At 37.7% G+C, this 144,179-nt stretch overlaps 1 protein-coding gene across 3 annotated transcripts; it reads left to right on the top strand.

The window, feature by feature from the left end:
• The first annotated feature begins 30,525 nt into the window (after nucleotides 1–30,525).
• Nucleotides 30,526–143,533, top strand: far1 (fatty acyl CoA reductase 1). 3 transcript variants are annotated; one of them, XM_039749888.1, is made up of 12 exons: nucleotides 30,526–30,704; nucleotides 64,739–64,958; nucleotides 90,795–90,970; nucleotides 93,929–94,108; nucleotides 102,889–103,066; nucleotides 103,758–103,802; nucleotides 105,674–105,801; nucleotides 118,551–118,618; nucleotides 126,820–126,991; nucleotides 138,064–138,193; nucleotides 138,835–138,962; nucleotides 140,846–143,533. In XM_039749888.1, exons 2-12 carry the CDS (start codon nucleotides 64,770–64,772, stop codon nucleotides 141,006–141,008), a joined length of 1,557 nt encoding a protein of 518 aa, XP_039605822.1. In that variant the 5' UTR covers nucleotides 30,526–30,704; nucleotides 64,739–64,769; the 3' UTR covers nucleotides 141,009–143,533. The 3 variants fall into 3 exon arrangements, with proteins under 3 accessions (XP_039605822.1, XP_039605812.1, XP_039605817.1); XM_039749878.1 differs by lacking the exon at nucleotides 126,820–126,991 and adding an exon at nucleotides 126,355–126,526 and having other exon boundaries at nucleotides 30,529–30,704; XM_039749883.1 differs by lacking the exons at nucleotides 30,526–30,704; nucleotides 126,820–126,991 and adding exons at nucleotides 53,402–53,419; nucleotides 126,355–126,526.
• Nucleotides 143,534–144,179: the final 646 nt, after the last annotated feature.

Genomic DNA, 144,179 nt, shown 5'->3' with positions numbered 1-144,179 from the left:
AATCCCAGAAAACAGGGAACAAACCTTGGGAAAGGCAGTTCAAAAAGAGACTCCTTTCCAGGTAGGTTGGGCGTGCAGTGGGTGTCAAAAAGAAGGGGGTCAATACAATACAATACATAGAACAGAACAAATCCTCAATACAGTATAAAAAATAAAAAAATTACAAGTACGGAGCAGAATTTAATAGTAGATAATATCCCATAATATGATTTGGATTTTTTTAGAGTCCTGCTGCCTCCCCCATTTGGCCATTCCACAGCTGAGTCAGCGCTGGGCCACCCAATCCGATGAAAAGACCTCTCTACCCCACGATTCCTGCAATCCTCCATCAGGGATGACGTTACCTTAGGCAGGCAAAACAACTTGGCAGGCGAACCGTGGCACCAAGTGCCACATTTGAGTACCAAGAAGAGAAACAGAATAGGTGAGGGTTAGTAACACATTATAACTTACAACAACAGAGATGCAGTCTGCACAGTTAATCAGCAGCTGTAGTCAGGATATGCTAAACTGAAGTTGTGAGCCTTCAGCCGGGATTTAAAAGCTGAGACCGAAGGGGCATCTCTTATTTTATTCATTCTTGGAATCATTAGCGGACCAGCATCTTGAGATCTTAATGTGCGCTGTGGTTTGTAAGTTATGATAAGTTCAGACAAGTAAGCCGGACCTTGGCCAATTAATGCTTTATATGTTAATAGGAGGATTTTGAAATCTGTCCCAAACGTAACTGGGAACCAGTGTAAGGATTGATGTGTGGAGTGATGTGTTCGTATTTTCTTGTTTTTGTAATAATTCTTGTAGCAGCATTTTTGGATTGGAACTGGAGGCTGTATAAAGAACAGTTTGAACAACCAGTGAACACAGCATTGCAGTAGTCAATCCTACTAGAAAAAAATGCATGAATTAATTTCTCAGAATTCTGCTTATTTAGAAAACACCTTAATTTCCCAACATTTTTATGATGGAAGAAACATGATTTGGACAACTTTGTAATGTGCGCTTTAAATGACATACTAGAGTCAAAAATAACTCCTAGATTGAGGGCTAATTCAGTAAAATTAATGATGATTCCAACTGAGTTAAATGATGACAAAATGTTGTGATCAGCATCATTCCCTCCAACAATTAACATTTCTGTTTTATCGGTGTTTAAAGATAGGTAGTTTTCATCCATCCACTCCTTTAATTACTAACACAACTAATTACAGACAACATCAGAGAAACTTCATTTGATCTAAATGAAAGGTATAACTGGGTATCATCTGCATACAAGTGAAAATTAACATAATGTTTCCTAATGATAGATCCAAGTGGAAGCATCCATCCATCCATCTATTATCCAACCCGCTATATCCTAACTACAAGGTCACGGGGGTCTGCTGGAGCTAATCCCAGCCAACACAGGGCTCAAGGCAGGAAACAAACCACGGGCAGGGTGCCAGCCCACTGCAGAATTGGTAGCATGTAAATTGAAAACAGTGAAGGTCCCAGTACTGAGCCCTGCAGGACACCATATTACTTCTGTGTATAATGGAGTACTGTCAGCACATTTCTGTACATATTGGAATCGATTTGATAAATAAGAACTAAACCAAGTAAGCACAGTGCCTGTAAAGCCAACATCATGTTCTAGCCTGTGCAGTAAAATAGAATGTCAAATGCTGCGCTTAAGTCTAACAACATAATTACAGTGGAGCTTCCTTCATCAGAGGATATCAGAATGTCATTTACAACCCGTGTTAGTGCTGTTTCTGTACATTGACCATTGCGGAAACTAGATTGGAATTTCTCAAATAAACTGTAACGAGTAAGGTGTGACTGAAGCTGATTGGCGACTACTTTTTCTAGTATTTTAGAGAGAAAGGGTAAATTTGAAATAGGCCTATAATTATTTAGTATGTGTGGGTTTAGGTCTGACTTTTTAAGTAAGTTTAATGACTGACACAACACTTTTAGTGCATCAGGTGCTGTGCCATGCAATAATGAACTATTGATAATGTTTAGAATAGGCGCTGCAAGAACATCCATTGCACTTTTTACTAGTTTTGTTGGCACTGGATCTAGAGAACAAGTAGTGAGTTTCATTTTAGAAATTAAAGTTAAGACTTCCTACTCAGTTACAGGATTAAAATGACTAAAGTGTTGAATGCAATGTAAGACAGGGTCTGCTAAGCTAGTATGCGGTTTGTACTGTGATGCTGAGATCTTATATTTTTAATTTTCTCATTGAAGAATTTCATAAAGTATATACTGCTAGTATCTGTTGGTATTTATTATCTGTTTGGTATTCAATAACAAACTCAGGTCTCAGAAGATGTCTCCAAAATTTGTTGTGTGGCTTCTTCCATTTAATTATACTGGGTCAGTTTTTCATTTTGTTTCTGAACTTATGTACTAGTTACTAGTCTTACTTGCCAAACTTTCCCTACCAGACAAATAAAGTTTGTTCATTTGTTCGTTCTACCTATCTGTCTAAGCTGTGTAAGCTCATGCTGTAAAAAGGCCGGGCTCCTAGAAACTATTGCAGTTGTCATAAGAAAAATTGAAATGCAGAGTCGTCGGTTTTGTTTTGCGGATGTACTCATCCTCCTTGTCCATCAGCGGCTAAGCAAGTTTCTCTCTCATTTGCCTTTCCTCGGTGGTTTCACTTTGGCGACAGAGTCGCTTTCTTTCAGCTTCATACTGTAGCCTTGTACTTCTTCTTCGGAAAGTCCAAGTCTGTCATTTCTTGGGCGAAGCCATAAGCAGCAAGACGTGGACCTTCTCCTTCCCACAATCCTTCGGGTTTGGTCACGTGTCCCTTGCCGGCACCTGACATGCGGAAGTCCTTCTTGCTCCTCTGTTCGAACAGGAGGGCACCACTGTCTTCAGGAATTTCTCCTGCCTCTCGCAGAGCCTCTGTATGACCTTCTCTTGAGGTATGTGCATGGGACAAAATGTGTTATTTTAAATATGTTTTCAAGTAAATCACCGGCACATAACTCGTGGCAGTCGTCTTTCTCTGGAGGCCTTTCCCGACCCATGTAGCCGCTCCATAGCTGATCCCGAGCGTCGGCCACCATGAGCATGGAACCTCCGCTAGTGCTGTCGCTCTGCTTGGCCTTTTTCTTCCCCATGTAGGACTTGGTAAACGGGGTTGTTGACTTTATTAATATACTAGCAAAATACCCGCGCTTCGCAGCGGAGAAGTAGTGTGTTAAAGAAGTAATGAAAAAGAAAAGGAAACATTTTGAAAATAACGTAACATGATTGTCAATGTAATTGTTTTGTCACTGTTATGAGTGTCGCTGTGATATATATATATATATATAGCAAAATACCAGCTTCACAGCGATGTCATGTGTTAAAGAAGTTATGAAAAAGAAAAGGAAACATTTTAAAAATAATGTAACATGATTGTCAAAGTAATTGTTTTGTGTATTTGGCGGCAGCGTCACAAAGTTGTTTTCGGCAGCTGCATCAGAAAATGTACCACGACGTCTGACACGCCTCCTTTTTACTGTTTTCTCACAGCTTGGATTGCTGCTGTCATATATATACACACACACACACACATATATATATATACACATACATACATACATATATATATATAGACATATATATATATATAGATATATATATATAGATATATATATATACATATCTTCATATCTACATATCTATATACATATCTACATATACACACATATATATATATATATACATACATATCTATCTACATCATATATTCACACACATACATACATACACACACACAAATTATATATATGTGTGTATGTATGTGTGTGTGTGTGTGTGTATATATATACACATATACACACTCAGTATATATATATATATATATATACACATACATACATATATATACACATACATATACTTGTGTGTATGTTTGTATGTGTCTATATGTGTGTGTATAGCTTTGGTCACTGAGTGCAAGGGAAAAATAATAAAATATAGTCTATAAGTTATTAAACAGTAAAACATTAACGTTTAAGAAGTACAGGTACATTGAGCACTACTGGAGTGGTTGCGGGTAAACTACATTTTAAAGACTGTGTAACACAACAGGTAAGTAGAACTAACAGCAGCTAAAATGTATATGGATCATCTCTCGGTAGTAGATCCCTTTTGAAAGGCGCTACACGACGGCTGTGGTATAGAAATTACATTTTCTATGTGAACGTTCAAATTTGTGCCTCTGGTAATGTGCCTTACCGGCATTTAAAGAAAATTAGTTTTGTGTCCTCTGCACTGTTAAGAGAGAAAGGCTGTGGTTTGGGATAAAAGGTGTAAAGAAAGGAAAGTTGCCTTTTCTTTTATATAGTATAGAGAGATGTGTTAAGCTGACGTTATGATCGCCTTTTGGGGACAGTCGCGGTGGGTCTTGTGTAGACTGGTGAGACGTCCCTGCCATTAATCAGCTGTGATGACACTGTCAGTCCTCCACTCGTGTGCGTGTCTTCATAATCCGAGGTGAGGATCTCATAATCGTATACGTGCAAAAGAAAGTGTGAATCGCCTTAATATTATTTTGCCGTGGTGTATAAAAGGGGTCCCGTGTTTGCACTTGTCTGGGCTGTAGCGCAGGGGGAGGATGAAAAAAATTAAAAGTGCTCACTTTGACTTAAGGCAGAAGCGCAGTCAGCGTCTCAAAGGCCGCACAGCTATGCACGCGCAGCTGGCTGCTCGACTTTTGCTGGGCAGGAGACCACAGTTTTGCAGACACGTTCATGATATCAAAAGTCTCAGCCTCTTTGGAGGTCATTCATATATTATATATATAGCAAAATACCAGCAGCGGAGAAGTAGTGTGTTAAAGAAGTAATGAAAAAGAAAAGGAAACATTTTAATAATAACGTAACATGATTCACATTGTCATGAGTGTTGCTGTCATATATATATATATATATATATACACACACATCTATACACATACATATATACAGTTATATATATATACATATACACACATACATATATATACATATACATATATATACACATACTGTATATATACACACACACATATATACATACTGTATATACACATATATATACATATCTACATATATATATCTACATATATATATATTAGGTGGGACTCGATTAAAAAATTAATCCAATTAATTAGAGGCTGTGTAAGAATTAATCTTGATTAATCGTATGTAATCGACACGTAAATTTGCCCCAAATCGCAAATTTTTTTTTAATTTAAAACGGTTTTAGTGGGCTTACAGAATCAAATAATAGACATGGACATGAATATTGTAAACTGAAGCTGTTTTAATTTCTGAAAAAAAGCTTTAAACTGCATTTGAATTCAAAACAGAAACAAAAATATCATCCCTGGTTAAAATTGGGCAGACTTAAAAATAAAGTGGTAGTTTAAGTACTTTAAGTACATTTTCAGAATAGTATTGTCTTTAAATAATAATAACCAAAATTTCAACATAAAGTGCAGTTTTCTTCTTAAAAAATAAGTCAGAAACATAAAAGGTAATTTGACCAGCTTACTCTTTAAACTCTGAGTAACATTAGCCAAAATTATTTTGTACATTAGGCTAAAACAGTGTGATCATTGAACATTTTGTAATTAGATGTACTTAGAATTACTAACGGTCACGGAAGTCCAATGATCCCCAGTAAGAGCCACAAAGTCCGCTTTCTGTAATGCATCTAATTTTGCTTGCTTTTCAGTGTGCAAAAAACCATGCTTTTATCAAGGCTTCGCTGGTAGTCGAAATGATCAGTCGTAGGAACGCGCTTTATTCCGACTCTAACATTTTTGTAGCTGTGATGTGTGCATCAGTGTAATGGATGTACCAGGAAATCATGCATTGACAAAAGTTCCCGCTTGCTTGGAATTGAAAGTGTGATTAAATGCGTTATTTTTAACGCGTTATGGAGTACATGCATCGAAGCTTCTCAGCTGTGCTTGTGCTAAGAAAGGGAAAATTTTAAAAATAACGTAACATGATTCTGCTAACCTAATATTTTTCATACGCCCCAAACCAAGGAGATGCGAAGGTAAAATGAATCAGGTAGCGCGTACATAGTCAGTACACCCTCTCGAATCAACCTCAATGTCGGCGTTAGAGGCTTAAGACTCTACAATTAGCCACAGCGTGTGGCTTGTCTATGCTAAAGTATGTATTGTAGATCGGGTATATATATACATTTATATATATACCCGTGTACAGTGGAGAAGTAGAAGTTATGAAAAGAAAAGGGAACATTTTAAAAATAACGTAACATGATTGTCAATATACAGTAATTGTTTTGTGAGTGTTATTGAATGTTGCTGTCATCAAGGATTTGATTATCATTATTTCTTTCAATCAGGCTCGTATTTGTAGGATGTGTTCAAGTTACATTCCGTGTTTGTCAATCGCTGTAAAGATAAGAGGTTTCATTCATCGATTAGTTCCTTACTGCATCAATAAACAGCTCGTCTTCCTTTTATCTGTGATGTGACAAACTGCATGCACGGGTTTTTTTACACTGTCTTCCTTTAGCAGGACATTCACTTTTTCCACCGTGTGCTTTGTTTCCGCAGTAGCTGCACTTATGAATATGATTGTATGTATAAGACGCTTCATATTTTTTGCTGCCTTCTCAATTGTGTAATTCGGTTTTGTTCAGCACTCTTTGGAACTGTTGCTTTTGTCTGCGCATTGCGCCAGTTCACGGAGCCGCTTGGTGTTCTTGCATCGAAGGTTCCCAGCTGTACTGGTGCCATCTCGTAATGTCAGCTAAGACCCGCACTTAAAAGTTTCTCTCGCAGTTTCAATGAGTTTGTGCCAAACACCACCCTGACCATCTCATCTTCCTCTGCATAAGCACAGTCCTTCACCCGTGAACATTTACCGCAGTGTTTGTATTGGATTGCCGCTGATGGACGGCCTTATATGGGCAGGCACTAAATTACAAACGCTAGTGGCAGCCTGTCTATGAACTTAATTTAATATAAACTTACGGTTCACGCTGTGCTTTGTTTCCGCATATGCATCATTTGCTTCATAATGTTTTTCTGCCTTCTCAATTGTGAAATGGCGTTTTGTGCTTGGAGTTCTTCCTTGTTCTCTACGTACTTACGTAGGAGGCGTGATGATGTCACACTAAACTCCCCCCACGCCATCTCCAACTCAAGACTCCATTACATTATATGGGGAAAAATAGCTTCCAGTTATGACCCTTATGCGTAGAATTTCGAAATGAAACCTGCCCAACTTTTGTAAGTAAGCTGTAAGGAATAAGCCTGCCAAATTTCAGCCTTCTACCTACACGGCAAGTTGGAGAATTAGTGATGAGTCTGTGAGTGAGTGAGTCAGTGAGTGAGTGAGTGAGGGCTTTGCCTTTTATTAGTATAGATATATATATATATATATATATATATATATATATATATATACACACACAGACACATATATAAACATATATATACATATATATAAATATATATATATACATTTATACACATATATATACAGTTATATATATATACATATACACACATACATATATATACATATATACACATACTGTATATATACACACGCACACATATATACATACTGTATATACACATATACATATCTACATATATACTGTATATACACATATATATACAAATCTACATATATATACAGTGGCTTGCAAAAGTATTCAGCACATTTTGTCACATTACAGCCACAAACATGAATCAATTTTATTGGAATTCAACGTGAAAGACCAATACAAAGTGGTGTACACGTGAGAAGTGGAACGAAAATCATACATGATTCCAAACAATTTTTACAAATAAATAACTGAAAAGTGGAGTGTGCGTAATTATTCAGCCCCCTTTGGTCTGAGTGCAGTCAGTTGCCCATAGACATTGCCTGATGAGTGCTAATGACTAAATAGAGTATTATTTAATTGTCTTTAAATAATATTAACCAAAATTTCAACATAAAGTGCAGTTTTTCTTCTTAAAAAAATAAGTCAAAAACATAAAAGGTAATTTGACCAGCTTACTCTTTAAACTCTGAGTAACATTAGCCAAAATTATTTTGTACATTAGGCTAAAACAGTGTGATCATTGAACATTTTGTAATTAGATGTAATTAGAATTACTAACGGTCACGGAAGTCCAATGATCCCCAGTAAGAGCCACAAAGTCCGCTTTCTGTAATGCATCTCATTTTGCTTGCTTTTCAGTGTGCACAAAACCATGCTTTTATCAAGGCTTCACTCGGGTAGTCGAAATGATCAGTCGTAGGAACGCGCTTTATTCCGACTCTAACATTTTTGTAGCTGTGATGTGTGCATCAGTGTAATGGATGTACCAGGAAATCATGCATTGACAAAAGTTCCCGTTTGCTTGGGATTGAAAGTGTGATTAAATGCGTTATTTTTTAACGCGGTTTGGAGTACATGCATCGAAGCTTCTCAGCTGTGCTTGGGCTAAGAAAGGGAAACATTTTAAAAATAACGTAACATGATTCTGCGTTAACCGAATATTTTTTCATACGTCGCAAACCAAGGAGATGCGAAGGTAAAATGAATCGGGTAGCGCGCGTACATACTCAGTGCATCCCCTCTTGGGAATCGAACCTCGAATGTCGGCGTTAGAGGTGAAGACTCTACAATTGCACCACAGTGTGTGGCTTGTCTATGCGAGAGTATGTACTGTAGATCGGGGTATATATATATACATTTATATATATACCCGCGTATCGCAGTGGAGAAGTAGAAGTTATGAAAAAGAAAAGGGAACATTTTAAAAATAACGTAACATGATTGTCAATATACAGTCATTGTTTTGTGAGTGTTATTGAATGTTGCTGTCATCAAGGATTTGATTATCATTATTTGTTTCAATCAGGGTCGTATTTGTACGATGTGTTGTGTTCAAGTTACATTCCGTGTTTGTCAATCGTTGTAAAGATAAGAGGTTTCATTCATCGATTAGTTTCTTACTGCATTAATAAATAGCTCGTCTTCCTCTTTATCTGAGATGTGACAAACTGCATGCACGGGTTTTTTTACACTGTCTTCCTTTAGCGGGACATTCACTTTTTCCACCGTGTGCTTTGTTTCCGCAGTAGCTGCACTTATGAATATGATTCTATGTATCAGACGCTTCATATTTTTTTGCTGCCTTGTCAATTGTGTAATTCAGTTTTTGTTCAGCACTCTTTGGAACTGTTGCTTTTGTCTGTGCACGCGCGTCAGTTCACGTGAGCCGCTTGGTGTTCTTGCATCGAAGGTTCCCAGCTGTGCTGGTGCCATCTCGTAATGTCAGCTAAGACCCGCACTTAAAAGTTTCTCTCGCAGTTTCAATGAGTTTGTGCCAAACACCACCCTGACCATCTCATCTTCCTCTGCATAAGCACAGTCCTTCACCCGTGAATATTTACCGCCAGTGTTTGTATTGGATTGCCGCTGATGGACGGCCTTATATGGGCAGGCACTAAATTACAAACGCTAGTGGCAGCCTGTCTATGAACTTAATTTAATATAAACTTACGGTTCACGACGTGCTTTGTTTCCGCAGTAGCTGTACTTATGAATATGCTTGTATGCATCATTTGCTTCATAATGTTTTTCTGCCTTCTCAATTGTGAAATGGCGTTTTGTGCTGATCGCTGTTTGGAGTTCTTCCTTGTTCTCTACGTACTTACGTAGGAGGCGTGATGATGTCACACAAAACTCCGACCCCCACCGGCCATCTCCAACTCAACTCCATTACATTATATGGAGAAAAATAGCTTCCAGTTATGACCCTTACGCGTAGAATTTCGAAATGAAACCTGCCCAACTTTTGTAAGTAAGCTGTAAGGAATAAGCCTGCCAAATTTCAGCCTTCTACCTACACGGGAAGTTGGGGAATTAGTGATGAGTCAGTGAGTGAGTGAGTGAGTGAGTGAGTGAGTGAGGGCTTTGCCTTTTATTAGTATAGATACACAGCCAGAGCCTTTTGTTCCACCATTTCTTCCATCGCTTTCCTTACAGCAGATGAACAAAAAGCCTTGGAGGACCATTGGTGTCTCCTTCTTTAAAGACAGAGCTCCACCCCTTATGGAGATGGCGACATATATCTTGGATGACAACCAGTAAGTAGAGTTCATTGACAGACCAGCTTAGTAACGAATTTGAGCTTCTTGCTTACCATAAAACAGCATGGCAATTGCCAATCTCTGTTGAGTAATTTCATCTCTTGGACACTCATATTAAATGGGGCATCTCACAGATCCCCAATCATCATCCTCTTTGTGTTTCATTTTCATTTATTATATCTATAACTACATATATATATATATATTGTAAACAAGCGCTATATAGCGCCCGACCCGGCACAGACTACGCAGAGGCACGTGTTCACACTCAAAGGGCTTTATTTTTGTTTCTTCAGCCGTGGGCACACGTCTTCCCCGTGTCCCACAGGCCCAACAGAGTTCAAGCACCAAAACACACAAACCAACCGCTTCCTGGCACCACCACTCCTCCCAGGCAACCTCGTCCTCTTCCTCCCGATTCTGGCCTCGATTGCTGGGAGGCAGGCCCTTTATGCCCCACCCGGGAGTGATCCAGGTGCCTGACCAGCTGGGCTTAATTGCACCTCCGGGTGGGGCTGATAAACCGTCCAGTGTGGTGGCTGGATTTCTGCAACACCCCCTAGCGGCCACCCCATCTCCCAACCGGGCTGTTGTGGTGGACTCCATGTCCCATGGAGCCATGGGGGAGATTGAGGAGGAATCCACTGCCAGGAGACTGCCCCAAGCGCCCGGGAGGTATTGCAAAGTCCATGATGGCTCCCCCGGGACGTATGCATCAGAGGCGTCCCGACCGGGCATGGGACCCGGCTGTCCGTCACATGGCCCCTCCCTCAGATGAGGCTTGTGGGGCTCATCGGCCTGCTGCGAGGGCCGGTCTTCTCCAGGATGGGGAGTCGGCATTCCTGGTTCCTGCTGCGCCTGTAAAACAGAATAAACAGGTCTGGGGGCGTTGCCCCGACGTCCCTCGGGACAAGCCCGCCAGACATGGCCACCGCCGCCACAGGCATAACACCGCCCACTCCCTCCAGTGCGGCCCCTCTGCATGCGGAAGCAGGCAGGGAACATCTGCCCTTCCCCTCCGAGGAGGGCTTGTGACGGTTCCGCCCCTCTGTAGTGCAGCCCTCCTTCGGCTCCAAGCCGTCAGGCATACACTGCTCTATGTTCCCCCTTTTCCTTTGGGTCGCACTGGCGGTCTGAGTCCCCCTATGAGAAAAGGAGGGACCCCGCACCTCCTGCGTCCCTTTGGACTGCCGCAAGACTGGCGCTAGCGGTCGGGGCGGGGGTGTTTGGCAGCCGGGTTTCCACCTGCTGCCTCCCGCGACGCCGTCCGCCTTGCTGTCAGTCATCACAGCAGCCTCTCGTGTGGTGGGCGGGTCCGCCTGACAGGCAGTACTAAGCAACACTGCTGCCGCCGAGTCCCGCCCCCTTTTCTCTGCGGTGCCGGCTTCACTTACCTGCACCGCTCTGTCCTGCCGGTGGGAGGCTGGCCACCCGCCGCCACGGCCATTCAGCCAGGGCCCTGCACGGGATACCGAGCTTCTTCTCCAGCCCCTCCTTCGCCTCCGACAGGACCTGAAAACTTGTAAAAGGGACTGTAGGGCGAGGACAATGGACTTCACCTCCCCTACAGCCCAAGAAACATTAATAGTGGCGGCTCCGCCCTCCGCCGACCGCGTGCCAAGAAGACCCTGTGGATCCCCCACAGGCCCCTTCGGGTAGTCTGGAGGAGAGGGAAGGGCGTCCGTCATCCCCGCCTGCCGATCCTCCTCGGTGGGTGATTGACACACGCCCCCCCCCCGCTTACGTGTTTCGCGGAGCCGCTCCTGCCCCACTTGCAGGGGCGCCGCGCTGGGAAGCTCGTCCGGGCTCTCCTCCGCCAGCCGCTGGCTCAGGCCGAGGGGAAGACACAGCTCCGCCTCGCTCACCCCCGAGCTGGCTCCGTCGTCACGCCATGGACACTCGTCCCCCTGCCCGCACCGGTGCCGCCTCGGCGTCCAGGAGGTAGGATGACCCGCAGGCGGAAAAACATACCCGCAACTCGTCACCTACCTCCGGTTGCCACCCGTGCGGCGGACTAGCGTGGCGGCGTCTGCCAGTTGGCCTGTGTGTCCGCCCGGCTTTTTTCTTCCCCATGACAAAAGGCGCCTGCAGCAGCTCCTCGGCGGCTTCGGTTGGGTAGTCCCCGCTGGCTTGCGCGTGCCTGCTTGCGGCCCTGCGCGTGTGCGCTGCGCTGTACGCGTGTGCTGGCTTGCGGCTCCTGCCGCGTGCGCGCTTCAGTGCGCTGTGCTGTGCAGTCCTGCCTGACTGCTTGCCTGTAGCTGCGTCGGGAGCGCGCTCTCCGACGCCGCTGAGCCGAGAACCGTGCCCCGCGCTGTTGCGCTTCGCTATGCCGGGTCAGCAAGAGTAAAAAAACGCAGGTTCCGACCCAAATGGACGGGCCGGGATCCGCACGACTACGCCAGTGTAAACAAGCGCTATATAGCGCCCGACCCGGCACAGACTACGCAGAGGCACGTGTTCACACTCAAAGGGCTTTATTTTTGTTTCTTCAGCCATGGGCACACGTCTTCCCCGTGTCCCACAGGCCCAACAGAGTTCAAGCACCAAAACTCACACAAACCAACCGCTTCCTGGCACCACCACTCCTCCCAGGCAACCTCGTCCTCTTCCTCCCGATTCTGGCCTCGATTGCTGGGAGGCAGGCCCTTTTATGCCCCACCTGGGAGTGATCCAGGTGCCTGACCAGCTGGTCTTAATTGCACCTCCGGGTGGGGCTGATAAACCGTCCAGTGTGGTGGCTGGATCTCTGCAACACCCCCTAGCGGCCACCCCATCTCCCAACCGGGCTGTTGTGGTGGACTCCATGTCCCATGGAGCCACGGGGGAGATTGAGGAGGAATCCACTGCCAGGGAGACTGCCCCCAAGCGCCCCGGGAGGTATTGCAAAGTCCATGATGGCTCCCCCAGGACGTATGCATCAGAGGCGTCCCGACCGGGCATGGGACCCGGCTGTCCGTCACAATATCTATATTTACACATCTATATATATATATATATATATATAAATACACAACTATATAGTGTACATTGTACATTACTATCCATATTACCCATTCCACCTCCCAATTCTCATTTCCATAGCAGGCAAATAAAAATAAATCCTATAGTAGAGTGCATACAAATTTAAATTGTCTTTGAGATAGAGCTTATTAAGTAGTCGGGGTCAGTTATAGGATGTAATCTCGACACCCTGGAGGTAGTAGTGAGGGTGAGAATTAAAATAAAACTGAGTGCCTTTATGAACAATGTTGCACATCCTCTCTCTGACACAATAACACAGGTCTTTCAGTCAATGAATTATTCAGCAGAAGTATGTCAGGAGATGTATTTATAATGCATCATGGTCACTGCACTGTTTTCATTAGCCAAGTCAGAGGTTGTTGTTTGTTATAATATTTGCATATTTATTGAACTTCTGTAAAAAGCTATTTTCCCTTGGGCCAAATAAAGCTCTATCTACAGTACCTATTTCAATTTCAATTTACATTATATATAGAATAAGAGTGTAAGTGACTATATACAGACAACATAAGCAATTATTGGACAATGATTAATATAATTATGCAATGATTATTAAATTATAAAGTAATGAGTTTGAGTTTCATGCTAACTTGCAGTATATGCATATTTGAATTTTTAAATAGCAATAGGGCTGTCATTTCAAATGCATGTAATAATAAGAATCTGCACTCCCCAAGGAAAGGTAAGTTCTTATAGTAACTGACATGAATGATTTATACTGCTAAAGATTCTTGCCTTATTTGGATGCTTTTCTTTTTGAGACTATTTTCCATGAAAGTACAGCCTTACATCTTACCATTGTTCTTCTCTGTTTAAAATGATTCAGTTGTATTACATCACCTAAGTATATACTGCATATCGGATAAACATAAGTTAAAAATAGTGCTATAAATTATAGACTACTCTTTCATTGATGTACTTGTAAGCACTAATTTGATATACTTTACCTCTTAAAGTGTAAATATTTATAAACATATAACCTTTAATAGGAAATATAAATGTTCAACCATGACAGGTAGACAGAAAATGTTTTTTTATAGTAATCCATGTATTTACAGTATATTATAAATCTTATTTTCTCAGAATCACTGGCTCATTACCCTGTTAAATGTCTATTTTTTATTATTTATTTTACTTTAAAGGTTCTGTGATGTATTACTGAAAATGTAGCTACAGATTTTCATAAATCCCAGTAAGCCTTCTATAAAATGGGTCTCAAACTGGGAGCCAAGAGGCCGCACTAGTTGCAGTTTTTCTTCAAGTAGTTTTATTTTTTTTATTGGTAGTCAATTACTGCCATGAATGGAACCCACTTCTCTGCCTTAAATTTAAGTGCCTTGCTTTTTTAAGGTTTGAATGATTTCACACACATAACTGCTTTTTTCTTTAACTAACTGCCAGTTAATACAAAGATGTAATGCCCACCAACAGCTAATGGGTCTGCTTGCACCCTATACTTTGGGTTCCTATAAAATACTTGCAAAGAAAAAAGTGAAGGAACAAGAAATATTGCCCATAAACCATTTAAACAATACGCTCTGAACATGAAAATCAAAAATACTTGAAATTTCTGTTGTGTCAAAATGAGAACACTGAAAAATCATGGAATCAATGTATTTTATTAACGGTAAATACTGGCTTCTATTTAAGAATGTGTTTGGAATGGAACTGTGCAGCCTTGGCAACTCTGCAGGACCTGATTTTAAAACCCTGTTCTATAGTATAGAATAGTAAGCACTTCGGTATACTTAAATAACCTAATCTTCATTCAGTCTATTTTATTAGTGAAAGAAGATTGGCTCTGTTTTAGCCAGCCAATAAAGCTTTATTTTATTTAGTACTTTTCTAAACACCATTTCAAGGTAAGGTACATTTAAAGAGGTTCAATATAATTATTTACATATATATGCATTTTTGCTTTGAAAAAGATCTAGGCAGTTGAAGTGTTATATAGTGAGTTGGACGGAAATCAGGACTGATGTGGCAACCTTACATTTTAAAATCTTACCACTAGACTTCATAGCTTAAAGGTTGAAATTGAAGAACTTATCCCCAAGAGTGCACTGTCTAAAACCATGAGCACAAAACAAAACAAGACATTTACTGTAAAAATGAAAGAACATGGTGGCACAGTGGTAGCTCTGCTGCCTCGCAGTATGGAGACCAGGATTTGTGTCTTGGGTCCTCCCTGCATGGAATTTGCATGTTCTCCCCGTGTATGTGTGTGTTTCCTCACACAGTCCAAATGCATACAGGTTAGGTGGATTGCTGATACTAAATTGGCCTTTGTGTTTGGTGTATTCTCCCTGTGATGCACTGGCACCCTGTCCAGGACTGGTCCCTGTCTTGTGCCCTATGCAAGCTGAGATAGGCTCCTGTAACTCTCTAAGCAGGTTAAAAAAATGATTGACTGACTGACTTTCATCATGAAATTTGAGGTATTGTCAAATATAACCTGGCTTGGATGATAAAGTATTAATGTAACTGCCTACACTTTCTTTACTACACCTGTTCATACCAGTATAACCCTGGATGGGATGCCAATTCACTGAAGCATTCATGTCCCTGTGTTGTTAAAGTAAACCAGATACTACTATTCAACATAGAGTGTTAAGACAAATACAATAAAGAATAACTATCATTACCATACATGATTCAGTCTTTATGAATTGTGTATGGTATTTCATTTATTTTGGAAAAAAATGCTGAACTGTTTTGATATTCTACTGGGTTTTTGGAAGATGACTTATTAAGAAATATTAGCTATATTAACAGATTAATCATTTGAAGACACTACAGTCTGACTAATAAAGTATAAGGACTGAGTTTAACAGATTTTTGCATAGAAATTTTAATAAAACCAAATAGAATTGTGTAAAAAATCCACTTTCCTTCAGATGGTATGTTCAGTTTTCTAAAACAGTGCTAAATGACAACATGAGCAGAGCATACTGGGACATGTATAGCCATCAATCTAAGACCTAGATTTCAGAAAGCAGAGAATTAATCCCTTTTGATCTGCTGCTCTCCCAGACATAACTAATCACAAAAAGCAGAGTGAGGAGAAAAAAAAACACATTAAAAGGCAACTGTTCTGAAAGAGAGGTACATACTGTAGATCTCTGTGTTTGTGTGAATGTGAATGTGGAGCAATGGAAGTGAGGGTAATAAAAGCCCACACTGTTACACACAAAGCCTGTGCTATCTGAGTCAAAAGCTGCAGGGCTACAGTATATGATGAAATTAAAAATCTGCAAAGTTTATAATATCTTTAAAAGAGGCCATACTGTTTAAAAATCATGAATCATTTAATTACAGAACACTTTAAAAGACATGTGTGATACAGAATGAAAATAATGAATATATATATAATTAATTTGAACTTCACATTAGATCATCCATAGGTAAATGACTTCTGCCATAATATACTGTTACCATAAAAATGCAGAAAATATTCTGTATAAGAATTTAATGGGCTAATTGACAGTTAGAGTAAAGAAAATAAAAATATTTTTAAAATTATGATGAACAACAATTCCAAAATGCACAAAAAAATATTGTTCCTTCCTTTAATGGAAAATAATTAAGGCTGGGAATTGATAGAAACAAATGCACTAATTAAATGCACAAATGTATATACTGTAATTAATCACGGTTAATTGTATCTAACAATAAAAGTAATTATAAAATTAATACATAAATCATGAAATAAATACACACCAAATCACAAAATTAATGTAGAATGGACACAAGGGACTTAAAAAAAAATAATGACAAACCTGAACTTTTAACAAAATATTACTTGACTAAGTAGAACCTGAATTTGGATGTCTTCCTTAAAGGCAAGTTGAAAAAAAGGCAATAAGAAAATGAGGCCAATGCATTAATTCTCAGATTGGCATAGCACATGAGACACAGACAAGTCAAAGTACAAATTAAATGATCAAAACGACTGTTGACTTTGAATGTACTGCTAAAGACTGATTTAACTGAAAGAATACAAATCTCTTAAATGGGCATACATTGAAACTTGTGCTAAAACTTTGTAAATACTATCCTCAATTGTTCATCACTATCAACAACTTGATAATTATACTCTACACAAGTGCTTTTCATCTGGTGCACCATGGAAACAACTGTGTAGTGCCCCTTTTTCCAGACCCAAGACAGACATGCTGCTCAGGTGGTCGGGACCTGTCCAAGAAGGATGGGACTACCTGGAAAAGCTGACATAAAAGCAGCTCCATGATCACCGTTTTGCAGACATGGCACATACAGAGCACTTTACCAGCCAGGAGATGTGTTGGGGGTCCATCTGCCTAGGTACAAATTCATCAGAGGGCCACTGGGCAAAGGAGTTGGGTCAGTAGAGTTAGGCAGAGAGAAGACCGCCTGTATGAGTGGGCAAGAGGACAAAGCAGCAGGGTAATGCATCCAAAATTGTCACTAAATGTTGTGTCTGCAAACAGCAATCTGTTTGCTGTCCCACCTCTTTGAAAAGTTTAGCACATCTAAGATATTTAATGCTTTTTGGTTGGTAGAATCTTGATGTGCCTTGAGATTTTTTGGGTTACAAAAAGTGTGCCGCCACAAAAAAATACTTGGAAAACACTGCTCTGCCTACTCCTTTGCTCCTGGCACACTAAAAAAAAGTTTACCGTAGCTGCTATCTCACTTAAAAACTGACACCGTGCATTACTTGAATAGTTATGTTGAATTCTTTGAATAAATTAACACAGATACTGCAAACTGGAATCAAGGGCAGGGATAATCATTACACTTCTATTTTGTAGAATTCTGTCATTACAATAGGGCAGTCAGCATTGTAGGCTACATGGCAGACTGGTGAGTCAAATACAGAGGTTCTAGAGACTTATTTTCATTTTAGTGCCACTCGATGAAAACTTAATTAGCACTTATGTGATATGACATTGATTCAATCTTCTTAAAGAAAACTGAAATAAAAAACAAAAAAGAGAGAGCATAATATTTACTTTCTCAACTTTTCTCTAGGACTGCACCAGGACTGCCATAACCCGCCTAGTCCTTACCCCATACCTCCCACACCTTTGCACCTATGTCAAGATGTATATATTAAAAAAATGAACTCCAGTGCTATGTATTGACATGTCGCGCATCATTGGGAACTGCATAATACAAAATTTTAAACCTTTAAATGAAAAGTTTATAGATTTTTAAAGGTAGTATATAAATATTTTACTGGATGTGTATGTAATTCTTTAGGTACACACTTAACTTATTTGGATTATTTTTTTGTAACGTTAAAAAAAAAAAAAAATTACATAACATTGCTGCCCTGACCAAAGCAGTGCTTGAGGCATTTGCCACATTGCAGGCCCGGGATGCGATAATATTTTTTAAAGCGTTAAACAGACCACATTAATCGCAAAAGTGAACGTGTTAACTTTCCTGGGCCTAAAAGTAATATATTTTAACATTCAGTAAATCCTAGGAACACTCACCAAGGCTTTCTAACATAACATGCATGTACAATAAATGGCATTGGTCTTTATGGAGCTTTCACACACTCTCTTTGACCACATGGATTTTAATGACTTGCATGTTAGCTTTAAAGGAGACTCTAAACTGCCCTGGTATGAACAAGTATTGGATGTGTATGTAATTCTTTAGGTACACATTTAACTTATTTGAATTATTGTTTCATAATGTTAAAAAAAAAATTACATAAAAATGCCACCCTGTTTTTCAGATAGATAGATAGATAGCTAGAACCATTCACTTGTTACAATAGTATGAGTTAATATTGCTCTGTCCAGTTATTATTTAGCAGATAAGTTTAATGTACTGCGGTGGGCTGGTGCCCTGCCCGGGGTTTGTTTCCTGCCTTGCACCCTATGATTGATAGATAGATAGATACTTTATTAATCCCTATGTTGGCTGGGTGTGGCTCAAGCAGACTCCCATGACCCTGTAGTTGGGATATAGTGGGTTGAATAATGGATGGATAGATGTATTATTGTTGTGTTTAAGGAAACTTATGTATTGGCGTTTAAAATGTCATTATTTTCCCTGTGTTTTACCAGTAGAACCCCAAGAGCCAAGACCACCCCTTCTATCACTACTAAGGACAGCCCAAAGCCGATAAAAGGAGACTCAGCAGTGCGGTTCATTGTTGAGTGTAGTATTGAGTTTATTTCTATAAGTGTTCCTTTTTTCTTTGATAGCTGGTTTTGTGATTTATGCTCTGTCTCTGCATTTTGCCTCTGGTGTGTGGATTAGGACATTTTTGCAACTACTATTTTGCTCCTTGAGCATTTCTGCTATTTTCCCTTTTGTTAAAGTAAAACCCTCTTTTATTTAAAAAAATAAAACCTTATAGTTAAGAGTTTTAACGGTTTCTCTCCCAACTTCCCAAGGCCATGCTCCCCTAGGATGAAACATATTTCTGTTTTGCATTCTGTGGATATTTTTTAGGGCCTCAACTATTTTTACTATTTTGGTGCCAGAATCACAAAACCCAGACATGGTGAAAAGTTTGACTCCTCCAAAAAAGCTCTAAATGTCAGACTAGGGTCCTCCCAAACCTACCGAGAAAAAGTTACCTGACCCCAATACATTATTTGCTGGCTTCAGCCTACATGGACCTAAAAAGGGTTTTGAATTTAAAAGGTTCAAAAAAAGTTAAAAAAACACAAAATATGTCAATAAACATTAGCCACACAATAAACTGTAATTTAACAGTAGTGTGTTGTTTACATACAGTAAAGGGTCACTGGCACAGCAGTAGATTTAAGGACAGATTCCATTCACAAGTTGCAGTCAATTGTAAGAATTCAGTTATCTATACTAATAAAAGGCAAAGCCCTAACTGACTGACTCACTCCTTACTAATTCTCCAACTTCCCGTGTAGGTAAAAGGCTGAAATTTGGCAGACTCATTCCTTACAGCTTACTTACAAAAGTTGGGCAGGTTTTATTTCGAAATTCTACGCGTAATGGTCATAACTGGAACCTACTTACGTACATATATACGGCCATAGCCTGCAGCTCGGTCGCCGTGTGAGGTGGAGTTGCGCCCCTCATCGTCACGCCTTCCACGTAATTGAGTGCCTGCCCATATAAGGCTGTCCGTCAGCAGCAATCCAATAGACACGCTGCCGCTAAATATTCGCGGGTGAAGGATTGTGCTTATGCAAACGAAGATGAGATGGCCAGGGACAGACTAGTGTTTGGCACAAACTCAGCGAAAGTGCGAGAGAAACTTTTAAGTGCCAGGTCTTAGCTAACATTAAATAAAGCTGTGAACATCGCAAGATCGCATGAGATAGTACTCCGAGTGGCTCACGTGAACTGACTGTGAACACAGTACGCAGAGAACAAGAAAGAGCTCCAAAGAGCGCTGAACAAAAAACGCATTACACAATTGAGAAGGCAGCAAAAGAATATGAAGCGAGTGACGCATAAAAGCATATTCACAAGTGCAGCTACTACGGAAACAAAGCACGGTGTAAACCTTAAGTTTAAATTAAGTTCTTAGACACGCTGCCACTGCCGTTTGTCATGCCTACGACAAATACGATATTTACGAGATACAAGTTTAATGAGAAGACGCAGGGTATAAACAAGACTTTTGATCACTTTGTAACGGAGTTAAAATTGCTGGTGAAGGACTGTACTTATGCAAACAAAGATGAGATGGTCAGGGATAGAATAGTGTTTGGCACAAACTCAGCGAAAGTGCGAGAGAAACTTTTAAGTGCCGGGTCTGAGCTAACATTAAATAAAGCTGTGGACATTGCAAGATGGCACGAGATAGCACAACCACAGCTGAGAACCTTCGATGCATGTACTCCGAGCGGCTCACGTGAACTGACTGTGAACGCAGTACGCGCACAAAAAGCAAGAGCTCCAAAGAGCGCTGAACAAAAAACGTATTACACAATTGAGAAGGCAGCAAAAGAATATGAAGCGTATGATGCATACAAGCATATTCATAAGTGCAGGTACTACGGAAACAAAGCACATGGTGGAAAAAGTCAATGTCCAGCTAAAGGAAGACAGTGTAAAAAATGTGGTAAATTGAACTACTTCACTAAAGTTTGCAGGACCGGGAAAGGTAAACCTGTGCATGCAGTGTGTGATGTCTCAGATAAAGAGGAAGACGAGCTGTTTATTGATGCAGTAAGAAAGGAACAACCCTCTGAATATTAACAAGCCTTTGTAGACATATCAATAGGAAAGCAAGGTGTAAAGCTTAAGTTTAAATTAAGTTCATAGACACACTGCCGCTAAATATTCACAGGCAAATCCACAACTTAATACCGGGAATGCCTGTTAAACATCTTAGATTCACGAGTACCGATTTGGGTAGTGAACACTTCGATGAATGAAACCTATTATCTTTAAAACGCTTCTTTGACTCATCAGCAGCTTTAAAGCTTACAACTATTCTAAGCAATCAATCCGTTTATAATGCCAGCTATAATAGCGAGGATAATGTAAATAGTAAAGTGGAAAACTTTAATTCTAAAGTAAGAACTGCTGTTGACATAGTTGCACCTGAAAAGACAATTAAAAAATCCTCTAGTACTGTTATTCCATGGAAGACCCAAAGAGTGTCTGATTTAAAAAGAACATGTCGTAGAGCTGAGCGTAAATGGAGGAAAACTAAACTAACTATCCATTATGAGATATTGAAGGCTAAAATAACAGAATACAATAACACAGTCCGCCTTGAGAGGCGCTGCTATTTCTCTAATATTATAAATAACAATGCTAGTAATCCCAGAGTTTTATTTTCAACAATTGACCGTCTGTTAAACCCAGGTAACACAAAGGAATGCCCCAGAATACTTCCAGTGAAACCTGTGAGAACATTGCTGTATTTTTCACTCAAAAAATTAATGATATTAGAGATAACATAGTATATCTCCCCAACACTGCAGAACCTCCAAAGCCCCGGTACTCCGTTATAAACAAATTAAATGCTTTCACCAGGATAGATTTACCTGAATTACATAGTATAATCTCTCAACTGAAACCCTCCACCTGCGTCCTTGATCCAATACCAACAAGGTTTTTCAAAGAAATATCAGGCGTGCTAATTGACAATATTCTGACATAGTAAATTCATCATTAGATACGGGGTCTTTCCAGACTGTCTTAAGACTGCTGTAGTTAAACCCCTTCTTAAGAAACATAATCTTGACCCTCTGCCTTTGAAAATTTTAGACCCATTTCTAACCTACCCTTCTTAAGTAAAATTCTAGAGAAGGCAGTCATTATGCAGTTAAATGACCACCTAAATAAACATGCTATTCTTGATACTTTTCAGTCAGGCTTCAGAACAAATCACAGTACAGAAACTGCACTCGTTAAAGTAGTAAATGACTTGGGGAAATGCAGACAGAGGCCATTTATCTGTTCTCATCCTCTTAGATCTGAGTGCTGCATTTGACACCATTGATCATAATATTCTTAGAAATCACCTTAGTCAATGGGTGGGCCTCTCTGGCAGTGTCTTAAATTGGTTTGAATCCTACCTGGCAGGGAGAAAATTCTTTGTGAGTTGTGGTAATCAAATCTCAAAGACACATGATATCCGATATGGTGTTCCACAAGGCTCTATCCTGGGTCCGCTGCTTTTCTCAATTTATATGCTTCCGTTAGGTCAGATTATCTCAGGTTACAACGTGAGCTACCACAGCTATGCTGATGACACACAGCTGTACTTATCAATAGCACCTGATGACTCCGACTCTTTCGATACACTAACACAATGTCTTACTGGTATTTCTGAATGGATGAATAGTAATTTTCTCAAACTAAATAAAGAGAAAACTGAAATTTTGGTAATTGGCAATAATGGATTCAGCGAGGTTATCAGAAATAAACTTAACGCACTAGGATTAAAAGTTAAGACGGAAGTAAAAAATTTAGGGGTAACCGTTGACTGTAATCTGAATTTTAAATCGCATATTCATCAGACCACTAGGACAGCATTTTTTCACTTAAGAAACATAGCTAAAGTTAGACCTCTTATATCATTGAAAGATGCTGAGAAATTAATTCACGCTTTTGTTTTCAGTAGACTAGATTACTGTAACGCACTCCTCTCAGGACTACCCAAAAAAGACATAAATCATTTGCAACGAGTGCAGAATGCAGCTGCTAGAATCCTAACTGGGAAAAGAAAATCTGAACACATTTCTCCAGTTTTGATGTCACTACACTGGTTGCCTGTGTCATTCATATGGCGTTATTTCAGTGCCACTATTCTGAGCGCACGTAAAAAAATATTGCAAGTGCAAGTGTTGCATTTTGAGGAGAAATTTATTTTGAGCGCACAAAAGCTGAATTTGAGTGAACAAAATTCATTGCTGCGTGCAAAAAATGTATTTCAGTGTTTGCACTTATCCATATACACACACACAATAGCACCCCCTCTCGCTCAGTTTTTTCATTTGCGCTTGCTCGCAATGTGTTGCTTGCGCTCACAACATTCTCTGCTGCAAGCGCTCAACTCTCTGTACACCGTTATAAGTGTGCCACAAAACCAACCAATCACAGACTTGGTTTCAAAAATTCTGATTGGCTCTTACGGTCTCCAATCAGCTCGCTAGCTGCTGCATTCATTGTGGCACATCTGCGAGATGCTTCTGGTGATTTTATACATTCTTGCCTATCAATTACCACTAATGTAAATCACAGTAAGAAGAACATGAAACAAAGGCATTCTTTTTAAATTGTTGTATTTATTGGAAAAAACGCTTACACAAAATAACATTACTCCCAAAAGTACCTATTCTGGAATAATGACTATTATATATGTTTGTGGATTTGAAGGAGCTTCAGGATCCAGGCATTGACTGGGAGAGTACTACACCAACGATAGTCTTAACAAATAATATATTTTAAAATAAAATAATTAAAGATATTATCCAAATTGGGGTTTAATTGAGTTTAGCTGGATTTAGCTACATTTCGGACTGTTTCCGGAATGCAGCAGCTAGCGAGCTGATTGGAGACCGTAAGAGCCAATCAAATTTTTGAAACCAAGTCTGTGATTGGTTGGTTTTGTGGCACACTTATAACGGTGTACAGAGAGTTGGCCGCAGCAGAGAATGTTGTGCGCAAGCAACACATTGCGAGCAAGCGCAAATGAAAAAACTGAGCGAGAGGGGGTGCTATTGTGTGTGTGTATATGGATAAGTGCAAACACTGAAATACATTTTTTGCACGCAGCAATGAATTTTGTTCACTCAAATTCAGCTTTTGTACGCTCAAAATAAATTTCTCCTCAAAATGCAACACTTGCACTTGCAATATTTTTTTACGTGTGCTCAGAATAGTGGCACTGAAATAATGCCATACATTCAGGATTGACTTTAAAATACTGCTTATGGTTTATAAAGCCTTAAATAATCTCGCTCCATCTTATATATCGGAATGCCTGACGCGTTATATTCCAAATCGTAACCTTAGATCTTCAAATGAATGTCTCCTTATAATTCCAAAAGCTAAACTTAAAAGAAGTGGTGAGGCGGCCTTCTGCTGTTATGCACCCAAAATCTGGAATAGCCTGCCAATAGGAATTCACCAGGCTAATACAGTAGAGCACTTTAAAACACTGCTGAAAACACATTACTTTAACATGGCCTTTTTATAACTTCACTTTAACTTAATACTGATACTCTGTATGTTCAATTCTTCATACTAATTATGGCTCCAAAATCCATACTGACCCCTATTCTCTCTTCTGTTTCTTTTTCCGGTTTCTTTGTGGTGGCGGCCTGCGCCACCACCACCTACTCAAAGCATCATGAGGCACCAACATTGATGGACTGAAAGCCAGAAGTCTACGTGACCATCATCATCAAGTCCTTCAATGAAAACCCTAAATACAAAGAGGACTGTTTGACTTATGTTAGGTAGATTGCCCAGAGGGGACTGGGTGGTCTCTTGGTCTGGAACCCCTACAGATTTTATTTTTTTCTCCAGCATTTGGAGTTTTTTTTTGTTTTTTCTGTCCACCCTGGCCATCGGACCTTACTCTTATTCTATGTTAATTAATGTAGACTTATGTTTATCTTTTATTGTGTCTTCTATTTCTCTATTCATTTTGTAAAGCACTTTGAGCTACATTTTTTTTGTATGAATATGTGCTATATAAATAAATGTTGATTGATTGATTGATTGATACAACGGTTGACAAACACGGAATATAACTTGAACACAACACATCCTCCAAATACGAATTGATTGAAAGAAATAATGCTAATCAAATCCTTGATGACAGCAACACTCATAACAGTCACAAAACAATTACATTGACAATCATGTTACGTTATTTTTAAAATGTTTCCTTTTCTTTTTCATAACTTCTCTAACACACTACTTCTCCACTGCAAAGCGCGGGTATTTTGCTAGTTGTATATATATATATACTATGTAAATAATTTTATTTATTTACTATTTTTTGGGTATTTTTATCAATTCTTTCGTGGAGACATGCAATTAAGAATTTCATTGTACTATATACACATGACAACAAATTTGATTTGACTTTTAGAAATATACATTGTATGCTGTATTTCAGTACGGCTCCATAAAGTTTAACATGACTAAATTTAATGTTTTTTTTTCACTAGTTCACAAGATAGATTCATGTTCAAGTCAACAGGTTCTGAATCAAGTATCACTTCGAAACCTGGTAAATACTGTTTTACTTTACTTGATATATATGATTAGTTTGTCTACTGGGTAACTGAGGACAGGGTAGAGATGCGTTTGTGCATGTGCCCTATTACAGACTGGCATCAGCTCCAGGCTTGGGGCCAGAATTGCGCTGACTGCTACTGGGATAGGTTCTGACTCTCTGGAACTCTGTAACAGAAAAACCGGGGTCAAGTAATACAAGAAGATAAATGGGAGAGTACCATTTATGGTATCATTTTTATGCCTTCTAAGCTTCTCTATAATAAATATCTTTTACCTTTTAGGTTACTATAGACATTACTATTTTGTTTAATAATTTACTATGTTAATTGTGTTTTCCAGCAGCATTATACGGTACAATACAGACTGATTAGTCTTAAAATCAGCTGATCTGACTAATTTCAGTTTTTGCCGTGTATGTGACAGTACAGTACCACCCTGAGCCAGTGAGAGATCAAATCCATATATTTTTGGAGATATTAAGTGCTTGCCACAAATATTACACAATATTATACAAAGAGTTTCCATCTGATACAACAAAGAGAGCTATAAGTGAATCACAATAACAAAATCCATTAAGAGTGTGAAAACACCAATTCAAAAAGATATTAATCAGGAGCAAATCCAGAACATACACTAGGCTTTAGTGAGGCAAACACCTGTTTGCATCTATCAAAGGTTAAATATAATGCTATATATTTGCATCTAGTATTAGGTCATATAAATTGTTCTATTATTACTTTAACAAAGCTTAAAAGTATGCAGGCATACCATGTTATAAAAATTTTGTTTTGTTCCAGTTTGGACAGCACAGCTCGGGGATAACTGATCCATTGCCTAGTAGCTAAGCTTTTGAAAGAACATACAGACAGCGCAGTTCACAATTTTAAGTCACATTAGCAATACACAGTGGAGGAACATGGTTATTGGTAAAGAAAATATGCAGCGCACCACATAAAATATAGGATACATACAATTATATTGTAATTTCCACTTTCAATACACATACTGAGTAGTCAGTATAAATGAGTAACCTTCTTTGAATTTCTATTTCATACCAGTGCCAGAAATAAATTAGACTGTTATTAATAACTAGCAGAATACCCGCGCTTCGCAGCGGAGAAGTAGTGTGTTAAAGAAGGTACGAAAAAGAAAAGGAAAAATTTTAAAAATAACGTAACATGGTTGTTAATGTAATTGTTTTGTCATTGATATGAGTGTTGTTCTCATATCTATCTATCTATATATATATGTTGTTCTCATATCTATCTATATCTATCTATCTATCTATCTATCTATCTATCTATCTATCTATCTATCTATATATATATATATATATATATACCCGCGCTTGGCAGCGGAGAAGTAGTGTGTTAAAGAAGGAAAGAGAAAGAAAAGGAAACATTTTGAAAATAACGTAACATGATTGTCAATGTAATTGTTTTGTGTATTTGGCGGCAGCGTCACGAAGTTGTGTTAAGAGAGAAAGTCTTTGGTTTGGGATAAAAGGAAAAAAGGTGTAAAGAAAGGAAAGTTGCCTTTTTCTTTTATATAGTATAGGGAGATGTGTTCGCTGACGTTATGATCGCCTTTTGGGGACAGTCGCGGTGGGTCTTGTGTAGACTGGTGAGACGCCCCGCCATTAATCGGCTGTGATGGCACTGTCAGTCCTCCACTCCTGTGCGTGTCTTCATAATCCGAGCTGAGGACCTCATAATCGTATACGTGCAAAAGAAAGTGTGAATCGCCTTAATATTATTTTGCCGTGGTGTTGAAAAGGGGTCCCGTGTTTGCACTTGTCTGGGCTATAGCGCAGGGGGAGGATGAAAAAAATTAAAAGTGCTCACTTTGACTTAAGGCAGAAGCGCAGTCAGCGTCTCAAAGGCCGGCACAGCTATGCACGCGCTGGCTGCTCGACTTTTGCTGGGCAGGAGACCCCAGTTTTTGCAGACACGTTCATGATATCAAAAGTCTCAGCGCTCTTTGGAGGTCATTCATATATATATATATAGCAAAATACCAGCGCCTACAGCGGAGAAGTAGTGTGTTAAAGAAGTAATGAAAAGAAAAGGAAACATTTTAATAATAACGTAACATGATTGACATTGTCATGAGTGTTGCTGTCATATATATGCCTGCCTAAATAAGTCACCCTCGCTTTGCTCTTACTTTTTTACCGTTCATTTAATCATGGCTAGTGGCGGAAAAATTATAAAATGGAAGGAGGATGGCTTTACCAAAACAATTATTGGTGGTGAATCGATTATTCATAAAGCTTGAATTGGTGATCTGTTTTTCTGTGTTAACCTGATATTTTTTCATACTTCTTCTCAAACTAAGGTGGTGTAAGCGTAAAATGAATCGGGATGCGCTGATCAATGTAATCGGTGTACCAGGAAATCATGCATTGACAAAAGCTCCCCTTTGCTTGTAATGCAAAGTGTGATTAAATGCATTATTTTTTAACGCGTTATGGAGCACATGCATCGAAGCTCCTCAGCTGTGCTTGTGCTAAGAAAAGGAAAGATTTTAAAAATAACGTAACACGATTGTCAATGTGACCTTTTGTAAGTAGTGCCTGGAGGATTCAGTGTGGAAAAACTCTAGAGACAGCGTGTGTATTAACTTGTGGATTTTTCTGTGAGTATTTGGTGGCAGTCTGACGAAGTTGCTTCAGAAGACGGCGTTAGCCGCGGAGCTCAGCTCAGAGCGAAATGAGATGACTGGGAGGGGAGATGATGACGTGACTCCACCACCCGCCTTAACTGTCAATCCCCACAAACACAGTCTCTCGGAATTTGCATAAGCACACCCCTTCACCTACAATTTTAACTTAGTTACAAAGTGATCAAAACTCTCGTTTATATCCTGCGTCTTCTCATTAAACTTGTATCCCGCATTACCTGTGGGCATGTGAAACGCCAGCGGTAGCCTGTCTATGAACTTAATTTAAAGTTTAGGTTTACACCTTGCTTTCTTTCCGAGGTAGCAGCACTCATGAATATGGTAGTATATGTCACTCGCTTGCTTCTTATTGTTTCGCTGCCTTCTCAATTATATAATGCATGTTTTCTTAAGCGCTTTTTGGAGGTCTTCCTGGTTTTCTACGTACTGTGTTGACAGTCAGTTCACGTGATTACGTGGGAGGCGTGATGATGTCACTCAAAACTCCGCCCCCCACGTCTTTCCAGCTCAACTCTATTACAGTTAATGGAGAAAAACACCTTCCATTTATGACCATTAGGCGTAGAATTTCGAAATGAAACCTGTCCAACTTTTGTAAGTAAGCTGTAAGGAATGAGCCTGCCAAATTTCAGCCTTCTACCTACACGGGAAGTTGGAGAATTAGTGATGAGTGAGTGAGTGAGGGCTTTGCCTTTTATTAGTATAGATAATAAAACACTCAACTCCGAAAGTGAAGTACATACTATTAAAAAAAAATGTAAATGGCAGTTGTGTGAAAATACCAAGTACTGTATAATCCATGAAACACACATAAGCATTAATACAGCAAGTCCGAACAGATTGGAATTGTGTTGAGCAATGGTTGTCCCCAAGAGTTAAATAAACAGTTAGATCACTAACTGAAGTACAAAAGATGGATGGGAAAAAGAAAACTACCAAAATTTCGTCTAAACATTGTATGAGCAATGTCCCTTAAGAATGTAAAGTAATTTTCTAGCCTGCTTAATCTAAATCAGTCTTGTGGGGTTGAGGCTATCCCATTTAGCATAGGGTGCAAGGCAGGGTCAAATTCTGTACAGGGTGCCAGTCCACGGGGCAAACACACACTAAACAACATTAGGGCCAATTCGGCACAAGCAATTCACCTAGCCTGCATGTCTTTAGACACTGGGAGAACACCCCTGCAGATATGGGGACAATATGCAGCCTATATGCACGGAAGACCTGGGACACGAATCCTGGTCTCCTTGCTGTGAGGCCACGGGCTACCTCAAAACTACCATTCCGCCGGTCCACTTAATTATGTACAAAAAAGAAAAAAAAATCAAATGTATAATGCAGCCTTAATGTTTCTTTTGCTGACATACAATTTACAGTACTTCTTTCTTCATCAAGTTAAAAAAAACACCATAAAGTCAATGTGTTAAAGAAACCACATTAGTTTATTTTAAGGTAGAAATCTGTCGTACGGCCAACCAAACCATGAACTAGAGCCTTCAACAAAGGAATCTGTAACTTTAGCTGGACACTAGAAACCACTGACCAGTGTTAACTGGAGAGCGTGCTGTCTAACCGAGCCCAGAATCCGGTTACTAAATGTAAGCATAAACTGAAACCAGCTTGTCGTCAGAAGTTCATGCGAACAGAACGAAGAAAGAATCGAACTCGCTCTTTAAAAAAACGGGGAGGTGGGACCTCAGTTAGTTGGCAGTGGTCCACATCCAAACTTCCAAACTCCTGTCATCAGTTCAGGCACCATCACGATTCGCCCCGTTCAGTGGCTACAGAATTAACTAGTTCTTGCTTGCATTTTTTATTGCAAAACATCCGCATTGATACAGCAAACTAATGAATGTACATGCTGGACATTTTAAAGATTGGTTTTCCGAAGTTAATCAGTTAATGAAAGCAAAATTCTCAGCCCTCCCATACATACGCCCAGTAATTCCAACGTCAACACGGGTATGAGACACGTACGTACGTATGTATGTACGTGCGTGCTCGCGCTCATTGTTTGCTCCGCGCGGCCGTGACATCGACGAAGCAGGTTCGATTCGAACGCCTGCATGAGTTTCTCATTGGAGCGGCTGAATGGGCTGATCGACGCTGGGCGGAGAGGAGCTTTTTTTATTATTACTGCAAGCACGAGTTTGCTACCCAGAAGGAGGAGGCGAAATAAGACAGAAGATTTAGGTGAGTAGACTATATTTTTACGTATATTATTGTTTCTGACATGGTTTGTCTATTAATAAAACCATTAAAAGCCAGTGGGTTTGTGCGGTTTTTCTATTGTTAGTGTAGCGTTCATGGGAGCCTTTCCTAGAAGTATCACGGCAATATTGCCGGAGTGTAAGCTTAAGGTAGCGGGACCGTTTTACTGTTATTTGACAGCAGTTCATAAATCAATAAATGACAAGTCCACGTACATAATTCAAATGTAATCTCTTGTTACAGTAGTCTGTGCCGTCGGCATCAGTCGGCGTTTTCACAATTGATTTTGATGCAAGATAATAAGAAAGCAAAAAAACGAAAACAGGTGGAGGATTCGTGTCGCACGTTTGATAGCCTTCACGGCTGCTACGTTAACGGAAGCTAACAGGTTTTCCTTTTATCGAGGGGGAGGGGGGTCGACATCGCTCATGTGCCTGCAATGCAGTTTAATGAGTAATTTCACACGGCATGTACGTCACATTATATTTGTGAAGTCAGTTATTATAGAAAAAGGATTCTGCTGCACTGTAGTTGGCTCCTTGTACTGACGTTGAAAGCAGAATTCTGACTTTGCGAAGCGGCTTTTCGATTTAGGGGTCGATCTATGCATCCCTTTCTAATACAGTCTGCTTCGTTAACTTCGTTTGTTCGCTTTAGGAACTAGCTTGATGAACAACCAAAAGTTAAATTATTTGGGCTTTTAAAAATTCATTGCGAAAACCTTCATTCGAAATCGAACGGCTGAAATGCACAGTTAATTTGTAAGCTTGTCATTAGTTGCTCATTAAATCCCGCACAATGGTAATCAAAATTGTAAAAATACTAGTAACATTGTATTTGTCAGACATACAATAGACTACGATGTACGCATGCTACAATGCAGCAGTCATCTCAGCTCAGGGATGTCACGAGGTTGCCGTTCAGTAGTCTTGTTGTATAAGGAATTGACGTCTTTTCAAGTTAAGATGTGTGTTTGATTGAAGTCAAGTTTACAAAAGAACTCGTTAAATATGCCATTTTATTGGCGGAGGTGTGGGGTTTTATAATAGTTTACTGGTTAACAAAAGGCAGAAGAGATGAGCGTCTGTATTTGAATCATTCTGGTTGAAGCTGCGGACTACGCAAATGTGGTGAAACTTCTTTTTCCAGCACAGACATGCGCCGTCGTCAACTCTGTAAAGCCACACGTCTGTTTAAAAGGAGAAATTTAAATTTCATTGGTTTAGATTTATTATGTTCAACGTTAAAACTTGTGAAGCCGTTTTTTTTTAAAAACACACTCTCGCCGTAAACTTCAGCCAGTCCGGTGTGTTCTGCTGCCTCACTCGAGTGGGATTTTGCGTTTTGACTTTTAATGTTCTCGTGTAGGTGGAGTTTCTCCCGTTTCCGCCTATATCATGAATCGTATATGTTATGTTGGTTGTCTTTTTGACAAGATCTAATAGTATGCTATCGTGGATTTCCGGTTGCCTCTTCTCGTGTCAAGTTCTGGCGGTGTGGTCCCATGCTCTCATGCAAGTGCAAGGACCAGTAATAACCTGCACCATAAGAAAACAGCTTACAAAGCAACCTGTGATTTTAAAAACTGGTACCGCCTTGAGTAAACTGTCAGTGTATTTTAAGTATATTCAAAAATGGAGATTTGAGAGACGTGGCAGTAATACAGGACCTGACATCAAGAGTATACCCTATAATGATGTTCTGTGCAAACATGAGTTTTGAGATTGATAGCTGTAGTAAAGTAGAAGAACATGGCAGACCTCATTGTCCACGCCATTATGCCTCTCTGTACCCAGTTAGGAGAAGAGGTGGGTTTGTATGCCACATGAAACTTAAAGGGGACACACCATATTAAGTAGCCAAGTTAAACAATTAGGTGCACATGTGTACATACAAATAAATAATGAAATGTATCGTCAGAATAGTAATAATAAATTGTAACATATTTTCAGTTTTTCTTTATATATCTATATCTATCTGTCCTCTGAAAAAATAATGGTCCTTTACTGGTTGTGGTTCCTTGTAAAAATATTGCTTGACAAAGAACCATTTCGATCTGGTAAGGGTTTTTTGCTTATGAACTTGGTTCATTGTGCTTTGAAAAAACATTTTTAATATATTGACAAAAACAAAGGAAAATCTCTAATGTCTGCTAGGCTAAATAGCAGGACCCTGAAAGATTTAAGAAAACCTGGACTTAATCTGTGTTACATTTGTGTGCAGCAAGACTACCTTTAAAACTGTAAACCTATTGGTATTTCAGAAATGTGTTCCATCTATGTGTGGTTATTTACTGTATGGTGCCTTTTACGGATCAAAATAAAGCTTCTTTATGGAACTTTCATGTGGAATTACCTTTTGGGAACCAAAAATAGTTCCTCCATGGCTTCACTCTGAAGATCTACGCTGGTACCTTTTATTTTTAAGAGTTCACACACACTCACTCACCGGCCACAACATTAAAACCACCTGCCTAAATTGTATAGGTTGCCCTTGTGCTGACAAAACAGCTCTGAACCTGGACCTCACAAGACCTCTGAAGTTGTCTTGTGGTATCAAGCACCAAGATGTTAACAACAGATTCTTTTTTTAAGTTCTTTAAGTTGCGAGGTAGGGCCTACATAGATGAAACTGAGATTTGGGGGATTTGGAGGCCAAGTGAATACTTTGAACTCTTTCTCATCTTACTCAAACCATTCTTGATCAATGTTTGCAGTGTTGCAGGGTGCATTATCCTGCTTAAAAAGGCTCCTGCTAACAGGGATTATTGTTGCCATAAAAGGGTTTTCCTGGCCTGCATCAATATTTAGGTAAGTGATACATGTTTTCCTAGTAGAAAATTGCCAAGAGCATCACACTGCCTCTGCTGGCTTGCCTTTTTCCCATAGTGCATCCTACTGACATCTTTTCCCCAGGTAAACAATGCACACGCATATGGTCATCCACCTGATCCAAAAGAAAATGTGATTTATCAGATCAGGGCACCTTCTTCTGTTAATTACTCCTTGGTATCCAGTTCTAACACATGCCCATTGTAGGCACTTTAAGCAATGTACAGGGTTCAGCATGAGCACTCTGACTGGCCTGCAATTACACATCCCCCATATACAGCAAGCTGTGATACATGGGGTGTTCTTATACCTTTCTCTCATGGCCAGCAATTTGCGCTGCAGTAGCTCTTCTACGGGTTTGGACCGGATGGACTAGCTCTTGCTCCTTAGGTGCATCAGTGAGCCCTGAGCACCCATTTGTCTACCACTGGTTCAACAGTCGTCTTTTTGTGGACTACTTTTTGCAGGTTAAACCACCACTTAATACTGGGAACATCCCACAAGACTTGTTTTGCAGATGCTCTTACCCAGTTGTCTGACCATCACAATTTGGTTCTGGTCAAAGTCACTGACCCATTTTTCTGGTTTCATCATATTGCCTTCAAGAACTAGCTGCTCACTCACTGCCTAATATGCCTCATCCCTTGACAGGTACTGTTGTAACAGGATACTCAGTGTTCATTTCACCTGTCTGTGCTTTTAATGTTGTGGCTGATTGATGTGTGTAAGTAGGTATATAGATAGGCATATATAGAGGTACCACACATACATGAGCAAGAACACCTGTAGTATTTACTTTGACTGCCTATTCATTAACCTCATGACCTGTGGAAAAAACCTGTCCTTGAATCTGTTGGTGCAAATGCCAGTGGCCCTGTACCGTTCGCCAGAAGGGTGGAGTGAGAAAAGTAATTGTGCAGGATGGCTGAGGCCTTTGATGATAATGTTTGCAATAGTAAGACAGAGTGTGTTATGTGCTGAATGACCTGAACAGAAGGCATCTTGGTGCTAGTAACATTCTGTGCCACCTTCACCACCCTCTTCAGGGCCTACAGTCATGAGCCAAGGTGTAGCCATTGAGGTTGGAGTCTACCCCGCACAAATAGATGTTAGTGCGTACAGTTGGAGAAATATGATCTTTCCTCATATACCTAAAAGTTGTGGCACTCTCTTTATTGAGTTCAAGCTCTGTCTGACCACTTGTCAATTGGTGAAGAAGTAGCACAAAAGGGGTTTTACCACACTTACCCTGTGGGTGCCTTTGTTGAGGGTTAGTGGGGAGGAAGATACGTGGCCAATCCACACATGCTGAGGTCTGCCAGCTTGGAAGGTGATTCTCTCTTGTGTTACCAACAAATAAATACAAGGGACCAATCTGTATGCATCAATTAAGTTAACATTCATATCAGTGGAATGTGACAATAAAACAATTCCTGCCGACCATGCAGACCCAACGGGAACTATGCAAACTCCAGAAGTACACATATACAGTGGCTTGCAAAAGTATTCAGCCCCCTTGAACTTTTCCACATTTTGTCACATTACAGCCACAAACATGAATCGATTACATTGGAATTCCACGTGAAAGACCAATACAAAGTGGTGTACACTTGAGAAGTGGAACGAAAATCATAAATGATTCCAAACATTTTTTACAAATAAATAACTGCAAAGTGGGGTGTGCGTAATTATTCAGCCCCCTGAGTCAATACTTTGTAGAACCACCTTTTGCTGCAATTGCAGCTGCCAGTCTTTTAGGGTAAGTCTCTACCAGCTTTGCACATCTAGAGACTGAAATCCTTGCCCATTCTTCTTTTCAAAACAGCTCCAGCTCAGTCAGATTAGATGGACAGCGTTTGTGAACAGCAGTTTTCAGATCTTGCCACAGATTCTCAATTGGATTTAGATCTGGAGTTTGACTGGGCCATTCTAACACATGGATATGTTTATATGTTTTGTTTTAAACCATTCCATTGTTGCACTGGCTTTATGTTTAGGGTCGTTGTCCTGCTGGAAGGTGAACCTCCGCCCCAGTCTCAAGTCTTTTGCAGACTCCAAGAGGTTTTCTTCCAAGATTGCCCTGTATTTGGCTCCATCCATCTTCCCATCAACTCTGACCTGCTTCCCTGTCCCTGCTGAAGAGAAGCACCCCCAGAGCATGATGCTGCCACCACCATATTTGACAGTGGGGATGGTGTGTTCAGAGTGATGTGCAGTGTTAGTTTTCCGCCACACATAGCGTTTTGCATTTTGGCCAAAAAGTTCCATTTTGGTCTCATCTGACCAGAGCACCTTCTTCCACATGTTTGCTGTGTCCCCCACATGGCTTGTGGCAAACTGCAAACGGGACTTCTTATGGTTTTCTGTTAACAATGGCACTCTATTTAGTCATTAGCACTCATCAGGCAATGTCTATGGGCAACTGACTGCACTCAGACCAAAGGGGGCTGAATAATTACGCACACCCCACTTTGCAGTTATTTATTTGTAAAAAATGTTTGGAATCATGTATGATTTTCGTTCCACTTCTCAAGTGTACACCACTTTGTATTGGTCTTTCACGTGGAATTCCAATGAAATTGATTCATGTTTGTGGCTGTAATGTGACAAAATGTGGAAAAGTTTAAGGGGACCGAATACTTTTGAAAGCCACTGTAGAGTGGGCACAGGATTTGAGCATGGGATAGTGGATTTGTTAGGTAGCTTCAAAAACCACTGTGCCACAATACTGCCATCCTGCTCCACCGACAGACTGAGGAGATCGTTCCTCCCCCACACTATGCGACTCTTCAGTTCCACCCCGTAAACGTTAACATTATACAAAGTTACTGTCTGTTATACCAGCATTTTTATCACTCTTTAATATTGTTTTTATTTTTATCAGTATGCTGCTGCTGGAGCATGTGAATTTCCCCTTGGGGATTAATAAAGTATCTATCTACCTATCTAATTATCTATCCATGCATTATCCAACCCACTATATCCTAACTACAGAGTCACGGGGTTCTGCTGGAGCCAATCCCAGCCAACACAGGGCGCAAGGCAGGAAACAAACCCTGGGCAGGGCAGACCCGGGAAGCGAACCTGGGTCTCCCAATTGTGAGGTCCGGGTCTACCCACTGCGCCACCGTGCCGTCCCCATCTAATTATTATAATTAAAATTTTGTTTTATTTTCTTTAAAGTGGGCAAAAATAAAACCTTGTTTTGTCAATCACTGTATATTTGTTAAAATGTCATTGACAGTATACTTTGATCATGATGGAATTGGTGAACTGCTATGGGTGGGGGGGTGGATAGTATGTGATGTTTGCCATCGCTTTTAATGGAGAGAGGCTTAGTACTTGTTTGTTGTTCAAGTCACTCACTTTTTCAAACCATTAAAAGAGAAAAACCTGCAGAGAGTTTAAATTGTTCATTGCCTAGTTATATCAGTTTTCATGTCAAATGGTGGAACCTTAGTGTTACATGCTGTACTAGCCGAGTGCTTTTTGCTTTTTCTTTTTTACTTAAAATATGCCTTAAGTGCCATTGTGTACAGGATGGTCCTGAATTCAGTATTGGCTTATTTAATTTTGACTTTTCTGACATCGGTCACAAGGTAGGAATTAGACATGGACAAAATACCAGCCCATCACCGTGCCCATACAAAGACACACCAGTGCTTACACAGGGCCCTTGAAATTTAGCTTTTCAAAAACCACAATTAAGGATACATTATTTTGTTTTGCTAAAAAGATCTACAAAATTAATCTTTAATTCCCACATTAAAAGCACGTAGATCTATTTTGGAGGACGTATTCAACTTACCATATGAGAACTGTACCCTTGCTTATAAAGCTACCATTGGAGCTGTCACGTTTATTGATACACATATATATTCTTTTTGGAATGTGACTTCATAAAATCTTTAGTAACGTGCAACAGTATGAAAGTGTAATCTGCATACTGTCATTAGGGTTTTTAGCACTACCATGCGGGAGTAAATACAGTCCTCTTTTTCAAGTTTCTGTTAAATGCCAGATGCAAATTTAAATGCATGTTGCTTTTCTCATTTGATACATTACTGTCATCATGAATGTTTGTCTGACAACACAAAGAAACCTTGGGAAACAAAGTTCCTAATTGGACTTTTTTTTTATAATTTGATGCAAATTCTTGAAACGAGATTGTCAGAAAAGTACAGTTTTTGTTGAGGTATGTGCATTTTACAAAGTTTTGAAATTTCAAACACTCCCATTTTAAGCAGCTTTGGCAAATTTCAAAATTGTGTTAATGTCAAACAAGTATTCTCAAGGATTACTGAATGATATCTTTGAAGGTTTTTTTTTTTTTAAGTCCTAATTGTGAATAATACTTGTTCTCCACTTACTGGAGAGGAAATGTGGCTGAGTAAATTTAGAATATATACATTCTGACTTTAATCAGGTAGTCCATGAGGGTCATATCATTTTGTATACACCCTACACCAGGCTATTCAATTACAAGTTCAGTTGGGCCGATTTTCAAACCAAGAAATTTAGCTGGGCTAGACATTTTCAGCGGCCTGAAAGAAGAAGTTGATGACCAATTTTAAACCAACACAAATGAATGTTTTGAAAAACGAGTTATGTTTATTCATTGTTTCCCTTTTACATTTAGTCACATCTGACACAGAAAAGTCCATCAAAAACAATAAAAAAACTATAACTGAACAGAATCTGAGGGAGCAGCAATACTTTTTTTCACTTTTGAAATACAAAAATAAACATTATCAGCACCATCAAATTGGTTGCGGTAGCTCAACTAAACAGTTTCACTATTTTTAGAATAAGCTTAAGAATGTTTATACAAGCATTGGCATTGTTAATGAGACAATTAAACTGCATGGTACTTTCTTTTTGCTCACTATCGTTTGTTGTGGTTGGTCACTTTTTGGCCTTCTCAAAGAATATACAGTACATGGAAAATGTACTTAATATTTTGTTTTTAATACTGTACAGTCTACAAAGCCTTCCCCTTTGGTTAATGTGTCAAGTGTATATTGGAGTGTAATTTTTAAATATTACTTTTCTATTAAAACCTCTCAAATGGAAATTGGTAGTAAAGCTCATCCTTCCCTGTAGTATCTTGTAATAGTCTACCTTGTTAATGTATTGTAGCCAGGGAGCTCAGAATTAACAACCATCAATTAATTTCTGTTGTTATGTTTTCTCTTCAATGTGGGGAGGCGTCAAAGCTCCTCTTGACAGCAGACCTCGCTGAACAGCCAACCAGCTTTTTGCTATGTACACTCAGTTGCTGCTCACTTGAACTTGTTAGTTTATGGACATTTAGAAAAACTTGAAAAATAGAAAGCTGCCCCTTAGTAATTGCAAAGATTTATTGTGGATTTGGAAAAGTACATAGAGCTATAACAGTTACGAAATAAAATTAAAGTACTTTGGTTGTAGAGCGTAATGCAAGTGTCTAGAAACGTGAACCAGAGGTTTAAAAAAAAAAAAAAAATCACTAAATATTGTCATGAAACGCGACTGTGATCTTCCAGTATATCAGGGACGTGTCTGAATATAACTTTTGGGATTATAGTGTAGTACAGTGTTTTTCAAAGACTTATGGATTATGACTATGGCTGTAATTCTTTGTCCTAAGAAATTCTTAATTTTAAATAGACTCCATTCTGAATAAAACAAACAATTGTTTCTCTTATTGCTACTTTTAGGAATTACATTTGTATAAAACAATCAGTGTTTTGCTGGAGTTTAAGGTTGTGTCTTATTATTGGTTATTAGGTAGAATTAATGCTAAAATGCTTCTCTTTATTTATTATTTGCACATATATCTTTTCATTGTCGCCATGTATGTTCAATTAAGGAAACAATTTTTTTGCGCCTGTTCTCATTATGTTGCATATATTTTGACCTTTGAAACCATAAATAAGCAAGTGAGTGGGCCATATCAATTGTGACAATACCCCTTTTTCTGCTTGAATCTCTATTTCTGAAAAAAGTGTTTATTGTAGTATGGTCACAATTACACTGGGAATGAGCAAAGAACTCTCAGACTTTTTCAAAATACGATGCGTCTCCCACACATCTTGCCATGCACAAAGAAGAATTTAAGTTTTGATCTGTCAGATGGAGCTGAATTCAGCAAAGGAATCATGCAGTCCTTTACTAGATGCACACAATTTCAGAAAATGAATGGCCAAGTTCATGGAAGTCTTGATAAATATTATGGAACTACACAAATAGATAGAATGGATGGACTTAATCTACTAAAATTATTTAATGTAGTATGATGCTTTTAGTGGTTAAGTGGGAAATTAATGGTGAAGCCCTGAAGCTCATTTTCACACAGTGGGGTCATGAGACCCTGTTATCACCCATTTATGTAGCTGAAGTGAATGATATATCATCTTTTTAAAAGTTTGTGGACTAAAAGCTTAAAGTGACCAACCACAACAAACGATAGTGAGCAAAAAAGAAAGTACCATGTAGTTTAATTGTCTCATTAACAATGCCAATGCTTGTATAAACATTCTTAAGCTTATTCTAAAAATAGTGAAACTGTTTAGTTGAGCTACCGCAACCAATTTGATGGTGCAGATAATATCTTGTTTTTTCTTATTGACTAGATAAGCTTGTCATGTCCCACATACTGTACACCTATGTCCCTTCACTGAGAGAGATCATACAAATTAGAACAGTTAAATATGAGGTCTTCTAGTTTGTGGCAAAATATGCCAAGCTGAACTCATTTGTCATGTAAACACAACAGGGATGCAAGAGCAACTTAAGAGAAATCACTTTGGACCCATGAGGGCCCAGCATGCTGTAATAGTATTGCTAGAGGTGAAATGAAAAACAAGTAGTAAAGCAAGCTTATCATTGTCTTAAAGTCCTACAAAAGGTCCAGTTTTCAAGAATCTGATCTTACCCCATTACTGACACAGTAAAGTTGTTTGAGACAGCAGAACAATGTTAATTCTGCAATCTGAAATAACATGGTTATTAGCATTTATCATATTTTTCAATTTACTAATGAACAATTTCAAAAGACTGCATTTGATTGAAAGTAACAGCAGAAAATTACAAAATGTCATGTACTATGAGTCTTATGAATACTGTTGGTGATCAACTTGGGTCTTGTTCATTGTTGGCTTCTTTTACAAATCTATCTCCAAGCAAGAGGATGGGTGTTAAAAAAAACTTACTACCCCTCAGTATTAGGATGAGTATGGAGTTGCCTTTCTGAGTTCTCTGAATGTCTTACTTTAAAACTTAGTGTTATTGGCCAGGTAATATTATCTTGGCGAAACAATACAGGCATAATATAGAAAACTATACAATTTAAGAACCTAAACAATTATTGTTCACACATGGTATGTATAACACCATACATGGTTGGTTTCAGTTTCAAATGTATTTACAGAGACAGTCCTAGCTAATTAATATATTGCCTGCTGCACTGTGTAAGTGTTAACAGTTGTTATTAATCCTTGTTAATGACCTCCGTTGCTCAGGTGAGTTAAAAACCTGGTATGTGCTTCTTTGTTTACAGCTATAAATTTCCCATCAACTTGCTTGAATAATTTTGTGGTCTTATTTTTATTTCCCAAGGTTTCAAACACATACATTTTAGAAATCCTTCATTTGTAAGTCTGTGTGCGGATGCTAGTCCTCCAGAGCATCATCTCTTTTTACTGCTTGTCTACACTTCCTCCTATTTTTTACACTGAAGATCCTTCGATAAGCTTCAAGGAATGAAGTGCTTGCATAAAGCGGTCCATTTCCAAGAAAGAAAATTCTTTATTAATGGAGCACCAGTAACGCTAGGTACCACCTTGGTCGTGCTGTCAAAGTATTACATGTATAACTACCACCTTAACAAAACCAGAACAGTGTACATTTCAGCAAACCTTATAACTTCCAAGATGAGAACCAATCTTAGCCTGGAGCATGTGGATATAATGAATTTTTGGCATTATAATTTAAAGCAAGAGTATTTTACCTCCATAGCCTAGTGTTTGGGCCATTTTTGAAGGTCATTTTTTAATATTTCTGTAAGTTTTAAACTGAAATCAAAATATTTTTGGTTTTTAAGAGAGATGAAAAAACTTGTTATAGAAGCACCTCTATCAGACTTTGAAAGTAATTTCACCTCCTTGGAGTTAAACTTGAGACACCTGTGTGCTTTGAACACTGACAAAAATGGTTGCACACGAGTATCTCTTGGGATAAGCTATTATAATCCAATGTACACTTCTGAGCCTGATTAACATTCAAGACTGCATTCCCTTAATAGCTAGTTTAAAAAATATCATTCTGGTGCAAAAATTAAATCTTGAATATTTCTATATATTTGCCATTTTATGGTAACTCGTCCATATTCATAATTAGGATGGAGTTTTTAACCAAAATACATAGCAGTATGTAAACTACAAGCTGTAAATTCCAGTTTTAGGACAAACTGAAGCTGAACAATTAGGTAAATCAAGTTGGTAATCACCATTAGTTGGTAATGTTGACATAGATGATGAAAATGATGCATCCGGCGCTATATGCAACCTTATCATTGTGATATGCATGGTGAAAGCGGACACTATCCATTGTCCTATGGTAGATAACACAAGGGGCACATCGATTGTGTGGATCAAACACTGACCTTTTACCCTTTCATGTGGAATCAACTTTAAATGTAAGAAATGTGCACAAAGAAACACACTTTTTGCTGTCCCCGTTACAGTGTCGGGCCAAGACTTGGTGACTGTTTCAAAATACATCACACAAAGGATGTACACTTAATCTTCATCAGTACAACTGTGGACACTAGATGTACCTTTCCTACTGTATATATGTTTGTTTTGGCATTTAAATGCTTCTGTTTAGCAAAATATTTTTTCTTGTTGAAGAAATTCATTGCCTTTGGTTTGTTTATTCCAAGGAGGACATAATGTTAAGGGAGTTAATCTTATGCTTTTTAAAACAATCAATCAAAATTAAACAGCTAATTTGTAATCAACAAATTAAATGTATTAAAGTTCTAGTGAAATGTAATTTTGCACTGTATATATTTTGACATTTGTTGACCAAAGAGACTAGATTGTTTAAGTAGAGATTCTTATTCATTTCTTAATGAAATCTGTAATTTATTCAAAGCTGCCTTTCACATAGTTGGACTTGGGCACTTTATTTTTTGTGAGGACATGTACAGGTTTTTTTTTTTTTTTTGGTAAATCATTTTAATTAAATCAAAATAAAGTAATACATCCCAACTCGCCTGATCCCAACCTTGGCTTATTCCTTAAAAATATTCTAGGATAACCGAGTTGCCCAAGATGAGAAGGAAAAATAAATTCTAGTCATACCACACCAGTAAAGTGAAAAGTATCAATAACAAAAGGTTTTAGGGTTCAGCAAACCAGGATTTAAGAAACTGGAAAACAGTAATCCAACATTCAGTACAATTGCTGTAGACACTGTTATTCTATGATGTAGGTAATTCTACATGGATTCAAATATAAAAAGGGGAAACTGCCAGTTGTTAACAGTAAAACACTCTGGAACATTCCAGTGGCAGGCAAGAATTAATTTAGCTGCCAACATTTACATTGATGGGTAATAACCTGAAGAGAAATCAGTTTTACGTAGAAAAGGAAAAGTTGAATTAGGAAACTTTAGAACTTGTAAAGAGTATAATGACACAAATGCTGTGACCTTAATTAGATTCCACAGTGCAATGGTTCTTAATACTGTAGCAATACATAGGGTTGGCAATCTATTGAGAAGCAGGCTTATGGAATGTGGGAGTGTGTGGGTGCGTGCGAGGACTGATCAGGACAGATTAATTTATTGTGACATTCTGTAAGCAATGAAGCAGAACTTCAGGTAAATAGTTTTATTTGGTCTGTAACTCTTAAACAGTACTGGATCTGGTCCTTGTCTTAAAAGTAAAGTAATTAATCTATGTTAATTCTAGGGTTTAAATGGCCAGAGGAAGTAGAGACAGATCATATGAAAGTGTGGTTGCTTCCAAAATTAGAAAATTGGTTTTCGGTGGGAGCCTATCCAGTGGGACCTTTTTAACACTCCTAGAACCAAAACTTTAAGTTCAGCCAAAGACATAAAGAGCCTATAAAAGAGACTGCTCTTCCTCCGTGAGACGGAAGGAATGATTTGATATTGGAAGTAGAGGTGTTAGGGGTGTCAGTAAGTAGTTTTATTGTAGTAAACATTCCTTATTGATTATTTGAAATAGAGCTAGATTTCTTTTGGGTAGATAGTATTGAGGCAAAAGAAGAATTCTTCTTGATTCTGAAAGCACATTATTTTGCTTGAATACTAAAACATAACAAGCAGTCATAGTATGGTGAATTAAGAACTTAAAAAAGAAAAGCAGTTGATATCCAATCTTGTGTTGGTAATTAAAAGTTAATGACTTTTGTTGACCACTAGAGGGCATGCCATTTCCAGGAATGAGAGCTAAGATTCCAGCTCCTTTAGTCTTTGGAGTTTACTATCTCTTTTTATTCACATTTAGCACACTCTACAATAAAATCCCAAATAAAACAAACCCGCATAGCACTAGCATTATCTATTGCACCAATATTAAACACAATAAACTTTTCTAGTTCAAGTTTTTCACAAAAAATTTTTTCCCCCACCACAAGGTTTTACCCCTGAGGATGGGACATTAGAAATGATACTTGCACCTGTAAGTGATTAAATTTGTGGCCTCATAATACAGATGAAACCAACAAAGCCTCTAAAACTTATAAAGTAAATGTGTATGAGATGAATATTTAATCAATATGGATCAGTTAAATTAATATCTTAAGCAAAATTACATAAAGCATATGTGGAGAAAGGAGTGTATTTGCAAATAGGTGGCAGGGCTCTGTCTAACAGAAAATTTACTTTAGCATCTGAATCCGTACCAACCAGAATCTCTCAATCGGAGAATTTAAGCTAATGGTTGGTGAGGTGGAGGACAAAAGAAGAGACAATACAGGGTTATAGCTCTATGCAGAGATGAACAGTAATTTACAAACCCTCTGCTTCACCTCCAGGTAACAAAGGAACCCAGGCCACTGCTGCCCAATTATAAGCCTTTAATTTCTAGGCTATGTTGTATGAGAATAAGAAGGCCACATTTTTTAGAATGAGCAGAGGAAAATCCTGCAGTCAGGTGATGACGATGATGTAATGGAGGACACCAGCAGCTAATGTATGTGACTTCTATTTTAATGATACAAAAGTATGATGACTATGAAAATGATGTAGCAGGCATACACAAAATTTTGAAAGTATATGAAATATAGAAAGCAAATAACTAAGCAGAAAAGTTGATGAAAAGGAATGCACACTGCAACTGTCCATCCACAGTGATGCTGATGATGCCATAAGGCTTCTACCCCTCAACCCTGGGACCCATTGAAACAGTAAGCATTGCAAAAGAACCAGTGTACATAAGGTGGAATATAACACAGAAATGTACGACATCCTGTAAGGAATAGAAAAGTGTGCAATATGAGGCAGGCATTAAAGGTTTTAGAAATAACCAGGATAATTGCCTACTTGTACCAGCCATAATTGAAATAAAGTCAATGGAGAAAGCAAAACAAAGACCCTTTCAAAAGTAACATTTTGTACCTAATAAGATGCCTTCCTAACAAGCAGGCGGTTTGAAAACCTCAAAAATTTGATAATGAAGCTGAGGGCTCGTAGCATCTACATGGTCATTATATAAGCAATGAATCTGTGTAATTTTGGGGCTCTATTTGTCCTAGAGAAGAGCGCAGATTGTTCTTAGCATCATCCATAAGGTCCAACATTATTTAGTTGTTTATTTCTGACCCTGGTCGCTTTTGTTTTTAAGTTGCCCCAAAAATCAAAGTGAAAAAATTATGTGGTAGGCTAGTCCATTTTGCCAAAATTTAATTGCAGCAACTCAAAATTGTACGCAGTAGTTTGTATGGCCCCTGTGTTCTTGTATACATGCCTGACAACATCAGTGCATGCTCCTAATGAGACGACAGATGGTGTTGTGGGAGATCTCCTCCCAGATCTTGACTAGGGCATCACTGAGCTCCTGGACAGTCTGAGGTGCAACCTGGTGGCATTGGATGGACCAAAACATAATGTCCCAAAGGTGTTCTATTGGATTTAGGTCAGGAAAGTGTGGAGACCAGTCAATGGTATCAATTCCTTCATCCTCCAGGAACTGCCTGCATACTCTCACCACATAAGGCCAGGAATTGTCGTGCACCAGGAGCCACTGCACCAGCATAGGGTCTGACAATGGGTCCAAGGATTTCATCCTGATACCTAATGGCAGCCAAGGTGCCTTTGTCAAGCCTGTAGCGGTCTGTGTGACCCTCCATGGATATGCCTCCCCAGACAATCATTAACCCACCACCAAAGTGCTCATGCTGAATGATGTTACAGGCAGCATAATGTTCTCCATGGCTTCTCCAGACCCTTTCACTTCTGTCACGTGCTCAGGGTGAACCTTCTCTCATCTGTGAAAAGCACAGGGCACCAGTGGTGCATCTGCCAATTCTGGTATTCAATGGCGAATGCCAATCGAGCTGCATGCTGCTGGGCAGTGAGCTCAGGGCCCATTAGAGGACATGGGGCCCTTGGGTCACCCTCATGAAGTCTTCCTGGTTGTTTGGTCAGAGACATTCACACCAGTGGCCTGTTGGAGGTCATTTTGTAGGGCTCTGACAGTGCTTATCCTGTTCTGCTTTACCCAAAGGAGCAGATACCGGTCCTGCTAATGGGTTAAGAACCTTCTATGGCCCTGTCTAGCTCTTCTACAGTAACTGCTTGTCTCCTGGAATCTCCTCCATGCCCTTGAGACTGTCCTAGAAGACACAGCAAACCTTCTGGCAATGGTACATATTGATGTGCCATTCTGGAGAAGTTGGACTACCTGTGCAACTTCTGTAGGGTCCAGGTATCACCTCATGGTACCAGTAGTGACACTGACTGTAGCCAAATGTGAAACTAGTGAAAAACAGTCAGAAAAGATGAGGAGGGAAAAATGTCAGTGGCCTTCACCTGTTAAACTATTCCTGTTTTGGGGGTCCATCTCATTGTTGCCCCTCTACTGCACCTGTTGTTAATTTCATTAACACCACAGCAGCTGAAACTGATTAACAACCTCCTCTGCTACTTAACTGACCAGATCAGTATCCCAGAAATTTCATTGACTTGATGCTATACTCTCATTAAAAATGTTGAGCAGTATATAATCTACAGTATACTAATAAAAGGCAAAGCCCTGACTGACTCACTCACTCACTCATCACTAATTCTCCAACTTACCATGTAGGTAGAAGGCTGAAATTTGGCAGGCTCATTCCTTACAGCTTACTTGCAAAAGTTAAGCAGGTTTCCTTTCGAAATTCTACATGTAACGGTCGACAACGTCCGACATGTTAAACTTTATTTATGGCCCCATTTTCACGAAATTTGGTAGGCGGCTTCCCTGCGCTAACTGAAACCGATGTACGTACTTTATTTCGGTGGTATGACGCCACTGTCGGCTGCCATATTGAACTTTCCAACGGTCTTTGTTACCTATAGGCCCATCTTCAAGAAATTTGGTACGTGGGTTCCCAACGCTAACTGAATCCTACTTACGTACATATATACGTCCATAGCCTGCAGCTCGGTCGCTGTGTGAGGCGGCGTTGGGTCGCCCATCCCCATGCCTCCCACGTTGTTGGCTGCCTGCCTATATAAGGCCGTCCGTCGCTCTGGTCTCTTCATTCCCTTCCTTGCTTCGCCACGGTATTCACATCTCCCTGCTGATAACTACAGCCTTTTTATTTAATCCATGGCTTCTCCGCTGTTTTATTGTTCATTTATTACAATTATAGTTATTGTATAGGTATTTTAGACTTGGTTTACATTGTTCAGGCGCCCATTTCCTTTATTGTTCCAACCGTACCCCCATTAACATGTCTATGGAGGTGATCACCATCGATCAAAAAACTGTCACTTACCAAGTGGTTTCCATGCCTGGAGATGGCACCTGCCTTTTCCATTCTCTGTGTTACATATTGCACAGCCATATTAGGCTCACTCTTGATATCTAGAGGAACATTGTGTCTTGTGTATTGAATGACTGAGACAGGTTCAAGTTGTGGACTGATGACAGTACAGGAGATAATTCTACTACACAGGAGCACTATAAGAGTGAAATGCTTAATCCTTTTACCTATGGTTCTGCATGTGAGTTGATGGCTGCTGCTGAATTGTTCGGTTGTTGCTTTCAAGTGTACCGAAATGGCCAAATATTTTACACCTTTGGACAACTGCCAATGCACCTTAAACATCTTAGATTCACAGGTGACGATTTGAGTAGTGGACACTTTGATGTTTATGAATGTTTCAACTCTCAAAAACTGGAGGCGAAGTTATCAATGAAACCGGTTGTATGCTTACAACGCTTGACAGATGCCGAATGTCACTTCAGCACAACAAGTCCTGCAAATACTTATGTAATTGAAATAAACCATGAAACTCAAACCGATTATGACAGCAGCAATCCAAGCTGTGAGATTTGAGGCAAGATTGCTTTTCATATGGCCAACTGTACATTGCATGCTCAAGAGTAAGCTCAGCACACCGCTTGGTCATATTACAACCGGAGGTCCGAACTGACAACGTGGCATACAAAGAGATCCTTAACAAATAATTATTGGTATATTTTCCCTCAGTTTAAAAAGGTTTACTTCTTCATAAAAATTTTAAGGCATACACACATAGTACAGGCCAAAAGTTTGGACACACCTTCTCATTCAATGTGTTTTCTTTATTTTCATGACCATTTACATTGGTAGATTCTCACTGAAGGCATCAAAACTATGAATGAACACTTGTGGAGTTATGTACTTAACAAAAAAAGGTGAAATAACTGAAAACATGTTTTATATTCTAGTTTCTTCAAAATAGCCACTCTTTGCTCCGATTACTTTTTTACTTTCTCTTGGCATTCTCTCGATGAGCTTCAACAGGTAGTCACAGGTAGTCACCTGAAATGGTTTTCACTTCACAGGTGTTCGGGTGTATGGGTGCATGTGGGATGACCAATGTGTTAGAAGGAAAGAGATCTCAGACTGGCCGCCCTGTATGTCAATCAAGTGGCAAATGCCATAGGGGAGGATATATGATAGACTAACGTTTAAAAAAATTTTTTTTTTTTTTTTAATGCAATGCGATCTACCTGATCAGATACTGATACACTTGTTCTAAACAATGCCCGCGCTTGCCGTTGCTCTGAAACACCGCCATTTCAGCTTTTACTGATGCATCCAGTTTCTTGTTATCATTCTGTGATGGCAAGTTTCTTGGCACAGATAATGCAGATGCAACAGACTGAGGCATTGCAATTTCAAGTTGCTGTTCAGAGCTGTTGTCTTACAGACGTCAATGAAGTCTGCCCTCTCCCAGCAGTTGTGAGCTGCTGAGTGCAGACTCCTCCCAGTCCACTATACTCAGTCTTAGTCGGAGCCGGGAGACTGACAACTGCTGCTAGTTGACTGAATGAATCTGCAAGACACTACACTGTGGGCCAAAAAAACGTGCCACTTAATTATTTTCAACTATAACTCTGTTATTTCTTGATTGATTTTTACACGGTATATATGCAAGCTTGGCTGTTCCCGGGAATTACAGCAGTTTCACAAAAAAATGCATATACAGAATATCAAGTTTAAACAAAAATGAAGGTTTGAGAAAGCCCTATTAAAATAATGGGTTTTTAGCAGTTTCTTTAAAGTGCTCCACCGTATTAACCTGGCCAGTTTCTATCGGTAAGCTATTCCAGATTTTAGGTGCATAACAGCAGAAGGCTGCCGCACCACTTTTAAGTTTAGCTCTTGGAATTTGAAGCAGACACTCATTTGAAGATCTAAGGTTACGATTTGGAGTGTAAGGTGAGAGACATTCTGAAATATAGGATGGAGTGAGATTATTTAAGAGTTTGTAAACCATAAGCAGTATTTTAAAGGCAATTCTAAATGGCACGAATAACCAATGTACAGTAGTGACTTCAAAACTGGAGAGATGTGCTTTTCCTAGTTAAGATTCTAGCAGCTGCATTCTGCACTAGTTGCAATCAGTTGATGTCTTCTTTGGGTAGTCCTGAGAGGAGTGCGTTACAGTAATCTAGCCTACTAAAAACAAAAAAGTGAACTAATTTTTCAGCATCTTTAAAAGTTATAAGTGAAAAAATGTCCTAGTAATCTGGTTAATATGTGATTTAAAATTTAGATCAGAGTAAATAATTACGCCTAAATTCATTACCTCTGTCTTAACTTTTAAGCCTAATGGATCAAGTTTATTTCTAATACCCTCATTATATCCATTTTTGCCAATCACTAAGATATCTGTTTTCTCCTTATTTAGTTTGAGAAAATTACTACTTATCCATCGAGAAACACAAGTGAGACATTGGGTCAGTGAACCAAGAGAGTCTGGTCATCAGGCGCTATTGATAAATACAGTTGTGTGTCATCATTTTTAACTTGGTCTATATTTAGAAGTTGAATTTCAGCATAGAAATGAAGGAATAATGCCCTTTTATTTAAAAACCTGCTTGGTTTAACCTTAATAAAGTTGTGGAAATTCTACTGTCCTTTTAAATCAAAACCAACCATAATAAGGTTTTCATTATTACCAATTATATTCAGTAAGTTTAGAAAATAAATTGATTCACTCATGGTTTGCATACATAAAGTCTGATTAATTGTGTGTTGCATTTTGTACTAGAAATGATAGCAAGATCACAGCTATGATAAGGAAACTGCACATTCACATTCATACTCATGCTCTGAAATGTAATTGAAATTGGTTTAGTTTTCCATCCATCTATTTTTTTTTTTTTACCTGCTTATCTAATTCAAGGAGTCCATCTCTATGGCACTGCATGCAAAATGAAATAATTTTTAAATACAAATGTAAATTGCTATAGCAAGTATTTATAGAAATATAATTTGATTAATTGCATATAAATCATTTTTCAATCATTAAAAGTAATCATTTTTTATAAACTGCTCATTTAGCCACAATTTTAGTCTTCAAAAGCAGAACAAATGCAAAGTGAACAATTGGCAACCAGTGATTTTTAGAAGTGGTGCACACCACTCTCTCTAGCTAATTTTTGTCCTTTGCAGAGAACTTGCCATACGAAATTGTAATAATGGAGGATAGGACACTTTTTATAATGATTTTGTAGAAAAGGTCATTGTTTCTTAGGAGGCCATACATTTCAGAGATAAAACAGTCTCAGATGAACTTTGTCAACCATAATTTGTTGACTTCCTGTGTTACAGTGTTATATATAGTGGTGATGTCACCAGAAATGTATTTGGGAGCATGCACAAAGCCAGCTTTGTATCAGGTTGTTTTTTTCCAATTTCAATAGAGTATAGTGAGTTTTAGTACCTGAAGTTGACTGTTAGGTATTGCATTGTTTCTACTTAAGTATTATTGAAATTTCACGTTGAATTTTAGTTTTTCCCCCCAACAATAAAGATTTAAAACATGCCATTAACAAAATTCATTTTGTTAACTAAAATAGAAATTGCTGGTATATTCATGTAAAGATCTTTGCCATATTCTTAGATTCGGGTAATCTACATCCCCATAAGCTCTCATCACACCAATTAACAGTAAGCTTAGACAAGAGCTTTAACTTTGAGCCCCTACATCATTATATGTGTCTTGTTTGCCATCAGATCACTGATCCCCTCTGGCATGTTTACCTTGCAAAATTCAGCCATAAAAATTTAAATGTTAAGCAAATTATACCGCCATCTTTAGTCCAGGAAAAAATATTCACTGTGAACTGACTGAATTGAAACAAAGTACTCGGCTTTAGAATCATAAGGCTTTGAGGTGATAGAAGACACCCTTCAATAATAGAGTAGCAGGGGTGGATTGTGTTACATTTACTTTGTTTCTTGTGCTTATGTAAGATAGTTTCTGGAAAAATGATACTTTTCGGAGTTGTTTTTGGCAAGAATATTTTTTATTTTGAGCAAATTTGTAAATATGAAGCTTTCACATTTTTTTTTAAATGTATGTAATCTCTTTTACTACAAAGGTCAAGAGCTATGTTGCAAGTTGCAATTTTAACAAACTTAAGCACTAAAACACATAAGCTTATCCTTTTGAAAAGTAAATTTTGGTAGTTTGCAAATTTAAACCATGGAAGATTTGTGAAGTAGTTTCAATAAAAACTGTGGCCTCCAATACACTCAATATTTGGAGGGACAAATTTTTTACATTTGTATGCCAAAGGGTGTAGGAGTGTCGGCATCTCTAGTTTATGAACACACTTGGCTATTCTTTTGTAGTGTAGCTGGCCGTGAACTTAATAGCTTTGCTTTTCGCAAAAAAAAAAATAAATAAAATTTTTTGAAGGCTTGACTTTGATTAGGACTGCTGCTCGATTTGAAAAATTGAACTGCATGATTAATCTGTATAGCATCTGCAAAATCAGACCTTATCAGATTGAGCATGCAGCATAACTTGTGGTATATGCTTTGGTAGAGGACCAGCATATGCATGTACAGTAGGTTAGATGCTACACTAGGGACATACAATTAATTAAACAACAACAACATGTCTGCTTTGAGTGAAGTCTGCATGAGGTATAAGGAATTGAGTGATTACATAAGTAACACTTCAGATAAAATTTTGATAAACTTAATATGCAACACCTCTAAAGTACAAAAATGCATAATATTTTCAAGCATTTAAAGTAATGAATCCCAAGTATTCAGACTGCTGCTTATGTGATGATATATTGCATTGCAAACTTACCAATGGCAATTCACAACTAATCAATTGTGAATCTGCTCAGCCTTGGAATATTTCTACCTTTGTCTGATGGAGCCCACTGTTCTCATTCTTCTTTTTGTCCCCACCAACCCTGCATTTCCCTCAGTTCACATATACTGTATATTAACACTTTACCACCATTTGCTGCAATTGTCACCCTACAAAATGTGCAGGTTACTGTTTTCTGCTCATGGTCTTGCTTGTCAAATATTGACCAAAAAATGATGAAGCACTCTTAATTTTAACAATTTAATTATTTTCCCATCTTTCCTGTCTTGATCATTATATTCACATTTGTATTGACCTATTGGAAAAGGGAATAGAACGACTTTGTGCTTTTATTGACTGCAGTGACCTGATATATATTTTTATATATATATATACACTAGACATTAAGCCCGTTACAATAACGGGCGCTAGAACAGTAGTGCATAAACATTAGTAGGACCAGTCTATATTAAATGGTAAGGGACCTTGACCTCATTCTGTTTCTTGTCTTAATTTTTTTTTTTTTGTCAAAAATATTTTTGCAAGGACACTAAAGTAAAATAAAAATAAAATAGAAACGCATGACAATACAGTAAGTATAATTAATATTGCCTTAGTGTAAACATTTGTAACAATCTGTAATGCACAATATCTGAAGAAGATATTTAGGAAAAATTTTCTATTTTTTTACCTCATGAAATTTTTCTATAAAATTTCATTATAGACAACATTTCTTGTAAATATTCTGTCTGAGTTTGGCAAGAGTTTGCCTTGTTCAGGACCATCTACAACCTTGACAACAACATCTGGAAAACTTCTAACTGTTGATAATGCAACATATAACTGACCATGGCTGAATACTGGTTCTGGCAAGTAAATGCCAACTTTTTGTAAGGTTTGCTGTTCTGAGTCTCTCTCTTTTAGTGTTATTCTGACGCTCATTTTCTTTTTCTTCAATTGATCTATTTGTTCATATTTTTTTTGTCTTTCAGCCTTTCTTTTGTTGATGTTTACTTGTTGAGCTGACCGTTCTTCCAGGTGATGTTACTTATATAGGATTTGATTGTCTGTGTCTTTTGTCCTACTTGACGTGTCCTTTTTTTTTTTTTGGGTGGCATGTTGTTAGTAGATATGTCTGTAATATTTTCTCTTACAGTAATACTGGCTTGTATGTAGCTGTAATATGCGTCAGTGTATTGTGTGCCTTTAAATTTCTCTTGCAGTAATACTGGTTTATATTTCAGTAAAATGCCTGTAATTTTCTCTGACAGTAATACTGGCTTTGATGTCCGTAATATGACTTTAACTTTCTGTCACAACAGTGGGCAATCAGCAGAGTGTCCCCAGCAACTGATGTAATGTGTGGCATGCAGTTGATAATCGTGACTGTGTTGTCTCCCCAGCAAGTACTGTGCAGTTCCCTAGCAAGTATTTTAATCTGTGCTGGCGTGTAGCTGATTATTGTATGTGTGGCGTCTCCCCAGAAATGGATTTTATGGCCGCGACTACCTAATCAGCACTCTCCCAGCAATGATGTATTTTATTTGCTTATCATGCGCTGCCGCATACAGTACAGTATAATTGGAGATTATAAATGGCAAAGTTAATGTATATACAGAATGTGTGTGTAAAATTCACCTGAGGAATAAAAACTGCTTTTTAAAAAAAGTTTTTTTAGTTAAGGTGTTTTTTTCCTTTGCTTATGGCGCACATTTGTTTGCTCCAGAAACCTATAGTTAATTTTGTAACAGTGCATTTTTTGTATTTAACAACTGGGAAAAAACATGAAACAAAAACCTTTACGTTTTCCAGACATCTCCATTTCTAAGTAGCAAATGTTCAGGTTTCACAAAATTATATCTGTTTCAAATTTTGATTTAAGACAATAATATTAATTTGAAAAGAATTTTTATTAGTCTTGGCACTGTGTTTCCTGAGGGAAGGACATGTTCTCTGATAGCAGTGACTGGTGTGATTTGGGGTTTTATATAAACAACAGCTGGTGTAAGGAAACGTTGTGTAGCATATTTCTAATAATCTGAACGGTAAATCATTTAGCATACCATTGCCTTTCAGGTATAATGTTGTAGAGGTGTGTATACTTGGAATACTACAATAGGTGTGGGGCTAACATAAGATTCTATATATTGTGTTGCTTTCAAATTATAACTGCAACTTTAGCATACTTGAGTAACAACATCCCTAAGGTGTAAGGTTGTCACATTCAGTATGTATACAAGGAGTGAGTTGAAGTGATAAGCCAGACTTTGTCTGAGAGAGATTTTTGTAAAAACAATACTAATGTGCGGTTTTCTAAATATATGCATTATCACGACTTGTATTGATACTGATATACAGGAACATGCTCTGTTTCCGAGTGAATACATTTTTAAGGTTTAGAGCTTGCTTTTTTTTCTTTTTTATATAAAGTTTATTCTAGTGTGCCATTAGCTATAAGTGTACGTCACTGGAGAAAACACTTTTAAATTAACAAATACAGCTTCATTTACTTTTTTATAGGGCAAGTTAACATATATGTACAGCAGTTCTGCTTCTTTGCTTACCAGATGTCCAACCTATCCTTTAAGAATTATCACACTATGATTTAGATTCGGTAGCTCCAGTCTGTTGTATCTGAGCACATATGTGATGGAACCTCAACCTAAATACCAAAGAAACAAAACCGAAAGCTGGCATGGACAACACCATCTTCAAGTAAATGTAAAGTATAATTTGAGGAATTTGAAAATTTATACATAAGCAGTGGATAGTAAATGCAGTGCTACTGTAAGTCTCAAGGCTAGATGAAAACTATTGCTTACAATATAGGTTGTTTTGATTTATTTTTGTGTCTGTACAGTTGCAGATATAAAGGAAGGGATGATAGGGTTAGAAAGCTTAAGCATTAACATCTCTCTGTCTCCCTTTCCACCCCCACCACCGAAGTCCACAATGAGTTCATTTGTTTTATTGATGTTCAGGGCCAGAATATTGCCTAATTACTCTTATTTGGCAGAGGCTGTTCACTCAGAAGAACTGCTATGTACAGTGGTGTGAAAAACTATTTGCCCCCTTCCTGATTTCTTATTCTTTTGCATGTTTGTCACACAAAAAGTTTCTGATCATCAAAAACATTTAACCATTAGTCAAATATAACACAAGTAAACACAGAATGCAGTTTATAAATGATGGTTTTTATTATTTAGGGAGAAAAAAAAATCCAAACCTACATTTTGTGTGACAAACATGCAAAAGAATAAGAAATCAGGAAGGGGGCAAATAGTTTTTCACACCACTGTATGTGCATGCTAATTAATTAAATGGTGGGGTACATTGTCCATATATGCTTCAAATAATAATCTGGGCCTTGTGTAAGAGCGACTCTAGTGTACATGTACATTAAACAGTTTTGATTTAGTATGACATATAAAGATCAAACTGTTGCTTTGCAAATGCAAGGTCTGCATGACACACAACACAAGTGCATTATCGTAAGCCTTGTTTGAGATTGTATTAAACATGTACAATCTAGTTTGCTAGCCAAGGAGTGTCAGTTGATGAATGTATACAACTGTGATTTTATTCCATTCTGTTTAAGTGTATATGCTTCTGTCAAGGAATTCTTAATTTCAGCCACCACAGAAACCAAGTTGTGACTATTTTCATTTTATTTATTAAATTTTGGTACTGTCTTTTTTTTCCCCTCCCCAGAAGGTAAATTTAAATGAGTGAAATATGTGGTAATTAAAAGGAAACAAAAAGCTTTTTTGTTTACAGGTTTATGGATATGTTTGCTTTTTTCTTTGGTAATTAGTGTTTATTATATTGTAGAAATGTATGACTTGTCAGTGGGAGTCGTACTTTTTAAGTGTTATTTGGAGAGACAAGATGGAAGGCATGAGAGAGGGAGGACAGTGAGAGCAAGGTATATAAATTTACTTTGCTAGCACCATTGTGGTGGCAGGGTACAATAGTGAAAAATGTATAATTTTTGCAAAAATAAAACTTTTTTCTCCTCAAAACATGAATGTATAGTTACGAGGATTGTGTACTAAAATTATATAGTCTTCAGTGTAAAAGGTCTTGATGGGTAATAAATGAAGAGGAGCCTAAAGTCAGATATTGAGTTACAAAATATTTCATTCTAATTTTGGTAAGAAGGCCACAGGAGTGGGGATTTTGATTCACAAAGCAAAATTGCCTAGTGATACATGTTGCTGTATATAATTCTGTAATTGCAAAAAAAAAATAAAAAATTTTTTGGCCACACCAGAAACATGTCATGACTAGAATAGTGCAAGAGTGTCCCATCTAGTATATGAGGTTTGCCAGATTTGTATTGAATGTGCATATTGCTTTCAAAATATCAGTTTATTTACATAGTGCTCTAATAGATGTTAACCTCAGCAAAATTTTGCCTAACGTATTAATTCAAACCCTGTGTCACATTGAAAATAAAGAACAATAAGTATAATTATCTTTAAGCTCCACTCTATTGTTTTCAGTAAATCATACTCCTGCAGTGATTTTTGCTTGTCATCAGTTGAATCACCTGAGTGCTAAACAGAATGACAAAGTCTTTCTCTAGCCAGACGTATTAATTCTTCAAGTTTGGGAAAAAAAGCATACATGAGATTTTGTGCCTAATGATTGTGAGAAAATCAGTACCAACCATCTCAGCAAACCCTCACCTGACTCCATTACGGTTCAAACAACCATAAATTTCAAAGTGTGTGTATTTTTGTTTGCCGAACAAATGACTTATCGGGGTGTGGGGGGGGAGTAAATCTATGCATTTGTTGTGGTTTTTTTTGTTCTTTATTTCGCCTTATACAATTTCTTGTATTAGAAATTTGTTAGTTTTCGCATACCCTTTCATACAGCCTTGATTTTTTCCTAATATTTTCAGCATACAATGTGAATTTAACAAAATATATACAGTACATGCTGCAATACTACAGAAATTTGTTTTTTCACACTTTAGTCCACTTTAAAGGCAAATTTGTTCAATTCAGTTTTTAAACAACTAAAATGGAAAAATTAAACAATATATTTTCCTAAGATGGTTTTCCTTTCTCTTGTTCCTAATGTGATGTAATTACCAGAAAATTAAAAATCATTTTGATGCTACGGTTACATTCTTCAGGTAGACTTTATAGTAACAATGTTGCCACTAAATGTATTGCAGTTTAAGTGTACAATATAGATGGAATTTTGTCAAGTAGAAACTTAGCTTTTTTTTTTTTTTATAAAGAAACTCAAGAAATCTAATCACTACCACTCCCTAAAACACACAAGAATTACCAAAAAAGCAAAAGAAAAGCACCTTTCTTAGCTAAAGATAAAAGAGGGAATCCCAATAGTGTTTCTTTAAACACTTCAGTCGCTTGGTTAAAAGCACTTAATGAGAAGATATGCAGCAGGTCGAGAGTGTGTCCCATAACAACCCAAGTCTTAGTCAACTTTAGTTCAGTGGGGCTTCCCAAGTAATTTTACCAGTCCGGCATATAAAATCAAAAGTGACTATCGCAGCATTCTAGAATGTGTAAAGGATGTTGCAATCCTTAGTAAAGACAGTCGGTCTCCTAGGAAAAGAATCTGCTCAGCTCTTTGTTATATAGTTCCTCTGTGATACAATGCCAGTCCTCGCCACATTGACTCCCTGAATAGTGACAAGGTGTAGAGGCTCTTTTGGCAAAAGTCAATAACCAGTTCCTCAGTTTTGCTGATGTTGAATTGCAGACAATTCTTTGTGCACCAAGTAACAAGAATCTCCACCTGACTCCTGTACATGGTTTCATCTACCTTGTCAATATACCCGATTAGTGCAGAGTCATTGCAAATGACTTGACCTGGTGTTATGTATATTTATAGTCTGAGGTGTATTTGGTGAACAGAAAAGGTAAAAGGACTGTTCCTTGTACTACTTGCATATACGTCAGAGATGTAGTTCGTGAGCCTCACCAGATGCATATATTCTGGAAAACCTCCAGTCTTCACTTAGGTATACAGCAACATTTGTTTTTAATAAGGCCTGATTATTTTTTGAAAGAAATAAAAATGGAACATTGGCTGTTGCCACATGCAACCCTAAATTGGATTAGTGGATTTCAAATGTGTCTGGTGCATGAAATACAAACAAATTATACACAATTATGTCAAAGTAGTAGGAATGGTGTAGAGTTCAGAGGTCATCTGAGTTTGTTTCCATTAATTAAGTGCTTTCTACTGTATGTGATATATATATATTTGTTTCTTTTCAGTGGATAGATTTTATTTTATGGCAGAAGAAGAGTTGTTTAATTTTCTAGCAGTTTTTGTAAACTTTATTAATTTAAATTATTAAACAATGCTTCCCATCTCTACCATAGGTGGCTTGGAGCTGTTTTTAATATCCTTATTTTTAAAATGTTTTAAAATGTAATGTTTGTGTATTGTGTAAACTGCATCACAATTAATTAATTACAGCAAGAATCAGTCCTGTTTAATCAGATATGAAATCTTTCACACCCAAAAAAAACAAGACGACTCAGTGGAAGGTACCCACTTGAAAAGAGAGACAACAGAACATTGGGGCAAGTGGCCCAACATTATTAACTAAGGATGGCATTAGTATGTCTCTAGTAAACTCTGAAGATGTTTTAAACAGTTTCAAGCAGTGTGATGTTTCTTGGTCATTAGCACAGTAATATGAGATGTTCAGTGGCTGTGGTATATAAAGTCTTTGGTAAAAGATATTCCTGCTTGATTACATATTTATATAAAAAAAGGAAATGTATATTTACATTGACTGAATGAAGCTTCTAATATATTTTTGTTTAACCCATACAGATATACATGATTCAAATAAGTATCCACGGGTGCATTGATACCATTTGGCAGGCAGTATAAATACAGTATACTTCAAAAATTGCGTAAGAGTATTAACATTTAGTAAATAAAAGTATTATACTAAATTTATAACAGAAGTAAGAAAAGAAGACATTGTCATATTAAGGCTGTTCATAAAACAAATTATGCTTCTTGATTATTTTCCGAAGAATTACAATTTATTAACTTTTTGATAAAATTAATGAATGGCAGTACCTGTAAATCATATTTTTTAAGGGTTGAGAGAAGGGGATTTCCTCCCATAAAACAGCAAATAGAACTAGATTTTATGTCTTGTGGTGGGAATTTCAGCATTGGCTTTAGAAAAAAACTGTCGTCATAGGATAATGTTAATTGACATTTCCTTTTCATAAATCGTGTGTGTGTATAATGCTGACAGATTTACCTTCAAAAACTGAAAGTAGGAAACTGGGGAGGAGGTGAGAGAGGCACCTCGAAAATGAGTCTAAAAAGCAGGCGTTATGGGAATGACCTTAAAAAGTGGGACCACTGGCAAAGAGACGTAAACATGTGAGCACAGAGGAAAGGTGCTGAAAGTACATGTAGGGCAAGATAAAGTGAGTGTTTTTAATTATTCTGTTAGCTGCCCTTAACTAGAACTGTGGCTAGTATACTGTATGTATATCTGTGTATACATTACCAGTCAAAAATTTTAGAACACATCAGTTTTTCTTCAAATTTAATCAGTTGAGATGTAATTAATGACCAAAATATTGAAAAGGTAAGCGGTAACCTGCCAGAGGTTTCAGTAAAAAGTTTAGGTTGGCAAAAACTGAAAAAAGGAAATTTCAGAATATTACAAATGGGCCTTTTGTGGGGAACAACTAATAGATTACAACCTACAGATGTTATGCAGCAATTAAAGTAAACTAAGCCTTGCAAGTTGAAGCAAACAATTTTGGCACAGGTGTCCTAACTTCTGTTGAGTATTTAAAAACCCACTGTCCAGCTTAAAGCAGAGTTGGAACAGACTGTTTAAGTGCACCCTCTGAAGTACTATTTGGACAATATAACACTATAGAAAGTTGTAAATTCAAGTGATAATGGCAAGAAAACAGCAATTAACAAATGAAATAAGATGGAGCATTTTTACCCATAGAAGAGTAGGCCTTTCATTTGGACAAAACTGCAAACCTTCAAAGTGTAAGTGACTACTGCATACAACACAATCCAAAGGCAATCGAAAGCTGGAAAAAACTCTTGATTAGAAGGGCCCTGGAAGATTCATAAAGTCGCAATCTAATCAGAAGACAAGTTTCTGGGGGTCACCAGTTTGTGTGGTATGCGCCTCACAGCCCAGCTTAACAGTGGTTAAAGAAAAAAGCAACTCCCAGTTTCTACTATGAAAAGGAGAGTTTGTGCTGCAGGGTTCACAGGGCAATTGGCAGTAAGAAAGCCATTCCTTAAAGGACAAAATAGGGCCTTGAAATCCCAGCTGTTGATTACTGCAGACTAGAAGAAAGTCTTGTGGGCAGATGAAAATTTGAAATCTTCATTTCATCACGCAGGGTGCTTGTAAGCTGTTGAATTGTTGAAAGGATGGTTCCTCAACTCTCAGACATGGAATGGGAAATGTGATGGTCTGGAGTTCTGTTACTGGAGGCAGAATTGGTGTAACTGGCATTCTGAATCTAAAGGGTTACCAAAGTCTGGCTGTTATATCAGCAAAAGGTGGCTACTTTGAGTCAAAAATATAAATACAATTTTGTACTCTTAATGATTCCTTGACTTGTTTTTATTTGCCATTCTTTATTTGATCTATGCCTTGATTTCATTAAACATGAAGACATTAAACGGTGTGCATTTCCATAAAAACTGAGAACAACATTTGGTGTTCTATAACTTTTGATTAGTTTTTGTTGGGGAGACCTGCAGATGCAAGTAAGAATTTCATTGGACTATGTACATTATGTACTGTGTACACATGACAGCAAACTTTAAATAAAATTTAGCAAAATATTGGTTCTGCCTTCCCATCCATTACTTCAGAATTTTCTTTAAAACTGATTTTCGTTTCATTTTGTTCTTAAGGCTTCTTGCTTGACCATGGAACATTAGCTGACTTTTCTAGCGATATTCTTAGTGATTCTGTTCCAATTGTATAATGTAACATTCTCAATGACTCCGACTATCTAGTTTGTGACTCACTTTATCAAAATCAAAGGGGTTTGATTTTTGTCTTAAGTCATGTGTGTGCATGGTATGTGTAACAGAACTGACAACCAATGTATGTTAACCCGGAAGAGTAATGCAGCAAGGAGGAATAACAAATGCAGGTGTTTTGGACCTCACCTACCATGATATTGGGGGGGAAAAGGGGAAAAAAATGGGCCAAAATTGTAGCTGAACTCAAAAGTATCTTTAAACCCCTTACACAGGCTCCAGCACTTTCAGGCAGTATGTTATTAGCTGTCAGAGGAGGAGGCGGCAAGCTCTTGATACTCTGGAAATGTGAAACTGTGCTGGAAAGTCATTATGCAGACCTTAACTTGACATGTACAGCAGTTTCTAGTCATGTAAGCTGTCATGGACTAGCAGTGTGATCAGCAACCATAGTCATCAAGTCTCACGTCCTCTTCGACTTGAACTTGTGTATTGTAGCATCAGCTGAAGGTGATCAGATATTTTCTGTTACTGTGGATAGAACCATAATAAACAATAAAACTTATTACTGCGGCATAAATATGTCATCCATTTTGGGTTCTTTATGTGCTTTCTATGCCTGCATCAAAATGTATTTGTATAAACGTAACACTCCATTGACTTCACAAAATGAAATTTGAACTACAAATTCAGTGTTTGCTAATGTATTTATAGCAGTGAAGCAGGCTGTTTTTAGCTGTTCTATTAATTGTGCATCCTTGTGTAGCTGAGCAGCTGCTAACCCATTTGATATGTCATCGGTCTGCCTTGTGTTTTAATTTCAATTCAGATAAGCCAACTGAGAATCTTACCAGTATGTTTTAAAACGTAACATTCTCAAACCTGGCTAATCCAATTTGGTTTGCAGGGTGCTGAATCCTATCCTGGAAACATCATTTGCAAAGCAGGAATGAGCCCTGGAATGGCATTGGTCTATCACAGTTCATTTATCAATTAACTAATTTAGAAAATTGTAATGAAATCGTTAATTGGATTGTTTCTGCACATTGGCCTATGTTTGGGACGTACGGGAAGTGTGATTAGCAAATCTCGAAGCCCTTCCAACAAATTATAGTTATGAAATTTATGTTGAGAAAAATTTACAGTGCATCCAGAAAGTATTCACAGCGCATCACTTTTTCCACATTTCGTTATGTTACAGCCTTATTCCAAAATGGATTACATTCATTTTTTCCTCAGAATTCCACACACAACACCCCATAATGACAACGTGAAAAAAGTTTACTTGAGATTTTTGCAAATTTATGATTAAGTCACTTACCTATCTTAACACATTTGCAAAATCATATTCTAGAACATAAAAACACAAAATCTAAGCCTCAGAAAAAGGAAAAGGACATAAATATACTGTACTGTAGTAACAGAAAAAATGAGTGTAAAAAAAAATCCTTACCTTTATTCCTTCTCATGTCTCAATTTTTTTTAAAGTTTTTATGAGAGTAAGCGTTGTAAACCCGAAACGTATGTCGAGACGTTGTAACCAGAGGACCCCCTGTACTCAGACTGTGAACATTGTTGGAAAAAGTACTTTTGCCCTGGACCAAGTACATGTCTTAAATGTTATGCAAAATGTGGAGGGATTATAAACTGATGTTTTGGTTTTTTTTTTTTTTTTAATGAAAGAATGTATTCAGTTGGCTTATCTCATTAATTTTGGGAGGTTGTTCCAAAGTCTGGGTGCTGTGGATGTGAAGGCTCAGTCACTTAGAGAACCTTCTTTTAATATTGTTATCCACACTGCACTCTATGGGTTATCTCTGAATCTTAATTGTTTATGTTAGGCTACCACTGATCCTAGTTATTTAAACTTACTCGTTTCTGGTGCTACAAAACATACTATTATTAGCAAAAAACATGCATCAGGGAAATTGGTCTTTTATCCCACGAGTCAACATATCCATTACTGGATCAAAGCAAAAGATCCCAGGTGCAGAATTACTTTTACTGCTGATCTTAACTCTTACCCTAACAATGCTTTTCACCCACGTCCACCCTCCCTCATAAATATGTCATGGACCTCCAGAACTCTTTATGTGGCATTCTATCAGATTATAAAATTGGTCTGAGCAAGCAAATCCTAAGCTAAAAAGGTGTGTGGGTTAGAAAGGTTGACAGTGTTTTTTTTGCTGGATATTGAACAATGAAGTTTAATTTGTATTGAAAACCAAACCGTACTCGCTCTGTATCAAAGGTAATGTAGTTTTGCTTTAAACGACTTGTTAATTGCCTCATTGCTTGCCATTTGTACCTCGTATGCAATTTAACAGAATTTAACTTGCATTCAGATTTTTAATATGAAACACTTAAATCCAAATTGTTGCTCATCCCTCAAATTTTGTATCTCTGACATTTGCAAAAGTAATTATGTTTTACATTTGTTTTTTCAGCCTTACAATTTTGGTTAAGTTCATTCAAGTGATTGCCTTTAGTCCCATTTTCTAGATGTCAACTACTAAACTGTTTATGTTCCTTTACTACCACAGAAGAATATAGGTTGCAGTAAACTGGTAGTGGATCTTTAATTTATTTTTAATTTAATTTGTTGTGTGGAAGAAATAAAGCTTTACTCTTTGTCCTTGAGAAAATCTGCAGAGGTCCTGCACTTCAGAAATTTGTGGATGAGATAATGCACAGAGCATTGACCTGAATTGTCAGTGTCACAGGTTATAACTTAACCCACAAGGGAGTCGTCACATATACCTGAAGCTCATGGTTTTGCAGGGGTTGCACTTTGATATTTACGCGTCTTTAAAATGTCCCTTAGCTGCTTGTTTACAACACTGCAAGGTGTGCTGTATAAGAAAAAGGTAAATAACTGACCAAATAATTCAGATTACACAAAAAAAAAACTTGCATAGAAAGATTCAAATGATTTACTTAAAAATCAAAAAATGAGATTTCAGTATGTGACCAATTTTGATTTAACATGTACACAAACACCTGCACTGTGAATAGGCTTAGTTTGCTAATGTCCATCATATTCTCTGATATTTCATATGCAGGACATCAGTAATTATCATATACGCAAGAGATCTGCCTAATACTTAAGGGATAATGCAATCTGGTTTTACTGTTTGCAGCGGAAACATTTCTGAAGAAGTATGTATTTACAGACTGAGAAAGGCGATCTGCTCTGCCCCTAAGAGTTTGCCATGCATAACAAAAGCAAGCTTCAAACCACAAGATGGAGACATGTTTAAGAGATTGTATGAAAGATGATTTAGAAAATAAGTAAAATAAGTAGCCCAATGCTTGTGTATTAAATTGCCTTTGCAGTTTACCATGCTTTGTTCCCTTTTTCAGGTATCTATTTCCTATAAAGACCAAGGCTATTATGATTTCCATCCCGAAGTATTATGAGGGGAAGAATGTCCTCATTACTGGAGCTACAGGTTTTATGGGCAAAGTTCTTCTGGAAAAGCTACTCCGATCATGTCCTAATGTGAAAGCAGTTTATGTGCTGGTCAGACCGAAGGCAGGACAGGATCCTGAACAACGTATAGAAGAGATGGTGACTTGCAAGGTACAAGTTCATGTTTCACAGAAACCAAGAATTTTCTTGTTTTCCCTACACTAGGAATATAGTACATATAAATTGAGTAGCAAGGCCTCTAATAAAAGTGAGAGTTTTTATTCTGCATCATATTTGTAATTTTATTTTCTTTTTATTGAAAATTTTAGCATTAGATACAAGTTTTATCACTTACTTGGGTGTAGTACTTTTTATGTTCATAGTTGTATTAAATAGTTTTTTTTTTTTTTATAGTGTCAAGAAAAATGAGATTAGATTAAGAAAACATTTGTCTAATTTATTTTTTCTTGATGCTATCTGTAAATATTGTCCATATTTCAATGTAGTGTTTTAAATACCAGACATTTCAGCTTGTTTTCTAGGGCTTTATATTCACTTTTTCCAGACACTAAGTATTTTTATAGAGTCTTTCATTTTGAACACTGTCTAAGTTGTTTTAAAAAATGTAATAAGAACGCAATATAAAGAAATGCATAACAAAAAGACATGCCACAGTGCAAGTGAAATTAGTTAAAACGTTGGTAGACAGCCCTAAAGCTAACTTGCAGTCATGCTGGTTTTGAATAAGTTACTGTATTTATTGAGAAACTGTTTCTCTGCAAGCACTGAACAAACAGCATCTCAGACCTGGCATCAATATGCTGATATAAAAGATTCAGGTTTAAACCAAATAAATTCCAATTCATGGAACAGGTGTGGACTTTCAGAGTTATTAAAGCCACTTTTTAGATGGAGCTAGGTAATTCTATAAAATACAGAAACAGTGAGGCGTACTGTGGTATAGCGGGTCCACAGCACACTCAGTAAAGGCCATTTAAATAAATGATCACCGCGCTCGCGGTTTCGTGAGGGGGCGTAGTGGTTGTAGCAAGCCATTCCATCCCCATGCTTGATTGTTATTGCCTCCACTGACTAGCTCATCGGTGACATTACCAACAGTGTTGGGTTCAAGGGCTTCCGAACAGTGATGGGAGCATGGAGCCGAACCCGCATCGTCACATTTGGTGGCAGCGGTGGGATGAGCTAGCAGTGAGGCTAGAAGAGGAGACAGAACAGCAAGTGGGATTGGTGCCAGACTTGAGGACCCACGTACCCAAGCCGGAGGAGGACATTTTTAAGAGACTGAGCTTTTTAAGGACATTTATTTATTGCTGGTTTTATTTGTCTTTTAAAGTTCTTATTCTTTTAATGTCCTGTTTTTATGAAGGGGGCTTGGGTTGGTTTTAGTGTGGGAATTGTTTTAGTGCTTTTATCATTTTAGTGCAGCGTAGAGTGGCCGAGCTGTGGACCTGAGCTCCAGTTGCATTGGGTTGGCTGTGGTGTGGAGCCTTACCATGCAAATGTAGTTTTATGGAGGGGTGGTATGTGGTATAGCGGGTCCACAGCACTCTCAGTAAAGGCCATTTAAATAAATGATCATCGCACTTGCGGTTTCGTGAGGGGGTATAGTGGTTGTAGCAAGCCGCGGGGTGATCTGCGGTGGGGGCGTTTCTCACCGAGTGCACAGGTGAGGAACTGCCCACATCCGTGATTGTTCCCGTGGCTAATGTGTTGCAGCTGCTATGGTCCCTTGCTAGATAAAAGAAGCGCGAGTCGGTTAAGGGAGGGAACAGGAAAGAAAGAGAGAAGGAAACTGAGGTTGCAGCAGGAAGCAATAAGGAGAGAGAGGGAGCAAGCAAATCGGTGCAGCAGGAAGCAGGCGAGCGAGTGAACGCTCGCAGGCAGCTGAAGGCAGCCTGGGTGTTTGGCCAACACCTGGTAGAAGTAGTGGTTGTGGTCGCTCCCACAGAATTTGATCTGAAGGGCGGGAGTGACAGGAAGGGGCAGGACTCTACGCAGAAGGTAGCGGGAGTCAGGACTTGGGACGTGGTGTTCCCTGCGTGAGAGCCTTGGTCGTGGGGAATTCCGAAGTCACTGTCCGGAGGAGCCGACCGGAGCCAAGTATCGGTAAGGCAAATGACAGCAGAGGCAGGCACAAAGATCAACTGCAGAGAGAGAGCGTCTCACTTGTAGCGGTGCCCAGATGGGTGAAGCAGGAGAGACACTAGTTTAAAAGAAGGCACCGGGCTTGTTGTTGGTTTTAAACATTGCTTCCATATGCATTTTAACCTCGTTTTAAAAGGATTGTTTTTTGTTTGTATATTTTTAACTTCCACACCTCTTTTATGGATTATTTATTTAATTGCCTCCACTGACTAGCTCATCGGTGACATTACCGACGATGTTGGGTTCAAGGGCTTCCGAACAGTGATTGGAGCGTGGAGCCGAACCCACATCATCACAGGTACTGCATGCCAAAATTAAGTCGCGCAATGCAGACAAGCTCATTCGGCATGAAGATGTGAAAGTCATGTTTTGTTTACAAGTGTTTTAGTGGAAACCAACTCCCATAATGCACCATACACAAAATAGTGGGGAGAGAAGGGTGTATGAGTGTTTGTGTCATTACCAGTTTACACATTTTATAACAATCTTTGAAGTGTATTGTCCAATCCCGAAGTACATTACGCATGTCATTAGTAAACTTGGTGTATTCCACCTTTTACCTATGTTGATTTTTAAGATGGAAAAACAAACATAATTATTACCAATAATGACAATTTAAAAACATATTCGCATATTACCAATGTAGTTAAAGAGAAATGCATTCATTTATTTGTATATTTTGAGTGTTTTAACTTCAATGAGGTTATGTGACTGTTACTGTTAATTTTCAAGTGTTACTCTGAATTTTCTGAATTATATTGCAGATGACTTGGAAAACATAGCTTGACACCTGCAAAGTATACATTTTCAACAGAGTAACAGTGATTTTACTAATTTCAGAATAAAGCAGATGTTAAACCACTTGGTAAGATGTTTCCAAAATATCATGGTGCATGGAATTGATTTAGCCATACAGAATCTTGAAAGAGCCCTTGAGTTACTGTATTCCCAGCCCAGAACTTTCGCTATTGAGTTTGACCATAGAATAATTTGCAGTGGTAGCAGAGGCTATGTCAATGTAAATGTGACTATAGACTAGCTTGAATTCCTTTTAGAATATAATTTTACTGTTCCCCAAATAGCACAGATGCTGGGAGTAAGTGTTAGAAGTATCCATAAAAGAACGGGAGAGTATGGGCTTTCAATCAGCAACACATACAATCATATATGCAATGATTAATTGGGAAAGTTAAAGACTTTGTCATAGAATATCCAGATTCATGCTATAAAAAAATACCAGGCTTCCTTCAAAGTGTTAGAATAAGGTAATTGCTTTTACTGTTTTTTTTGGTTTTTTTTTATTATTATTTACACAAGTTAATGAAAAATACATGCATTTTTCTGGGGTCTCAGCATTAAATCTGGTTCAGTAAAAGTGTTGCAGTTTCCTATCACCTTTAATGCTGTGGCACATTGATGGTAAACATTAGTTAGTTAATTAAGTAAGTAGCCTGTATTCTCAATGTTTAGTGTTGTATAGCATTTATTGAATCATATGTAATTTTATTAATACTGTGTTTATCAGTATCAAATTTTAGAATATGGCATTATCAAATGGTTATCTTTGTGTTGGGTGGAGGATTATAATCCATGGATGTATTGATGGATACAGTAGAAAAATAATTTATGTTGAAGCCAGCAATAACAACAAGGCTTCTACAGTTCCAATTTTTTTGAGGCTGTGAACACATTTCTTTTTCCATCTAGTGTCAGAAGTGACAAAAGTTTAGAAAATATTGAAGTTACTAGGTTTATTGTACACCACCCTCTTTGTGGCCCGAGTAGTTTAACATTCTTTACTAACTATAAATTCTGTTTTGATTTTCAGTTTGTTCTGTTAAAAAAAAAGTGGCCTTGTAGTGTTAACTTGAATTAATTCTCTTCTTCTTTTGGCTGCTCCTTTTAAGGGTTGCCACAGTGGATCATCTTCTTCCATATCTTTCTGTCCTCTGCATCTTGTCTTGCTACACCCATCACCTGCATGTCCTCTCTCACCACATCCATAAACCTTCTCTTAGGCCTTCCTCTTTTCATCTTGCCTGGCAGATCTATCTTTAATATCCTTCTCCCAATATACTCGGCATCTCTCCTCTACGTGTCCAAACCAACGCAATCTCACCTCTCTGACTTTGTCTCTCAACCGTCCAACTTGAGCTGACCCTCTAATGTACTCATTTCTAATCCTATCCATCCTTGTCATACCCAATGCAAATCTTAGCATCTTTAGCTCTGCTCCTCCATCTCTGTCTCCTGCTTTCTGGTCAGTGCCACCGTCTCCAACCCATATAACATAGCTGGTCTCACTACCATCCTATAGACCTTCCCTTTCACTCTTGCTGATATCCGTCTGTCACAAATTACTCCTGACACTCTTCTCCACCCATTCCACCCTGCCTGCACTCTCTTTCACCTCTCTTCCACAATCCCCATTACTCTGTACTATTGATCCCAAGTATTTCAACTCATTCACCTTCGCCAACTCTACTCCTTGCATCCTCACCATTCCACTGACGACCTCCTCATTTACACACACGTATTCTGTCTTGTTCCCACTGACCTTCATTCCTCTCCTCTCTAGAGCATATCTCCACCTCTCCAGGGTCTCCTCAACCTGCTCCCTATTATCGCTATAGATCACAATGTCATCAGCAAACATCATAGTCCATGGGGACTCCTGTCTAATCTCGTCTGTCAACCTGTCCATCACCAATGCAAATAAGAAGGGGCTCAGAGCCGATCCCTGATGTAATCCCACCTCCACCTTTAATGTGTCCGTCACTCGTACCACAGACCTCACCACGGTCACACTTCCCTCGTACGTATCTCATGTACTTCTCTGCCACTCCCGACTTCCTCGTACCACACCACAACTACTCTCGAGGCACTCTGTCATATGCTTTCTCCAGGTCCACAAAGACACAATGCAACTCCTTTTGACCTTCTCTATACTTCTCCATCAACAGCCTTAGAGCAAACAACGCATCTGTGGTGCTCTTCCTTGGCATGAAACCATACTGCTGCTCACTAATTATCACCTCACTTCTTATCTTAGCTTCCACTACTCTTTCCCATAACTTCATGCTGTGGCTCTTCAATTTTATCCCCCTGTAGTTATTACAGTCCTGCACATCCCCTTATTCTTAAATATCGGCACCAGTACACTTCTTCTCCGAGTCTTCAGGCATCCTCTCACTTTCCAAGATTCCATTAATCAATCTGGGTAAAAGCTCCATTGCCATCTTTCCTATTAAAACCCCTCCATGCTTCCGCAGGTATGTCATCTGGACCAACGGCCCTTCCATTTTTCATCCTCTTCGTTGCTGTCCTTACTTCCTCCTTGCTAATCTGTTGCTCTTCCTGATTCACTATCTCCACATCATCCAACCTCTTCTCTCTCTCGTTCTCTTCATTCATCAGCCTCTCAAAGTACTCTTTCCATCTGCTCAACACACTCTCCTCGCTTGTGAGTACGTTTCCATTTTTATCCTTTATCACCCTAACCTGCTGCACATTTCTCCCTCCTTAGTGTCCAACCTTTCATACAACTCAACATACAGTGGAACCTCGGGTCACGAACATCTCGGAACACGTACAAATTGGGTTACGACCAAAAAGTTCGTCAAACTTTTACGTCTGTTCATGACTGCACACTCGGGTCACGAACAAGCCAGAGTCCCTTCAGATTCGTACGCACCGATGATTTCCGCATGTGTTCAGTCTCTCCCTGTACATTCGCTGTGAACTCCTGCAAGGTTACTTTTCTTTGGTTTTTTATGGTTAGTTTTTGTATAAATTACGGATTTTTCAAATGTTCATTATTTTCCCTGTGCTTAAAACTCATTAAAAAAAGTATTTACAGCGATCGGTTCGTAAGGCTATAGCATTAACTCTTGCAATGTTAGTTTTCTCTGTTCAAGGTTTTCTCAGTGTTTGTTCAATGTTTTTACATTTAGTTTACTATTACACTGTGCATTCTATGATATAATTACCGTAGATCCCGGAATACAGGCCGACCGGTATATTAGCCGAACCCCTTCTCTACCTACTAAATTACATGTATTTGCCGATGACCGGTATTTAAGCCGACCCCCTTCTCCAAGCAAAATTTTCTAAATTTCCTTAAAAGTGTCTCTTCGGGTATATTTATAATGTTTATCGGAGAATTTGAGACTACCGGCATTTTTGATCTATAATGTGCATAATTTACCAAAACACCAATAATTTTTCTAATGTACTAACTAAAAAGTTATAAATAGTGCCTAGCCTACTTCGATTAAGCTAGGAGCATGGCGGCGCGCATGGTCGCAGCGGCTCAGGGCTCTCCTTTTCAGTGCACTTTTTTGTTGTTTTTGTACTTTTTTTGTCCTTGTTTGTGCACGATCGGTTCGGCGAACATCCGCTACACCATTCAGAACCTTATAGACATCGGTGTCCAGAGCCAGACATCTGTTTCGAGTGTTTTTCATCACACGCACAACATCCCAGACAACATAGCGAGACCAGCGGGCTCTCCGTGGATTGTTGTTGGGTCTAGGAGACGACACAGACGGAGGAGGGAAAGAAAGCAGAAGTGGGGCCGCAGATCCGGCGTTATGCTAAAGCTAAAAAACAACCATACAAGCCCTATACAGAACTTTTTTCTGCACTGAAGGAGCTGCTTTTAATCTCATTGTAGATGCGTATAGTGACAATAAAAGGCATTCTATTCTAGAAACAATTTCATACTGTACTCACCATTTAATTTGACATCTTTGGGCTGCAGGAAGGGAGGAGATATTTCCACACAATGTCCATCTTCGTTTCGATTGCGATCACCTTCTTTTATCTTCTCTTCCTTCCTTAGCAATTATGTTTCTTGCTTGCATGGTCTTAATGAATTATATATATATAGGTAAATCACTGCAATGACGGAAATTACATCCACAAACACATGTATCTGGGCTCCGACTGACGCTACTAACGCTCTCGGTTGTTTGTTTACAATCGCGCAAGCGGATACATGTGACCGCATCCGTTTCGTAACGCAAGATGTTGGTCGTAAATCAAAATAAAAAATTTCATTTTAAACTTCCCGATAATTTATTATAAATTTTATTAATAAAATCAACAACTAAAACACTTTTTTGAATACATTCTTTATTTAATTTAAGGTACCGGCATGCAAAGTTACTTCTTCATCTGAAAGATGGCTCTGTGGTTTCGTCATTATTTACTTCCGTATTCATCGGCAAAACTGGCATTGCGCTGGAAATCTTGAATCTGAAACGATACTTGTTGTATAAACCGACCCCCAAACTCCAAGCCAAAAATCTAGGACAAAATTTTCAGCTTATATAATGGCATCTACGGTAACTATTTTTGTGCTTAAAAATCTTAAAAATATATATATTTACATACAGCTTGTACGGTCCAGAACAGATTAATTGCATTTACATACAGTCCTATGGGGGAAAATTACTTCGGGTCACAACCAAATCGTGTTGCGACCAGAGTTTTGGAGCGAATTATGGTTGTGACCCGAGGTTCCACTGTACGCCTTTTCTTTAGCCTTCGCCACCTCTCTCTTCACCTTGCACCTTATCTCCTTGTACTCTTGTCTACTTTCTGCATCTCTCCAACTATCCCATTTCTTCTTTGCCATCCTCTTCCTCTGTATACTCTCCTGCACTTCCCCATTCAACCACCAGGTTTCCTTTTCCTCCTTCCTCAGTCCAGGTGTTACGCCAAGCACTCTTCTTGCTGTCACCGTTACTACTTCTGCTGTAGTTTCCCAACTGTCTTGTAACTTTTCACTACCACCTAGTGCCTTTCTCCTCTTCTCCCTAAACTCAACCTTGCAGTCTTCCTTTTTCAGATTCCACCATTTGATCCTTGGCTGTGCCCTCACTCTCTTCCTCGTCTTGATCTCCAACGTCATCCTACAGACCACCATCCAATGCTGCTTAACTACACTTTCCCTTGGCACCACTTCGCAGTCTTCAGTCTCCTTTATATTGACTGTTCAGTATAGGATGTAATCTACCTGTGTGCATCTTCCTGCACTCTTGTACATAACTCTATGTTCCTCCCTCTTCTTTAAAATACATATTCCCCACAGCCATGTCCATCCTTTTGGCAAAATCCACTATCCTCTGACCTTGTTCATTCCTCTCCTTGACACCATACTTACCCATCACCTCCTCGTCTCCTTAGTTCCCTTCACCAACAAATCTGCTTCAATCACCAATTTCTGTCTCTTGGGTACACTGTTCATCACTTCATCCAACTCATTCCAGAAATAGTCTTTCTCCTCCATCACACACCCAACTTGCAGGGCATATGCACTAACAACATTCATCATCACACCTCCAATTTCCAGCCTCATAATCATTACCCTATCTGACACTCTTTTCATCTCCATAACACTCTTGACATACTGTTCCTTCACAATAACCCCAACCCCATTTCTCCTCCCATACACACCATGATAGAACAATTTCAGTCCACCTCTGATCAACCTGGCCTTACTCCCCTTCTGTTTAGTCTCTTGCTTGCACAGTATATCAACCTTCCTTCTCTCATATCTGCTAACTCTCTCCCCTTACCATTATATTCAGAATATAAGTTTAATGTCACTGTGCTCTGTACAAAAATTATTTTATAAATCCACTCACATGTACAGGCCAGGCCAAAGTTAGCACACAGGGGCTCTCAGCATTTAGAATTGCTGGGCCAAGCATAGGACAAGATAGACAAACAGCTGGAGGAATGTATAGGCCTGCATGTGGAGGAACCAGTATAAAAGCCTTGGCCATCAGCCAAATATTTTGAAGCCGATGAACGGATGGGTGATGACGTCATCTGTCCTGAAAATCCTTTTAGCGCAGTGACGAAAATGACAAACTATACACAGTGTTTTCACGGCTTCCTCGTCTGTTATGCCGCGTAAATCATCTTTTAAGAAAGCAAGTTATTTTCTCTTACGTGATTTTTACTGCCGTATCACTATGGGAGGGATATCGCCTTTTTTTTTTACATTATATCTATATAGTTTTGGGTTACTTAAAATGCCACAATTACAAAAGAACTTATTCCAACTAGGGAGCTATCGCCCCCTAAAGGAACAACCAGTTATACTGCCAACATTCAAAAGGCGCTTTTCCACTGCATAGTACGGCACAACACGGTTCAGTTCAGCTCACTTTTGGGGGGTTTTCCACTGGGAACAGTACCTGGTACCTGGTCCTTTTTTAGTACCACCTCAGCCGAGGTTCCAAGCGGCCGAACCGTTACCAAAACGTGACGTGTAAACTCTGCTGGTCACTGATTGGCCGGAGAAAATCGTCATTACTGCGTCACTGGCAATTCTTTTCTTTAAAGGTACACACACGCGGAAGTTTGTGTCCCGTCTCTCCATCGCTGGGCGCAGTTTGTTGCATAAGTGGATGAATGTTTCTTCAGACATTCGAAAGTTCTCCAGCCACTGAGTGTTTGTAAAACCGGGAACAATCAGATCCCACCACTCTGAAGCACGGTTAAATGTCCAAACAGATGGTCTGTTGCGCGACTTTTTTGCAAAATGTGGAAGATCTGTAATATACAGAATCAGCATTTTAATGTTACACTGGCAGTTAAGTTCATTTTATGCTTTGCAACAGTGAGAAAAGTTAGCTAGTGGTGTGCTTTTTTTAGATGCTTACCCTTGCGCGTCGTCAAGCTAAAGTGTTGTCGTTGTCTGCGTGTTGTAAAAGTTCCACTGTGTCAACGGCAGTAGAGGCGCAACTATAACGATACGTGAATAATCCCGCCCACTCTAAAGCGGTACTAAACTGCAGTCGAAACGCAAGGTGAGCTGTACTGAACCGTGCTGTGCCGTACTATGCATTGGAAAAGCGCCTAAAGTTCCTACCCTCAGTTCCATTCTCTTTACTTTCCTCCTCTCCTCCTGCCTTCGGACATGTCTCTCCCCTCTTCTTCTCCTTCTTTTTCTTCTTCAGCCAACAGTATCCCAATTATTCTGTAAGTATAATGTGTTGTGTATGGTGACCTGCATTGGATTTCCGCCAGGTGTACCGTTTGATATTGAGGCCAAATAGCTTGATTTTGGTCTCATCTGACCATAAGATCTTTTTCCTCTTGGCATCAGAATCTTCAAGGTGCATTCTGGCAAAGCTCAAATGGCTTTTTTTTTTTTGGCAACCTTCCCGAACAAGCCACAATTGTGGAGCGTTTGTGAAATTGTCACATACACACAATGATGACTCTTTACCATAAAATCCTGTAACTCCTTCAAAGTGGCCATTGGCCTCTTGGTAGCCTCTCTTACCAGTTTCCTCCTTGCTCTTCTATCCAGTTTGGAGGGACGGCTGGATCCAGGGAGGGTCCTAGTAGTACCAAACACTTGCCACTTTATTATTGACCTTACTCTGCTCTTTGATTGATAAAGCCTTTGAGATTTTTTTGTATCCATCTCCTGCCTTATGTCTATCCACAACTCGATCCCTGAGATCTTTTGAAAGTGGCTAGCCACCCATAGTCGGTTGTTTGCTGTCAGTTGCACTACCAAGCAACCCGTTACTTGTGATAATGGAACATACATTGTTGCTTTGATTTTAATCGGCTTCCGTTGTAATTGTTTCATTTGTTTGTTAAATGAGCAGCCAAACAATAATGAGATGCAAATCCAGCCAAAAAATAACTTGGATTGAGTTTTTCACACAATATTTGTCTCAATAATATATCTGAGAATTAAAAATTAAAGTTTGAGAAATGTTGATCTGCTCTGGTGCAATCAATGTTTGAATGTTCATTGATGTGATAGAATGAGAATACCAAGAAGTCATAGTAAAAAAATGTGTCTCATTAACAGCTAAATAGGAAATTGGTTGGAGTTAAAATGGTGACAAAGTAACCCCTGAATTAGTTGGTTATCTGTTGGTTTACTTTGTATCTATTGTTTGGCTGCCAGTTAAGGGAAAAAACATTTAAGCAAGTCAGTCATAATTAAGGCATGTGTGTTTTGTATATTAAATTTGCAGCAATCTTTTACTTATCTTCCACGATCAGAGTTGGTCACCCCTGATATACAGTATATAGTGTATAACCTATCTATAAAACATGGCCTGGCTGCCCACAAAACATTTAAAAATCATACTCTCTGCATCCAGTAGATAATCTCGCCAATAGGTGATGGTTTCATTGTCCAGTTCATATCGGTTGCTCCCTCATTACAGTCGATTTTTTTTAAATAATTGCTCTACCATCTCCACTGTCAGCTTTAGAATGATATTCGTGAAAATGGGCTTGAATATGACCGGGTGAACCCTTACTGCATTATGAAGTCCACATACACAAAGTCCATCTAGGAATCTAAAACAAATCAATTACAGTGGAACCTCTGTATACGAGAAATTCAAGATAAGAGGAAAGTATGAGCGAAAAATTCGGATCTAAATACTAGCATTGGCTTGCGTAACGAGCCACGAGCCAGGCTGTGGTTATGCGTGACGCGTTTCCTGATCCGCCTCGACTTGGGGATTCGCCAAAGCTGACGCTGCCAGCCCATCAGTTCACTCAGTGTTCCTTGTTCTCCCGTAGCGTGAGGATCTATGCGTTTGTGCGCTTGTGATTTCATTGTTTCGCTGTAGCAGTTCGCTGTATAAGCGTATCCAAAAATATCGCTGACATAGGAGAGAGTTTCCCCAACCCACAATTACAGCAGCCCAGGTAAGCAGAGAGCTGAGGAGACTTTGTGCCAGCAAAGCAGCGGGTTCAGATGGAGTATCTCCACGACTGCTGAAGGCCTGTGCGTTGGAGCTGGGGAGTCCTCTACAGTGCATCTTCAACCTGAGCCTGGAACAGGGGAGAGTCCGGAGGCTTTGGAAAACATCTTGCATCTTGGGAGAGTCCCAAAGGTATCACGTCCTAGTGAGCTGAACAAATTCCAGCCTGTCGCTGTGATGTCGCATGTAATGCAGACCATGGAGCCACCTGCTGCTTCACCACCTGAGGCCACAGGTCCACCATGCCTTCGTCCCTCTGCAGTTCGCATACCAGGAGAAGGTGGGAGTGGATGATGCCATCATATTTATGCCACACCGATCCCTCTCCCACTTGGACAGAGGCAGTGGTGCTGTAAGAATTATGTTTCTAAACTTCTGTAGAGCCTTCAGCACCATTCAGTCTCTGCTCTTTAGGGACAAGCTGACCGAGATGGGAGTAGATTCATACCTGGTAGCATGGATCGTGGACGATCTTAAAGACAGACCTCAGTATGTGCGTCTTGGGAACTGCAGGTCTGACATTGTGGTCGGCAACACAGGAGCATCGCAGGGGACTATACTTTCTCCAGTCTTGTTCAGCCTATATATATCGGACTTCCAATACAACTCGGAGTCCTGCGACGTACAAAAGTTTGCTGACGACACTGCTATCGTGGGCTGCATCAGGTGTGGGCAGGAGGACAAGTATAGGAACCTAATCAAGGACTATAACTGGTGTGACTTAAAACACCTACAACTGAACACCAGCAAAACCAAGGAGCTGGTAGTGGATTTTAGGAGGACCGGGCCCCTCATGGACCCTGTGATCATCAGAGGTAACTGTGTGCAGAGGGTGCAGACCTATAAATACCTGGGACTGCAGCTGGATAATAAATTGGACAGGATTGCCAAAACTGATGCTCTGTGTAAGAAAGGAGAGCCGACTATACTTCCTTAGAAGGCTGGCACCCTCTAACATCTGCAATAAGATGCTGCAGATGTTTTATCGGACAGTTGTGGCGTGCGCCATCGTGTCGTGTGCTGGGGAGGCAGCATAAAGAAGAGGGATGCCTCATGCCTGGACAAACTGATGAGGAAGGCAGGCTCTATTGTAGGCACGGAGCTGGACAGTTTGACATCTGTGGCAGAGCGATGGGCACTGAGCAGGCTCCTGTCAATAATGGAGAATTCACTGCATCCACTGAACGTTATTTCCAGACAGAGGAGCAGCTTCAGCGACAGATTGCTTTCACTGGTCTGTTCCACTGACAGACTGAGGAGATCGTTCCTCCCCCACACTATGCAACTCTTCAGTTCCTCCGGTAAATGTTAACATTATACAATGTCTGTCTGTTATACCTTCATTGTTATCACTCTCTTATTTAATATTGTTCTTTATCAGTATGCTGCTGCTGGAGTATGTGAATTTCCCCTTGGGATTGATAAAGTATCTATCTTATCTATCACTTTCATTACCTGGACAGGACTCCAACTCTCTCAAATGCACCTAATTGTAGTATATGTTTTGTGTGGTGGCAATAATCTGTAAAAGTGAAGACTCCTCACTGAAAAAGAAAATAATTACATATTTATTACACCTGACTGCATTAATGAGAAGACATGATTCTCTGTTTGCAGGAAAGATGAACAAATAGTGTGTAAATGCGATGCTAATTTTTCAAAGTGAATAGATTGAAAAATAGTTTATACACTTAATGCTAACTCTTAAGTGCTTCTACAGCAGTGTACAGACAAGTAAATACTACTTTTGTTTTGCTAGCCTAAATATCGATTATCCGGTCTTCAATTAACCGACCATTTGGTTATCCAGGATCGTCTAAAAACATCACAAGACCACCAAGATTTCGCCGCCAAGAATTCCAACTACAGGAATATACACTACATGTGTCACAGCTTAAGTTTTCTTTGTCGATGGGTTTCTGAGAATTATTCTAAAAGGATTGAAAGAATAGCATCTGTGCATCAGGCAGGCGATCCCCTGCTGTGAAAAACCATTAGACTTAATCCGATGCAGAGGACTCGTTCCAAACACTCTTTCCCCTTTTCCAAATTCCAACAACTGTCATTCGTCTAAGTTTTGTATGGGTCGCACCGTCCGTGTTGGCGACGCCTTGTTCCGGGTTCATTGAGTTGGCGTCCGCACCTCGAAGTTAGAAAGATGTTTCGCATAAGTTTGTGCCGAAATGTCGGGGTCCATTGCGGGACTGAAAAGGAAAAGAGTTGTTTTGTCAATTGCTACGAAACTGCAAATTGTTGAATGTGCCGAAAAGGGAAAGTCAATTGCTAAGCTTTCATCGGAATTTAACATTGGAAATCAAACAGTGCGTGATATTGTTCGGAAGATAGATGAACTCTACAAGTTCATAACTTCATCTGATACATTTAAAGGGATGAGTTCGCACAAGACAACAAAGGGTTTAAAATTTGACGATCTGCATAGAGCTGTGTTCGAATGGTTCAAGCAAAAATGCGCTGAGGGATGTCCTGTATCCGGGCCATTGCTGCTCGAAAAAACGAAATGGTTTCACTGTGAGATGAAGATTCCTGAACCATTTGCTGTGTCTCAAGGATGGCTGCAGTGTTTCAAATCTCGCCACGGAATTAGACAGTTGGATGACCAAGGTGAGAAACTAAGCGGTGATTCTGATGCTGCCGCTCTCTATGTAACAGAATTTAAACAACTTGTCAAGGCTTATGATCTTACACCTGACCAACTTTATAATACTGAAAAGACTGGTTTGTACTGGAAGGCTTTGCCGTCAAAACGCTCCTATCAAAAGAAGAAAAGTCTACTCCAGGTCACAAGTCCAGTAAGGAACGCTAACGCTAGTGGTTCGCACAAATTGAAACTCTTATGCATTGGAAAGTCTAAGAATCCACGATCATTTAAGGGAACACAAATGCGCAATTTTCCTGTCCTTTTCTACAATCTGACCAAAGCATGGATGAACAGAGATATTTTTAAAGATTGTTTTTTTAAACATCTTGTTCCTGCTGTTCGAGACCATCTACACTCCAATAATTTGCCACAAAGAGCTTTGTTACTGTTGGACACCACACCTTCCCATCCTAGCGAAAATGTCCTGATAACAAGCGATGACCAGATTTTCGTCGCATATCTTCCTCCAAATGTGACGTTGCTTAAGCAACCTATGGATCAGGACGTCTTAGAAGCATTCGTGCGTCATTACAGGCAATCTTTACTCCTTTCAGTCTTGGAAGAAGACGGAGATCTCTGTGAGGTTTACAAGAAATGGACAATTAAGACTCGGGTTTTCTTATGTTCAGAGAGTTGGGATGACATACTGAACTTAACCTTTCGAAAGTCATGACGAAAATTGTTACCTGATGTGATGGATAGTGTTAAAAACGCCAATGACCGTGAAAGCCAAGAAATAACACTTGCAAAATTCAAAATGTAAATGGATTTAAAGACGGCGACAGAGAAAACCTTGAAGAATGGCTACTCCCTGATAATGATCAGTCTGGATATCAAGTGAAAGATGACAACACCATTGCTGTGGAAGCGAAGTCAAGTGCAGAATTGCTGGAAGAAAGCAACAATGATGTGGTTGAAGACGAACCTTCAGAAAAGAAAGTTTCGCTTGCAGAAGCGCTAGATTGTGCTGAAAAATTGCTAGACTTTATTGAGCAGGAAGCGGATTTTAGTGACATCCTAACACTTCACAAACTCTGCACGTCAATAAAATTAAAGCGCTGCAAGAACACAAAGCAGCGTCTCCTGTCTGATTTTTGTCAAGAAAACTTCATAAACAACACAAGAAAAGTAAGAATTTAACTGTACAGCACCTATTCTAGCATTGGAATTTGTATAATTATTTTTGATTATCCACATGACGGGTGCCGGTCGTTAAACCGGATAATTGAGGTTGTGTACTGTAGATTGATATCTATGAACAGTTGATTAGATTTGTGGTTGTTTGTACAGTATTTATTTGTGCATCATACAGTATAAAATCTGGTAAGAACAAGTACTGCATAATTAAAATAATCCATATTTATAATTATTTTATAGTTAGGAATGTCTGACTGGTACACCATAAAAAAAAATATATATTTGTTTTATACATTTACTATCAGTCTATCTATCGCTCATCAGGTGTACACGCCTTTTCTTTCTTTCCTTTATGGGGATCGAACCTCAGATATCCGCACCTGAGGCGAAGCTTCTGACGTTGCACCACAGCGGCTAGTTCGCTTACTTGACAAGTTGAAGGAGAGAGAGGTTAGGAGCACGCACTGATACTATGCATTGCCGCGCCCACCACACGACAAACCAACTCATGATCCAGATTTGAACCCTAGTTCAGCCATGCAACGGGTGATACATCAGCACCACAGTAGTTCAGATGGAGTGGAACATTGTGAGGTTTTTTGTGGTGGCTGGAGTGCCAATTCTGCCACCAACCTTCAAGTTTTTCTCTGTAGGTTGGAGGGCCTACATGCAGGAATGATGCAGATTAATGGACGGAGCAATTGCAGGTTAAGGGCCTTGCTCAAGGGCCCAACAGAGCAGATTCCCTTTTGGCAATTTACGGGATTTGAACCGGCAACCTTCCGATTGCCAGTGCAGATCCGCAGCCTCAGAGCCACCACTCCACTCTAAAGTTGAATATTTGAGTATTATATCCATAGGCCTGATCACAGTCTTATTATTTGGTCGGTTACCTACCAGGTAAAGCTTGTAGTTGGTAGGCCAGTCAGCAAACATCTGATACACTCTCTCTCAGTTGCGAGAAGCAGATCATAGACATGTTATATGGTACATACTAAATAGCACAAAGAGTATGTTACACTTGTTTCACCCTAATTGGGGCCCACCAGGAAGAAAAAAAAAGTCTGACTTGGCAGTCACAGTGAGGTGTTATACAGGCACATTTCTTTTGGCATAAAGGAGCACCAGTAGCATTATGACACTTTTGCTAAATAATTTGTTCGTTGACAGTACTCGGTGTTAGTGTTTCAGAGAGAAGATGCGCAGTATTGTTCATAATGACACTCAGTTTTGTTTTAATTCCCTCCTTTGCTACTACCTCTAGTTGCTCCAGTGACCCATAACTGAGCCTGCCCTTTGAATTAACTTGTTAATTTGATGGGCTGACATTCAAATTGAGCATCAGATACGTGATTTAAGTGACTTTGAACGTGGCATGGCTGTTGGTGCTGGAAGAAATTGATGATCTACTGAGATTTTCATGCTCAACCATTTCTAGGGTTTACAGAGGATGGTCAGAAAAAGAACATATCCAGTGAGTGGCAATTCTTGGGGGGGGAGTGCCTTGTTGATGCCAGAGATCAGAGGAAAATGGCCAAACTGGTTCAAGCTGATAGAAAGGCAACAGTAACTCAAATAACTACTTGTTACAGTAGAGATATGCAGAATAGCATCTCTGAACACAAAACACAGCAAACCTTGAAGCTCAAATCATCTCAAATTGGTTTCTTGAACATAGCATTGAGTTCACTGTACTTCACTGTTCAACGGCCTCCACAGTCACCAGATATCAGTCCAGTGGAGTACTTTTGGGATGTGGTGGAATGGGAGATTTGCATCATGGATCTGCAGCAACTGGGTGATATTATCCTGACCAGTGTGGACAAAAATCCCTGTGGAGTGTTTTCAGCACCTTGTTGAAACTATGACACAAGGAATTATGGTAGTTCTGAAGCAAAAGGGGGTCCAACCCAGTACGAGCAAGGAGTATCTAATAAAGTGGCTGGTGAGTGTTTGGGAAGAAACAACAAAACCCAGATAACGCTTTGGGAATCCACCCCATTTACTTGAAAAAATGGCAAAAACAAGACATTTCAGAATAGTCTTAACAGTCCAAAATAGTTACCGTAGATGCCGTTATATAAGCCGAAAATTTTGTCCTAGATTTTTGGCTTGGAGTTTGGGGGTCGGTTTATACAACGAGCATCGTTTCAGATTCAAGATTTCCAGCACAATGCCGGTTTTGCCGATGAATACGGAAGTAAATAATGACGAAACCACAGAGCCATCTTTCAGATGAAGAAGTAACTTTGCATGCCGGTACTTTAAATTAAATAAAGAATTTATTCAAAAAAGTGTTTTAGTTGTTAATTTATTATAAATTTTATTAATAAAATCATCGGGAAGTTTAAAATGAAATTTTTTGTTTTGATTTACGATCAACATCTTGCGTTACGAAACGGATGCGGTCACGTGTATCCGCTTGCGCGATTGTAATCAAACAACTCGAGAGCGTTAGTAGCGTCAGTCGGAGCCCAGATACATGTGTTTGTGGATGTAATTTCCGTCATTGCAGTGATTTACCTATATATATAATTCATTAAGACCATGCAAGCAAGACACATAATTGCTAAGGAAGGAAGAGAAGGTAAAAGTAAGCGATCGCAATTGAAACGAAGATGGACATTGTGTGGAAATATCTCCTCCCTTACTGCAGCCCAAAGATGTCAAATTAAATGGTGAGTACAGTATGAAACTGTTTCTAGAATAGAATGCCTTTTATTGTCACTATACGCATCTACAATGAGATTAAAAGCAGCTCCTTCAGTGCAGAAAAAAGTTCTGTATAGGGCTTGTATGGTTGTTTTTTAGCTTTAGCATAACGCCGGATATACGGCCCCGCTTCTGCTTTCTTTCCCTCCTCCGTCTGTGTTGTCTCCTAGACCCGACAACAATCCACGGAGAGCCCGCTGGTCTCGCTATGTTGTCTGGGATGTTGTGCGTGTGATGAAAAACACTCGAAACAGATGTCTGGCTCTGGACACCGATGTCTATAAGGTTCTGAATGGTGTAGCGGATGTTCGCCAAACCGATCGTGCACAAACAAGGACAAAAAAAAAGTACAAAAACAACAAAAAAGTGCACTGAAAAGGAGAGCCCTGAGCCGCTGCGACCATGCGTGCCGCCATGCTCCTAGCTTAATCGAAGTAGGCTAGGCACTTTTTATAACTTTTTAGTTAGTACATTAGAAAAATTATTGGTGTTTTGGTAAATTATGCACATTATATTATATATCAAAAATGACGGCAGTCTCAAATTCTTGCCGATAAAAATTATAAATATACCCGAAGAGACACTTTTAAGGAAATTTAGAAAATTTTGCTTGGAGAAGGGGGTCGGCTTAAATACCGGTCATCGGCAAATACATGTAATTTAGTAGGTAGAGAAGGGGTTCGGCTAATATACCGGGTCGGCCTGTATTCCGGGATCTACGGTAACTGAATGAAGTAGGATGATTTGCCCACTTTGTAGTGGTTTTGCAGGATGGGGCGTGTTTTGAGAACTGTAACCAGAAGTGAGATGTGGCAGGTTTTCCTTCTGAGGGTCTGTAGAGGAATGGGAGAATCTGTTACTGCACATTGCCACCCTCTGATTCAGTGTATCAGTACAATAATTTAAGCCCATTGATAGTGTGTGACTATGTACAATGAATGAATATATACTGTTTAGAGAGAGAGAGAGAGTGTGTGTGTGTTTGTGTTTTGATCAGCAAGTATTTGGGTAATACTTAATCCAATCTTTAACAGGGAATTCAAGAAAAAGGTATTTAAATTTGCTTCAGTGAGGAAAATTCCCATGTTAAGTTTTCCTCTAAAGAAATAATAATGTATAAGGACTGTTAAATAACCAAGTAAGCAGTTACTTCATGACATTTTAACCATCCATTTTTCTCCAAAGTTTGGTAATCATTCAACAGCCTACAGGTATTTTCTACATAAATTATATAAATGATAGGTATTGTTTAGCAGAAATTAATATTTTTATGTGGTGAATCAAATGAAATTTACAAATTCTCAACATTTAGAAAATTTTAAGGTCAAGATGGTAACTTCACACATCCATTAACTATTATAAGTACAGTTGTGAAATCTTGAAATTCTGTCCTTGCAGTTCTGCTCATGATAGAGATCATTTACTAGATGGATGGCGCATAGAGTGTGTGTAGAGGTTGGGGGTACAACAAGGTTGAGTACAATTTTAACACTAGAATTACCAGAACCTACGAAAAAACTCGTAATTCCGTCCCACCTTAAATCGCTTCTTAAAATCGTTCACAGCTCTCCACCAGCGTCTTTTGTCATCTAAATGTGCTGATAAAAATCAGGCTGCAAGCAGCCGGCTATTCCATCCCCCCACCGACTTAGAACGTGCACAAACTTCTCTCAGCTCATGCCTTGATTGAGTATCTGGGAGTGAAGTGGAGTTTTAGAGTGGAAATAATAGATCATTATTTGGAATACACGCATTTCACGTGTGTTCTGTTTCTACAGTGATCCATGTAAACACATTTTTAAAACAGAAACATTTTTCGTTTTGTAGTAGTAAATTACAAAATGTAAGCATAAACTATATAATGTATGAAGCCTGAAGTCCAAATATCAAACACTTTCACAAAAGGTACAAATATAACAGAACAAGTGCGCTTTTATTTAAAAATATAACTGCAGAAAAAAGCCACCTTAGCATGCTATATTGACACATACTTACTACAGCTGCTATGGTAGCGTAATGGTATCAGCCGCTGACTAATATCCAAAAGGTCTTGAGTTCGATCCCACATGGTTCAGTTTTGAGAAGTAAACTGCTCTTATTCTTACTATTTTAGAATAAAAACATGCATTTGATTTCAGTGTGTAACAGCCAGTGTAATTTATGATACTTGTAAAGGTTAGTTTTTTTTTTTTTTTTATTCACTTTTCATTCTCTTAGTCATGTTCAGGATTCTTCCCTACCCCCCATCTGAGAATGCTGTTTTCACATAAAGATGCGCTGTAGCTCTGCAGCGTACTTGTGACTGCATTCTCGTACCAATGCTTGTGAACTGAAGTGCCTGTGTGCACTTTTCGTGGCATTACACGTCTATTTTTTTGAGCATGCCCGTGTTGCTCAAACACTGGAACATATGTTGGTGTACAAGAATAAAAAACAAGTGCACTTTTATTCTAGACTATAAGTGAAGAAAAAATAAAGCAAGTTACAGTAGGCGGTTGATACGACTGCTTGCGTGGTGCAATGCTAAGAACTGCAGATTTCCGATCCGTGCTATATAAAATCATCACATTCAAATATTAACAATTTCCACACACCCTTCCTACATTCACGACATGTGTACTTGTTGCAGTGTGCACATCTCTCTGTGCTATGGTTCCTATTACACTGAATGAGCACCTGACACTGTACTTTCTTCCCTATATAAATAACATTTGAGTATAGCGCGTCTCCAAATAAATCACATTCGAGTTATAAGCATCTTTATGTGAAAACAGCATTGTCAGATTTGGGGGGGAGGGATCGTGAACGCGACTGAGAGAATTGAACTGAATAAAAAAAAAAAAAATTAAATCAAATGTATGTTTTTATTCTAAAATAGTTAAGTACATGCAATATTATTTGAAAATGAACAGCGTCAGATCGGGTTTGAATACACGCTGACGCTGTTACAGAAGGAGTCAGCTTATTCAGTGCAGCAGTTTCAACGCACAGTACATGCAATATTATTTGAAAACGAACAGCGTCAGATCGGGAGCATATTCAAACCCGATCTAACGCTAATCGTTTTCAAATAATATTGCATTAGTGCAATGATGTTTTTACATATATTGTCTCTTTCATTCATCTTGCGGTTTGTAATCAGTGACCACGTGTTTTTTCCCCGATCTTGCCAGTTCGCACATGTTGCTGTATGGTGCTGTTTCTTTTGTACTCCAGGACATGCAGAGGACAGAATAGTACAGAGCAGCAAGTTCAGCGCTATATGCAATCAGATAGACAAACGGGCAGAGAAGGCACTAGATATATAAATAAACAGGGAAGGCACTGTATAATAGATATATAAAAAACAGCTAAGGGGATAGATAGGTAGGAAGGAAAGGCACTATATGATAGGCAGACAGGGAAGCTCCTATATAATAATAAAATTACTGTTATTACTATGTAGATAGACAGGGAGTTCAGCGTCGCAGCGTGTATTCAAACCCGATCTGACGCTGTTCGTTTTCAAATAATATTGCATGTACTTAACTATTTTAGAATAAAAACATACATTTGATTTCAGTCTTTTTTTTTTTTTTTTATTCAGTTCCATTCTCTCAGTCGCGTTCACGATTCCCCAAAATCTGACAATGCTGTTTTCACATAAAGATGCGCTATAACTCAAATGTGATTTATTTGGAGACGCGCTATACTCGAATGTTATTTATATAGGGAAGAAGGTACAATGTCAGGTGCTCATTCAGTGTAATAGGAACCATAGCACAGAGAGATGTGTACACTGCAACAAGTACACATGTCGTGAATGTAGGAAGGGTGTGTGGAAATTGTTAATATTTGAATGTGATGATTTTTTATAGCACGGATCGAAATCAGCAGTTCTTAGCATTGCACCATGCAAGCTGTCGATCAACCGCCTACTGTAACTTGCTTTATTTTTCTTCACTTATAGTCTAGAATAAAAGTGCACTTGTTTTTATTCTTGTACACCAACATATGTTCCAGTGTTTGAGCGACACGGGCATGCTCAAAAAAATAGATGTGTAATGCCACGAAAAGTGCACACAGGCACTTCAGTTCACAAGCATTGGTACGAGAATGCAGTCACAAGTACGCTGCAGAGCTACAGCGCATCTTTATGTGAAAACAGCATTCTCAGATGGGGGGTAGGGAAGAATCCTGAACATGACTAAGAGAATGAAAAGTGAATAAAAAAAAACTAACCTTTACAAGTATCATAAATTACACTGGCTGTTACACACTGAAATCAAATGCATGTTTTTATTCTAAAATAGTAAGAATAACAGCAATTTACTTCTCAAAACTGAACCATGTGGGATCGAACTCATGACCTTTTGGATATTAGTCAGCGGCTGATACCATTACGCTTCCATAGCAGCTGTAGTAAGTATGTGTCAATATAGCATGCTAAGGTGGCTTTTTTCTGCAGTTATATTTTTAAATAAAAGCATACTTGTTCTGTTATATTTGTACCTTTTGTGAAAGTGTTTGATATTTGGACTTCAGGCTTCATACATTATATAGTTTATGCTTACATTTTGTAATTTACTACTACAATATGAAAAACGTTTCTGTTTTAAAAATGTGTTTACACAGATTACTGTAGAAACGGAACACACGTGAAATGCGTGTATTCCAAATAATGATCTATTATTTCCACTCTAAAACTCCACTTCACTCCCAGATAATCAATCAAGGCGTGAGCTGAGAGAAGTTTGCGCACGTTCTAAGTCGGTGGGAGGATGGAATAGCGGGCTGCTTGCAGCCTGATTTTTATCAGCATATTTAGATGACAAAAGACGCTGGTGGAGAGCTGTGAACGATTTTAAGAAGCGATTTAAGGTGGGACGGAATTACGAGTTTTTTCGTAGGCTCTGATAATTCTAGTGTTAATGGCTGTATTTTTCTCTCAGTAGAGTAGAAAAGTGGAGTAAAACGACTGTGGAGAATTATTAAATATTGATTTTTAGGATCGGTGCTCTGCAGTTTGTGTTTTTTTTTTTTGTCCCCAGTAGAGAAAATGTTTTATGAAATCCTGATGGAGATGATCAAAACACCTTACATTAGTAATGAACTAATGTTTTCTGGCAGGCCCTCACCATGCCAGGAAATTACATTCCTTGTATTAGTTATTAAACTGAATTTTACATTCTCCCTGAAATTCTGTCTTCAACTCCTAAAAGCAGAACTTCCAAAAATATACAAATATAATGTATTCACTTTTTTAAACCTTTTTGTTACTACTTCTCTACATGTTTAACCATCTGCTAAGGACTATGAGCCATTGGTTTACACATGCATATTTTTTATTCTGTGTTACATGATATTTTTACTGTAGCCTTCATATCCATTATCATGAAGGTGAAAAGGGCTAACGATTAGCTGAATAAGATTAAAACTCGTACACTATGGACTTGCACAATTTTAGGTATTTTTCTTTCTTGTTACACACAGTTTGCTTGGGCATCCAAAGTAGTAAGACTGTATTACTATTTGTTTTTCAAAACGTATGCAATCATCATCATACTGTTGCAAATGAAATGTGGACATGGTCCACTTCATATTTTAAGGTTTTTCAGTGGAAGATTTCACTAGTTTGTGGAAGCCAAGTAGCTGGGATCAAAATTTGGTGTATATTCTTGTCAGTCATTTTGGAGACAAGAGTGTGTAGTGATGTTTATAGATACATGGTTTTCTCTTGAATTCATAAACAAATAAAACATCTGTTGTTTAAATAGGTGCTCAAAATGCTACACCCACAATATTTTTTACACTATAATCTTGTTTTTGGATTTTGTATTGTTGCAAATTTGTTGTACTGCTGTTTTTAAATTGTAATTGTGAACAGTGCGGCTCTGCATAGTGCAAGGGGTTGTAAATTTGGTAATTGGGGAGAAAGTTTTTGTAGTAGGGAATAATTTATTTTAAAAATGTATTACTTGGGATTTCACAAAAAAAAGCAAAAGCCCCTAACGATTTATGCAGATGAAGCATATGTAGCAAACACGACTGCTGTCCTTTGCCTAGGTGGCCTAAATATTTAAGTATATTTGTCCAACAAGTCAAGTTGTGGATCAAAGAGAGTATTCATTACAGCTGGCACCATTGTAAACCCATTGATTTACTATGCTGTTTTCCTTCCTAGTAAAAAGAAAGCTGTTCCTGAGAGAGACTTGAGTTCTGGACTTTTTATAATGGCTGAAGGATGCATAACACTGATTTAGAGGGAATTAGAATATGTAGAAATTCAAATTTATCAAGTGTTGCAAAGTTGATAGTATGAGAAAGCATCTTATTAACCCCCCCATATCTCACCATGCAAGTTGGCATCAGCATGCAGATATAACAGTGTTACTGCTTTTTTTCATTAATATATGTTTACTTCCCTGGCACTGTCCTTGTATATTGCACACATTATGCTACTGTAGCTACTGTCAAGCTTTTCTGTAGCTGTCTGCTACTCTGCCAGTAGAAGTTTTCTGGAACAGTACAGTAATACATTCATATGCAGGCACTGTAACGCTAAAAATAGGCCATTATTGTTAAACAGACTGGGGTTTTTAAAAATATAATATATACTTATTGTGAGATTTACATACTGTGAATATGAATACTGTGTAAATAAATACTCATTTACAAATCATTGTTTATACTGGTGACATAGCAATGTTTGCTTGAGAAGAAATAGGAGTTGCTTTTTTTTTTTTTTCCCCATTAGTTCTTGGCTTCCTATACTTAGTCTAGGGAAACTGGTTCATAGAATGTGTCGGTGAAGGTGATGCATGCACTTACGCCTAGTTTTATGCGCCGGGGGTTGGGGACAACACAGGATGCTGAATGGTTATCAGAATGACACCATGTCTCCTTATATGTAACAATACATTTGTTTGTGTGGTACTGTATTTAACAAGTTTTAGGGCATGGATCAACCTGTCCTGGCCATGGTGCAACTCTGATAAATACCTCACCTGAGCCCATGTTGTCATCCAAAATAAACTTTTTGAATTAAGAGTAACTACCAATATGAGCCAGCACATTTTTGTCAAGCAAGCACCATATCAGTTTTGAACCATATACCTCTTCTATTGATGGGCAGTGTCTTTTTTTTTTTTTTTTTTTTTGGATGATTAACAGTTCATACTGGTTGCATATCAGCAGTTAATTTAACAGATGATTCAAGCCACTACATCTTCCATTCAGTGGATCACCTGCTATTTGCTCTTGCTGTGAACCAAGACTTGCATGTCTCTTTACTGTTCATCACACTCCTGATTCATGAAAAAAAGCAGACTGAAGCCCTATAGTTGAACACTGTACTACTCTCCCGAAACTTCTAAATCTGTTGTAATATCAAACTTGAAGCCTACATTAAATTTCTCTATCTCAGTGTTATTTGTTAACGAAGGATACATATCTTATGTTACAGTAGCAATTGGCAGAGATTTACTATATATGTTTTAATTTTATTTTGTAGTGCTTTATAATTCAAAGGTATTTTTAATTTTTCAAAACCATTTTATTTGAAGCTTATATATGTCCATTGATATTTTGTAGCTGTTTGACAGACTGAGAGAGGAGCAGCCATGTTTTAAGGAGAAGATCATGCCTGTCAGCAGTGATTTGACACAATCTGAACTGGGCTTAAGCAGAGAAGATCAAGAACAATTAGGGGAGCATATAAACATTGTCTTCCACTGTGCAGCTACTGTGAGATTCAATGAACCACTCAAGTAAGTAACTTTTGTAACTGTCTTCAATTGACCTACTTTAGAGTTAACAACAGTCTGTAAGACTTTATTGTTGCTCTGATAGCACAGGTCATTCTTATAATATTACAGCTATAAAAAGATCACTAAACAAGTTTTTGTCAGGTCTGGACAGAGTCCAAGAAAAACTGATTTAATATCTTTAAAACCATGGTGCACTAGCACCAAAAAAAACAGCATGACAGATCAGCATGCTCAGCTCTACTGTTAATTAGATTTGAATCTCGGGTAATGCTAATAACCAGCACTGTTGAGGTGGAAGGACTGTGTTTAGATGATGACCATGGCCTAGCTTCTGTGTGCCGTATCGGGGTTGGACTTGATGTGAGCATTATTTTGCAATATTAGTGCAAATGGAATAAAAGAACCTCTCATGGAAGATTGTCTGATTGTTCTAATCTAGACGAGAACTGGCCATTCAGCCCAACAAAGCTCGCCAGTCCTGTCCATTTATTTCTTCCAAAAAAAACATCAAGGCAAGTTTTGAAAGTCCCAAAAGTCTTACTGTCTACCACACTACTTGATAGCTTATTGCAAGTGTCTTTCGTTCTTTGTGTAAAGAAAACTTCCTAATTGTGCGAAATTTACCCTTAACAAGTTTCTTGATGAACTCATTTTAAAATAGTCTCGATCCACTGTACTAATTCCCTTCATAATTTTAAACACATCAACCATGTCTCTTCTTACTCTTCTTTTGTTTAAACTGCATAGGCTCAGCTCTTTTAATCTTTCCTCATAATTCAACCATTGTAGCCCTGAAATCTCCAGTGCACAGTGACTTTCTAAAAATGTGTCAAGGGTATATATATATATGTACTCGCTAGCCTCCTTATGAACTTAAGGGTAAATATTATCTGGTCCTGGTGATTTGTTTGATTTCAGCCTATTTACTCTGAGTAGCACTTCTCCTTGTACAATTTCCAAATCCCTCAGTACCTCCTTAGTAGTCCTATTTACATCTTGGGGGTTACCCACTTTCTCCCTTGTGAGACTTCAGAGAAATATAAATTTAGGGCATCTGCAATTTCATTGTCTGTATCTTTTAATTCCCCTTTACTATTTCTGATGTACTTTACTTCCTCCTTGACTGTTCTTTTACTACTAAAATACTGAAAGAATCTCTTAGGGCAGGGGTGCCCAATGCGTTGATCGCAATCAACCGGTAGGTCACAAAGGTAGTGCAGGTAGATCGCGTTGCATTCAAAATAAAAAATGTTTGTCTATCATATCCTCCCTATGGCATTTGTCGCTTGATTTACATACAGGGTGGCCAGTCTGAGATCTCATTTCTTCTAACACACAGGTCATCCCGCGCACACGATCAAACACGTGAGCTACTGCAAAACTCCGGCTGTGATCTAGTTAGCCTTCCAATTTAATCGACTAAAGAAGGGATTAAAAAAAATATATTATTATTTGGGGAGTGTATGGGCTGGATGTGGAATTGGAAAAGGATTTTTTTTTCTCACAATGTCACAATCAAAGTATGTTTGTCTGATCTGTCAGTCTATCATTGCTATTCCAAAGAAGGAAAATGTGGAAAGGCACTTTCGAACTGTTCATAAAAACTATGAAACTGACTTCCTTCTGAAAGCGATCTGAGAAAGAGAAAGAAGAGGGAACTAAAATCGCAGTTAATCGGACAGCGCTCGTTTTTCACTTGGCTGAATTCAAAAGCAAAGGGAGACGCACCGAAGCATCGTTCCGGGTGATATTTGGGGAGCATCCAAAACTTCGCTTCAGAGCTGGAGACGCAATTTTCAATCTGCTCTGTAGCGTATGCGTGTGCGCAACTTGACAGCATACGCTACAGAGCAGATTGAAAATTGCCTGTCAGATTTTGACAGACGGTTTCAAAACTCAGCTTTACTTGAGCCAATTGCTACATTTAAGTGCTATCCATTTAAGGATGATGCTGAGGGTGATTCACTCGCATCAGAAATGGCAACACTGTTTCACCTAAAACTCATCTACAGTGGAGGATGAGATTTTGACACTACAGGATGACATTCAGCTGAAGTCTGGGGCTCTTGGACAGAGGTAACCTACCCAAACATGAGGAAATGTGCTACCTCCTTGACTGCATTTTTCGGCTGTACTTATTTATGCGATTCATCCTTTTCCCACATAAAGATTATTAAATCCAAATACTGTAATGACCATAAATGTATTTTTTGTTATTGTGCTATAAAGGTTATTCAGTTATGCAAGGTACAACAACATATATTTTATGTATAAAGTATACTCATATATATATATATATATATATATATATATCTATATATATATATATATATATATATATATATATATATATATATATATCTATATACAGTATATATATATATCTATATCTATATATCTCATTTTTAAAGTAGGTAGATCATTTCGACCTGGTCATTTTAAAAGTAGCTTGCAAACTGAAAAAGTGTTGCCACCCCTGTCTTAGGGTCTTCTTTTGCCTTATCTGCTATATTCCTCTCCAACTTTAGCCTCCCTGTTATCCTTCTGAATGGTTGCTCTAATGTTCTCATACACTCTACAATTAACTTTGCAGGGATTAGTCTTATATGCCTTTTATAAAACCATTTTTTTTCTTTTGCAGCTTCTTTTTTTAAATCTTTATTAATCCACCTTTTAATTCCAAATTTAGGTATGTATCTGTCCTGCATTACATGTAAAACATGTTAACACCTATTCCGTTGCTCCTCGACTGTCTCCACACTTAAAAGATTATCCCAGTGTATCCTCCTTAGACTTTCTAAGAAAAGTGATTTTGAACTCCTTACATGGACTTGCAATGCTAATAGTTGTGATTCTAAGATTATTTCTAATGATGGGAGATTATTAGTAACATTCTTGTTTGAGTATAATAGTCTATTGTCTTTATTTTAATGTTGTTTTAATGTGTTTTTCATTCAGGGATGCAGTGCAACTAAATGTTCTCGCCACACAGCAGCTTCTAGCTCTGGCTCACAGAATGAAAAGTCTTGAGGTGTTCATACATGTTTCAACTGCATATGCAAACTGCAATCGTAATCTTATTGAAGAAGTTGTTTACCCCCCTCCAGTGGACCATAAGAAGCTCATTGACTCTTTAGAGTAAGTTGTTTAGTGAATGTTTATTTATCTTTTTTGATTCTAAATAATTTTGTCAGTAGTATTCAGAGTATTGAAATAGTATGAGATCAAAAAGATAAGATCACAAAATGTAATATATAAATATATATCAAAGTTGACTTTTTTTGTTGTATTACTTTGAAAACTCTTAATTTCACAAAGCTTGGGAGCATTCTTAGCTTAATAGGAAGTGGTTTTGATTAACTTTACCTCTGGAAAGTGGACAAAATTTGTTTAGTAAGTGGCACACTAGTACAGCTAGTTGATTGAACCAGGCAAACTTGCCAAGGTCAAATTGACACCCAAATAATATAAAACCTAACCACGCTGAAAAAGATCACAGAGGAACATAGGTCATTTGTAGGGTAACCAATTATTTCACACTTCTAGTAGCATATTTTGATCAACAGCACAACATTCTCAAACACATTTAATCTAGTTCAGGCTCATTGTGGACTGGAACTTCTATGTTTTGCACATCCCATCCTGAAATTCTGCTCCAGCAAAGCTTTTGTTTAAAGAGCTAAAACAATGCATGTTATATATTAAGAAAATGCATAAAAGCAGCACAACACAAATATGATATTTACCAATTCAATTAAAGGATGCCATACCAAAGCTCAATATATTTAGTTTTATTAAAGATTAAGTTGTAATTTAAAAGGAAAACTTTTTTGTTTGTTTTGACATTATTTTATCTCTGTTCATCATTTCTCTTGTTCATGTGGAAAAAATGTGTATTCCTGAAGATGAAGTACAGTGTTAAAAGTGCACCTCCTCCTATCGCGCTTCATGTTTTTCTAGGTCTTCACCAAGGAACACCTAAATTAATCTGTTTTTACTTTTGTCTAAAGTTTATTTCTGAGATCCAAAGCAATATTTTTGGTTTTTAAAATCTGTTCATTCTGCGATGATTTTTCTTGATTATTACATATACAGTACTACATTTTGTATTCTAAATTAGGCTATTAATAGTAACTTTTAAACCCATGATGCAAAAGCATATGCCACCCAGAAGAACATTTTCAAAACAACAAAATTTCAATTGTAAACCTTTCAACTTCTTAGCCTTAAATAGCTTTGTTGTATTAACGTGTTTTTTACGAAGTGGAAGGGATTTATGGTTGATTTAACTTTCAGGACCATAAGTGAAAATTCTAATTTTCTTATCTGTGTCAGTCATGTTATATTTTAAGATTTTACTGTAAAAGTAGAAATATGACTCCTACAGAAAGCATTTTTTAATGTGGTAAAAAAAGTCATTTTTTTTTTTTTTTTAAGCTTAATTAGATTTAAACATCTAGTGAAGTCATACAATTTAGTTCACTTAGTTTTGACGACTAGAGTATATCTTCCATGAACTTGCTTCTCTTCAGAACAACAATTTACAATTTCTTCAATATCACATAATCGTTAGTACTGTATGCTGTTAATAAGTTAACCATAAGTACAATAAGACTGCAGCTGTGCCTGCTGAAATGAGTGTTGTAAATGAAAAAAGAATAGGTTTTCTGTGCCAACTTCATCTCATAGAAGACTGTCGTTTTATAGTAAAAGTTTGTACGTTTTGATAAAAACAAAAGATTTGTTACACAATGCAGTTTTGTTTATGGTAACATTCTTCTACTTTTGAAATGTCATTATCCCAAGAAAATAAACAATGCGCATAAATAATACGAATGTAATATATCTTTTGACACATAACAATGCAGTGCAAATTTCTGATAAGAAGCTTGCAGTCTAATGAAAGGGTTACACCAAAAGATTTGGATGATGTGAAAGAGCCCCCAGACATAGTAAGTATTCTGCTACTGATTGAACAGCTTACAATGGATATAGAGTTAATTATGACTTATGCTGTTACATCCCTAAGTCTATAGAGTAGCTAGCATCTAAATTGTGCTAGAATAAAACCGTGTATAGATGGCATCATAGCATGCTTATGTGATGTAATGCTTCATACATGAGGTTCTAGGGAGTAACAAACAAAAACCTTTGCTAAACATTGTGTAACAAATAGAAGAAAAAGAGTGCACACCAAAAGATCTGCCCCCTGTAATTTAAAATGAGGTGCATGATACTTGCAAGCATGCTTCTTGTGAACATGACAAAAGTCTAAAACATTGTTTGAAGCAGGAGTGCGCAATATGTATCATCTACGATAACATTTTAATTTTTGTTTTAACAAATGTGTGAGCGGAAATTGAGTATGTAACTCACTTTGCAAACAGCAATCAAAAACACACATTGAGGGTCATCATTTCAATGATTCATATAACCTAACAGGATAGACTACTGCATGTGCACAAAGTGAGCGCATAGGCGTACACGGTTCGCACACCACAAGTTAAGCTAGTGTAGCTGCCTAAAAATGAGTAAGCAAACCGTGCCACGGGATAACAACAGCCTCTAAGTCTACGTTGCTAGATTTAATTACAAGATGTGGATTATCCTCACTCAAATGGAGGTGGTTTGGCTTTGAAAACACTGATATTGCTCAAAAGACGACAATCTGCAAACTGTGTCAGAAATCAGTTGCCGTTAAAGACCGCTCAACAACTAACTTGTTTCACCATCTGCGAACTAACCACCACACAGTATATGAAGAATATAAATAGCTTAGGAGTCAGCTGTCCATGACAGGTCTAAATCACCCAAAATGCAAGTACAAAAACACACTCCATAAACGTCAGGGGAATCATTCTGCAAAAAACTGCCATATGACAAGAAAAACAACAGATGTTGGGACATAACAAACTCTGTCACCAATTCCATCGCAGAAGATGTGGTGCAAATTCATGCAATTGAGAGGGATGGTTTCAAACAGATTTCAAATACTTTAGAACCAAACTACACACTTCCTATTTGAAAATATTTCAATCAAACAGCTCTGCCTAAAGTGTATGATTCAGGTCGCCAAACTGTGATGCATATTCTGCAAATGGTTTCATATTTTGCCACAACAGATTTATGGTCATTCCTGTGTCTTTGTTTTGGACGTAGCCTTCATTTTGCCATTGGTGAGTAATTTGGGCTCCACTATAAAAAGCAGTTTAATTGAAATTAATCTAGTATGGATCCCCGTAAGTGTCAGGGGAAAAAAAAAAAAAAAAACCCTTTTGAACGAATTATGTAATTTATGTTTTGTTTTGTACTGTATGTTTTGTTTCGCAGAATGCCTTGTTTGGGGATCCTTGATTCCAAAGCACATTTTTTTCTCTTTCATTATTTAAAACACTCGCACAGATCCCCACCTCCTTGCACCACTCCATCCTGCCCATATGGATGCAGAAGTTGAAGTAGGTGATGGTACAACTGAGGGAGTGAAAAAGTAAGAAAAAAGTACTTTGGCAGCTCTTTGGGGAGGAAAAAACAGTAATTCAGAGCCAGTCTCTGAAAACTGCCATTGAGAAGAGATCAAGAGCTACTTGATGATACCTGAGGTGGACAATGATGTAAATCCACATGAGTGGTGGAAAACTTGGAATAAACTATTGATGCATTCCTACCTCAAGCAGCCCTTCTGAGAGGGCTTTCAGCTGAGGAGGAAATGTTGTACCATGTAATTGTGGTGCTACGCCGCTTGATGCTGTGGATAGAGTACTGTTTCTGTCACACAACTTGAAGTTTCCTCAGTAGAATTTTACGATTTTTATTTTTTCTGATATCTTTGTGCAGTATTGGACAGAACTTGAAGTTAGTAATTTGTATAGGTTTGAGTTTTTTTGTATATTTTTGCAATATATAACAATTTGTTTAGAAATACTGCATTTTTTTTTTCCCTGTGCAGTATTTAACCAGAACTTTGGATTTTTACACTATAGTAAAGTATGTTAAATTTTGTTTGTATGCTGCACAATTCACCTTACAGTAGAGTAGTTCATGATTATCCACACTGTAATGTTCATGCCCTATATTTCAGTTATGATTAGTATTTTATTCCAGTTGAATTCATATCTTTTTACAGTAAGGGTAAGTGTCTGTTTAAAATGCTCCCATTATAATAGTTTTGCTGGTCTTAGTGAAATATTTTGTGTAAATCCTGTAGGCCACATTGAAATGGTTTACTCATACTAGCACTGTTTAATCTCAGTAATATTCTGGTGATTGTAATGTTTTTATGTTGTTTTACTTCAGTCTTAAGTAAATAAGTAAGACTCATTTCCTTAACTGTATTTTCAATTAATCGTATTAGTAAGCTACATTTAATATCCTATTAACTAGACAAAGGTAGATCAGTAAGACTTTTACAAACATGTTTTTAAAGGATGCAAAATATCGTCTAATTATCGTTATCAAAGTCCCAGAAAATGTCGATATTAATTTTTTGCCAATATTCATTTCAAATTAGGGCTGTGTGATATGTCGAGCCTTAACTGTGTCATATTAGCATTCCCTACTAACTTACTGGAGATAGTTATTATATCTCTAGCTAACAAACAATTTACAATTAAAGATAGCTGATGTGACTATTGGTATACTAGCTAATACTTGCCAAATGTGTGTATGAATGTAGCAAGACTATTCTTGTATCCTCCTGAAAACTATTGATCCCAGTGTTTGGTTATTTTACTACCAAGTGCTTATCTATGCATTGTGTATGTTTAAAGTTTAACAATTCCACACCCTGGAAAGTTTAAACAATTTAACAGAGATACATTTGAAATGTACTCTGTCCATGGTTAGTTCTTGCTTTCTGCCTGATACTGCTGAGATTGTCTCTGAGATCAACAACTGTGGTTTAGACAAAGCTGGTACAGGTGATGACCTTATCGATAAATTAGCAAATGAAGTATTATGAAAAACTATTGCCAATTTTTTATTTATTTAACTGAGGAAAAGAGGAGTGGCATTAACCATAACATTCCTTATCACTACTGCAGCCAAATGTGTAATAATTTCTTGGTTTAATTCTTTGGCATGTGTACAAAGTAATAAAGTTCTGAATTTATAAAGCTACATTAGTGCCTCATCCATGTCTCCATGTATTTTCTCAACCCATGTATTGTACTAAGTCATGAAAGTTGAATCCCATTGCAGATACAATGAGTACATGCCTCAAAAAAATCTCTGGATGAGGCAGTTTTACTGTAGAGCACAAGTATGCACACATCCATGTGTCTCAAACATTGCCTATAAAGAGGTGAAAATCAACGTAAAATGTCATATTTTCCCTTGAGCCTTCTCCTAATGATCTGTACCTTGTAAAACTCCTCAAGGAGGCAACCAAGGGGCACCATAACTACCCTGCCAGACCAACTCGGCTGGTTCTTAACCCATCCAGGGAAGCCACAGTACTCACCTCCTCATGGAGAGGGAATCAAACAGCCCTTGCAAAGGAAACTCATTTTGACTGAGTATATTCACGGTCTTATTGTTTTTTGTCACTACACAATGCTCATGGCCATAGGTGAGGATGGAGATATCGACTAAGCAGTCAGTCAACAGCTTTGACTTAGTTCCCACTTTACCACCATTGTCCAGGACAACCTTCAAACTGTTGTTGCTGCCACAATTTATCAGTCTCCTGATCACCAGTACCCTCACTTATGAATTAGACCTTTTGTTGTTGGAACTTGTCCACTTGGAGTTGCTGCTTCCATACTTGATAGGAACATTCCCTTACTTTCCAGGATAGGGCCATAACTTCCAGCTTAGAGGTGGCGATTCTCATAGCAACAGCTTTGTACTCCGCTGTGTTCCAGTGTGCATTGGAGATTGCATTCTGATGAGACCACATTTGTAACCTCTGCAAAGAGCAAAGAAGGTAACACTTGTGTTGTCAGACTACAGAACCACTAAATTTTGTGGTTTTTCTTGCCTCTAAAATCGCATTACACTTGACCCTCACCCTTTGCCTTGTGGAATGTCAGCTAAGATGACTGCAGCACAGCTTTTTTGGGGTAAACTGATGAAGCTATGATGGTCCACTAGCCACAAAGCACTTTCTCAAGAAGATTTCTCCCAGCGTCTGTTGCTTCTGAGGTTTTCTTCTGAAGATAAAACTCTGTGACTTGACGTTTAAATAAGCTTACTATCTCCATTACGTGTCATGAAAGGTGACTAAAGGAAGTTAGGATCAGGATGGGCATCCAGTTTTAAAAAATTCTGCTCCAATACCCTGGAAAAAAATGAAAGTTACAAACAATAACCAGGATACAGCCTATAGTACTTTATGGTTGCCTCCGTGTATCTGTATCAAACATAAAATTGGGGGATACAACCAAACCACCATCGGGGGAAACCCAGTTTATGATGGTCCTGATGGGAAGTCTGGTTAGGTAGTAGGAAAGATTAAAGCAGATGATAAGAAAAGTGAAGGAGAGAATATGAAGTTTGTGACTTGGGAGTATAACAGGAAAGATGGATAAAGTGATGGAAGTGCTGAATAAGAGGAGAGTAGATATGTACTATGTATGTACTGTTGGCCACAGAAGAAGAAGGGGGAGACGTGTCCGGAGGCAGGAGGAGAGGAGGAAGGTAAAAAGAGTAGAGCTGAGGGTAGGAACTTTGAATGTTGGCAGTATGACTGGTAAGGGGAGAGAGTTGGCAAATATGATGGAGAGAAGGAAGGTTGATATATTGTGCATGCAAGAGACTAAATGTTAGGAGAGTACGGCCAGGTGGATCTGAGGTGGATTCAAATTGTTCTATCATGGTGTGGATAAGAGGAGAAATGGAGTAGGGGTTATTCTGAAGGAACAGCATGTAAAGAGTGTTTTGGAGGTGAAAAGAGTGTTCAACAGTGATGATTATGAAGCTGGAAATTGGAGGTGTGATGATTAATATTGTTAGTGTATATGCCCTGCAAGTTGGGTGTGCAATGGATGAGAGAGAAGATTTTTGGAGTTAGTTGGATGAAGTGATGAACAGTATACCCAAGGGACAGAAAGTGGTGATTGGAGCAGATTTCAGTGGACATGTTTGTGAATGGAACAGAGGGGACAAGAAGGTGATGGATAGGTATGGCGTCAAGGAGAGGAATGAAGAAGGTCAGAGGGTAGTGGATTTTGCCAAAAGGATGGACATGGCTGTGGTGAATGCGTATTTTAAGAAGAGGGAGGAACATAGAGTTATATACAAGAGTGGAGAAAGATGCACACAGGTAGATTACATCGCATGCAGAAGAGTCAATCTGAAGGATATTGAAGATTACAAAGTGGTGGCATGGGAAATTGTAGTTAAGCAGCATAGGATGGTGGTCTGTAGGTAGACGTTGAAGATGAAGAAGAGGAAGAGAGTATGGGCAGAGCCAAAGGTCAAATTTTGGAAGTTGAAAAAGGAAGACTGCAAGGTTGAGTTTAGGGAGAAGGTGAGACGGGCACTAGGTGTTAGTGAAAAGTTATAAGACCGTTGGGAAACTACAGCAGATGTAGTAGGGGTGACAGCAAGAAGGGTGCTTGGTGTGACAACTGGACAGAGGAAGGAGGAAAAGGAAACCTGGTGGTGGAATGGGGAAGTACAGGAGAGTATACATAGGAAGAGAATGGCAAAGAAGAAGTGGGATAGTCGGAGAGATACAGAAAGTAGACAAGAGTACAAGGTGAAGAGAGAGGTGGAAAAGGCTAAAGAAAAGGCGTATGATGTGCTGTATGAGAGGTTAGCCACTAAGGAGGGAGAAAAGGACCTGTACTAATTGGCTAGACAGAGGGAGCGAGCTGGGAAAGATGTGCAGCAGGTTAGGGTGATAAAAGGATAAAGATGGAAACGTACTCTCAAGCGAGAAGAATGTGTTGAACAGATGGAAAGAGTACTTTGAGTGGCTGATGATTGAAGAGAACGAGAGAGAGAAAAGGTTGGATGATGCGGAGATAGTGAATCAGGAAGTGCAACGGATTAGCAAGGAGGAAGTGAGGACAGCTAAGAAGATGAAGAATGGTAAAGCCGTTGGTCCAGTGATCTGTAGCGATAGTAGGGAATAGGTTGAGGAGACCCTAGAGAGGTGGAGATATGCTCTAGAGAGGAGAGGAATGAAGGTCAGTAGCAACAAGACAGAATACATGTGTGTAAATGAGAGGAAGGTCAGTGGAATGGTGAGGATGCAAAGGAGTAGAGTTGGCGAAGGTGGATGAGTTGAAATACTTTGGATCAACAGTACAGAGTAATGGGGATTGTGGAAGAGAGGTGAAAAAGAAAGTATAGGCAGGGTAGAATGGGTGGAGAAGAGTGTCAGGAGTAATTTGTGACAGACGGATATCAGCAAGAGTGAAAGGGAAGGTCTGTAGGATGGTATATTGTATGAGTTGGAGACAGAGCTGGAGGAGCAGAGCTAAAGATGCTAAGACTTGCATTGGATGTGACAAGGATGGATAAGATTAGACATGAGTACATTAGAGGGTCAGCTCAAGTTGGACGGTTGGGACACACAGAGAGGTGAGGTTGCATTGGTTTGGACAGGTGCATCGGAGAGATGCTGAGTATATTGGAAGAAGGATGCTAAGGATAGAGTTGCCACGCAAGAGAAAAAGAGGAAGGCTTAAGAGAAAGTTTATGGATGTGGTGAGAGAGGACATGCAGGTGATGGGTGTAACAGAACAAGATGCAGAAGACCGAAAGATATGGAAGAGCGTAATCCGCTGTGGTGACCCCTAATGGGAGCAGCCGAAAGAAGATGTGTGCTGTGTATAGCAGGCAAGGTGCTGCTGGAATTTACACTGTCTGAGATGCTGATCTGGATTAAATTAATTACTATTTTATTATGTTATGGAACCATTAGTAACTTTAGCAAAAGAAACTAACTACTCCTGGTTTTCATTTTCTAGGTGGATGGATGACAAGTTAATTAATGAAATTACACCAAAGCTCATTGGCGATAGACCCAACACCTATACTTACACAAAAGCTTTGGCAGAGCATGTTGTCCAGCAGGAATGTGGAAACCTAAATGTTGCCATTATAAGGCCTTCCATTGTTGGGGCAAGTTGGAAGGAACCATTTCCTGTGAGTTGCATATTTTAATTCTGACAGGGAAAGTTTTGCAGGTATTTTATGTTATAAAAGAGCTTAAAATGTCTAGAATTCTTCAGCTGTTTACAGGTGTTTTTATTCTTCTACTTATTACTGGTAAGATGATGGTTTACCAAGGGAAAAGTCAAATATGAGGAAATTGTTAATTAAAGAATTGCATTTTACATAAGCACAATTTATTTAAGTAATGAGAGTAATGTCTTATTTTTCTTCATATAATTTTAAAGACAGAATTATAGGATCAATGAAAGTGCTAGGCTAATTTGCATTGTTCTATGGCTCAAGATAAACAACTTTCTTTGAGCAGTTGAATGATTAGTGTTTTACTGTTTATTCTCTTGTTTCTGTTGCACAAAACTGTTCAACAAACTGAAATAATTTAATTTGTATAAGAGATTATTAAAACTGCTGTGTATTAGAAATTAATCACTGAGTTATTTCTTCTTTATAGAAAAATAATTATGCTTGAAGGAAATGCACAAAATTTTGCTTTATATGTAATTAATTCTGATTGAAACCTTTAATCATGCAATTTATTGCAATATTGCAGTTTTTTACTCAAATAGCAGTCCCTGAATATATGCATGTTTGTTTGTGTCCTATGCATTACCAACAACAGTCTTTTAAAATTAATTCCACTTTATTTTTATTCTTGTATATGCAGGGCTGGATTGATAATTTTAATGGACCCAGTGGAATCTTCATTGCTGTGAGTTTTTTGTCACGTTTGTTAATTTTATACTATGACTTCTGCTATGCAGTATAATAGGCAGATTTGGTTCCAAAATGTGTTAAATGTATGGTAAGTTTCTAATACAGGGTAAAGATTTATGAACTGGTTAACCAAAAGAATACATAAGCATAAAAGAGCAATAAATACTATTTGGAATGTGAAATTGAAAAAATACAATACTGTGCAAAAGTTTGATTTTTAGTAATTAATAAACTTTATGGAAAATGCAGAAAAACCTCAATAAATATTTGGTGTGATCTGCCTTTGCATTAGAAATAGCTGCAAGTCTCTTAGATCCACTTACTTTCAGCTTTTGAAGGTAATCACAAGGTTGGTTGTTTCAAGCTTCATGGAGAACTTTGCCACAGTCCCACTGCAGACTTTGGCTATCTTACTTGCTTCTCTCTATGTAAGTAGTCCCCGACTGGCTTAATGAACTTAAGATCAGTGTTTTGTGGAGACCATTTCATCTTATGCAGAATTCCCTGGTCCATTTCCCACTGCAGGTACTTTAATTTTGAGTGTGTGATTCGGGTAATTTTTATGCTGCCAGTCTGGGACCAATCATTGCCTCCCTGATTGTACTGATATGCAGTACTTCTTATCATTGAAGGGGCCAACAATCACCTGCTCTGTTTGAAGAAATGCAGCATTGTATGTTTCTTAAAAGGAGCGCACCTAACCCACAAAACACCCTCCCAGCCTGTGCAGCCCTTGTACAAATGAGTCAAATTGTCAAATGCCAAATAGCAGATGAATCAAAGTGATCAGGGAAAGGGTTGAAGTGGATTAAACCTAAAGAAAAGGAAGTGAGAGAAAGAGCTGGGGGAGATGGGTAAAGGGAAGTTGTCAGTGTTTGTTTTAACTGCATTCATTGGCAGCCCTATTCCAAACGACATTCAATTTATCTTTGTCATTTACATTTTTAAGCCTAACAATAAGATAAAATTGCAGTTAGACAACCTATGGCTAGTTTGACTGGTTTCCACCAGTTAGCCAAGATAGGCATGGCACCTGTCAACAAGGAACACAATTTCTTTTGATAATTAGTACAAGAGCAGTGGCATAAAGTGTCCATAATCCATAAAGAATAAATCAGTCTCTCATCCTCCCCCACCCCCTTATCTGAAGTTTTGGGCCCAACTGCCAGTCTGCACCTGTTGTTCAAAGGAAAGTTGTCAGGTAATTGTGGCATTCCTGTTTTCCATCACTAGAAAGCAAGACTTACGAAATTTAAAACTGTATCACCAATGGTGTTTTAGGTTTAAATATTTTTCAGATTGCAGTCTGGTTCCTTATAGATGTGATATGTGTTAAATAGAGTCATATCCTTTGTACTGTTAGACATTTAAGTGAGTTTTATTATTATTAATCAGAGTGCTTTATTAGAGCAGCTCATCACTGATGAGTGTTCTAGATTCTTTGTTGAACTATAGGAAATGTGTCTTATTAAAATTTTATTTTAGTTTTGTTTTGAGTGAACAGTGGAAATTAACACACCATAGTATTTTAGTGTGTACAGAAATGGTCACCAGCACAAATTGCATGGAGATATTGTCTTCCCTTGCTGAAATTGTCATGTTAGAATGATTTATTAAGTGAGGTCCTTCCAGTCATGCAGCAAATAATTTCAGCCCTATCTATTACCAAATGATATCAGTGTTGGCATCATATACTTCCCCGAAGTAAGCACAATACGGCAAAATTCTCATGAAATTATTTAGTGTATGATGGGAAATATTTAAAACTAAAATTGCCTGTAGAGTTATAATTACATTTTTTTATTTAAGCAATTGTTTTCTTAAAATGTTTAATAAAATAGCAAATTAATATATCTTTGCTTGCAGGCTGGAAAAGGAATCCTGCGTACAATGCGAGCTTCCAATAATGCTGTGGCTGACTTGGTTCCAGTTGATGTTGTTGTTAATACTACACTTGCAGCAGCCTGGTATTCAGGAGTTCATCGTTACACAAGGTGACCAGCATCTTTTACGTTTTTGGTCCTAGACAAAGCTGTTTACGTTTGTAAATAAATGTAGCTGTTTGAGGTATTTGTCCTCCATGAACTTCAGATGCAGTCCTCTTGGACATAGTCCCAGGTTACTTGTAAACTGAAGCAGGATATCTGTACATTTGTTCAATTAAATTTATATTATAACTTCACAAATTGTTTTGCACCCCGCCAAGAACCCCCAGATCCCCCCGCTGTGCCCACCATGTTTCACTATTATCAAAAGTTTTCCATATTTTTCCAGTTTCTTTATAACTGTGCCCTACTATGCATTGGACATTTTTCATTTTACAGACATCATACTTAATCACTTGTATACTTCTATAAAGATTTCAGTTATGCTGTGTCACAAGTGCTATATATTTTTATCTGTGCTCTTATTTGTTCACATGCTATTAACAATATAGGCTGTTGCATTTCTTACAATAGGGCTTGTCTCTTTGAGGTGCTTAGTCTTTAAATTTATACCTGTTTGGTGTGGAGAGTGAGATCTGTTGTACACAGTAGCATGTGTGGTCAGTATTTGCCAAATAGATAAGCACTGGAATTGCTAACAAATTAGGTAGCACAATAACTGATTCTCTGTGGTTAACATGGAAATTCTGGGTGGATGCTGTTATCTGATATTGTTCATGTATCTATTTGCCGATACTGATACACACATCTATAAGATACAGAGAAAAATGAGACAAGATCTGTCTGGAGAAGAATTACAGATAAAAGCCCCATTTATTTGTACCACATTCATTTAAGATGTATGACATCTGCCATCTGCTGGCTCACTAATGGTTAAATGGACAATGGTTTGCAGGTTGTTGGTTTAAATGCTACTTAAAAATTTTCTTTCTCTCTTTTGATGAAGCAAAATTCAATAAAAATTTAAAAAGAGTAAAATGATATAATGACAAATGAATAAGTAATACTATTCAATAATAACCTTTGCAGGTCATTTACAATAATTAAAATAAATAAATACTTGGTTATACATACCTTTGTCTTAAATGCTACATAATTGTTTCTTTTTTTATGGAATAAATATAGCTACAACTAAAATAACTACATTTTTACAAATGGAAACACAATGATAAAGAAATAAATCAACTATAAAAAATTTTTTGGAAGTTTATTATTTAGGCTTTTTTTTTTGTTTTAACACTAGGGGAGTTATTTTGTGAAGTAACAAGAGCACCTATACCTTGTTTTAGGAATTTGTTTCTCTTTTTGCCAACCTCGTTTAGAAGCGTCACTGAACAATCTTTCACTGTCCACACTTCTGCACAAAACTTACAGGAACTGGTGTGCTGCTTTAGCAATTGTATGGAACTGACTACAGTTGTTCCAGTATTGCACTGGGTTTTAATTCTTTGGTATTTGTACTTTTGCCATAAATAATTAAACATGCTTACATATCTCTCTATTATAAAAAAAAAAAAAAAAATCTTGGGAAAGGAATACCAGGGCGACGTGATCTTCTCTGAAGTTACCTGTAGACACTTAAAAAACCCGCTAGATGAAAGAGACTGGCCACGTACCATCTCGCAAGGTTGTGGAACATGAGATTCTTGCAAGATATGCCCTACTTACAACCAATATCAAATAAGACCCACGGGCAGCAAACCACTCAGTCATGTAAAGGCACGTAGCACACACAGATCCTGTGCTCTCAGCTCATATAAAGCATATAAGGACAATACGTTCTAGATGAAACGTCAACGACTAAGCAAAAAATAAGCGGCGTGGAGAAAAGAGATCCAAAAGCATTGGAGAGAAAAAAAGGCAGATAAGAGATTATGAAAGCAGTGGGATTCTAAAGACTCAAAAAAATGGTGGCGCTATACGCATCCAAAGAAAAGTAAAGAATATGAAAGCAGTAAAAAAAAAAATTTTTGTTTAAAGTGACTGTTAGGTCCGATTGAAGGACGGAAGAGTACATCACAGAAGGCTGATAGCGGGGTATTGATTGATGTGGAAAGGGGGGGTCGAGACCCTGGGGAGGAGGGGGTTGGAGAGGGTGCTAGAAGGTTGTGTTTGGGGTTACGAAGTACGTCAGTCTTTTTTTTACTACTTTTCGAGCCGGACACGGAGGTCACTGCAGTATCAAAAAAAGATAGTAAAAATTGCATTAGCGCGAAAAAAAAGGAAATTAATCATCAGGACCTGGTGTACTTGGGGAAAAAATAGCGGGACAAAGCAAGTTCAGAAATAAAAGGCAAAGAGTAGAAAACAAAGTAAAATATCATAAAGAGGTTCAAAAACGAGGGAGCGAAACACATGCAGAGCAGGTTATAGATAATAAAAACAGTGGATTCAAAAGACACAAAAAAACGTAGGCGCGATATACATACAGACCAAGTTAAAAAATAATAAAAGCAGAAAAATTCGAAAGTATCAAAAAAAGATAAAGATCGCATTAGCGGTAAAAAAAGAGAAAATATTACTCGGTGAAATGACGGAAAGGTGAATAGAGATCGAATATATGGACATACGTGATATGTTAGAAGTATGGAAATATTGTAAGGCTTTGAAGTTTAGGTCAGAGACTTGTATATTGTCTAATTCGTGTTGCCATCAGGGAAAAGTAGTGTTTCTACACAATGAGGAGGCATATCCAAGAGAATTAAGATTGGGGAAAGTGAAATCCACAAACAGTCAGTCATTTCCCAACCTGCTATATCCGAAAACGGGGTCACGGGGGTTTGCTGGAGCCAATGTCAGCCCACCACAGAATCCACAAACACTACAGGGAAAATATACAGTACGAGTCTACAATAATCTTTTCGCCGTCGCATCATTCAATGCACAAAAAATAGATTTACACAATAATGGACCATACACTATGAGAATCTATGGTCCCGCAACAGTTAAAGCAACGACAAGTTTTAATTTCAAAGAAAATACAATTCGGTCAGGTGTATATTTATGATCATTAGAAGCGATGCAAATTTTAACAGGCAACAAGAAAGGTAATGTAGTATATATTCCACGAATAACACTAGACACCAAAGGAGATCTTGATATGCCATAAAATGTTTACAGTTTCCCGTGAGAATAGCTTTTGCTATGACAATTAACAAATCATAGGGAAAAACATTATAAAGAGTCAGATTATTTATTAGAGAAAAAGAAACAATATTCACTCACGGGCAGTTATACGTTGCATTGTCACAATGTATCTCCAAAAACGGAGTCAAAATTCAATGCGATCTTGAAGAAAAGGTAATTCCAAATATTGTTTTTAACAAAGCTTTAAGTGTAGGGTAAAAACTGTGAGTGTTTGAATGCACATCTGTACTGTATGTGCCATTTTTAAAATATTTTATTATTTTTACTTTTTTGTTGTAAAAACATTGAGTGCTTAGAGTCGTGAATTATTGCTTAAGAGATGAAAACTGTGGCTTTAATGAAAGTGACTCACTCACGGAAAAGCAATGCAATCAGGGACATTGAAAACAAACCACACCATGTCTAAGCACAGTGCTCATAAGGAAAACAGAAAAAAATGTCCGGTGTTGCTTAAACAAGGTAAACGCAGTCAATGATATTGTTTTGTCAGCTATTCTTCCTTTTTCCTAGAGCCACGAGGACCTTATGTCCTTGTGCATCTTTTCGTATTAAAAATGTATTAAATTTTGCTTTTTGATGGTCTTTAAGTATTATCTGTGCATTGCAATTACAGTGATACCTTGGAATCCAAACTTAATCTGTTCCAGAACCCCGTTAGATTTCCAAATCGTTAAGAGTTCAATTTTTCCCTTTTAAAATAATAAAAACTGGATTAATCCGTTCCTGGGTCCCACAAACTCAAATTTTCTAAATGATTTTAACAATAAATACATTCTATTTTAAGGTATAATATTAACAAATAAAAATATTTGAATGAAAATGTAAATTAATAAAATTAAAAATATAAAAACCTGTATTTACCTTAAAAAGGAATGATGATGGCACTTATGGAAGCTGGAGGTGGAGGAAGAGAGAGATTATTGCTTGGAAGGCGGGTCACCTTCCATGATAACATCAGGTAACTGCTTTTCTGATGCTTTCACTGCTGCTTCCGACAACAAACCTAACGACAAAGTGGCCCGAGCACCGGGGAAACGTACGCACAAACAACGTGCTGGCCATTCGGATTCCAGGGCAAAATCTAATTTTTCATTTGGATTCCAAGTTGTTCGGATTCCGGGGGCAATACTGTATTTATTTAGCAGACAACATTATTCCAAGCAACTTATAAAAAGTCCTGTGAAATTAGTTTAAATGTTTTTTTAGGAAACGGTTAAGTTAACATGCACCAAACATTTTTAGGCAAAGAAGTGTAAGAAGGGGTGTGTTTAACACACAGAATGCTGACTGTTTTACCAATGAGTAATAATGATATAGATTAATAATTTAGCAATTCATTATTGCCTGATCCTAAAAGAAAGTTCTGTAAAATCCCATTGTTAATGCACAGTGTGTCTTAAGTAACAACATGTTGAAGTTGGTGCCAAGTAAAACCAATAACCCTTCTTTTATATTCTAGTGTCATTTTGTTTATTGCCATTCAAGATTATTTTTGACACATTTAAATTATATTAAGAATAGTTGTATGCAATCCAAAAGCCATAGTTATTACTGTCAAAAACTCAGAGGTCATTACTTACAATAATGTAAAGGTAGCCCTAGTGCTTTTTACCTCTGATTTTTACTCTCCTTTGTTGACATGTTTTGTTTAGCCCCCCCCCCACCCCAAAATGTCATAGTGTTCTCTTCTAGAATTCCATTGTACATATCAAAGAAAGTGCACATCTCTCCATCATTTATCTTGTCCCTTTTCTGTTGTGAACAATCAATCTGAGAGTTACTTGTTTGCTGTCTGTTCGATGCTTGTTTCACCGGACCTTGCAAAATTTAGAGTGCTGGTTATTCTACCTCTGCTTTGAATTATTGGTCCTTGTATCTGGCAACATAGCTCATGGATTCTTTTTAAAATTCACTAAAATAATTGTTCACAGCCTCCAAGAGAGTACTTCTACTGGTTTTGACTCTGAAGTATGGGCACTAAATTACTGAATTGAATGGGAATCATACTAGAATCCAAGGCTTCCGATTGTCAAATTTCTCTGTCAGTTGTTTAAATGGTGTGAAGAATGTGAATATATTCTTGATTAGACCCTACTGATTAGATGTTAGACTTGCAAGTAACTTAAAAGTAATACCATATGCCCTACGGCCTTTCTTCTACTCCAGGAAATTTTGCAACATATAAAGTGTTCCATCCAGTACTAATGTCTTGTAGCATTTTTGGCTGCATACCAAGCTTCATTTTATATAGTTTTGAGATGAGAGTTGGTTAATCGTGAATGTTTAAAATGGCCAGAAGTGATCGTTCTGCTAATTGCTATTATTTTTATGATACTGTGCTTGCAGCTGTCATGTATGAGCCATACTTGGCAAGCTTGGGATCCTTTATTCTTCTATAGTGTTTGCAATGTTACATGCAGTGTCTTAGAGAATTTTCATGTAGTACTCTTTGAGTATTTTCCAGGTTCTGAGCATTCTTGGGAGTGCAAGGTTGCTTTCTGTAATTTAAAGTTGTTGTTGATCCACTGAGCAGTTAAACTGAGAATACTCAAATGACTCTTATCAGATGTCCATATTTCAAAGGTAAAGCCTATGTCTGTGACGTTATCAGCAAGGAATTTGTGCGCATGACTTGCCACCATATTTATGTAGCTTTGGAAGGACTACTTCAGAGAAATAATGACTATTGTGAAAACCAGCCCGGACACCAACACAGACAAAGGAAGTCCCAAACACACACTTTTTTAATCAATGTATTTACAATATTTACAGTTCTACACACAACACAGTGCCCCCTGCACCAAACACCTCTCTAAAGTCCGGGCCGCTCAATAGTCCTTTTCACCGCCTCTCTCCCGAGCTTTGTCCTCTTCCTCCCGACTCCGGTTAATGACTGGAGGAAGGCGGCCTCTTTTATATCCACCCAGACTTGCTCCAGGTGCCCTCTGATGATCTTCCTGCGGCACCTCCTGGTATGGCAGAAGTGCCGCCTGAGCACCCGGAAGCACTCCGGGTGTCCATTGTAATCCTTCCGGGTGTGGCGGAAGTGCTGACATCCAGGACTCTTCAATCCTCCGGGTGCCCCCTTGTGGTGGCCACGGGCCCCAATAGGGTTGAGCTTCCATGCTTGGTTCCAATGGCCCCCATATAGACCAGGGCGGTTGCCCTCTCGTGGCCAAGTGGAGGTATAATCCCTCTCCTGGTCCTTTCAGGTGTCCCGTCCGGGCACAAGCCCCCAGCCGACCGCCACACACTATATTGTGTAAACTCTACCACTTTTTCTTTATTTGTCTTTGTTAGATTTATTTCATTTTTCAAGAAAATTGTAAACAAATGGAGCATCTGCAGTTTTTGATTTTGTACATAGTGGTGTAAGAATCTCCTCTTTTGCTCTGAGGAGTTTTGCATATTTGCTTTTAAGTGTGAAATTAAATTGGTGGCATTGAACTCTCTCATTCTTTGGTTTATCCGCAAGACATTAGTTAAATAAGTGTAACAAATGTCATATTTTATCTCACAAGGAGATTTTTGGTTTAGAGATCATGCTCTCTCATTTGAACTTCCTTATATGCAGACTTTTCTGTAACGGTCTGGTCATGGAGCATGTACTGGTACAGTGTGCTCCTACAACCACCACACAATGAAACCACTCTGGATCCTGGTTGGCAACCCCCCAGGCAGACCCACTGTCCAGTTCTGCCCTCCCAAAATGAACATGCATCTGCTGCAGCCAGGTATTTTGTGGGCGTTCCCTTGGCATGGTCCAGCCACTCCAGTCATCCGCAATGAGAATCCTGCGAGCCAGATCGCCCTTGGGGAATTGTGCCACATGGCTGTAGTGCCGTAACTGGTGTTCCCTCAAAGTACAGGTAGTGTGACTCAGTCAGGACTCCATGAGCAACTGCTCATTCAACACAAAATCAAACCAGTGGTTCTCCGAAGAGAGACAGTACCGAAGGAGTCCAGTCTTCATCTCTGGTCACTGGATAGCATCCATGTCTTTCAACCATATAGCAAAACAGTGAGCACCAGGGGCCTCATATATAATGCCGTGCGTAGAATTCGCACTATAACATGGCGTAAGCACAAAAGCCAAAATGTGCTTACGCACAGAAAACTCCAGATTCAGGAATCTCTGCGTACTCCAACTTCCACATTCTTCCACTACATAAAATCCCGGTCAGCGTTAAAACTAACGCTCGTGCACGTGCCTTATGTCCCGCCCCAACTCCTCCCAGAATTACGCCTCTTTGAATATGCAAATCAATATAAATCGCCCTTAAGCTCAGCCTTCTGTGAAAAGACAAAGGGATAAGCACGGGGGAAAATATAAGAATTTCAGCGAATACCAAGTGGAGGCAAAGAAAAAACATACTATTTGTTTAATTAAACCGTGGTATAATCAACAAAAGGAAGTTGGTCGAGTGACATAGTGTGTTGGAGAAACTTGAAAGCTCAGATATCAAAGTCACCGTGAAAAGGCGAGTCGTAGTCCACTGTCTGAGTGTCATATGAAAGCTTATTAGGGTACAGACAAAAAGAAATAGGCACACAGTGGGGAAAAAAGCACGAAATGTCAACTTCAATCTCGAAATTTCCACTTTAATCACGTAGTTTATTTTGTCATTAAAGTAGAACATCATAAACGTCATCTTAAAATCGTTTAATTAACCAGTTTCTCAAATCATATCGTAATTAAAGTAGCACGTTAAATGCTTTGTTTTGTATGTGATCTTCTATGTGCTCTATGTGTGTGAATCACTACTTGCTTCTTAAACCGGCTCTCTTCCTCCAACTGGACACAGAATCCATTACATTTGTGATATTACAGCTCTCTGAATAACTAAAATACTGAGATGTATACTTGATATCATTTTCGTGATGATAGGAGTTAAAGTTAAACACGGGTTTCACGGCGCAGTGATTGTGTGCGACCTTCGATGAAATTTATTGCAGCAGTACTCATGGGCGGCTCTAGGCAGAGAAAGAATCGGTGACCCCTTCGCCCGCCAATGTCAATATGCTACCTTATGCACAGTGGATGGCCACGTCCGTTGCGGACACTGCATAGCCGCCTCGTGCTCATGACACAAGCGTCTAACTTTTGTTGAAATTTGCCACTGCGTTTTTAGCTGGTTTGTTATTTTCTCTTTCTGTTTTATATTCAATATATATTGGCGTGGCCGCCCCTGCAGTCCTTGCTTTTCTTTCTCCAAGTAACCGATCGATGTTAAGCCATCTGTAAGCTTAGAGCGCCGATTCTTCAAAACATTTAAGGAACATTGAACTATCTTCATTATTATTATTCTATCCTTCACACCAGTCCCAGTGAAGAATATGGATTATTTAAATGAAATTAAAGTTTTACCTGTATAATATAATAAACATATTTTGCTGCATTTCATCTTAAAAATGATATAGTCATCATATGTAAATACGCGCTTTATAAAGTGGCTCAGGTTGTGCAATATTTTAACTGTAGTGCAAGGTTACAGGGAGGTAATTGTACTTTTACGTACAAAAAGTTCTACAAGGAGCAACTGATTGAGCGCGTTTATAGTTCTTGGGATGAAACTGTTTCTGAACCTCAAAGTCCGTGCAGGAAAGGATTTGAAACGTTTTGCCGTGGCTGAGGTAGTGTGTGCTTGAGTCTGTATCCCGATTAATTCTCTTTCCGATCAGCTGCTGCTGTGATTCCCCACTCAGATACAGTTATATAAATACTCCGAGTTGTGCAGTGAGAGTAATATGGAAAAAGATGATCCACTGTGGCAACCCTAAAGGGAGCAGCTGAAAGAAGAAGGTGGTGCAGTGAGAGTAACAACACTAAAGCAGTTATGGTATTTGGATTACTATGGCTATTCCCTGGACCATTATATTGTTACAAATTAATTACAGTCAGATGCATTACACTAATAAACAATATGCGGTTAGTTTCTGTGTATTTATAAAGCCACGTCAGGAAAATAAGGAGTAACCACACAGGAACAGTAGCATTGCTTTGATGCTGGGTGCCGCCAGTCTGCAAAAAAGAGGAGAGAACTTGCGTACGACGAGGTATGAGGTACCGTGGAAAAGTGTGTGGCTTTACGCCAAGTGTAGGTTTTATACATCACGATTTGAACGTGGAAAAGTTCTTATTTCTGTGCGTACGCACCATTTATACATGAGGCCCCAGGACTCTAAAGACGGGCTTACGTCCTTTTACATACACAACAGGAGCGCCACACACCTCTTTCTAGTGACTTTATGACTCCCCCATATTCTCCCAATTTGCCTAGTGACTTCATAGGATGAGTAACCAGTGACATAAATGTCGCTGTCGAGCTAAGTAAATCTCTCAATTAGGTCAACATTCAAACAGACATACTGCTGATGGCTGTGCCCAAGAGGTCATTAAATGGCCTGGATCTTGTTTTTTATCCAGGACACTCACAAGCACAGACACTCGGAATCCTGTCTGTTGAGAGCCCTGACTAGAGCCTACATTGACTCCTTGAAGATCACAGCATTGTCAGCAAAGTCAATATCAATGAATCGCTCTGAATGAATGAATGAATGACAAATTCTTCACAGCCAGCCCCGTCAGTGCAACATTGAAGTCCCCCATGACAAGAGGAGTGTCGCCTCGTGGGCACCCTTCAACCACTGATTGAAATTGCAACTACAATTCAGCTCTCACGGAGACTTCACTCACTGTGGTTGGGGCATACACTGAGACAACTGGCAAGGTGCCCAGAGAGTGCCTTAATCTAAGTCTCATAATATGCTCGTTGAAAGGAGTGACATTAGACACCATCGGAATGAGCCGTTCCACCACAGCAACAGCTACTCCCAGTGTATGAAAGCCATGAGAGAGATGAGAGCAGACCAAACACTAAAATACGGAGTTTATTGATCATTATGCCAGAGAGACAAGATGTTCCACATGCCTACACGGATAGGCTGCCTTAAATTGGGACCCAAGTGCTACCGTGTAGTGGGTGATACCTCAGAACCACACCAGTTCCGATCCCCAACAGGCCTGACCACGCTGACTCTCCAGCCGTTTTGAATTATCCAGGGGATAAGGCTTAAGAGAGTTTTCTCCCAACCCCTTCATAATGCATGTAGCCTGCACTGTTTTATCTTACACCAGTGTATCACAACCTTTATGGCCCCGTGACTCAGTTTTGACTTTTTTAGTTTTAGTTGCAAACTTCCCTCTATATGGAAACAAGCTCACTTTGAACTGGGTAACATACCCTGCAGCGCTACAGATCACTTAGGCGACCCAGACACAAACTAACAACAGCAAATTGAAACCCAGTGGTTGAGAAACATTGGCTTACTTTAACCCAGCGTGCGAATGCTGAAACTCCAAGACCATTTTGGGGTACTCTACAGACAGCTAAATTATGCCTACCGGTGACCTACACCAGACTCATAGAGCCTCAATTGCAGTGATACTTTGTGACCAACATACGGCTAAATGGCCTGTCCTAGGTGGAGCCGTAAGTCAGCACATGACGGTATATTAAGTATAGATTTATTTTAATTGCACTGTTTTGATTCACATTTTCTTTCCTTATTTTTAGTTCTCTTTTCTATTCTGTTTTTATCTACTATTTTGTCTTATTTACCATCATGTTGTTTTCTTTCATGTTCTGAGTAGATGTTGGCTGTTAACAGGAAAAGCATTCCATGAGAACTTGAATTTGTCACGCCATGTATTGTTTGTTTGCATGTCTGCTCAGACACACATTATATAGTTCTTTTCTAGTGTTCTGTTTTGAACTGTTATGAGTGTCATCTATGCACTATGAACTTGCATCGACAGCATTCATGAATGACAAGCATGGCAATGAGAGGGCGAAATTGGACATTTCTTCAAAGGCCTTCCCATCTGTGATATCAGTGTGCAATTCCACCAGCATGCTCTAAAACAGACCCCACATGCCAGTCACATGCCCAGGTTCATATTCACACCCTTCTCCAACATCCATATCCTTCTCTTTGTCCCCCACACCTAAATTGTTAAAACTATTCAGTTAGACAATACAAAAAGCTTAAAATGTATTTGACTTTTGTGTTCATTTGTGGTCGCAGTAAATTTTCAAGGGAGTCCAATAATCTAACCCTACTCTGAAACTGTAACCTGCACACCTCTTTTCTGGCTAGCCCAGCTTGACCGAAATCCCACACATCTGGCAGCCCTAATACCAAACATGCTCCCTTAAGCTGTCTGACAGCCAGTGGATTGGCTGCATGCTCTTTGCCCCATCGTTGCTGTAGCTAAGAAGATGTGATTGACAGTTCCTGTATATTCTTCTCCCCATCCCAGACAAGATGGTGTTGTCTTTATAATGGAATTACAGTGTCAAGTGGCATACAGATAGTATTTTGTGCAGTGTGTGTTGGAAAGGGTAGGACAATAATCTAGGGCTGTCCATTTGTCAGGGAAAACCGTGCCCAGCCAAACTAAAATGCAGTGCAGCCTCAGCAGTGAATTGTGAAATCAGCAGGGTTGCATGCTCAGTGATAAGGCCCTACACTTCATTCTGGTTTTTGCCAACCATGCTTTGTGAATAAATGCATGCCAACACCTTATAATAAGAAATCCATAGATTATTAGTGAAATCCATAATTTAAAACTCCAGAAAGCAATTTGCTAAAAGTCAATACCAGGATTTGTTAGAAATTGAGCACAAAAAGCACTCATCAGGATGTGTCAAAGCATACAAATGCATATGGATTACAAGATAAATTCTTAACCAGTGGATCACATACCTCAATCCTGGGGAACCATATGGCTGCTGGTTTTTGTTACAACCATTTTCTGTTTTAATTGGACCCAGAGCCTAATAAGCTGCAATTTCCCAGTTTCTGTTTTTTGAGTCAGTATAGAAATCACAAATCTAACTTTGGCAATTTTTAATTTTAAAAATATACCTTCCATTTATGTAACTTAATTTGTTTTTTCCATCATCATCATAATTTTCATTCTGCTTTTCCATGTGTTAGTTATTTAATCCATTATTTACTAAAGAGCAGGTTAGTGAGTCTGATGTTGAAGGTGTTGCAACCTTTTGAGCTTTCAGTGTTATTTCCCCAGGTGCTTTGGAGAGTGTTATTTCCTTCATAGAAATGCAAGTGACAGAACGTGATACGTTGATTTTATGTAAAATTTAATAAATCCACTGGGATTTTATTTTGTTTTAAGATCTAACCATGAAGCGCTTATGTTTTTCCCTTTTGAACCACATAAAATCGAAAATCCTTTTACACTTCATTTGTCTTTTACTATGTCATTTTTGTGGCCCACTTAATTTTGTAAAATAATTACTTTCCATAGCAGATACAGAATCACTGATGCATTTAATCGGGTGTCATGAAGCCCTTGATCCTTGAGCGATGATGGTGCATGATAGCCACATCCCTATTCAGAATAAACAGTACCCTGTCATATGAGTATTTGTTATTGTTGAACATTTTATAGCCATTGAAAATATCTTTATTTTATTCATTATACTAAAGCTGCAGTTCCACTGTTTATTCAACATTTGACTGTAAATACAGTCTTAAAATTTTTGTTATGGTTTGCTGTATGGATAAGTGATGCTGATTTTATTTATTTATTTTAAGTAAATATACTTTCTGTTCTTTTCCAGGCCAAGATCTGTTTTGGTATATAACTGTACAACTGGAGGAGTTAATCCATTTCATTGGGGAGAAGTTGGTATGTATACATTTTGAGTAAGATTTGAATATTTAAGTAAGCATAGATCAGCAGTCATGAAAGTGCGGATTCAGATGAAGCATTTTAATTTTACTTAAAAAGAAATGTTTATGTGCAAGAAGAAAGTTAAAAAAAAATGTAAATGTTAATGGAGTTTGTATTTTTAAACCTTTTTCATTTTGAGGTATGCTTTTAAATGTGTGATAGTTTTGTATTGGTATTTGTATTGTATAGGTTTAATAAAGAATATAATTACCAATATCTGCTTATTACATATTGCAAATAGTACACAATACTGTACTACACATTAAAAGTTTTTAAAAACATTTTAAACTTGTATTCTAACTGTAAGCACTATATGAACACATTTGTGTACAGTGTTGCTTTTACAAATTTATACATATATTTTCAATATTAAAATTTTTATGTTTTTGCCATATTTATTCCAATAATCTCTCCAATTTTGAGCTGAAACAAGTCCGACTTAAATTTCCAATTTTATTTTTTTGTTGTTGCTCTTACATGTGCATTGTGGTCTGTTTCCACACAAACCCCAAAATAACTTGCATTTTCAGGCATCTGCATGTACAGTTACAGCTGCTACATTTTAAGTGGTAAATTAGATTGTGATATGTTGTTGTGTGTTTTTTATTTTTTGCACAATGCATCAATTTAATTGTCAGCAGTGCTGATTATCTAAGAGTAGCATCTTCTTTAACTGATAATATAACACTGGAATGAATAAAAATAGTTACATCTTTATCTTGTCTAATGTAGAAAACTTTAGAAACCATTTTTTTCAAGTAGGAGCACAGTAATATAATAACTGATAAGGAGTGAGCCATTGTTAATATTTCAAAATTATGTGCAAGCACTTCACCTTTTTTAATTGTTTTTGTAACATCTATGTCACTGCCATATGAAAAACATATTTCTACACAAAATAGCTAGTAGTATCATGATACACTTTAAAGTCAATTTTTTAAAATGCATAGCATGAGACCAGGTTTATTAAATAAGCTTTAGAAATACAAAAAAGTACAGTTTTTTTGTCATTTTGCAACAAAATTAAGCTCAGATTAAAAATTTATTTACCAGTGTATTTGTGATATATTTTGTGATTTACATTAAATTGAACAGAGCAATTTGGCACACTGAATATACTTCATTTATGAGTAGATGCAGTACACACTGTTTGCATTTTGAATCCCAATGTACTCATTAAATTCCTAATTTTGCTGCGCAAACGTTAAAATGGAATAATATGTTTTATATATGGGGGAAAGTGCTGATTATTTGCCAAAAATGCTTGAGGTTTGCCTTAAGATATTAGAAATGTTTATTTATTTTATTTTTTATAATGTGTGCAACATGCAACTCCCTGCAGGTCTTTGTCTTTTTTTTTTTCTTTCTATTTTTGCGTGGTCATTTTACACTTCATTTTTTCCACCCTTTATCTGCCTGATGCCCTTGGTAATAAAAGTTCATATGTCTTAGCAGGGCAAGAAAATATATTATTTTTTATCAAATTGAATATTTCCTGTACTTATCTATATCATAACTGAATAGGCACCATCTGCCTGTATTCTTTCTTATGTACATTTGGACCCAGCCTCTTTCAACTCTGATCATAATGAGAAGGAAGAAACATGCTTTTAGGAATAATGGACCCAGGCCAAGAGACACAGAAAAGTACACTTATAATGACCATGCATGCCTCATATTGGGCAATGCAAACATAAGGATGTCTTTTTCAAATTGAAAAATGTATAAAATGGGCAATAGTCTGTGATGCTTTTTCAAATGCAGCACAGCAACAAACATTTGGAAGTAGAGTTGAGCTGAGAGGGTTCGATCATACATGTTTTGACATCAGCTCAGATTTGTTTTTAGTCATGGCAACAAGAATTCTTGAACAGTAAATGAAGTCAATTTTGCACTGTGTTTGTTATGCTGTTTTGTAAATGTACTGGATGCAGTACTAAAGTTTGAAATAATTGGTGTATATGTGTAAGTGTTTGCATACTGTGATTTGAAACCTAGTCCATCCGTTTTAACTTAAGTGTCAAACCATTGTATTTTGATACATCATACTAAAAAATGTTTTTTCAGTTATGCAGGCTATCCCGAAAAAAAGTTCAATAACACATTAATACTTTTGAAAAGTCTCTATTACTAATGAAATCACTCTGCCTTTCCTATTTACAAAAGTGCACCACGTTTGTTAAGTAATGATAATGGACATAGTCTTACTGTGCCATAATCTGATCAGGACCTTTAGTAAATTCCAATGATGCTGCTGCTGTCATATATTTACATTAGGAACAGACATGCCATAAAAATCCTTCTAGAGTTTCTTATTAATCCCTAGACACAATCTTCATTCAGAATCATAATTGGTTTCCAGTTGATTCCCTGGGCAATTCCTTTGAACCCTGCAATTAGATTTAGAGGGATGTTGAAATTCCACGTCCCAAGAGCCAGTTTCTGTAGCCGAGGATCAGACCGCCAAGGTCCCCGCCTTCGGCCACCACCCAACCTTACACTGCACCCAACCTCCTTGACCCCTCCCATAGGTGGTGAGCCCATGTGAAGGAGGACCCACATTACCTCTTTGGGCTGTGCCTTGCCGAGCCCCATGGGTGCAGGCCTGGCCACCAGGCACTCGCCATCGAGCCCCACCTCCAGGCCTGGCTCCGGAGGGGAGCCCCGGTGACCCGCGTCCAGGCAAGGGAAAAATCAGCCGGAAAAATGTGGAGTGCCCTCTCAGGGTTGGGGGAGAGATCCTGCCCCAAGTGGAGGAGTTTAAGTATCTCGGGGTGTTGTTCACGAGTGAGGGAAGAATGGAGCGCGAGATCAGCAGGCGGATCGGTGCGGGCTCTGCATTGGTCTGTCGTGGTGAAAAAGGAGCTGAGCCGTAAGGCAAAGCTCTCAATTAACCAGTCGATCTATGTTCCTACTCTCATCTATGGTCATGAGCTATGGGTAGTGACCGAAAGAACGAGATCGCGAATACAAGCGGCTGAAATTAGTTTCCTCCGCAGGGTGTCTGGGCTTTCCCTTAAAGATAGGGTGAGAAGCTCAGTCATCCGGGAGGGGCTCAGAGTAGAGCCGTTGCTCCTCCACATCGAGAGCAGTCAGATGAGGTGGCTCGGGCATCTGATCAGGATGCCTCCTGGACGCCTCCCTGGTGAGGTGTTCCGGGCACGTCCAACCGGGGGAAGACCCAGGACACATTGGAGGGACTATGTCTCCTGGCTGGCCTGGGAAAGCCTTGGGATTCTCCCGGAAGAGCTGGAAGTGGCCGGGGAGAGGGAAGTCTGGGCCTCTCTACTTAAGCTGCTGCCTCTGCGACCCGACCTCGGATAAGTGGAAGAGGATGGATGGATGAGATGTTGTAATTTTTATCACCGTGTTTTTATTTATTTATTTACTTATTTTAGTTTGTGCACCTCTTACCTTTTGAAGGTTTTTTTAATGTACAAGTCTCAATAATCAGATAAGTAACTTGCTGATATGTGGATGAAAATTTTAGAACTTGCAAAATTTTTCATTAGAACTGAGTATGCAGTTCTGATGATATAGGCACATGTACAGGAGGAATTATATGGATTTTGTATAGACTGAAATGCTGAACTAATATTACTGGAATTACTTGACTTTAAACAAGAGTGCTAAAAGTTAATCTGGTAAAGATTGAATAACTGATTGTGTGGTCTGCTTTTTTGACAAAAGATGCAATCATTTAAAAGTGCAGTCTTAGAGGCTGGTAAGGAGAAACGCAAAGCACAGATTTTACCAGATAGTCTATGCAGAGTGTGGTCTTGAGTGAAACGGTGCTATAAACAAGATTGTACCTTAGTGAAACCATAGCTGCCTAATGAGCATACCATGGCTGACAGCTCCAGGTGAAAGCACTATATATTGCTACATTCTGGACTATAGATGGATAGGTATATAGACAGAATTTTATTTGTCAGAAGCTCTATAAATAAAAGTGCTATAAATAAATATATATATGCACACACAATATGGACTGAACACACGCCTGAATGAGTAAGGATGAGAGCTTGAACTGATAGCGTATTGCCACACCTACCAAAGATGCTTTCTAAAAAGAAAGAAAAGTGATACATTGTGCAGATGTACTTCTGTTAGTGTCATGGAGCCCGAGTATCATTTCTTGACACATTTCTGCCAAATAATTTTTGGTTGAAAGTACTCCGTGTTAGCATGTTAAGAGAGTGGATGTGCAACATTGTTTATAAGGACACTCAGTTTTGTTTTAATAACCTTCTTCACTACTATCTCCAGGGGGTCCAGAGTGTTCCATAACTGAGCCTGTCCTTTTAATTAGCTTGCTGATTCACTGGTCTCTCTTGAACTGATGTTACCAGCCCAGCACACCATAACGCAGAAAATTGTGTTGGCTATCACAGAGTTGTAGAATATGTGAAGGATGTCACTTCCCACATTTAAGGAACACAGTCACCTAAGAAAAAATAGCCTCCTCTGCTCTTTCTTATATAGTTACTTTGTGATACGAGACCAATCCAACTTGCCATTGATGTGGTTCCCCAGGTACTTGTAGGAGTGCACCACCTCCGCACACACTCCCTGAATAGTGACCAGACATAGAGGCTGTTTGGTGCTTCGAAAGTCAATAACCAGTTCCTTGGGTTTGCTGATGTTAAGATGCTGACAATTCACTTTGCACCAAGAAACAAAGTCCTCCGTGTGACTCCTATACTCTCTCTTCCCCTTTATCAATAAACCCCATAAGTACAGAGTGAAGAGAAAAGGAGACAGTAGTAATACTACTGGTCTCTCACATTCTGTACATTTACATTGTAAAAAAATAGCCTCTAATGATCACCCAGTGATCATTTAAATGAAAGTGTGTTAATTGTAAGTGTATCAACAATTATTGGAATAAATATGGTGTTTTTTTTTTTTCAAAGACCCATTTGATTGTATGAATAGTAATACGAATTTGTCAAAGCTCAGACAGTATTAGAAGTTTTAAGAAACTAGTAATTAGTGAACATAGACATAAATACTAACCCCTAAATGGGTAACATTTTGTCAGTTTACATTTTTCTTACTGATTGATGCTTTCTGATCTACAAAATAATTGCTTGAACAAGAATGCTTAAAAACCTGCTTTAATGTACAATCTTAATGTTACATTGAATCTTTTTTTAACTGTTTGGTTTAAATTTTTTCAAAGGAAATATGGGGATAGCTGTTCATGGCCATCTCTGAAGAGCTTTTAGTTAAAAGCATACCATCTTGATGAATTACTTGTTCATAATCATTAGACTTAAACAATATTATTAGCACTGACTAAATTTTATACATAAACAAATAACCTATGTTTTTGTTCAATTAATGTATTTTATAACAAAAGATTTTTTTTCTTCTTGTGTTCTATGTTTGCTTGACATATGTTAGTAATTTGAGTGATCGGGAAAACTCCTTTCACAGTTGTATAGTAGTTCATTAACAAAACTGAATTGACCCTAGATGCAGTAATATAAGTATAGTACTAACCGTCAAACAACATATGTACATAAGGCTTCAAATTCGCTTTTGAATCTCAGTTATATTCTCCCTGGCTAGCTGAAGAAGTTTAGCAACACAGAAATATATATGACAACCATTTGGACAAGGCTTAACCTTGTTTAATTAAGCAGTGAATTGATAACTCAAAGTAGATAAATAACTAATAGTTGCATGTTTTTTAAATAACCTAAAAATCCTCTTCGAACTGAATATGTATTAAAAACATACACCATTTTGAGACTGTTAACTGTCTCATTTATTGTTGCAGTTTATAAAAGCAGCATCTATCATTGCTTTCTATTTATATATGTACTTTATTTTTGGTTCTATACTTCTACACATTTTAAAATGTATGCAGTAGTATTTTATTATATATCCAAAAACTTGGGCTGGTGCAGAAAGATCTTAGAGTTGCTTTTATTAGACTGGATGCTAAATGGCATAATTCTGAACATACTAAATAATCATGACATATTAATATTTGTATCAAATAAAAAATTTTACCCGGCTTCATATTATTTCTTTTAACCCCTTATCACATTTTCTATTTCTACAAGGAAAGTGACCTTCAAAAACATACTGCACTTTCAAACAGAGTGCCATGTTTTACTACTAAACACTTAAGCTGTATAATGAGCACAGTACAGTATCTGTATTTTTCCTTTTGTTCAGGTAAAAGCAGTAGTTGTGACATTTTGTTATTCTATATTTAACAAATTTTAACTCTACCTAGAGTTGATGCTTACAATGAGACATTCTTATTCCATTTCTTAGAGTTGTAAAGCAAATTGTTTTCTTAAATTTGATTTTAAAGTTACTCAATCTCCAGTAATCATAATGCTGGAAGAAAAAGGGGACTGCTTTAAAATTTGCCGTTGGTTTCATTTAACTGTGGCCTCTCAAAACACATTTTTCATGCCTCAATAACAGATATGAGTTATCTCTTTTGAATATCTTTGTGCAGGAAGAGAAAGGGACACATCTGTGACTTTTTTACATTAAGCATCCATTGGACATGTCTGTTTGAATTGATATGCTGTGCTGCTGTTCATATTCACTCTGTACCACCTTAGGTCAGTTTATTAATTCTTGACACCAGCGATTATAGGTTTTAGTTTCAGCTAGCCTACAGTCAACAGCCTCTTTGAGCTCATGGTAGAGTACTCTTGCCTGATTGTACAATTTGTTTTCCTGTTCCTATATTTAAACTGCCTGTTGTGATGTGCTTTTTCAGTAATATTCACACAAATGTTTACTGTTTTTGAGAGAAACATAACTGTCATTAGACTTTTCAGTTTTGATGAATTCACTGGTTTGCTAGAAGGTAGGTCTATTCTGATGCACAGACAATGGCACACACAAGATTTTACTCCCACAAATGTACCTGCTTGTCATGAATTTGCTGCTTTGTAGGAACCTTTTAGAAAAAAACTGGCACAAAATAGTGAGTCAGAGTTCGATCCTTTGATCCTAACCATAACAAGAGAAACTTCATTTAATATGTAGTAAAAGGTCCAAACAAAAAATTGTAGTACAAAGGCTGGTTAAGCAAGAGGTTCATTTATAGTTGACAGTTGGCCTGTGATAATGAAATTGGCTGGAATGACAAGGTGCAGCCTTCTAGGACTGAGTTACTTGACTTCTCTGCTAGACATACAGTAAGTGCTGAAATCATATAGTACTGTGATTTAATAAACGTGCAGTAAAATATTTGTTCAGTATAAAAAAAAATGATCTTTAATTGCTGCATGTTTACTATTTAAACATTTAAAATCTCCATTGGGATCTGACACTTGTAAGTGATATTCCTTAACTGTCATATACACAGTTATTCAGGGCAGTTAAGAAAAGCCATCATAATCTCTGGAAGAATTAGAAATTTTATTTTAATAAGGTTAATTTGTACACGTTCTCATTTTTTATCATTATTAACACAGGATTATTTTGCAGTAGATTGATAAGACGAATATTTGACTTTGATCTTAAATGAATAAATTTTCTTATTTTTTAAAAATATAAACCATATTATGTCATTGAAATAGATGCAATTGAAATCAGTTTAATAAAACTATAATAAGATTAGTATATTTATGGAAACAAGGTCTTTAGGTTAGATTTTACAGCACTTAAGAAATGGTGAATCTTTATGATATGACACTTTTCTTTCTTAGAGTACCATGTAATATCCACATTCAAGAGGAACCCTCTCGAGCAGGCCTTCCGACGGCCCAATGTTAATCTCACCTCCAATCACCTTATCTATCAATACTGGATTGCTGTTAGCCATAAGGCACCAGCATTCCTATATGATATCTACCTCAGGATAACAGGAAGAACACCAAGGTAATCTGAGCTTGATCAGCTCTCTGTTGTATTGCAATATCCAGCAATCATGACATATCTACGGATTTAAAGGTGGTGCTATGTTCATATGTCCATCAAAGTATTCTTAGAGTGACTTATGTCTCAGGTGAGGATGCATAATCTCCAGACTGAACAGAATATACTGCACAAGTCTCTCTTATTTGGTATTTAAATTGACAGCTGGCAAAGGTATGCATCCTTTCAGTGAGATCTTAAAGTTATGTGGTGTTGTGTTTTTTTTTTTTTTTTCTTTAATACATATTTTTTTACAGAGAATTGTGTAAATGTGTCCTTCAAGATGAATCCTTTAGAACAGGCAATCAGGCGCCCCAATGTTAATCTCCGTTCCAATCCTTTTATGAATCAGTACTGGAGAGCTGTCAGTCATGTAGTACCTGCACTGCTGTATGATGGGTATCTCATGTTGACAGGTCAGAAACCCCGGTAAGATGTTCAGTGAAAATAACCCACCGGGTGATGGTAATGTTTTGGTGGAGGAGGCGAGCAAAGAAAATACAGACTTCATGGCACTGGGTTTGGAGTTCTTTTATTAACACTGTTTTTGTTATGTGCATGTGAAAAAAAGCTTTTTAACAACTTTTTTTTAAAAAAGCTGTGCTGCCAAGCATGCTTCAGAAATTATCTCATTTTCTATTTGTAAATGCATTATGAAGAATCAACTGTTAGTATGAGTGAAGAATTTTTAAACTTCATATCTGCTTTTATATTATTTGTGACCTAACAGCCCATGCCATCAAGTCTTTTGGTGTATTGGTAAATTAAATGACCTACCTAATTGGCACCCTCTTCGAACCAATCTTTTCCATTCTAAGTAAACCATATTACTCAGGTCTTTCAGCCAATTATTATTAGCACCTACAGTAATGGGAATGAAATACAGTATGTTTGGTTTCACTTAAGTGATTTCACGAAGCTACATCCGTTATAAACCAAAGGAAAGAAACTGAGAAATGTGATATTGCACATCTTTAATTTTGTGATTAATCTAAGAAAACTTTGCTGGCCTGAAAAACCTGATAAAACACTGACAGGTTTTACTTAATTTTAAAAAACTTGTCTTAGGTGTTTCTTTTAACAACCTTTTGAATAAATACTTAAATGATGAAGGAGTAATAACTTGGTGAGAAAAGGATGGCCACACGACCTTGTATATTTAGTGTGAACACCTATGATTCTGTGGGTAAACATTTGGGGTGCACCGAGACCATTTTCTGATGACATGTACTTAGTATTAATACCAATACATTTAATAGAAGGAGAACAGTGATGCCACATTTTTACAAAACAAATATGTGAATTAATCTTGTTTTTTTTGTAAGAATATCCATTCATTATTAATAACATTTAATAAAGCTAACAATAACTCTTGTAAAATGTTTAGCATATAGCCAACACAGTTAAATTGGAATTTGTTTGGCAACTGACTGCATTGACTGCTTTTGAAGCTGCACTAAAAACCTATCCACACTGCAACATCATGCTATACCAACAAAAGCAGACAAGAAAGGGAATTGCTTGCTTAGTAGTGGAGAGCAGTCTATGATTTTGGAACGTTAGGTTCAGGTAGGAGTTTCTGCATCTTAACAATTTCATTAGAACATTGTTTCTAATTACATGTACAAACTCCTATAGGCCCCTGTCTTTAACATTCTTTTCAACAGCAATGTATAAGATTTTTTTTCCTTTGGTTCACCTGTAGTTCAGGTAGCCACATCTGACAACTTCTCTGCCTTTATATTAGGAGCTTCCTTGGTTTCTGACAGAGTGGTTTCAAGAGTGTATTGACAATCTTTATACTCATTTTTATATATGAAATACGCACAAGAATGAAATTAGTAATAACCCTAATAACTAATAAATCTAATTAAAATAGGCTATTAAGCAGCCTGGACCGCTTCACATATAAAAATAAAAGCACAAATAAAAGTGTAAAAAACAGTTCTTCACATTATTATCGGTGTGTTAATTAATTTTATAATGTTATATTGAGTAAATATGATTGATGAAGGAGCTCATTTTTATTATAATATAGCTGGTTGAATTGTCTTTAATATATTCCAACTGACAGCCAATTTAAAAGTACTATTTTATCAATAATAATCCCTAATCTTGGGATTCTGTTAGTGACATAATACTGAAGTGAATACTTGGTTGTTTAACATTAAAATGTGGCTCTTCAAAGAAAAGATTAAGTAGCTGATGAAAAATCAAAATCAGACGTTATTAAAGAGTGACAGACATCTGTGTGCTTACTTGCTCAAAGAGCCATTTATTGTAATATTATTGTGTGTAACAATAACTTTGTGCAGAAATATTTAGATTAAATTTTACTGTAACTCATCTTACTTTGGATACAAAAGTATGGTCTCTAAGTACAAGGGCTGTGACTTTTCGTTATTGAATCGTTGTGGTATTTTGTCAAATAGAGTACTGTTTATACTTCTCATTCTAGTGTCAGACTTCTTTATAAATAAAAATTAAAAAAAGCACAAACTTGAGACAAACATGGAAAAAGTCAAGAATATTGCTACTTTGTCCTTTGTTCAGGTAAAACCAACAGCTGCCACGTTTCATTATTCTGTATTTGACATTTTAATTGTATCTGTGATGTCACTACCAACCATAAAATGCAAGGAACATAACAAAATACACAATAGGTAAATACTGAGTAATAAACATAACAATATTAACGAAATGTACTTAATAAAACAAAAATTCAATGCCAACCATAAAAACAGGAAAATACACATAAGCCCGGAAGCAAACCCTGGATGTAAAATAGCATGTGGTAGTGTTCTATTGCATTGCGGTTTTACTGCAACTCTGATGGGCACAAGGTATGATACAACAGCAGAAAAAAAGCAGAATAATGGTCCATTCAGCAGCAAATAAGTGTGTCAACTGCATTAGCATAAAGCAGAGTGGAGAGGTTTAAAACTTGGAATTTAATCTCTGCAAAAGAAATTCAGATATATTCTAATTATCAAATTTAAATGTGAAAACTCTAGAGAAAATAAATGTGGTTTCCAGAATAACACCACAGGTACACAAATATTATACATATAGCAAAATCAGGCTGACACATTAGCATATATATGTGTTTAATGAGGATTGTTTTATGCAGCAGGCATTTTCATTTGTCTTGGAAAACCCATCATCTGAAATGTTTCCACTGTTACATATTCTTCTTGTTTTTAGTATGAGGAGAAAATACCACTCATTCAGTGATTTATTTCTAGCCTCCTTATTTTTTTCTTTAAATCCCATCCATGTTTACATTTTTTTTTCCCCACTTCAACTTGGAGTTCCAGCACTGCTTTGGTACTTGAAGGAAGCCATAAGACAAAAAGTACATCTACCCAGAGGACGGTCAGACCAATGCAACTACCAAAAAATAGTATCGGTGCATCCCTTGTAAAAAAAACACTTAACTTTTTGAACATAAACTGTAAGTGCATTTGTCAGTATTGAATGATATTCCTTCTCTCACCAAGTCAGAGAGGGTACCTCTGTTGCAGTTGCAACAGTGAACTAGTTTAAGATCTGATTTATTATCTTATCTTTAGATTTAAAGACCAATCATTTGGGTTGATTTGGCTAGCACCAGTGAACCAGTAATTCAAAATTAATTTGCATAACATTTTAAATCTTTTTTTGTTCTAATTTCCAGCAAGCATATTTTTATTGTATTATTAGATTTCCAGTTTTAAAATCTAATACTCACTGCTCTTTTTAATTGTTCATTTAGGGATATACAAGTAAATGTTTGCTAATTACCATCACACTTTGAAAGCTGCAAAATTCAACTCATGGTCCCGCAGGGCCAGAGTCTGTCCTGGCAAAAGGCAGGACCTGCCTATAGATAGCTTGCCTGTCCATAAAGGAATTTAAATATTGCCATTATCAAATAAATTATTTCCTTTAGATTGACCATTAATCGCACCTTCAAAAATGGATCATCTTTTACTGCAGCAAAGTCACATTTGCTTTTAACTTTACGCTTGCCATCATTTTCTGTTTTGAATCACCTGCCTATTGTACAACTTTTGCAGTTATTAATACAATAAGGTAATAGAGTTGTACCCAAAAGTTGACATACCCTGGTAGAATTTGTGAAATACTGGCTATTGTTTGGAAAATGCAAGTAATCATGCAGAAAGTTTTCCTTTTATTTAGGAATTGTGCTCAGATGAAGCAATTTATTGTCACGTAATTGCATGTGCCCTTTTTAAGTCATAATGATAACTGAAATCACTCCAATGGGCCTCATCTAAAGTTTACATACCTTGAATGTTGGGGCTGATAATATACACAAAAGTTGACACACACAGGTTTATATTAAGGGTGCAGTCATATTGCTTTCAAAGTAGCAACTTCCTTTTAATATATGACATGCCTTATGGAAACAGTAGTATTTCAGCAGTGACATTAACTTTATTGGATTAACAGAAAATATGCATCATAACAAAATTAGACAGGTACATAAATTTGGGCACCCCAACAGAGAGATATTACATCAATACTTAGTTGAGCCTCCTTTTGCAAATATAACAGCCTCTAGACGCCTCCTATAGCCTTTGATGAGTGTCTGGATTCTGGATGGAGGTATTTTTGACCATTCTCCCATACAAAATCTCTCCAGTGCAGTTAAATTTGATGGCTGATGAGCATGGACAGCCTGCTTCAAATCATCCCATAGATTTTTGATGATTTTTAAGTCGGGGGACTGTGACGGCCATTCCAGAACATTGTACCTCTCCCTCTGCATGAATGCCTTTGTAGATTTCAAAAAGTGTTTTGGGTCATTGTCTTGTTGGAATATCCAACCCCTGCATAACTTCAACTTTGTGACTGATGCTTCAACATTATCCTGAAGAATTTGTTGATATTGGGTTGAATTCATCTGATCCTCAACTTTAACAAGGGCCCCAGTCCCTGAACTAGCCCCACAGCATGATGGAACCTCCACCAAATTTGACAGTAGGTTGCAGGTGTTTTTCTTGGAATGCGGCGTCGTTCTTCCGCCATGCAAAGTGCTTTTTGTTATGACCAAATAACTCAATTTTTGTCTCATCAGTCCAAAGCACTTTGTTCCAAAATGAATCTGGCTTGTCTAAATGAGCATCTGCATACAACAAGCGACTCTGTTTGTGCCGTGAGTGCAGAAAGGGATTCTTTCGCATCACCCTGCCTTACAGATGTTCTTTGTGCAAATTGTGTGTAGAACGATGTACAGATACACCATCTGCAGTAAGATGTTCTTGCTAGTCTTTGGAGGTGATCTATGGGTTGCCTGTAACCATTCTCACAATCCTGCGCATATGCCGCTCCTGTATTTTTCTTGGTATGCCAGACCTGCTGGGTTTAACAGCAACTGTGCCTGTGGCCTTCCATTTCCTGATTACATTCCTTACAGTTGAAACTGACAGTTTAAACCTCTGAGATAGCTTTTTGTAGCCTTCCCCTACACCAGGAGACTGAACAATCTTTGTTTTAAGATCTTTTGAGAGTTGCTTTGAGGATCCCATGCTGTCACTCTTCAGAGGAGAGTCACAGGGAAGTTCAACTTACAATTGACCACCTTCAACGCATTTTCTCATGATTGGACACACCTGCCTATAAAGGCTTAACGAGCATATCCAACCAATTTGGTGTTACAAGTAATCAGTATTGAGCAGTTTACATGCATTCAAATCAGCAAAATTACAAGGGGCCCAAATTTTTGCACAGCTAATTTTTCACATTTGATTTCTTTTCATACATCTAAATACTGCTTCACTAAAAATCTTTGTTCAGAAAACACCCCAGTACTCAGATGTTCTCAGGGAATGAAAGTTGAAGGAATGAAGTAGTTTTCAAACTCTGATTTAAAAGAAGTGGAAAGTTAGGGGTTCTGTTGTTACCAGGCCACGGTCAGGTAGACCAAGTAAACTTTCAGCCACACCTGCCAGGATCATTTGTTGAGATGCCAAGAAAAAACTACAAGCCACCTCAACTGAAATACAAGTTTTTCTGGAAACAAGTGGTGCTCCTTCAAGATGCACAATGTACTTGAACAAAAATGAACTACACAGTCGAGTTACAAGTAGAAAGCCTTTACTGTGCCCACACCACGCTTATTACTTCCCACTATTTTATTACTATGTTTTGGTTAATGGTTGTGCTATTTTGTGATGCCTTATAGTTTAAATTGGATTCTATTAAAAGTAGATGAAATGTGATTAGCCTGATCAGTCGTCTTTTCTTTAAAGTATGGTACCCATCTTACAAACTATGCCAGGGTATGTAAACTTAAGGGCACAAATGTATATATTATCAGCCATTTAGACCTTGGACTCTAAACATGTAACAGGTGTAGCTCTGATGTATACCTATCCACATCTTACTTTGCATTTGGACAACACTATATCTTTTAAATGTACAATCAACTGAAACATAATATGTTCTGGAACATATGTCCTTTATCACGTATTAAAGGATAGTATAGTTCATGGACATTTGCATCTTTAGATACCATCTGGGTACAAATAAATTGTTGCTGTTCTACCTTCAGCATGCTTTGGAAAAATCAGTTTAAACATAAATTGACATCTGCTATTCTCAAAGTCTGGTACTAGTAGCCTTGACAAAGAAGATGCTGACATGGAGAGCTGGTGACATTTGACCTTGAATGGGTAATCAAATGGTGTTAAGGGATACAATTTTAGAGAAGTTCAGTGGTGGGTATTGTATGCACAGGGGGTCCAGGTACGCTGATTCAATGTAAAAACCTGTAGGGTAATGAACTGCATGTGGACTTTATATTGGCTAGTAAGACATGTTAATTGATCATAGGATCAGTATGAAGTTAATTTTATTACAGTGCAGCACATACAAAATTAATTCTTGTCGTATACAAGTAAGCTTTTTAAATTCAGTGTCGTTTGGTGTGCAATCCAAGTGTCGTCCTAATTTCATTAAAAATCAATCCAACTAGTTTTGTATGATAGATAAATAGATACTTTATTAATCCCAAGGGGAAATTCATGTAGTAACAGGCACATTTTTTATTTTATTAAAACAGAATATTTTGTTACATTTTTTGCTAGTGGCTAAAATAAAACTTCCATTTAGAGGTGAACTTGCTTCGGTTCAAAATACTGTTTGGCAAGATACAATTAGTGCTTCTAAAATAGTTAAAGAAATTTTAGTTAAGGTACTTTCTGTGATTAATCATGACTAATCGAAAAATGTCTTAATACCACAAAGCAAAAATGTTTTTAGTTTAATTGCAAACATTTAATGTGTAACTATGCAAAATGTCTATTAAAAGACAAATGTAAAACTCTATAAGTAGGGTTTTCTAGACTGCAGGTCTTAAAATGATTTTCTGTGGGTTTCTCTTTAAATTTTTAACTTAGGATTTAGTTATTTTTCTGGAAGTGCATTTCACTCAATTAAATTGATAATTGTTATGCATAATCATATTTTCTTAAATGAAGTAAACTGAACTACATGCAAGTAATGTAAGTTAAAAGTGAAACACTTACTTGGTCCATTATGTACCTGTCTTTATTCTTTGTTATGATATTTGGACAGAAAAAGGAATCATGCATAGAGACTGAGGTTCTATTAAGTTGTGTTTTGCATTTTGTGTATTTTTAATAAAAAGTAGAATATACTGCTATAAATGTCTATAGTCTGATTATTCCAAATCAGAAAAGCTACAAAAAAAAAAAAAAAAGGAATTCAGTAACCCTTCAAGAATCACCACTTTCTGGAAGAATCAGTTAAACAAAATTGCAAACATTGAACAGAACCTAGGTGTAAAACCATGGTCTGTGCACTTTTTTCTTCAAAATGGTATCATTATCAATGTAAATATTTGATAACCTAAATAGCAGTTATATCTGCCTTCTCTTCAAAACCTAAAAGTTTTTTTTTTTTTAGTAGAGTAAGCTGCTGATGCAGTTATTACTTTCAGGCAGTCTACTGAAGAAATCAAATAAAATTAATATAAAATGATCACTCATTTCACTGCAGTAAATGAGTATAGTATATATTTTGTCACTTTTTACTTGCTAAACATCCTTAAAATATGTTTTTAAAATAGACTGACACACCCACCCATTTTTTTTTCTTTGCTTCTTGCATCATGTGTTTTTTTCAGTATGAGAGTCGCATTTTAAAAATTGAACTATCCTTTTGCAGGCACTGTCTTCTGATCGTCAAATGTCCCTGTGTGCAAACTGTTTCAAGCCAGAATTGATCGGTTTAGCTTGTTTGTTTTAGAGGCAATTAGTTGCAGATTTCTTCTAACATGATTATAAAGTGTCTTTAAAATTAATAGCAGAAAAGTTCTATTCTGTTAATTTACAAGTTAACTACAGATGCTATTTCAGACACATCATCTTGCAATGGTGTAATAGCTTTTATTCTAAATATGTTATATATATCCCTAGCACAAAAAACAAGTAATATCCAACAGCAGAGTTCATAATGTTTTTGTATTATATTGTAAAATGATTGCGTGCAATGAGAAAATGAAAACCGTTTCTCAAACATAACACTGGTATATAGTGATTTTGGTGCCAACGATGTCTGAATGGTTTTATATTAAGTTTATGGTGCTGATTAAGAATGTGACTTTGGTTTTGCCAGATTGGCTCTAGTTTCTGAGATATTTAATAGTTAATTAACGCAACATGTTTGAAAAGCATTCAGAATTGCAAGAATATTTTTATTTTAGTTACAACTAGTAAGTAAACAGTCTAACATCATACAAAAAAAATGTAAAATATCTAACAGTGACAGGAAAAAAATGTATGTATGATTTGATTAATACAATATTAATTAGTTATTAATTGTTATTAATGTCCATGCTTCAAAAAATGCTGTTTATGCGATTTCCTTTTGTGTGCGTCATCAGGACAATCATGTTGGAGACTCCAACAATAGTCTGCCATCATTTGTATTTCTTCCCTTGTAGGCTATGGCACTTTTATCCAATGATCTTGCTTTGCCCTGCTATCCCAGAGGCACATGAAGCATGGATATTTTGTGTATCCAGATTGCTGTCCAAGCAAGAAGTTCAACATCTTCAGATCAACACAAGTCGACCACTGATGTTCATGATAACAGATTTTCTGTAATACGATTTTTACATTTTTATATTCTTCTTTAAGTTTTGTTGAGTGAGCAATGGGAAGAGACGCATAACGGTTACCATTGTGCAACACATTTCAAGCTTCCAATGGAGCTGTCTATAAAAAGCTGCCAGTCTTCTGGTTATTCTGTTAGTCCCATTTGAAGTAAAATTCCTGGGATATCATTGCAGTATACAAGTTCTTCCTCTTCGTTGAAATATGGGAGAAGCCTCTCTTCTCTTGTCTGATAGGCTGTTTATAAGATTTCGTTCATTAAGCTTGGACACTAAAAGTTCAGATGCTTGCTTGGACAGATGTAAGTCTCGAATCAGGTCATTGAGTTCTTTTTAGCTTAATGGTTGAGGTGTCAAAGAGCTTCCCTCAAATTCACTTACACTGCCACTACCTCCCATACACTCCAATCCTTGCCTCTCTTCAGAGTCTGACAGTGGCTGGTTTGGTAGCCTGGTAAACACTGGTATGGGGAAGTCATTGCCATGTGGAATAGGTCGTCTTGCTGATTCCAAATCAGGATAATCCCACCGAGCTTTCTTGTAACGATTAAAGCCATGGTGGTTTTTCGGTTCTCTCCATACCATTGGCACACCAAAGTTTAAACTTTTTCTTTTACCTTTTGTCCACTGTCGTAGGTGCTCCACACATGTTTTTCAAACCATATGTGGAGCCCAAGACTTAGCCTGGTCTCCAAGCTGTACTCCAAAATAAGCCAGGTATACTTGATGCACAAAGTCTGTGATATTTCTTCTTTGTTTTTCAACCATGTACTCTCCACAGATGTAGCAGAATACATCAGGAGTGTTGATGCCGGCTCTTCTTGATGAAGTCATAATTTTTACAATTATTTATATACTTTTTAAGACAACTTTTTGGGTATAAACCAAGACTGGGTTGACAAACTTATACTGTAGCCGACTTCTTTCCTCTGCAAATTCACAGTTGAATTCTGGCTTCAAAAAGTCGCTTTTATAGCATTGTAGGCCTACAAATTGAAATACAAAATAATTATATGGGATATTTCATTACCTGAGACAATGTTAAAGAGTCAAAAGACAGACCAAAAGCTATTGCATTTGTTATCTCACACAAGTCGCATTGGGGGAATGCATTATTTTCATGGATGTCCATTATCTCAAAAACTAGAACCAATTCAGCAAAAGTAATAGGATTTTTGAATTCAGCACCCTCAAAATCATCCCCTAAATCCATTCCAAAACCCTTGGCACCTGAAATTTTTTTTTTGTAGACCTGTGATCTACAATTTTCACTGCCTAAATTCTTTGAAAATATATTTTTTTCAGGCTAACCATATGGAGACCTAAAGGAAACTTGGCAAAAGTATACTGAATAATGGAGGCATTATAAAACGTTAATGATTAAAATGGCGGCAAAAACTGTACATAATAGGATAGCTGGAAGCCCAAAAATATTTTTTTGAGTTGGTAGAAAATCGATAACAGGGTTTTTTGTTTTTTTTTTTTCTTTTTGACGGGGATATAGCACTTGGAGGCTCTGTGGTTCATTACTGTTCTAGAAACACTAGATAGTAATTGAAAAGATGAATTTTCAAATGTCATCAAACACATCACAGTGTAGCTTGCCTTGGTCAGTTGATAATTTTAAAGAGTATTATAGCAATTTTCCTTTCTTGATCAATGTGGAAATTTATTAGTGATCTTTTCATAAATTCTGTGAACAAAATAGATCCTAAATCTAATAAGTTATTTTGCTTTTAAATTAGAAGTTGTTCTCAAATCAGATAAATGTGTAAACTTTTGATATGCTCGCCTCGCTTTACACTCTTATTATGTGTATTATATTAGTTTGTTTGCCTTTTTCAGAAGTAAAACAGTTACCCCCTTTAAAAGACTACCTGGTTTGTGTAAACTTTTTTTTCCTTTGTGAATAAATGCTACAAAGACACCGCTGATGGACAGATAATTGCCCATATTGTAGCAGTAGTATGGCAATTTAACACCTAATTTTATACTTTGTCTTCTCTTACAACTGATTGATTGACCTTAAGTATTTGCTGTAAAAGACATGATTAAGTGAGATTATATATTTGAAATTTAAAACCTAATTATAAATGATTGAAATGCAATGTAAGTCTTGTTTGTAATTTGGACCCTCCTGCTTAGACAATTAGACTTCAATGAATGAAACCATTTTGTTTGGATTGCTGGAATTTCTTGGAAAAATATTTTAATTTAGTAATTCAAAACCATTTGTTTTGTGTTACAATTTGAAATTATTTTGGACTGGTGAACTTGGTGCTAGTTGCATTTTACTTTTTGCAGTTTATTTGTGCTTTATGTAATGGTGTCTTCTATTTACTAATGAATTGTGCAGAATGATGAAAACCATAACAAGACTTCATAAAGCTATGATGCTACTGGAATATTTCACCAGTCACTCCTGGGTTTGGAGTACTGACAACACTAACATGCTAATGAACCAGTTGGGAGCTGAAGATAAGAAGGTATGGCTTTTTGTGCTGCCTTATGTTTTTCTGTTCTGTCAAAGTCTTAAAATCTCTTTTGCACACATTTGATTAATAATTTATTTTGTTGTTGAACTTTTCGATGGTATTGATACAAGAACATAGTTCAGATTAACATTTTGATACTTCATACCATAACTTTGTTTTTCAGTTCCTTTTTTGATTGAATGATTTTTAAAGTAGAGTTCAAAAACACTAATATATTCAGATTCATTCAATTGTAAAATGTAATATTGTGCTTTTCTCTTAATAGTTTAAAACCATGGAAACAATGTATGAAATATAAAACCTAGTAATATGAGTATAGTGCTTATTTTGTATATCTCTTTCAGCTTTTTACCTGATGTTAATACTGTTAAAAGCATACATGAATACTGTTTATCTTGCATCTTCTCATACTTGCCACCATGTTAAGTATCAAATGTGTCATTGCATTTGTGCAAGTTCTGTCTAATTGATCAGTCTACAACATGCCAAACTGTGGCCATTGGTCACTTGAATGTGCCATTTTAAACACAAAATTCAATAGCTTTGTCTAAAGCATTTCAAAACTACAACTTTGCCATTGTGTAGGGCCTTTTAATGAGTTTTTTAATGAGTAATTTATTTTAATGTTTCAGGTGTTTAATTTTGATGTAAGACAGCTACATTGGGCTGAGTATATGGAAAATTACTGTATGGGAACCAAGAAATATGTCCTGAACGAGGAGCTCTCTGGACTTCCAGCAGCAAGAAAACATCTCAATAAGTGAGGGCATATACCATTTCTGAGTTGTTTTTCAATTGAAATTTATTTAGGGAATGTTATTTTTCATACCTAAACATGGAATCCTATGGCTATCTAAATGTAGATTTTCGTTTTAACTAGAAATGTCACCTGTCATCTTAACCAAATTGATTAAAGCAGATGCTTAAATTCAATTAAGAATTCCTTGCTTATCAGATTGAAAACGGTTTACCAAATTGATTTAAAACATGTTTAAATTCAGTGAGTTTATGTAGAGGTTTTCCAATTTATACTTGTACTATTACAAGAATGCCTGCTTTCACTGTCACCTTTCTATATATTTAAAATGTTGATAGTAGAGGTGACACAGAAAAGAGATTCTTTCTGCACGCATCTATGTTCAGGGCCTTGAAAAAATATTCAGTCCCAAAACTATTTTCACATTTTTGCACTGATCCTAAACTTACAATATATTCACAAAGCAGAGCGAATCATGCCAACTCAAAGAATACAAATTAAATACCTTTCAACACTAAAAGGAAAAAAAATCAAATTTGAGAATTTTAAAAAGTATTTACACTTTAAATTAAAAGAGGCTAACTTTGCTCAACTGCAATGTATTACTTTACCAACTCTCCCAAGTCATTAGGTGGGCTTCACCTGTTCTGGAAATGGGTGGCTCTCCTGTTTTTAGTTAATTTAGTAGGATAAATGCAGTACACTTTGTTGTTAACATCCAACAGTATGCTGAAGATAAATACAAAGTGATAAGAAAGGAGCATTTCAAACAAATCAGGGATGTGATTTACAGAGAGGCATAGATTTAGGAAAGGGTAGAAAACCATCTCAAAGGCATACAACATGCCTGAGAGCTCAAAGCAGTCCATCATGCATAAGACTCTTAACTGTCTGTCTGAATCATAGACTTCAATGACTGCAAGTGGGGAGGATATTCCCAACTCAACAGTCCCAAGTGCACATGAGCCCTTTATGAAAGAGAGGCAAGAGGGATGACTCATAAAATATTTGCAAAACATCACTTGGAATATAGTGCAGAGATGTGGCAGAATGGGAATAAAGTGGAACTTCTTTTCTTAAACACCAAGCAGTATGTGGTATGAATCTTAACACCAGCCAGGTAACATCACCACCCCCCAGGTGTAAAATGTGGTGGTGATGGCAGCATCACAATATGAGGATACTTTTTGGCTGTAGGAATGACAGTCTGGTCAAGATTACTGGAAATCTTAATATGGGGAAGACCTTAGTGTGCTTTAGTCCATTGTCCTGTTTATACAGTGCTTGAGCATCAATGGAGTACCTTCGAAATGAAGAAAATTGATGTCCTTGAGTGGTGTTTGCATTGTATTTGTGCTAGCGGTGAGGCAGAGAAAGAAGAAAAAAAGTTTAGGCTACACTATAGTAAAATGAAAAAAGTATGGGAATAATTCAGATGGCTATCAACAGTTTTGCTACTCTTACGTTTGAGAGGAGACTGAAAAATACAGACATGCATGATTTCAGAGAATAGATTTTTTATTAAGGTTAGGAACGTCTTGTTTTGGAAGACTATTTGACATGGATTTTTCATAAATTTATATTATTTACATTTTTTTAAATTTGCATTTGATTATTTTTAGGAGACTTCTATTGTAATAAGGAGGATACCCGAGGGGATACAATTATTTGTAACTTTGACAAACAATATTTTAAGAAATGTAGAATAAAATAGGCATCAGATAAATATTTTAAGATGTCATTTTATAGACTTCTCTTTATTCTTTTTTAATTGTCTAAATTTAATATAGATGTTTAACCATGAAAGTAATTGGCTGATCATTTTTATACCCCTACCTGAATAATGGTTAAATATGTGATTTTAGTATTACTGCTTTTTCTTCCAGATTAAGGAATATCCGATATGCTTTCAACACAATCCTCGTTGTCTTGATTTGGCGTGTTTTCATAGCAAGATCACAGATGGCTCGAAATATCTGGTACTTTGTAGTCAGCTTGTGCTACAAGTTCCTGTCCTACTTCAGAGCCTCCAGTACAATGAGATACTGAGAAACACAAATCCCTGGAATTTGAAGCTCTATGCATTTGAAGGAATGCTTTCCGAAGACTGGACAGTACTGTCTGCATTACATGTTTATGCTGACAATACTAAAAACATTCTACATGTTGTGTGTTGTGTATCTGTATGTAATTTATTTGAAACGACTGAAAGGATAAGTTCGAAAAAGAGTGGAGATCCTGTAACTAATAGCCTTTGGCAATTTTTAAAAATAACTGTTAAGCAAACAATGTGCTGTTTAGTAAATCTGCCTTCTTGTAACAGCATATGTCCACAATTTATCAATCTAAGATTGTTTTTTCAGGGACAGCAAAGAAATTTAGGGAGACTTCACTGTTGCCAATTGTTCCTGGGCTTTACAGTTTCTCTTAATATTCAGTTGTTTTCTTTGGCACTTCTTCCCGTTTTCCATACAGTGCATTTTTGTTTAAACTTGTAGTTACCTAAAATGGTGTTTCTGAAAATATCCAATGCTGTTTATAATTTTCACTCTCAATTTTGTCCCTTCATGTAAAATCAAGATATATCCTACTTTATGCGCTAATGAGTGGAAAAAAAGCATTTTTGATGTTATATTTTTTGGGATGGATGGCATTTATTTTTGTAGTTCATTACAGTGCCTAATGCCAGTCTGACTTTATTACTAATGAAAAACGTGAGAAAAAGCAAGTACGTTCCAGATGATTGGGCATATGGCAAAGACAGTGGTATATTGTGTGGTGATTCTCACAAACATTTGAAAAATTCAACTTTAAGTGCTTGTCCACTTGAATGGTGTGTCCAAATAGTGTATGGAAATGTCTATATTTATATGAAGGAATTAACCTTGTGTAATTCACATGATTTTGTGTTTTTTTTCCTGAAGAAATTAATCAAAGTAGATATATCTTAGTTGCACTTACTATAATTGAAAGTTTGTCAGTAATATATTTAATAGTGAATGTATTTTGGAGAGTACTGTTTTTTTCCAGCAACAGTTTAACCTTAGTTTCTTCAGTGAAATGTATAAACTTTTCCTTTTGTGAAGGGCTGAGACTTGAATTTAGTTTCTGGTATAACAGTGAGGTTGTATGTCTTTTCTCTTCCCTATTTCAGTTTATAAACTAATAGACTTTTAACAATTCTTGCTAATAGCAAAGAAGTGAAATTTTCATCATCTGAAAGAAAAGTGGCATTCAACTAATAGTTTGATATTTTTGAATATATAAACATTATATGTATATATATAAAAAAAAAAACAAAAAAAACTTGAAAATAGAAAATGGTGCCTGAATTTTCACATGCTGTTTGCAAAGCAAGGCAAAAACTATTTTGTAATCTGTTATTGTAAAATTATATTTAGAAAGTTAATTTAAAAAAGGAACTTCAAGAACAAGTTTGGTTATAAAACAAAAGCAAAATAGAAGAAACCATTTTATTTTTGTGATTAGAAAAAATGTGATGTATTTATTTACAAAAAAAGCTGTTATCTTTTGAAAACTATTGTCTGACGTGTTTCAATGACATCTATAAAGCTGAAGTGGCAGGAGAACCATTCAAAATATTTGAATCTGTTTTAGTCTTTTTGGGATGCTGTTACTTGTACGATCATTTCTCAGACTGTTTCTTGCTGCTGTTTTTCACAATGATTTCATTGGACGTTAGAAAAGTAATCAGATAAATAAGGTTCAGATACATTTTAAAATTTTTTGTGTGGTAGGAATTGAATTTTTCTCCATATTCATTTCACCAATCAAACAATCCAACTTCCATTATAATGGTTCATACTCAGGCAGTAAATATGCTGCCAACAAATGTAAATATCAAGTATTTGTACATTGAAAAATTGGTCATTTTTGGTTTTGTATTGAGCTTCCAGGGAAAAGGAGGGTGGCTGCACAATTGGCCTGAAGAGATGAAACAAGCCCAAAAATGATAAATTATAAGATATTTTGTTGCCTTTTATTCTGTTTACTCACTTTGGAACACTGCTTGATACAATAGAAAATAATACCTTTTTTATGACAAGCTCAGTGCAATGCATTCTTTAATTGGTCATGTGAACAAAGCTCACTACAGTTTATTTACAGTTGGGGGACTTTGGAGTTCCATGTACTGAGAGTTTTTGTTAGGTTTAGGTTAAGTTAATTGTTTTCCTTTTGCCGATGGGTCAAACACTTTAATGAAAGCCTAAAGTAAATTGATAAATAGTACAACAGCCAAATTTCCCAATCTATGTTGAGGTTTACTTTTCCACTAAGTAATTAACTTGAAGCTTATTAGATTCTGGGTTTCCTCTTTAATTACACTGTATGATATTTTTCCATATTTATGTCACTTCTTCCAGATCTTTCATGTGAAATGTCCCTTGTAGCCTTTGTGGCATGTACAGTATACCTAATGACCAATACGTTTTAACTTCTCCTTCATATCTAATATTTGAAAAGTTGAAAGACAAAAAGTTAAATGTTAATCGAAACATTATGGGTGCCTTTGTTTGTAAACCAAAAAGGAAAAATAAATCAAAGAGAAGGAATTTTTGACTTTTTTTTTTCTTTTAGTGTTAAATTACCAATGGATGTATGAGGATGTCATGAAGTTAATGTCCCTGATTTCAAAGGAAAATTTATTGTAAAGAATTTACATGTTGGCCCTTCTTCTCTGGAGGCCTTCTTGGAAATTATCTTCTGTGAGATTGATTCAGTACAGTTCAGTTTTTAATTTTGACAGGCATTGTACTTTGTATGGGTTATAGATGTAGAGATGCATAAAATACTGTACACACATTGCTTCAAAAAATATATGTATATATTAAATACTACTTTATCTGCCATTTTCAGGGGTCTACTAGTGAGAGGGCTGAAACATAAATATTTACGGTTCACATGCCTTTTCTTATGCCTACCTCCTTTAGTCAATTTTTACGATACACTGCATCTGGAAAGTATTCACAGCGCATCACTTTTTCCGCATTTTGTTATGTTACAGCCTTATTCCAAAATGGATTAAATTCATTTTTTTTTCCTCAGATTTCTACACACAACACCCCATAATGACAACGTGAAAAAAAGCTTACTTGAGGTTTTTGCAAATTTATTAAAACTAAAAACAACTGAGAAATCGCATGTACATAAGTATTCACAGCCTTTGCTCAATACTTTGTCGATGCACCTTTGGCAGCA

The sequence above is a fragment of the Polypterus senegalus genome, chromosome 1, assembly GCF_016835505.1.
Source record: "Polypterus senegalus isolate Bchr_013 chromosome 1, ASM1683550v1, whole genome shotgun sequence".
NCBI lineage: Eukaryota > Metazoa > Chordata > Cladistia > Polypteriformes > Polypteridae > Polypterus > Polypterus senegalus.
Note: the sequence above shows the minus strand (reverse complement) of the source record. Positions and strands in the feature narration are given on the sequence as shown.

Excerpts from the sequence above, each read along its gene's own strand:
- far1 (XM_039749888.1), top strand. The coding sequence starts at position 64,770 with ATGATTTCCATCCCGAAGTATTATGAGGGGAAGAATGTCCTCATTACT. Across the intron at positions 64,959-90,794 it reads AAGAGATGGTGACTTGCAAG|CTGTTTGACAGACTGAGAGA; the intron begins GTACAAGTTCAT and ends GATATTTTGTAG. Across the intron at positions 118,619-126,819 it reads ATTTCATTGGGGAGAAGTTG|AGAATTGTGTAAATGTGTCC; the intron begins GTATGTATACAT and ends ATTTTTTTACAG.